Genomic DNA, 141799 nt, shown 5'->3' with positions numbered 1-141799 from the left:
GATGAGGCCTAACCAGGGCCGAATAGAGAGGAACAAGTACCTCACATGATTTGGAAGCTCTACTTCTATTAATGCAGCCCAAAATAGCATTTGCCTTTCTTGCAGCCATATCGCACCGTTGGCTCATATTCAGCTTGCGATCTACAACAATTCCAAGATCCTTCTCGTTTGTAGTATTGCTGTCGATATGTTTTCACGCAAACGCTTTTTTGTAGTTTGTGCAATGTATTTTTAATGGTTTTTAATTTTTGTGAACCGCCCAGAGAGCTTAGGCTATGGGGAGGCATAGAAATAACGTAAATGAAAGTGAAGTGAAATGAAACTAGCCGAAAACTCTGGAACGTGGTTTTGTTTCTCCAGAATGACAAATCGCCCCTTTCATTGTCTTCATCTGTTGTAGCTGGCAGCCAAACGCCATCCTCCCAATTCCCCTGCTCTAATTAAAAAACAAGCCATGATGGCCATAAAGTGACAGACAGCAGATTTGTCATTCTCAAGATGAGTTCAGATATGGGGATAATGGGTTGTACAAGTGTGTTTACCTCCGAATTTGAACGGTTCGGGTTTGGGGTATTTCTCGATAGTTTTGGTTACGTTAAGAGTCATATGCGAAATCCAATAAACTGTCAAGTATCTGATCCCACTGCATGTCATCTATCAAATATTGTCATAAACTACATGCCATTGCATGACAAGTATCAAACATAGTAAAAGTATATTAAATACTGTTGCATGTCAATGACCAAATACTGTCAAATATTAAAATATTCCGGGGGGATCCAACATTGGATTGCTAGCATTTTTAGATCAGTGTTTTAGTTTTCTGATATGGGGATTTTGCAACTCAGCTCCTGTCTTACAGCCCCATAAAGGTGAGGTCCTGAGCAATCATGGAATTCCCCCCGCCCCCCGGTCGTCCCCCAGGCCCCAATGCTGTACGCCGCCCTGAGATCTTATTGATATAGGGCGGGATATAAATGTTTTAAATCAGTGGTTCCCAAAGTGGGCGGTACTGCCCCCTTGGGGTGGGTGGGATTGCATAGGGGCACGTTAAGAGGCAAGGGGGCGGCAGGGGGGCGCTAAGAGGCAAAGGAGCGGCAGTGGGGCGCTCGAGGTGGTCTTTTCCGAGAAGCCCCTTTCCAGAAGGTCTTAAAACCCAGGGACATTTTTATGGGAAAAGGTAGTTTAGTCCGAAGCCATATAGGGGAAGAATCCACACATGTATTAATACCGTTTAAGAAGAGTCCTTTTAACGGTGAATTGAAAAGTTTCAAAAGCACCAAAATGCTAATGAAGAGACATACCCTGCTTGGTGTGCCCCGCCACGCCGGCTGCAAAACAGAGGCGTTCGCTCTCTTTTCCCTCCCTTCCTTGGCAAGCCTGCGGAGGGTACTTCGGATTTTGAATAAATATTCAATTAATTGTTACTGTTTTGAATTTTATTGTTATTGTCTTCCTTAGTGGGTCGTTGAAAACCGCTATTCTGAATAATGATTTTTATAGTGCAGGGTAGGGGGCACTGGGCATGAGTTTGTGGAACCAAGGGGGCGGTGACCTGAAAAAGTTTGGGAACCACTGTTTTAAATAAATAAATAAAAAAGACTCACTTGCTGCTTCAGATAGCTCTGCTGTCCTGCTTCAAGAAGGACCTCCAAAAGCTGGTCAGAGCAGCAGCCTCCCCAGGGTTGGCCCCCAAAGACCTGCGGGACAGAGACAGCAGTTAACGGCGTACCTTTGGGAACTCTTAGACCACGTTGCAAAGGAGCTGCTATTGTTCGGTGGCTACGAGGGGCTAAAATTGGAGGCGCTTGTGGATTTCATTAAGGGGCCAACTAACTTTCCCCTCCTAAACTGAATCCTGGTGGATCCTCTGGATTTGAAGGCCTTTGGATGAAGAAGCAACCACGATGTTTCCCTAAAGGGCAGCTAGATGTTTATGAAATAGCATTTATTGTGCAGAGGCTGTAGTTCGTAGTGGTGAAGTGCGGTGTAGTGGTTAGAGTGTTGGACTGGGAGTCGGGAGATCCAGGTTCTAGTCTCCACTCGGCCATGGAATCCCACTGAGTGGTTTTGGGCCAGGCACAGGCTCTCAGCCCAACCTACCTCACAGAGAGGAGGAGGATTATGTACGCCGCTGTGGGTTCCTTGGAGAAAAAAATGGCGGGATAGAAGTGTAATAAAAATAAAAAATAAAAATAGTGGTCGAGCAGCTGTTTTACAGGCATCTCCAGTTAAAAAGGATCATAGAATCATAGAATAGCAGAGTTGGAAGGGGCCTGCAAGGCCATCGAGTCCAACCCCCTGCTCACTGCAGGAATCCACCTTAAAGCATCCCTGACAGATCTTAGGTAGTAGCAGAGAGTTGGAAAGACCTTGGCCAGTCGGACCTCGGCACAAAACCAGCCCGTGCAGACTAATAATGCCAGATGCCGGCGTGCTGCCGCCTCTCTAAATTCAAATCCCTTCTCTAAACCGATCTTGGCACGACACCCCTTACTCCACATAACCAACTGCAGCCTTCCTTTCTCCAACTGGGTGCCCTCTAGATGTGTTGGACTACATTTCCCATTATCCCCAGCCAGCACGGCCGATACTAATCCTAGTACGTGCAGCTGAAGCAGTTGCATATTCCTCCCATTTACCATTTGCCTCCTTGTTTTGAATGTTAGATTGTAAGCTCCTCGGGGCAAGGACCTGGCCTCTTGTAAAGTTCCAGGTGCAGTGATTGCGGAGGGGTGCGCTATGGAAATAAAATCTAAAAAGCACTTTCCTATATAAAATAGACCAATAAAGAATACAGGGGCAAGAATGGCCAGGTCCCCTCTGAATCCCTTCCAGCGGGTTTCTTGAACTTTGGTGGCCTGGATGAGACTCTCTTAGAAGTCCTGACTTTTACTACGTATGGAGCCTCCATGGTCCAAACCAGTGTCTCTCTAACTACCAAGTGTTGAGAAGGCGTTGTTGTCCTATGCCTTGCTTGGGAGTATCCAGAGGCCTTTGGCTGGCCACTGACAGAACGGAGTAGCTGGGACTTGACTCTCGTCTGATTTGGCCAGGGACTTAATCATAGAATCATAGAAGAGCAGAGTTGGAAGGGGCCTACAAGGCCATCGAGTCCAACCCCCTGCTCACTGCAGGAATCCACCCTAAAGCATCCCTGACAGGTGGCTGTCCAGCTGCTTCTTGAAGGCCTCTAGTGTGGGAGAGCCCACAACCTCCCTAGGTCATTGGTTCCATTGTTGTACTGCTCTAACAGTCAGGAAGTTTTTCCTGATGTCCAGCCGGAATCTGGCTTCCTGTCACTTGAGCCCCTTATTCCGTGTCCTGCACTCTGGGAGGATCGAGAAGAGATCCTGGCCCTCCTCTGTGTGACAACCTTTTAAGTATTTGAAGAGTGCTCTCATGTCTCCCCTCAGAAATCTAAAGAAGACTTCTTAAGTTCTTGCTATCTGCTCTCCTCTCCACGTCTGTTGCAATACTTTGATAAAACTTTTAAAATGTTTGTCTTTGCTCCCTCACCTGGTGCACAGCAGCCCGCAGCTGGGCCCTCTCTGTGGGCGTCTGGAACAGCCCGTGCTGAAGGCGGTACAGGTTCCACAGGCTCCAGCCTTCCCGGCCAAATCCTCTTGCGTCCATTAGGAAACCCTGAATCCAGCCGGCCTGCTCCTGCGAAGGGAAGAGGGGGAGCCTGCCTTAATCCCTGCTGGGATATTGCAAGAGCGATAAAGGGACACTGTAGGGCAGAGCTTTCCAAACTGTATGTCGCGACACGTTAGTGTGTCTGCTGCAGTGTGCAGGTGTGTCACGCGAACGTAACGAGAAATAAGCAATACCAACTTGCATGCATTTTTACACAGCAAAGGTGCCAATTAGTATGGTGCACTAGTACGTTCCCCTTCCGTCGTATCCGTGTATGCACACCACGGTCGAGGGACCCTACAGGTACTGCGCATGCGCAGGATGCATAATCGGGTCGAAACGGCTGATTCCGCTTCACTTCCGGTGACACGGCTGCACCTAAAGTGGGTCCAGTTTTTTGATAGAACACCGTCTCAACCGCCGCTCAACAAAATTGGTTCATTGTGAAAAGTAAAATGTACGTTACTATCTTGCAAATCATATATTTTTAAAAATATAAATGAAAGGTTTTCATGAGATATGTTGTGTCCCCATGCATTTCATTATTACAATTTATGTATGTGTCCGGATCTCTTACAAGGGCTTAGTTTTTAACCTCTGGTTTGCCAGTAAAACTGAATTACTGTGTCGCGAAACGATGCACGTCTAAAAAGTGTGTCACCAACATGAAAAGTTTCATAGAATCATAGAATAGCAGAGTTGGAAGGGGCCTACAAGGCCATCGAGTCCAACCCCCTGCTCAGTGCAGGAATCCACCCTAAAGCACGGTTGTCCAGCTGCCTCTTGAATGACTCTAGTGTGGGAGAGCCCACAACCTCCCTAGGTCACTGATTCCATTGTCGTACTGCTCTAACAGTCAGGAAGTTTTTCCTGATGTCCAGCTGGAATCTGGCTTCCTTTAACTTGAGCCCGCTATTCCGTGTCCTGCACTCTGGGAGGATCGAGAAGATATCCTGGCCCTCCTCTGTGTGACAACCTTTTAAGTATTTGAAGAGGGCTCTCGTGTCTCCCCTCCATCTTCTCTTCTCCAGGCTAAACATGCCCAGTTCTTTCAGTCTGTCCTCATAGGGCTTTGTTTCCAGACCCCTGATCATCCTGGTTGCCCTCCTCTGAACCCCCTCCAGCTTGTCTGTGTTTGGAAAGCTCTGCTGTAGGGTGACCCTATGGAAAGGAGGACAGGGCTTCTGTATCTCTATTGAAAAGGGAATTTCAGCAGGTGTCATTTGTACGCAGGCAGCACCTGGTGACATTCCCTCTTCATCACAGCAGTAGCCTGCAACCGCTTTCTACAGACTTGCACCTTTTGCTTTTGTTTGGCAGGGTTCCTGAGCCTTTTAACAACTCTGCCTGCTCAACAGGCAGAAACTCAATCGGTCTCCTCCGTTGATTTTCTGCATATCCTGCCACAGTGAAAGGAACTGTAGCCCTTGTGAAGGACCTGGGGCACTGCTGGCTGTGCTGGCTCTTTAACTGTATTGTTCGTTGTCCTGTACCTGTTCTGGTATGTGCTGTGTAGCTATGATGGTATATGTGAAGTGGAAGTGTGAAGCTCTTGGCTCCGAGACTCCAAGGTCAGACTGGGCCTCTCACCTGTAGGTTATCTCCCTGGTCGTTAGGATAATTGTGTTCAGTTGTGAGAAAGAGGGTGAAGCCCCCGCCCTACGTGGGGAGGGCTGTTAGGAGCCAGGCAGAGCTGGGGAGGGGATCTACACAGCGTCGTGAAGGCGCTTACATGCGCCTGCAGTGCGCCCCAAAACTCATTGTGTAGATCCTGCCCTACCTGGCCAGAAGAGACGGAGGAGGAGGCAGCGGCGGCGGCCCCGCATCGCCCCTCGTGGGGACGGGGCGAAAAGTTTCCAGGCTCGGCGGCTTCACTGGGGAATCCGGCCGCATCCTCGCCGCCACCGCCACCGACCTCCCTGCCGGCCTCCTGCTGCCAGCGAAAGAGCCACCCGTGTCAGAGAGCTCGGCGGAAGAAGGTGGGGTGGCGGCTGCCTCCTCCTCCGTCTCTTCTGGCCAGGTAGGGCAGGATCTACACAATGAGTTTCGGGGCGCACTGCAGGTGCACGCAAGCGCCTTCATGACGCTGTGTAGATCCCCTCGGGGTTGCTTCGGGGAGATCATGGGACCCTAGGGTCCAAAGAGGGATAAAAGGGTATCCTGGGTGGGGACGCTCATCTTCTTTTCTGGCTCAAAGGAGGAGATCAGGTCTGAGTAGCACGGATGGGCTACTCAGAGTAAGCTAGGTTCTTTTGGTTATTTTTAAGTGTCTGGGTTTCCTGAGACAAGGCTAGCCGCTTTTATGGCTGGGGGTGGGTTGTGTGTTTGAGGATTTTAGATGGAGCCTTGGCTCCTTGTAAATGGTCCCTTTTCTGTCTTTCCTTTGATTCCCTCTCCTTCCCTCCCCTTCCGTTCCTTCCCCCCTTTGCTGCTACTACCTCCGGCCAAAACCTTACGTATTAGTTTTAGCTGTATGGTATTAAACTGGGTGTGTGTGTGTGTGTTTATTCGGAGAACCTCTGGCTCGTCCCGGTTGGGAAGGGGGCTAGGGCAAGGATTAGCCTGAGAAGATTGGACGTTTGGTCTGGGGGCCTACCTTGCAGGAAGGTTGGTTTGACTCCAACTTTGTCCACAGCCCTCTGGACGCTGGAAAGCGTAACAAGTTAGATCTTAATCCGGAGGCCGTGGCCATACCTTTAAAATCCACAAGAACCAGAGAGGGGATGCAGCCCACGGGTGGACTTTCCGCCCCACGTGTCCACCACCCTTCTTTCCTGCCTGCTGTAGGGCATTCTGCTTGCTTCACCTTCCCCATACCTAGTTCTGGGTGCAAAGCAAGTCAGTAGCCAGGGGCAGTGGAGAGGAGGGCGATCTTCACTACCACAACCCGATGCATACGTACCCCGCTATCTGCTGGAGCTCCAGGCCGCAGACGGAGGGAGGCCAAGATGCAGGCAGACGTTCAAAGCTCTCCCCGGCTCCAGCTTGTTCCTGCCAGCCGTCGGGACCTCAATTATTCATGGAGAGCCCAGGAGCTGCAGCCTGTGGCTACATGAGAGCCTTTATGGAAATAAGGCAGAACCTGGCAGCTGCGTCTGTTTCGGGACACGTAGCAATAGGAGTTCTTCTTTAGAAATGTACTGTTTAATTCTCTCCGGAACACAGTGATAACTCACCTGGTATTTTTTCTTTTCTTTCCCTGTAATCCACTCAGCTGAAATGGAGGTTGAAAGTCCCAATTTAGCCACACACCTAGGGTGACCATATGAAAAGGAGGACAGGGCTCCTGTATCTTTAACAGTAATGAAGAAAAGAGAATTTCAGCCGGTGTCAATTGAAGAGGGTGAAATTCCCTCTTCATCACAACAGTTAAAGCTGCAGAAGCCCTGCCCTCTTTTGTATCTGGCCACTCTACTATAGCTAGTGTAGCTTTAACTGTTGTGATGAACAGCGCCTACATTGTACTCCTTTCGTCGCCAGCTGAAGACCTTTTTATTCACTCAGTATTTTAACACTTAATTTTAACTTAAATTTAAATTTTACTGTTTTAACTCTGTATTTTAACCTTATATCAATTTTGCTGCGTGGTTTTATCCTGGTTGTGCTTTTTATACTGTGTTTTGTATTTGTGTTTTTAACCTGTTGGTTGTTTTATGATGGTTTTAATTTTTGTGAACCGCCCAGAGAGCTTCGGCTATTGGGCGGTATAAAAATGTAATAAATAAATAAACAATGAAGAAGGAATTTCACTCACTTCAATTGACACCTGCTGAAATTCCCTTTTCTACATTACTGTTAAAGATACAGGAGCCCTGTCCTCCTTTTCATATGGTCACCCTAGTCACACACCCACACCAGAAAGGCCACAGCCATGATGGCAGTGCGGTGACCTCACTAGAACCTCTCCTTCTTTGAGGCCTGGCCGGAGAGCCTAGAAAGAGACATTTCCTGTAGGGTGACCCTATGAAAAGGAGGACCGGGCTCCTATATCTTTAACAGTTGCATAGAAAAGGGAATTCCAGCAGGTGTCATTTGTATATATGGGGAACCTGGGGAAACTCCCTCTTCATCACAACAGTTAAAGCTGCAGGAGCTATACTAGAGTGACCAGATTTAAAAGAGGGCAGGGCACCTGCAGCTTTAACTGTTGTGATGAAGAGGGAATCTCACCAGGTTCTCCCTATATACAAATGACACCGGCTGAAATTCCCTTTTCAATACAACTGTTAAAGATATAGGAGCCCTGTCCTCCTTTTCATAGGGTCACCCTAGTTTCCTGTAATAATCCGACCCAAACCAGCTGTGATGTGACAAAATCCAGAAGGTACAAAAGTCCCAATGGGCGAGGGAACAACGAAAAGCAGCCATGACAAAATATATGTGTGTGGTAGGGCAGGGTCAAGTAATAATAGCAGGTTGCAAATCCTAAAAAATACTGTTTTCCAGGGATGGCCAAATAGAAGAATGGCAGTTCCAGAGTATATTCATGTTTACTGGAATTACAGGGAGGAATTGAGTGTTCATGATGGGGTCATTTTTAAAAGTGTCAGACTCATAGTACCCCAGGACTTGAGGAAAGAGGTACTGAGGACTATACATGAGGGTCACCTGGGTGTTGAATTATGCAAAAGGAGGCCACAGGAAGCTGTTTATTGGCTAGAAATGTGTGCTTGAATAGAAGAAATGGTACCACATGTCATGTACCACATGTCAAACCTTCAGGAATAAAAACCAAAAAGAATCAATGTTACCTCATGAACTTCCAAGAAGACCATTAATAGAAGTATAGCTTCCAAATCACGTGAGGTACTGCTTCCTCTCTATTTGGCCCTGGTTAGGCCTCATCTAGAGTATTGCATCCAGTTCTGGGCTCCACAATTCAAGAAGGATGCAGACAAGCTGGAGCGTGTTCAGAGGAGGGCAACGAGGATGATCAGGGGTCTGGAAAGAAAGCCCTATGAAGAGAGACTGAAAGAACTGGGCATGTTGAGCCTGCAGAAGAGAAGGCTGAGGGGAGACATGACAGCCCTCTTCAAATACTTGAAAGGTTGTCAAACAGAGGAGGGCCAGGGTCCCTTCTCGATCCTCCCAGAGTGCAGGACACAGAATAATGGGCTCAAGTTAAAGGAAGCCAGATTCCAGCTGGACATCAGGAAAAACTTCCTGACTGTTAGAGCAGTATGACAATGGAACCAGTGACCTAGGGAGGTTGTGGGCTCTCCCACACTAGAGGCCTTCAAGAGGCAGCTGGACAACCATCTGTCAGGGATGCTTTAGGGTTGATTCCTGCATTGAGCAGGGGGGTTGGACTGGATGGCCTTGTAGGCCCCTTCCAACTCTGCTGTTCTATGATTCTATGATTCGCAGTAGATCAGCAAGCATAAGACCATCAGAAGAGCCCTGATGTTGGATCAGACCAAGGTTCCATCTGGTCCAGCACTCTGTTCGCACCGTGGCCAACCAGCTGTCGGCCAGGGGTTGCCTTCCCTGAGGTCAGCTTTGCCTTGTCCGTGATCCAGCCCAGCTAACTCAAGAGAGTCTGTGGGTTGCTCTCTGTGCATGCAGTTGTGTGTGTGTGTGTGTGTGTTGCTTGTTAGCTTTGTCTTATACAGGAGCTGTGAATTCATGCTTTGGAAATGGAAAGCGAAACCTAGAGAAAATAAAACAGCTGCCCTGGGAATGGTATTGGCGGACAAAGTATACTAAATCCCTCAGTCAAACAAACAAATACTTCTACAGGCCCAGAAAGACAAACTCATTTGTTCCGTGAGCTTTTGTAGACTATTTGCATTCACTTCAACAGGGTTTTCAGTTTCCCCTTATGCTGAAACAGTGAACTCACTCCTTAGAAATGGGAAATGAAACTTAAGAGAAAACACAAGAAGGAGCTGCCCTAGGAATATTACCGAATAGACATATTCTTGGATGTTATCCACACTGTGAGCAGGGCTATATTGTTGGAAACTTGGGGCTGGGCTGGATGACCTCTGGGGTTCCCTTCCAACCCTACGATTCTGAAAGGCTGCTGGAGATTTCATAAAGCTCCCTGGGTAGTATTCCCTTTGCTATGGAGATGGAAGGAAAATGGCTCCTAATGTCTAGGGCAGGCTAAAGAGCTTTGTAGCAGAATTCAGATTTGTACCCGAATTTCCCTAGCCCATGTGCAAAATGTGTGTACCTTATGCACCATGCTGGGTCTCATGGTGCGGCATTGCACACAAAGTATAGGAAAAACTTGTTAACCACTGAACTGGGTAGGCTGGGGATTTCAGGCAAGCAAAAGGCCTTTTTCTCAGAATGTCTATTTGACCTACGGAACTCAATGCCACAGGATGGAGAGTTGGACCCAGGCCTCACAGAGCCAAGTGCAACACACTCTCTGGTACACCACCACACCTGGCTCATTTGTCTAGACCATTTCCCCTATACTGGCACCCAGAAACTGTTTTAGACTACAATTCCCATTGGTTGGGGATGATGGGAGTTGTGCTAGGAGCACATCTCAAGAGTGTCAGGTTGCTAGACCTTGTGAGTGTGTGCTTTGAGCTTCCCCGCAATCAGACTGAGGGGGTGCAGATTATTATTATTATTATTATTATTATTATTATTATTATTATTAATTTATTTATATAGCACCATCAGTGTACATGGTGCTGTACAGATAACACAGTAAATAGCAAGACCCTGCCGCATAGGCTTACAATCTAATAAGTTGTAGTAAACAATAAAGAGGGAAGGAGAATGCAAACAAGCACAGGGAAGTGTAAACAGGCACCGGGTAGGGTGAAGCTAACAGTATAGAGTCAGAACAAACTCAATATTTGAAGGCTATAGGGAAAAGAAAAGTTTTTAGCTGAGTTTTAAAAGCAGTGATTGAGTTTGTAGTTCTCAAGTGTTCTGGAAGAGCGTTCCAGGAGTAAGGGGCAGCAGAAGAAAAAGGACGGAGCCGAGTAAGGGAAGTGGAGGTCCTTGGGCAGGCGAGAAACAAGGCATCAGAGGAGCGGAGAGCACGAGCGGGGCGATAGTGTGAGATGAGAGAGGAGAGATAGGCAGGAGCTAGACCATGAAGAGCTTTGAAGGTCAGCAGGAGAAGTTTATATTGGATTCTGGAGTGAATTGGAAGCCAATGAAGAGATTTCAGAAGTGGAGTGACATGGTCAGAGCGGCGGGCCAAGAAGATGATCTTAGCGGCAGAGTGGTGGACAGAGACCAGCGGACTGATGTGAGACGAAAGAAGGCCAGAGAGAAGAAGGTTGCAGTAGTCCAACCGAGAGATAACCAGTGCGTGAACGAGAGTCTTGGCAGAAGAGACAGACAAAAATGGTCGAATCCTGGCAATATTATACAGGAAGAAATAACAGGATTTAGCTACTGCCTCGATGTGAGGAGTAAAGGAGAGCGAGGAGTCAAATATAAAGCCAAGACTACGAGCTTCCTTGACCGGAGTAAACGTGACATCGTTGACAGTAAGAGAGAATGAGAGGTGAGGAGAAGGTTTAGGAGGAAAAACAAGCAGTTCAGTTTTTGCCATATTAAGTTTCAAACGACGATGAAGCAGCCAGGCTGAGATATCTGAAAGACATGCCGAGATACGATCGTGAACATCAGGAGAAAGTTCCGGAGATGAGAGATATAATTGTGTATCATCGGCATACAGGTGATATTGGAGGCCGTGAGATTGAATAAGCTTACCCAAGGGCAGCATGTGTAGAGAGAACAACAATGAACTCTTTTCAGTCTTGTTAGCAAACGTAACTCCATTTTAGAAAAATCTTGCTGTGTGACTTGGGAGTGAACTCTGTTTCACCCAAACCCCCTGTGCTATGTAAATTGTTTTTCAGAATCAGCAGTTAAGGAATCAGTTTGAACCAAACCCAGATGCCTGCTGACATTTAGTCAGAACCAGCACAATGTACACATTTTTAGAACAATAGCAGGAAAGAATCATATGTAATGTTAACTGTATAAATAATTGTAATTTCTTGTACTCAGTGTCCGAATGGCATTTAAGCTTTTCGCACCCAGAGCTGCAGCCTGAAAGCCTAAAATAAATCTATTGCATCCTCCAAACTTGATCTTTGCATTTCTATGGGATCCGCCCTTAGGAAGAAAGAACCAGATATTTGTTTAACAGTCTCGTGATCTGCTCATCATACCACAAACGAAGGGGCCGATACCCAGGCAGCTGCTGGAAGGATGCTGCCTAAAACACCACCGTTCATTCATCATCAATCATCATCATCATCATAGAATCATAGAAGAGCACAGTTGGAAGGGGCCTACAAGGCCATTGAGTCCAACCCCCTGCTCAATGCAGGAATCCACCCTAAAGCATCCCCGACAGATGCTTGTCCAGCTGCCATCTCGGTGGGCTCTCCCCAGGGCCGGTGCCAGACTATTTTGCGCCCTAGGCAAGGCGAGCTACTTGCACCCCCACCCCCAAGTTGCAAGGAAGTCCAAACGTGTGCGCCGAGACGAGAGCTGGCACTGGCTCACTTCGATTTGGGACTGGAATTCACCGGGACTTATTTCCTTGCGAAAGCAACCCGCCATGCAGCCTGGCGTCCCGATCCCGTCTGCACGTTTACTCAGGGGAATAAGGCTTCCGAGTAAGGAGGCATAGGCGGATCGGGCCGCACTGGTGCCTCCCGGTGCAATGCTTTCTCGGATGCAAGTCCCATTGATCCACACGTGCAGGATTGGGAAGCAGGAGAGTTTTCCTTGCGAGGAGTCCACAATTCCCTAGCTGTCCTGGGGGAAGGGAGAGGGAGTCCCGCTTGCCTGCCTGCCTGGACATCGTGGCCTGTTTGAGGAGAGAGGCGAGGCGACCTGGTGCCCTTTCCTTGGGAGTAAGGCAGAGGCTGGCTTGAGCCAGGGTCGAGCGCACCACATGCTTTTTCTTCTTCTGGTGGCTCTGGGAGGGCGGCTTCCGGGTGGCTAGAGAGGTTCTGGGAGGGCGGCTTCCAGGCAGAAGTCGGAACATGGAGCCGCCCACCCCCACCCCAGTGTCCCTGGCTTCGCTTTGGCTGGGCGGGCGCGAGGCGCCATCTCGCCCATCCAGGCCCAGCTGAATCCTCGGTCCGGTCTGACTCACAGCCAACGCACAAGAGTGCTGTGCTGTGCCCAGCGCCCCTCTTAGCTTGGCGCTCTAGGCGGCCGCCTGAGTGGCCTCTATGGTAGCACCGGCCCTGGCTCTCCCGCACTAGACAACCACCTGTCAGGTATGGATTCCTGCATTGAGCGGGGCCGGGGGGGGGGGGGTCGGACTCGATGGCCTTGTGGGTCCCTTCCACTATTCTACGATTCCATCCTCTGATGCAGTTGCTATTCATGTGGTGGCCTTCAAGAGGCAGCCGGACAGCCATCTGCCAGGGATGCTTTAGGGTGGACTCCTGCATTGAGCAGGGGGTTGGACTCGATGGCCTCGTGGGCCCCTTCCCCTATTCTATGATTCCATCCTCATCCTCATCCGCAGTTGCTATTCCTTCTCCTCTTGAGTGATAGACCTGGCCTGGCCCGCGGCTGACGCCAGACCAGCCCCCACCAGCCTGGGCGGCCCCGGCCCCGCGCTCCGCTCTTGGAGTTTCGGTTTCCATTTCCCAACTTTCCGGGAGAGACGAACGCCGCCGCCGCTGCCGCCGCCGGGGCGCCCTTCTTCTGCCGCGTCTCCGAGGAGCAGCACGGCCGCCTCCTCCTGGGATCGCCTCTCCGGACAAAGACTGCGACTGAAAAGCAGCAGGATGAGGTGAGCGGAGCCCGAGGAGGAGGAGGAGGAGGAGGAGGAGGGGGCGGCGGGGCTGGGCTGGGCTGGGCTGGGCAGGACTTCTGGGGGGCGGGAGGCCAACGCCCCCCGTCCCCGACCGAGCAGGAGGGCCCCCGGGTGCAGCGGAGCTGGCTGAGCCCAGGTGGCCCTTTTAAGAGGGTGGGGAGGGGGGCGGAGGGGGGCACCCCCGGAGCCTGCAGTGACCCCCCCCCGCTCCCCTGGATTCCAAGGCGGCTGCTCCTGGGCGGGGATGGAGGGGAGGGCCCCCGGGGCCCTGCTAGCTTTCCCCCTTCCACGCTGCCTTGACCGGTGTCCTCTTGCGCACCATCCAAGGCCTCCTCGTCGGTGGCCCCTTCGGCTGCAGGATTCCTGCTGTTCCTGACCTCTCTGGAAAAGGCGCAGGAGCCCTGCCCGGAGTACACACCCCGGTGGAGGGGTTTCAAGAGAGCCAGGAGGCACGTGGGGCTGGGGGCAGCAGCAGCAGCGAGTCCCGTGCCAAACTATGGGGCTGCCCGGGCTGCCCCCCCCTCCCCAAAGATTGACTCTGGAGCCCACTATGATGCTTTGGGTCAGGCTCTATTCTGCTTTGGTCCCAGGTTTTGCTTTTGAGGGTTCATTTGTCTCCCCGTTATAGTCCTGATGAGACCCCCCACCCCCACCCCCACCCGGCAGTCCTCACTTGAAAAGAGGAAAATGGCTGGGCTGGTGGAGCCATGGAGTTGCAGGGTCGAGGACAGCTAAGGTGACCCTATGAAGAGGAGGAGGACAGGGCTCCTGCACCTTTAACAAGTGTATTGGAAGGGGGATTTCAGCAGGTGTCATTTGTACGCAGGCAGCACCTGGTGAAATTCCCTCTTCATCACAACAGTCGAATGTGCAGGAGCCCTGCCCTCTTTTGTATCTGGTGTGACTGTGCAGGGAGAAAAAATGCACCATGTAACGAAAGCGCTAAAAAGAGGCTGGCTCGCTCTGGTGCTTCAGGAATCATGTAAAAGTTGTTTTATTGGTTTATATCCAAATGTGCTCTGCTCAACGTTTCGGAATGCTTGTCCTTCGTCAGGAGCCGGAAACCGTTGCTGTGCCTGCGGGAGCTACTGTCACAAAGTGGTTTTGTAATCTGCTGTTATGCAGCACCAGAGCTTTGCCTCTTTTTAGCGCTCTCTTTTGTATCTGGTCACCCTCTTCCGCACAAGCATCTGAGGAGGCTACGGAGACTCCATGGCAGAGACAGCAGGAAAAACCTCCTGACTGTTAGAGCAGTACGACAATGGAACCAGTGACCTAGGGAGGTGGTGGGCTCTCCCACATTAGAGGCCTTCAAGAGGCAGCTGGACAGCCACCTGTCAGGGATGCTTTAGGGTGGATTCCTGCATTGAGCAGGGGGTTGGACTTGATGGCCTTAGTGGCCCCTTCCAACTCTACTATTCTATGAGAGCAGAGATGTTCAGTCTCTGCCAACCCCCCTGGAAAAGATTGCAGCTAGCTGGTCTGGGATCTCTCTCCTCTTCTCTCTCCCTCCCCCTAAGGCCTGGGGGAGCCACATCCAGGCGGAAGAGCCAGTCCTGGGCTGGGGGGACCAAGGCCGCTTTCCTCCCATCACATTCAGCTGCCAACACTCACCCTTTTCCTGGGCGCCTCTTCTCTTCGCAGCAACAAACCGCTGAGAGGGACGCTCCAGAGCCTGCAATGCCACTTCACCTGGCACTTCGAGGTCAAGGACAAGGTGGACGTGGTGCACATCCTGAAGACGCTGGCTCTCCAGGTGGAACACACCGTGTACCCTAACCGCAGCACCTACATTGCCATGAAGGCGTACCTGCACTACCTGCAAGGGCACTATGACAAGGCTCTGCACAGCCTCCGGGAAGCAGAGGAGGTGCTCAGACAGGACCATCTGACCAGCTTCTCCCGCCAGGCCTTGGTGGCGTACGGGAACTACGCCTGGATTTACTATCACCTGAACAATTACCACATGGTGGAGCTGTACCTGGGCAGGATTCATGAGATCTGCCAGTCCCTGTCCAGCTCTGAGCCGTATTCTGTTCTGATCCCTGAAATCCATGCCCAGAAAGGCTGGTGCCTCCTGGCCGGGGGTTTCCGGAATGGGATGGAGGCCACGGAGTGCTTCCGAATGGCCCTGGAAGGAGATGCGTCCAATGAGGAATACCAGGCAGGTCTGGCCTTCTCCGTCTTCGCTTCCTGGACTCACTCATGGAGTGATTTTGACAAGGCAGAGGCTCAAAGATTGCTGGGAGAGGTCACTGATTGCCAGTCCCAAAATGCTGAAGCCAAAGTGTATTTGGCGAGATTGCTTCAATATACAGATCTGGAGAGAGCACGCCGCCTCGCTGAGGATGCTGTCCAGAACAGCCGCAACCCAGAAGTCTTGAGAATTGCCGCCAAGGTTTATCAGACGCAATCCCTGTCCCAAGCCATCTCCATCTTGAAGCAGGGCATCGACCTGGCTCCCAGCTACCACCTCCTTCACTATGACCTCGGCCTCTGCTATATGAAACTGATGGAGACAGCGCCACCGGAAGAGAGAGAGGAAATGGTTGCAGCTGCGATCAAGAGCTTCAAACTTTGTCTGGAAGCAGATCCTCCATCGGTGTTTGCCCGGTTGAAGTTGGCTAAAATGTATGGAGAAAGGTCCCCTGCTTACGAGGAAGAGATTTATCTGAACCTGATGGAGGAACTCCCGAGTCTCAGCAAGCGATGCCAGCAGGCCGTCTACCTGCACTGGGGGGACTTCCTCCTCCACAAGAAGGGGCTGACCCACATGACACTGGAGATGTACAAGGCGTGCTTCAGAGTCCCAGGGGACCATCCGGCAGAGTGGAAGCAGCTGCTGATAAGACTGAGGGAGCTGGCAAGGAGGTTCCAGGAAGACTTTGAAGTGGACCAAGCTGAGGCGGTCTACAGCTTGCTTCAAGAAATGCGATTTAAGGGTCCCGGTCATAATAGGGGGAGGGGCCTACACAGCACGGGAGCTGTATTGTAACTTTCTTGTGTTTATGTTTTTATGGCTTTTAACATTTTAACTGTTCTTATGTATTTTATTGTTGTAAGATGCCTTGTGAGAGCTTCTGCCCTGAAAGGTGGCCAAGAAATGTTTTAAATAAACATTATGATTATTATGATTATTTTACTCCTATGACTCATATTCTATGTCCCCTCCATTCTATGTCTGGGGGAGAACAGCAGGGACACAGCCTGTGATTCTCTCCCCCACTTTCTGCTCTAGATTCATAGAATCATAGAATAGCAGAGTTGGAAGGGGCCTCTAAGGCCATGGAGTCCAACCCCCTGCTCAATGCAGGAATCCACCCTAAAGCATCCCTGACAGATGGTTGTTCAGCTGCCTCTTGAAGGCCTCTAGGGTGGGAGAGCCCACAACCTCCCTAGGGAACTGGTTCCATTGTCGTACTGCTCTAACAGTCAGGAAGTTTTTCCTGATGTCCAGCTGGAATCTGGCTTCCTTTAACTTGAGCCCATTATTCCGTGTCCTGCACTCTGGGAGGATCGAGAAGAGATCCTGGCCCTCCTCTGTGTGACAACCTTTCAAGTATTTGACGAGTGCTATCATGTCTCCCCTCACCCTTCTCTTCTCCAGGCTAAACATGCCCAGTTCTTTCTGTCTTGCCTCATAGACCCCTGATCATCCCGGCTGCCCTCCTCTTGTGCGATTTGGAAGCTATACTTCTATTAATGCAGCCCAAAATAGCATGCCATTTTGTAGCATTGGGCAGGAAACAGTTTCCCATGGGGAATTGATGGGAATGTTGGAAGTGTTGCAGTGTCACAGTAGAACATATGCAGTGCTGGGCTACAGTCTCTCCAGCCCTTCCAGTTGTGTCAAGGATTCAAAATCACCCTTTGGAAACCATTGCCTTCTGGCTTTTCCATTATTTTTGTTTTCAGCAAAAACTCCCCATTTCCTCTTTTGGGAAAGTGGCATTCAGGAGTCATCAGGTGTGGATCACTCTATTTCATCTCTACCTATAAAGCGGGAAGTATGTGTGTGTCACGTATGTCCTGAAATGTTTACCCTCTTCCACATACGGTACTGCCTTAATGCTGTTCACCCAGACAGGTCTTCATGTACATAGATCAGAAAAAAATCTAAAAACATGAGTTTGTGGGTTTTAAGTATTTTTAAGAATTTAATAAAAACCTAGGTTTACGCCTACAACCCCCAGCATGCCTTGGGCGGAACTCCCAGCATGCCTTGGGTAGGAGGCCAGACTTACTGGCCTTTGGTGGCCATTTTGATTCCTAAAGTCAGTCCACCTAATTCCACATAGAAGGAAACAACCCACATAAATGGGCTGCTTTCATTTGCGGTGCTTCCTCCCACCTGCCATGTGTGGTTTTAAAATCATAACAGCATGTCTTTGAGGGGCTGAACTCTGGACATGCTGAAAGGCACCCTGTCCTGATATCGGTTTTCTCCGATATCTACTTTCTCCGAAGCAGACACGCAGCCTTCACCCTTAAGAGAGAGAGAGGGAGGAAAGGAGGGGAGGGAAGCTCTCTGTGCATGCCCAGAAACAGGCTTGACGAAGGAGGGCAAGTGCCTGGCCCGGCCCTTCAGTACAGCCTCCTGATAGAGCACTTCGTGGGTGAGAAGTGTGGGCTGAGGCAGTCTCAGCAGGACTTGGCCTGAGTTGTGCACGTCCACCGACAGCCACTTGCGTCCCCTCCTTGGTGATGCTACTCCTCGATGCTCTTGTCAAAGAGCAGCATCAGCCACGAGAGGAGGAAAGCACCTCTCAGAGGACATGGGCACCTGAGGGCCGCCAAAGGCATGCTGGGAGATGTAGTACTGGCATCACTATTGCTCAGTCCTAACTTGGCCCCCTCTGACTGACTTTCCCCAACTGCCACTAATGCCACCCACCATTCCGTTCTAGCCTTAGCTGTCAGTCATTCCTCCATTCATTCTTCTGTTTCAATAGTAAAGTCAGGCTTTTACATAAAAATCATAAACTTTATTCAGCAATTCTTGCATCTGTCTTGGAATATTGTGGTTTAGTTATAACAGGAAAAACAAAACACAACATAAAGGGAATGATGTTGCAGCTCTGGGAAAAAGGCATGCTGGGAGTTGTAGTTTTTGTTTTCTGTGGGGACAAGGAAAACCATGACCTTCAAGGCAGCCCTGGCCAGGTGTTGAGAGAGAGAGAGAGAGAGAGAGAGAGTTAAAGTTACCTCACAGGCCTAGGACAGGCCTACCTTGTAGGGTTGTCATGGGTTAAGAGAGGAAAAAGAAATGAATTTCATTTGTTTGAAGGTTAACTCACAGGCCTAGTACCAGCCTGCTACTTTAAGATGATTACCTCACAGACATATATATGTCTTAGGTGGCCCAAACAACACTGAGTAGAAACTTGAAATTTGGCATGCTGATAGGTCGGGCTGTACAATGTACCAGAAAAATCTAAAAACATGAAATTTTGGATTTAAAATATTTTTAAAGAATTTAATAAAAAACCGAAGCAGTTATTCAATTCTTTTTATTACAGTCAAGAGACCAATAAAACATATGAAAACACATAATAAATATTTAACCGAAGCTTTTGCCTACATTACTTTTAAAGACTAGAATTCCCTCTTAAAGTTTGTTTCGCAATTACCATCAACAACGCTCAAGGGCAAACTATCGGTTGCTGGAACTGATTTACGTCCTCCTTGCTTTTCTCATGGGCAGTTCTATGTTGCATGTTCAAGAGTAAGAGATAAAAATGTTTTACATATTTTAGCACCAACTGGAAAAACAAAAAATGTGGTTTATCACGAAGCCCTAATTAAAAATAAAGTTCTTATTAACACAATTTTCCATTTATTCTAACAAAACAATTTACTAACTCAACCAAACTAACCCCCCCCCAATAAACCTAAAGATGAATAACTTGCAGAGAAATTTATTATTTATCAAATAAATTGTATAAACATTGTTCACGGACCTGAACCATGCAGGGCATATCAGTCAGTGTTCTATAAGTAGTCTATGTTTTAGTTTTAATGCCCCCTACCCCGGTTGGTTTTTCCCCTCCCTCCCCTGTCTGTTACTGTGATTTTAGATTGTAAGTCATATGGCAGATTGCCTTGTTTTGTTCTGTACAGTGCCATAAAAATAAAAAAAAAATAGATGGCGCTTTATAAATAAATAAATAAATAATAAAATAATAATAATATGATGGCTACTGCTTCAAATCAAAATATGAAATTTCATAGAATCATAGAAGAGCAGAGTTGGAAGGGGCCTACAAGGCCATCGAGTCCAACCCCCTGCTCAATGCAGGAATCCACCCTAAAGCATCCCTGACAGGTGGCTGTCCAGCTGCCTCTTGAAGGCCTCTAAGTGTGGGAGAGCCCACCGCCTCCCTAGAGAACTGATTCCATTGTCGCACTGCTCCAACAGTCAGGAAGTTTTTCCTGATGTCCAGCCGGAATCTGGCTTCCTTTAACTTGAGCCCATTATTCCGTGTCCTGCACTCTAGGAGGATCGAGAAGAGATCCTGGCCCTCCTCTGTGTGACAACCTTTCAAGTATTTGAAGAGTGCTCTCATGTCTCCCCTCCATCTTCTCTTCTCCAGGCTAAACATGCCCAGTTCTTTCAGTCTCTCTTCGTAGGGCTTTGTTTCCAGACCCCTGACCATCCTGGTTGCCCTCCTCTGAACACGCTCCAGCTTGTCTGCGTCCTTCTTGAATTGTGGAGCCCAGAACTGGACGCAATACTCTAGATGAGGCCTAACCAGGGCCGAATAGAGAGGAACCAGGACCTCACGTGATTTGGAAGCTCTACTTCTATTAATGCAGCCCAAAACAGCATTTGCCTTTCTTGCAGCCATATCGCACTGTTGGCTCCTATTCAGCTTGTGATTTTCAACAATTCCAAGATCCTTCTCGTTTGTAGTATTGCTGAGCCAAGTATCCCCCATCTTGTAACTGTGCATTTGGTTTCTGTTTCCTAGATGTAGAACTTGGCATTTATCTCTATTAAATTTCATGCTGTTGTTTTCAGCTCAGGACTCCAGCCTATCAAGATCACTTTGAGGTTTTTTTCTTTCTTCCAGGGTATGCAGCAGAAGTCACCACTGGTGGAATTCTCTTTTTTAAAAATTGGATTAGAAGGGGTCTATTTTGCAACGGAAAAACAAGCAGCAGGAGTGCAGGCCCGTATGAGGCAGACGCTGCCGTCTGAAGAACACGCGCACATCCTTAAGTGAGCAGTAGCGAGTGTGCAATAAAACGCTCGTCTGATGAACCTCTTAGCCTTTCCCTCCCTGCCACATGCCCCTGCATCCCCCCCACTTTTTAATGTCCCGGCCACCTCCACACTCCTTTCTTTAGGACGCATAGAGGGCTGGCCTAGTGAAGGAGTGGACATTTGCAATGCAGGAGGAGCATTTTATGCCCCCCCTCACTTACGTCCACATGTCCCAAACCAAGCCACACGCCACTACGACTAACAGAACCAAAAATCAGTGTTACAGGTTCTTGCTTATACGTCAGATTGGGCGATGTCTCCCTCCAGATCACATTCGGCGTAATATCGAAGGCTGCAATTCCCTGCATGCTTTCCTAACTCTCAGTAATAAAAGTGCAGAGGAGGGTTACCCTGTAAAGGAAACAGAGGACGAGCAATTGGGGGTTAAAGGAGTTTGTCCCCCTTTCAGGTAATGGGGGAGGGGTTGTGATTGCAAAACAAAGCAATTCCCAGCCTGACTGACACCGGAGGATGTGGGGTGGGGTCTCAAAAACAAACAGTTTTTCTCCCTCATAATACTAGAACCGAAGCGCGCGGGGGTGTGTGTGTCATCCCATGAAGCTGATTGGTGGGAGATCCAGTACAAATAAAAGGAAGGCCTTCTTCACACAGCGCATAGTTAAATTATGGAACTCACTACCCCAAGATGTAGTGATGGCCACCCATTTGGATGGCTTTAAAAGGGGGTTGGATCAATTCCTGGAGGTGAAAGCTATCAACGGCTACTAGCCCCGATGGTTGTGTGCTCTCTCCAGTATTTGAGGCAGTCAGCCTGTGTGCCCCAGTGGCTGGGGAACATGGGTGGGAGGGTACAGTTGCACCATGTCCTGCCTTGTTGGTCCCTGGCCAATGGCTGGTTGGCCGCTGTGTGAGCAGGGTGCTGGACTAGATGGACCCTTGGTCTGATCCTGCATGGTGCTTCTCATGTTCTAGCACACACACATCCCTGGGGGCCCCTGGCTCTGTTCTCCATGTGAGATCTTTCCCCTCAGTGAACGGCCCTTGGTCTGTTGGCATCTTGAAGGGTATGTTGGAAAGGAAAGGAACCTCTCGTGCAAGCACGGAGTCATTACTGACTCTTGGAGGGACGCCAGCTTTCGCTGACGTTTTCTTGGCAGGCCTTATAGCGGGGTGGTTTGCCATTGCCTTCCCCGGCCGTTACTATTCCCTTTCCCCCAGCTAACTGGGTACTCATTTTACTGACCTCGGGAGGATGGAAGGCTGAGTTGACCCAAGCCGGCTGCCTGAAACCAGCTTCCGCTGGGATCGAACTCAGGCCATGGGGAGAGTTTCAGCTGCAGAAACTGCTGCTTTACCGCTCTGTGCCACACTCAGGAGCTGCACCTGAACAGCTGTGGAGACTGTATCTGTGAAAAGTGCCTTTCCTTCACGAAATGATAGGAGTTCTGCAATGGGGAGGGGGGGTGCGACTGGGTGTGTGTGAGCACTTTGGGGGGTGCTTGCCCCTCGGCCCCCCTCTAGCGCAACCCCTGGCTCTGCCACTTGGTGGGCGCTTGACCTGCAAGGAGGCTTTGCTGCTGCAGCTCTTCTTTCTGACCAGTAGGTGGCAGCAGCATCCCACAGATGTTTCTAATGATGTGGATGTTCCAGATGTGCTATGGCAACGCGGGTAGCGAAATCCAGTTAAACTACGTGAAGACTTGTGCATAGCACTGTGCCTTCAATGTGCCGAAATAAACATTAGAGCGAGCACCACCCAGCACTTTACCTTAAGTTAGAGCACTTGAAACGACTTTGAATGTCCAGGCAGCTGCTGGAGGGATGCTGCATAAATTAAGACACAGGTGCTGATATCATCAGGGCCGGCGCTACCATAGAGGCCACTCAGGCGGCCGCCTAGAGTGCCAAGCTAAGAGGGGCGCTGGGCACAGCGCAGCACTCACGCACGTTGGCTGTGAGCCGGCCCGAGGATTCAGCTGGGCCTGGGCGGGCGAGATGGCACCCCACGCCCGCCCAGCCGAAGCGAAGCCAGGGACGCTGGGGTGGGGGTGGGGCGGTGCTACGTTCGGACTTCTGGAATGTGCCCAGAAGCCTGAACTTGGAGCCGCCCCGCCCCACCCCAGCATCCCTGGCTTCGCTTCGGCTGGGCGGGCGTGGGGTGCCATCTCGTCAGCATGAGGGTGATGCGAGGCGGGGGAGGGGCTCAGTTCACTTGCTGTCACGAGTGGCTGGGCCTCCAGCACCCCTCCCCCAGCGCTGAAGAAGAGGGGGAAGAAGAAGCAGCAAGCAGCAAGCACCAGAAGGTGGAGGAGGAGAAGGAGAACAAGCGAGTAAGGTAAGACTGAAGTGTGTGTGCGTGTGTGTGTGTGAGAGAGAGAGAGAAAGAGAGAGAGAGAGAGAGAGAAAGAGAGAGAATGTCTGGGTGAATGGGGTACATGGGGTCTTTGAGTGAATGCATGTGTTTGTTTGGAGTGAGTGATGCTGAGTGTGCGTGCGCACGTGTGTGTGTGAGTTGGGGGGGATGATGATTTGGAGGTGATATTCCTATTAAATAATGCATTTTATTATAATTATTTATTTATTTATTTATTTATTTATTTATTTATTTATATAGCACCATCAATGTACATGGTGCTGTACAGAGTAAAACAGTAAATAGCAAGACCCTGCCGCATAGGCTTACATTCTAATAAAACCATAATAAAACAATAAGGAGGGGAAGAGAAGGCAAACAGGCACAGGGTAGGGTAAACAGGCACTGGGTAGGGTAAAACTAACAGTATAAAGTCAGAACAAAATCAAGTTTTAAAAGCTTTAGGAAAAAGAAAAGTTTTTAGCTGAGCTTTAAAAGCTGTGATTGAGTTTGCAGTTCTCAAGTGTTCTGGGAGAGCGTTCCAGGCGTAAGGGGCAGCAGAAGAAAATGGACGAAGCCGAGCAAGGGAAGTAGAGACCCTTGGGCAGGCGAGAAACAAGGCATCAGAGGAGCGAAGAGCACGAGCGAGACAATAGTGTGAGATGAGAGAGGAGAGATAGGAAGGAGCTAGACGTTCCTTTCCAATTTGTTTGCTATAAATGGCACAATGTATTTCTTGCACTTTAAAATAAATTTAGCAGTTTCAAGTTTTGTGCTTCTTATTTTTCCCCAGGAAACATATGTTCTTAAAAATCAAAGTTGGCATTGTGTGTGTGTGTGAAAGTAGCTCACCTTGCCTAGGGCACAAAATAGTCTGGCACTCACCCTGGATATCCTCCTCATCCTCATCCGATGCAGTTGCTGTTCATGAGGTTCTTTTCCTCCTCCTCTATCAGACCTGGCCTGGTTTGCGGCTGACGCCAGGCCCCACCAGCCTGGGCGCCCCCGGGCCGTGTTCCGCTCTCAGAGTTTCAGTTTTCATTTCCCCAACAAGCGTTTTCTGCCGCCGTGTCTCCGAGTAGAAGCACGGCTGAGGCCACCCGCCTCCTCCTGGGATCGCCTCTCCGGGCAAAGATTGCGGCTGAAAGGCAGCAGGATGAGGTGAGCGGAGCCTGGAGGAAGACCGCGCGGCTGCCGAGGCAGTACTTCTGGGAGGCAGGGGGTCAATGCGCCCTCCCAGCCGACCGAGCAGGAGGGCCCCCAGGTGAAGTGGAGTTGCCCAGGCTGCACCCCCTTCCCCAAAGATTAACCCTGGAGCCCACTGTGGTGCTTTGGGTCAGGCTCTGCTCTGCTTTGGTCCCAGGTTCTGCTTTTGAGGCTTCATTTGTCTCCCTGTTATAGTCCTGATGAGACACACCACCACCACCCCGCCCCACCGTCCTCACTTGAAAAGAACAAAAAGGAGAAAATGACTAGGCTGGGCTGGTGGAGCCATGGAGTTGCAGGGTTGAGGACAGCTAGGGTGACCCTATGAAGAGGAGGAGGACAGGGCTTCTGCACCTTTAACAAGTGTATTGTAAGGGACTGAAAGAACTGGGCATGTTTAGCCTGGAGAAGAGAAGATTGAGAGCACTCTTCAAATACTTGAAAGGTTGTCACACAGAGGAGGGCCAGGATCTCTTCTCGATCCTCCCAGAGTGCAGGACACGGAATAAGGGGCTCAAGTGACAGGAAGCCAGATTCCGGCTGGACATCAGGAAAAACTTCCTGACTGTTAGAGCAGTACAACAATGGAACCAATGACCTAGGGAGGTTGTGGGCTCTCCCACACTAGAGGCCTTCAAGAGGCAGCTGGACAAGCATCTGTCAGGGATGCTTTAGGGTGGATTCCTGCACTGAGCAGGGGGTTGGACTCAATGGCCTTGTAGGCCCCTTCCAACTCTGCTATTCTATGATTCTATGATGTGAATACACAAAGCTAAGGAAAACAAAATTAACATGGTAGGTATGAAGCAGCCTCAGGGTGGTAATCCCAGTGCTTTCCAGGAATGCATATCTAGGTTTGCAAAATGGAGGTTGCGTTTACTAGTGATTTTGTAACCCATTGGCCACACTTTAATTAAGCAGAAATGCAAACAAACAGGAGAACAGATATAGTCATTGTAAGGATGGGGTTAATTCATACAAAGAATAGCTTTTTAGAAATGTTAAAATGTACTTTTATTGTTATGATTTTAGGAGCAGAGCAGATAAGCGGCCAGCTGCATGTGGGCGTTCTGGCACATCCTGGGACCACCGATCGGCCTTGAGCGAAAATTAACATCTCTGGGAAGGTGTGAACGATCCTCGCAAGGGAGGGGGGAAGGAGTAGGGGAAACTATCTACAAAGAGTACATTTTGCAAGGGGCTTTTGTTCTGAGCTGGATGACCACATGGCTGGGTGAAGTATAGTTTACAACTTAGTTATTTTTTAGTTTGCTTGGTCTGGGTGCCTACTCTGTATCTGCATGTTTTATCCATTGAATGCTAATCTTGTATTTCCTACCCTTATCCTCAATAAATTTGGGCCTAACCCTCCAGTTTTGGAGCCGTGTGCGTGTATTCTTGGGATCTGTGCAAAATCCAGTGGAAAAGCCAGCTTTGCTGGGGCGTGCTTCCTTTACAGTCATAACATCAGCTTTTCTTTGCCGCAGAAGAATACTGAACATCTGGAGTGTCCCAGTAACAGAATGGAAGAAGAAACCCCCTCAATTTCCAGGTCCTGTGACCGCTTCCCCCTGACTCCAGGTCCTTCGTTCCCCAATCACAGAAGGGGACGGAGGGTCTCCAGCCCATGAGAATTGGACACATCCGTCTCCTTTCAATACCAATATGCAGAGCTGATCTAATTGCTCAAAGTAGATGCTGTCAACCCCTGTGGGAAGACTAGAGAATGAAGGCAAGCAGTTCCCCCCCCTCCCCGCCCCAATCAAAAGTCCCACATGATGCTTTGCATTGCCCTGCTTGATAAGAATTGATGCAACTGTGGGTGCTTCCAGAGGAGGCTTTTTCTGGGCAATCAGCTTGCGCCTCTCACGGAATTGATTCTTTTTTCTTGCCGGAGGAATTCTGTTAAGGAGAGAAAGTCCGGACAGCTGCACGATGCCTTTTGGTGGCCAGTGCCAGGAGCCCTCCATCTGGGTGGCTTGCGAAGACGAAGAAGGCTGCCCTGGAAAAAGCTGTGCAGGTATAAAAGATCCAATCTGGTTAGCAGCAGGCACTAAATACTGTTAGGGTTTAGGGTGGATTCCTGCCTTGAGCAGGGGGTTGGCCTCGATGGCCTTGTAGGCCCTTCCAACTCTGCTATTCTATGATTCTTCTTCTAAAACATATATCCAGATTTTCCCCATAGGAAAGTGGAGCAACGCTGTAGGTAGCTTTGGTTTCAGGGTCTTCCTGGAACATCTTTACCAGGTTCATCAGCCGGTCCTTCAGCTGGCGCCGCTCCCGGTTTTGGAGATCAGAAATGGCTAAGCCTGCCTTGTACATCTCCAGCGCCTCGTGCTTCAGCCCCTTCCTGTGGAGGAGGAAGTCTCCCCAGTGCAGGTAGATGGCCTGCTGGCATCGCTCGCTGGTGCTGGGCAGCTCCTCCATCAGGTTCTGAAAAATCTCTTCCTCGTAAGCAGGGGAGGTTTCTCCATATGCTTTTGCCAGCTCCAATGTGGGATATATAAACAGGGGATCCATTTCCACAGCCCGTTTGAAGCTCTCGGTAGCAGCTGCCAGCATCTCGGCACGTCCTTCTGGTGATGCTCCTTCCATCTGGTTCTTGTAGCAGATGCCGAGGTCATAGTGAAGGAGGTGATAGTTGGGATCCAGGGCGATGGCCTGCTTCAAGATGGTGATGGCCTGGGAGAGGGACTGTGACTGGCACAGCTGGGCAGCTGTTCTTAAGACTTCAGGGTTGAAGCTGTTCTGGACAACGCCCTCCACAAGGTGGTTGACTCTCTGCCAGGCTCTCCTTGGAAGCAAACTGGCCAAATACACTTTGATTTCATAACTTTGGGGCTGGCTAAGGATAATCTCTTCCATCAAGTCTTTAGCCTCCCTCTTGAGATCATCTCTCCAAGTAGTACGCCAAGAGGCAAAGACAGAGATGGCCAGACCTGCGTGGTACTCTGCTTTGGAGGCATCTCCTTCCAGGGCCATTCGGAAGCACTCGGTGGCCTCCTCCCCATTCCGGAAACCCATGGCCAGGAGGAACCAGCCTTTCTGGGCATGGATTTCAGGGATCAGAACAGAATATGGTTCGGGGCTGGACAAGGTTTGGCAGATCTCATGAATTTTGGCCAAGTAGAGCTCCACCATATCATAATTGGTTAAGTGATAATAAATCCAGGCGTAGTTTCCATACGCTGCCAGGACCTGGCAGGAGAAAGAGGTCGGATGGTCCTGTTTCAGAGCTTCCTCTGCTTCTTCAAGGCTCTCCAAGGCCTCTTGGTAGGATCCTTGCACCTGGAGCAGGTAGGCCCTCATTGCGATGAGGGTGCCGCGATTGTGGTAGGGCGTGTGCTCTGCCTGCAGTGCCAGTTTCTGCAGGATGTGTGCTGCATTCACCTTGTCTTTGATCCCAAAGTTCCAGGTGAAATGACACTGCAGACTTAGAAGCTTCTCCCGCAATGGCCTGCAAAGTGAAGAGATACACAGGTGAGATACTCATGGCTCCCACTAGATGCCTACCTGGAAATGGGAGTTGCACACAAAAGATATGACCCTAGATAAGAACATAAGAACATAAGAAGAGAGATGATAAAGATGATTAATACATTTTATTGGAAGCCTTATTCTAAAAAACACTAGGGATTACAACATACAACAAGATCGGACAATTTTAAACAGCTGGAAACAATTTCAAATGCCAATACCCAACAAAATAACTTGATTTAAAAGCCCCATTTTATGCCCTCAAATGCCAGGGAGCAGGGGAAAGCCTTAACCCGTGTTGGGAAGAACATCCTACAAGTGGGGGATATTAAACTGAAATCATCTTTAAAACCAGGGCCGGCCCAAGACGTCGGGTGGCCTGAGGCAAAAGCAAGATGGTCAGACTGACATGTAGCCAGACTGACAGTGTCTTTGACTACACCTGAGGGCAGCAGGCTAGCTTAGGAGGTGCAGGGAAGACCCCAGCGGCATGCACCTTTTGCCGCCCCTCAGCAACTGCTGTCTGAGGCGGCTGCTTCACTCCACCCAATGGTAGGGCCAGCACCCTGTTGAAACTCTTATGTGGTAGCTGTAGGGTTCAGACTGACGGTGGTCATTCGCCTGGAGCAAGATGGCTGGGGCACACTTGACCAAGTTGAGGCACAGCTATGCAATTCTGATGGACAACTGGGGATTTGCTGTTGAAGGCACAAAAGCAGTGAGGCCATTCCTTCTCTGGGCAACTGGCAACCCTAGGGGAAAGCTAGGCCTCAGCGAAGGTCTCAAGTCTGCTCAGATGCTTTGGCTGATGATGGTTAAGGTGACCTGGGTTCAACCCACAGTCTGTTGTAGCTTTCTTAAGCACAGAGCAGTCTAAGCCACAGAGGTGGGGACCAAGGTCTCTCCGTTCCTCACCTGGAGCATGAACATGAGACTGACCTGGCTGCCTCTTTGGGTGTGAAAAGAGTAGATTTTTGTGGCACCTGAAAGATTAACAAGTTCATTCTGGGGCATCAGCACCTGCAGACTCCCCCTGCAGAAATGGTGGCTGCGTGTGCTTTTTGCTCTAGTCTAAACCAAATGACAGTCCAACGTCGGCAGTAGGGCAAGGCAATTCTTGCCAGCCTCTTTGCTTCTTAACCAAAAACGGACCTCAGCAGAGGAAACTTCCTTTCTGTTCGCTCTCTGCATTCAAGGACAAAAAATACAGATTGAGGCCTTAGCTAGACCTAAGGTTTATCCCGGGATCATCCCGGGGTCATCCCTGTTCATGTACATGATACACAGGATATCCTGGGAGCAGGCAGGGACAATCCTGGAATAAACCTTAGGTCTAGCTAAGGCCTAAGTCTGCTTGTTAAGTGGAGACCAGAATGGGTGGGTGAATTATACCCAGGCTTAAAAAGTTCAGAGAATCATAGAATAGTAGAGTTGGAAGGGGCCCAAAAGGCCATCGAGTCCAACCCCCTGCTCAATACAGGAATCCACCCTAAAGCATCCCTGACAGATGGTTGTCCAGCTGCCTCTTGAAGGCCTCTAGTGTGGGAGAGCTCACAACCTCCCTAGGTCATTGGTTCCATTGTTATACTGCTCTAACAGTCAGGAAGTTTTTCCTGATATCCAGCCGGAAACTGGCTTCCTGTCACTTGAGCCCATTATTCCGTGTCCTGCACTCTGGGAGGATTGAGAAGAGATCCTGGCCCTCCTCTGTGTGACAACCTTTTAAGTATTTGAAGAGTGCTATCATGTCTCCCCTCATTCTTCTCTTCTCCAGGCTAAACATGCCCAGTTCTTTCAGTCTCTCCTCATAGGGCTTTGTTTCCAGACCCCTGATCATCCTGGTTGCCCTCCTCTGAACCCCCTCCAGCTTGTCTGCATCCTTGAAGTGTGGTACCCAGAACTGGACAAAATACTCAAGATGAAGCCTAAGCAATGCCGAATAGAGGGGAACCAGTACCTCAGGCGATTTGGACGCTGTACTTCTATTAATGCAGCCCAAAATAGCATTTCCCTTTTTTGCAGCCATATCACAGTTGGCTCCTATTCAGCTTGCGATCTACAACAATTCCAAGATCCTTCTCGTTCGTAGTATTGCTGAGCCAAGTATCCCCCATCTTGTAACTGTGCATTTGGTTTCTATTTCTTAGATGTAGAACTTGGCATTTATCCCTATTAAATTCCATCCTGTTGTTTTCAGCCCAGCACTCCAGCCTATCAAGATCACTTTGAAGTTTGTTTCTGCCTTCCAGGGTATTAGCTTGTTGTTGTTGTTTATTCGTTCAGTCGCTTCCAGCTCTTCGTGACTTCATGGACCAGCCCACGCCAGAGCTTTCTGTCGGCTGTTACCACCCCTAGCTCCCCCAAGGTCAAGTCTGTCACCTCCAGAATATCATCCATCCATCTTGCCCTTGGTCGGCCTCTCTTCCTTTTGCCTTCCACTTTCCCTAGGTATTAGCTAACCCACCCAATTTTGTCTCATCTGCAAATCTGTTCAGCGTTCCCTGCACCTCCTCGTCCAAATCATTAATAAAAATGTTGAAGAGCACTGGGCCCAGGACTGAGCCCTGCGGCACCCCACTCGTTGCCTCTCCCCAGTTTGAGAAGATTCCATTGGTAAGGACTCTTTGGCCACAGCTAGACGAAAGTTTATCCTGGGATCATCCAGGGTTCACCCCTGCCTGAGCACTGGATCCCCTGTGTGTCACCTAGATGAACAGGTTTGACCCCTGGACGATCCAGGGATGAACCTTAGGTCTAGCTACGGCCTTTGAGTTGCACCTCAGGTTTGTGTATTATCTACATTTTGGACCACCGACATAATAATTATGCTTTTTCAGTCCTAGTGGAAGAATTGTAACTTATTGTGGGGCAAGACAGAATTTTTGAAGGGGTGGCAGTGTGGATTCTGAGAAGGGGGAGGAGGTGGCGTTAGGCCCACACCGCATTGCCTGGGAAAGGAATTGGCAAGAGGAAAATAATACCCCAAAGATGGAGGAATTCAGGCGGTGTGGGCACTGCTGCTTACAATCTGGGATCCGGTGAAGACCTTTTTATTCTCCCAGTATTTTAACAGTCTATAAATTAATTTGAACTTGCTGTTTTAAATTTGTATTTTAAATTTGTATTTGTACTGCTGTTTTATATTTGAATTGGCTTAATTTTGTGAACCGCCCAGAGAGCTTCGGCTATTGGGCGGTATAGAAATGCAATAAATAAATAAATAAATAAATAAATCATTCCTTTTGCACACTTACAAGGAAGTAAACTGCCCAGAGAGCTTTGGCTATGGGCGGTATATAAATGCAATAAATAAATAAATGGAATTTATCCCAAAGCTGGACTTACTTCTGAGTAAACATGCATGGAAGCAGGCTTTCAGAGTGGCAAGATGGCATAAGGCCTTGTTGCTTCCATCCTCAACCCTGCAGCCTCTTAACTTTTTAAACATACTGAAATTCAGGCTACTAAGTAACATGCATTATTATTATTATTATTATTATTATTATTATTATTATTATTATTATTATTATTATTATTATTATTATTATTATTATTGCTTTTCTTTATTTATTGCATTTCTATACCTCCCAATAGCCGAAGCTCTCTGGGCGGTTCACAAAACATTCGAGCAAATGTTTTGCACTTATCTGCACAACAGAAATAAGCCCCCCAGCTGTCCAGAAGCTGCCAGCCCCCCTTCCCCCCCCCGCCCCGGGCTCCCTTTCTTGCTCAAACAGTCTGAAAGGGAGCTGTTGGAAGTTTCCAGTGAGGTTGAACAGAGAGAGAACGGCGGACCAGAGCACAGGGCTCCGCAGAGAAGGGCTCACTTGGGCGCGCCTCGGTGGGAAAAGCTGCACTTTCCGAAATTCTCCCTGCTGCGACCGCAGCATTGACCTGCAAAGGAGCCCTGCCCTGGAGGCGATCGCCCTGCAAATCAGCACAGCGCTCCCCGCTTACCTCATTCTCTTTCTTTCAGCGTCCTCTTCAGGTCCCTTGCTCACAACGAAGTTCTGACTTTCCCGGGAGTAAAGCTGAGCCGGTCTGTGTGAACGGGCAGCTACTACGACACCGGATTGTCTGCACAGCTGTTTGCTGTTTCTATTGTGTGGACTCTTCCTGGAAATGGAAACTGAAACTCCAGCCCAGCCTTTTGATTCAGCAGAGCTTCGCGTCCATTGAAAAACTAGCAAAACTAGCAATGGAGGGAATATCCCAGGGGCACTCCTCTCTCTCTCTCTCTCTCTCTCACCCACACACACACCCCTTTTTCTTTCTTATTCCACTCTGCTTCGTAGTAGAATCATAGAATAGCAGAGTTGGAAGGGACCTACAAGGCCATCGAGTCCAACCCCCTGCTCAATGCAGGAATCCACCCTAAAGCATCCCTGACAGAGGGTTGTCCAGCTGCCTCTTGAAGGCCTCTAGTGTGGGAGAGCCCACAACCTCCCTCGGTCACTGGTTCCATTGTCATACTGCTCTAACAGTCAGGAAGTTTTTCCTGATGTCCAGCTGGAATCTGGCTTCCTTTAACTTGAGCCCGTTATTCCGTGTCCTGCACTCCGGGAACATTGTACTGTTTCTTTAATAATAATAATAATAATAATAATAATAATAATAATAATAATAATAATAATAATAATAATTTATTTGTTACCCGCCTCTCCCTCTGGATCTGCTGCTCACCTTTTTAATACGCTGGAATGCTTTTTTTTTAAAGCTTTTAAGTTTATTATATCGTTTTACCAATGAATTTTTAAGCCATCAAGGCAGGTGAGTTCCCCAAAACAGGGGTGCACAACCCACATGTAGCCTGCAGTGGGTCCCCAAGTTGCCCCCCCAATCCTCCCTCCCGTGCAATTGTGCCAGGGAAGAGGGCACGCGAAGACGCCCTTCCCTGCACAGCCTCTTCCTCAATTCAAACGCACTTCCAACAGCCAAACAGATCTGAGCTGGGGGAAGAGGCCCACGGGGACAGCCCCCCTCTCTCTTCCTCAGCCCAACCAGTCCAGATGGAGCTGGGACCACTGTTTCTCCAGAACCATGACGTGATGTGGAGACAGCAATCCTAATTGGCGAGGGAGCGAGCGAGAGGCTCTAGCCTTCCCCAGCGATCCCTTCCTATGTATATGTGCATGCGCCTGTATGCAAATGTGTGTGCATGCATAGGTGGGGTGGATATACACACATAACTATATCTATAAAAGCCCAGACTGCTCCTCCAAGCTAGTTATAGTTTTTGCCTTCTGGCGCCATCTAGGGACATTCCTGCCTCTCTTCTGTGCTGGATCAAACCAAGGGTCCATCTAGTCCAACGGTCCGTTCACACAGCGGCCAAACAGCTGCCGACCAGGAACCCACAAGCAGGACATGGGTGCAACAGCACCTTCCCGCCTGTTAAAGCCATCCAAATGGGTGGCCGTCACCACATCATGTGGTAGTGAGTTCCATAGTTTAACTATGCGCTGTGTGAAGAAGTGCTTTCCTCTTATCTGTCTTATCTGTCTAGTATTTTGAGAGAGGGAGAAAAATGGCTCCCTATTATTTATTTATTTATTATTTATTTATTTATTTATTACATTTTTATACCGCCCAATAGCCGAAGCTCTCTGGGCGGTTCACAAAAATTAAAACCACAGTAAAACACCCAACAGTTTAAAACCTATCCACATTCTCCACACCATATATAATTTTATACACTTCTATCAAGTCTAATTCCCCCCCCCCAAGCTAAACAATCTCAGCTGTTGTAACCTTCCCTAGTAGGGGAGATGCTCCACCCCCTCCAGCAATTATTTCTAAATTTGCCTCCAGGCAGATAAATAAAGGTAAGCAAACCGTGTCCGCTTTTTTACTTGTGACACATTCCTCTTCTTTTGGCCATGCTTATGTGGTCACCCCATGTGGCAATCGGACTTGTGGCTAGAGCTGGGTGGGAGTGCACAGGCTGAACATTTTTATTAATGGTTTGGACGAGGAGGTGCAGGGAACGCTTATCAAATTTGCAGATGACACAAAATTGGGTGGGATAGCGAATACCCTGGAAGACAGAAACAAACTTCAAAGTGATCTTGATAGGCTGGAGTGCTGGGCTGAAAACAACAAAATGAAATTTAATAGGGATAAATGCCAAGTTCTACATCTAGGAAATAGAAACCAAATGCACAGTTACAAGATGGGGGATACTTGGCTCAGCAATACTACAAACGAGAAGGATCTTGGAATTGTTGTAGATCGCAAGCTGAATAGGAGCCAACAATGTGAACCGCCCAGAGAGCTTCAGCTATTGGGTGGTATAGAAATGTAATAAATAAATAAATAAATAAACAGTGCGAGATGGCTGCAAGAAAGGCAAATGCTATTTTGGGCTGCATTAATAGAAGTATAGCTTCCAAATCGTGTGAGGTCCTGGTTCCTCTCTATTTGGCTCTGGTTAGGCCTCATCTAGAGTACTGTGTCCAGTTCTGGGCTCCACAATTCAAGGACACAGACAAGCTGGAGCATGGATGGCGACCAGGATGATCAGGGGTCCGGAAACAAAGCCCTATGAAGAGAGACTGGAAGAACTGGGCATGTTTAGCCTGGAGAAGAGAAGACTGAGGGGAGACGTGATAGCACTCTTCAAATACTTGAAAGGTTGTCACACAGAGGAGGGCCAGGATCTCTTCTCGATTCTCCCAGAGTGCAGGACACGGAATAACGGGCTCAAGTGACAGAAAGCCAGATTCCAGCTGGACATCAGGAAAAACTTCCTGTCTGTTAGAGCGGTACGACAATGGAATCAGTGACCTAGGGAGGTTGTGGGCTCTCCCACCCTAGAGGCCTTCAAGAGGCAGCTGGACAACCATCTGCCAGGGATGCTTTAGGGTGGATTCTTGCATTGAGCAGGGGGTTGGACTTGATGGCCTTGTAGGCCCTTCCAACTCTGCTATTCTATGATTCTATGAAAAGCAATAGCATCGTGCTCTAATGTGCATGAGAAGGGTGGAAGGAAGGAAACATTTCTTAAGACAGTACTTAATATTCTTTCCTACCTTGATGAAGAAACGAAAGTAAATGTTTGGTTTCTGCCTGAACTGAAACCTAAATCCAAATGCAGGCAGATCTTACGTAGGGAGCTTTGACCATTTGCATTATTAGCTCATCTTTTGTCAATGTTTGCAGGGCTTTGCTTTAACACAGAGCTGCCAAGGCCACAACATGAAGCCTGAGCAATAACATCTTGGGCTTTCCTTTTGGGCCTTGATCCAAAGGAATTGCAATAGAATCACAGAATCATAGAATAGCAGAGTTGGAAGGGGCCTACAAGGCCATCAAGTCCAACCCCCTGCCAGGATACCAGGATACCGTCAGCTGCAGCACACTCTGATGGGCGGTGGAGCCTGAAAAACAGCTCAGGGGGGTTCCGGTGATTCTAGCATGAGCAGTTAGTGGAGTGAACGGCAGTGTTTACTAGGGTGACCCTATGAAAAGGAGGACTGGGCTCCTTTATCTTTAACAGGACTGGGCTCCTGTATCTGTATTGAGAAGGGAATTTCAGCAGGTGTCATTTGTATAGATGGAGAACCTGGTGAAATTCCCTCTCCATCACCACAGTTGCAGGAGCTATACTAGAGTGACCAGATACAAAAGAGGGCAGGGCACCTGCAGCTTTAACTGTTGTGATGAAGAGGGAATTTCACCAGGTGCTGCATGCACACAAAGGACACCTGCTGAAATTCCCTTTTCAATACAACTGTTAAAGATACAGGAGCCCGGTCCTCCTTTTCATAGGGTCACCCTTGTGCTTACAAAAGGGTGAACTATTGGCTGTGGATGTCAGGGCTGCTTTGCAGTTATATGTCAGCCAGTTTCCCTGCAGTGGACAAAGAACACTGACGGACACACACTGCCTTCCTGCTGGGCCCAATCCACCCCACTGAAAGGGGGAAAGAGAGCGGATGCTTGTTTTTGCCCTTGTGTCACTGCTCACATGCTCAGCGGGGGCAGGTGAAGAGGTAGAGAGCACCAGGCAGAGGAGGAGAAGGAACAAGGCCAGGAGCCTCTGGGAGCTGGTCGTGCAGGGGGGCCTGGGCAGGTGCCTGGCAAATTCACTCTGACTGGCGTCAGGAAGATGCTACATCAGATTTCTCCAAACTGATGTAGCCAGGGGGTGCTGGGGGTTGTAGTCCAAGACATCTGGGGAGGTTACTTAATGTTGAGGTGTTGCCAAGAAAGCAATCCACGAGGCCAATGCCTCTGGACCTCATTCTAGGGATTTCTCGAAGAAAACTATTGGCTGCTAGCCACCGTTGGCGCTGTTGCCACAACACATGTGGCAGCAGCAATAACAAACGCTGAACCAGAGGGGTGGCTGAAGCTCTCTGAGCAGTTAAAGGAATTTTCTACCCAGTGCAGTCAAGGATGGATCTAACTGCGGGCCTAACGTGCGCTGCCACAATCCCACTCACACACACACACCCCTGCTGGTATTAGTTAAAAAATAATAATAATAATGGTGCACCACTGGCTGGCTTCATAGAATCATAGAATAGCAGAGTTGGAAGGGGCCTCCAAGGCCATCTAGTCCAACCCCCTGCTCAATGCAGGAATCCACCTTAAAGCATCCCTGACAGATGGTTGTCCAGCTGCCTCTTGAAGGCCTCTAGTGTGGGAGAGCCCACAACCTCCCTAGGTAACTGATTCCATTGTCGTATAGAATATGGTAGTAGAGTTGGAAGGGGCCTATAAGGCCATCGAGTCCAACCCCCTGCTCAATGCAGGAATCCACCCTAAAGCATCCTTGACAGGTGGTTGTCCAGCTGCCTCTTGAAGGCCGCTAGTGTGGAGAGTCCACAACCTCCCTAGGTCACGGGTTCCATTGTCATACTGCTCTAACAGTCAGGAAGTTCCTATTGCTGTGGCTGGCTGATGCTGCTCTGCCAGGCTGGGACCAGCAGCAGTGTCAAGGACTGTCCATGCACAAGCACTGATGCACACGGACAAGGTTAAGAACATCAGAAGAGCCCTGATGCTGGATCGGACCAAGGGTCCATCTAGTCCTGCACTCTGTCCACAGTGGCCAACCAGCCCTTGGCCAGGGACCAGCAAGCAAGGCATGGTGCAACAGCACCCTCTCACCCATGTTCCCCAGCAACTGGTGGACACAGGCTTACTGCCTCGAATACTGGAGATAGCACACAACCATACCTGGAGAAGAGAAGATTGAGGGGAGACATGATAGCACTCTTCAAATACTTAAAAGGTTGTCACACAGAGGAGGGCCAGGATCTCTTCTCCATCCTCCCCGAGTGCAGGACACGGAATAACGGGCTCAAGTTAAAGGAAGCCAGATTCCGGCTGGACATCAGGAAAAACTTCCTGTTAGAGCAATACGACAATGGAATCAGCTACCTAGGGAGGTTGTGGGCTCTCCCACACCAGAGACGTTCAAGAGGCAGCTGGACAACCATCTGTCAGGGATGCTTTAGGGTGGATTCCTGCCTTGAGCAGGGGGTTGGACTCAATGGCCTTGTAGGCCCCTTCCAACTCTGCTATTCTATGATTCTATGATCAGGGCTAGTAGCCACAGATAGTCTTTGGGTAATAAAATTAAGTTGCTTCCTCCATCCTTGTGTGCTCAATTGGATATACAGCGCACCAGGCATTGATCCTCTAGTCCTTTTGGGGGACAACACATACTTGTCCATGGCATAACCTTTGTTATTCATCAGCTAAGCCAGGAGTAGGCAACTGGGTGCCATGCAGATGTTTTGGACTACAACTCCCATAACCCTGAGTATTGGCCATGCAATCTTGGGATGATGGGAGCTGCAGTCCAAAACATCTGGAGGGCACCAGGCTGCCCAGCTGTGGTCTAACCAATGGACCTGTACTGAACTCTCCCCAATAAATAGACTGTTCCACTATGGGGACAGTCGGCTGCAGCCAGGGAGGACAGAGAGGCCGGGATAATCAGTTTCATGGAGAGGTCCCCCCAGCCCCAAAGTCCATTGGCCAATAGCAATGGCAGTCAGAGACAGGATCATAGAATCATAGAGAAATTGGAAGGGGCCTCCAAGGCCACCCAGTCCAACCCCCTGCTCAGTGCAGGAATTCTCCTTAAAACATACCCGACAGATGATTGTCCAGCTGCCTCTTGAAGGCCTCTAGTGTGGGAGAAGCCACAACCTCCCTAGGTAAATGTAGAAGAGCCTCAGTAAGAGGGATGGCTCTGTTTGGTATGCAAGTCAGTGCACAAAGATACCCCTGGTAGGGTGTGGCAAATATGTGTGTGCATGTGTCACAGTTTAGGGCAAAGGTGACTCACCTTTTTCAGTCCAAGGGCCGGATTCCATTCCGGAGAGCCCTTAGGAGGCCACAGAACAGTGGTGGGCAGGGCAGAAAAATCCCCGAAATACCACCACGACCAAGTTAGAGTAGGAAGCAATGTCTACTCACAAGTAAGCATGAGCATTGTGTCTACTCAGCAGTAAGCAGGACAAGCCTCTGCAGGAAGCAGGACTGAATCACTTAGCCGCTTCCTTCCCTGGCTCCACCCTCTCTGCCCTGCAGGGAAAAGCTCTCATCTCCAAGTGAAAGCTTTTTGCTGCTAAGCACTGAAAAAAGGAGCAAGGGAAGGCACATCTCTGAGCAGCTGCCAGCCAGAGAGATCAGCGCTCTTCCTTGCAGGGCGGGGGGGGGGGGGGGCAGAGGAACTCCTGTGGGTCTTATCAGGCCCATGGGCTAGAGTTTTGCCATTCCTGGCTTAGGACACTCTGGCTCCTTCTAGATCCTCACCAGGGATGCTGGAACCCACAATGGCCCTGTTCAGACCACACACCAAGCCACGGTGGTTAAGCATTCTGAGCTAAACATTATGGCTTAGCGTGTGGTGTGAACCATTCCTAACCACGGTGGCTACATAACCACGGTTTAAACATGCTCGCTAACCATTTGCTGCAAAAGGGTTAGCAGCCTAACCGTGGCTTAGCGTGTTGTCTGAACAGGCCCATGATCTGATGTGTTAGGAAGGGGTGCCTTGTGGAGCATGAGGCCTCTTTCGTTCTCTTTGAAGGAGAGTGGAGAGAGATTCCAGAGAGAAAAGGGCCGGTGCTCTACGTATTTGGCGCTTGCAGGCCTACGAGGGGGTGGGAGAGTTGAAGGGGGGCATATTCTGGACGTAAAGCAAAGAAATATGCTTCTGTGACCGGCCAGCGTAAATTATGCAGCTTGTATGTTTACTTGGGATTGCATAATTTATTCTGGTTCCACAATTCGAGCTTCCATTCAGGTTTGAAACTTCTTTTTTGGCATGGAAGGAAGCCATTTTCAACTTTCCTCCTGGGTCCTGAGGACTAGAATGTTTTTTCAATGAACCGTGAAATTCTCGGGATGCGCCACGCCACGGCAGAGCGCAAATTCTGCCCTCGTGGAGCAGGCCGGTTGCTACACCACTGATTTCCTTCCAGAGTGAGTGAGAGAGAGAGCAGGGGCATGTGAGCAGGACGTTCCGCCTCAGCTGCCGAAATCTCCCTTGGCGCACCTGAGAAGCCCCCTCTAAAGCCCCTGGCTTCCGCAGACAGCGCCAGGGCAACGTGGGCTGATGGTTCCCCAGAGACCACCCAGTTCCGCCACAGCTCAGAGGCTGCCGTAGACGACGTGAGGGCAAGCCTCGGGCAGGATGCAGTGGGCCTCGTGTTCCACCAGCCCTGCGGGGCACTGGCAGCCTGGCACGCAGGGCTTGAAGCAGTGGGACTCCAGGACGCCCAGCGGCACGGCGTGGTTGAAGCAGGTCTTGGGGCACGGGGGTCCGCATTCGTCGAACACGTAGCCCCGGTCTTGGGGGCAGCCCACAGCTGTGGGGAGACAGAGAGACACACGGTGAGAGGAGGCAGCGAGGGGACAATCTGGCCCATGGGGGCAGAGGCCTAGTTCTTACTAAGAAAGAGCTCCATCTGTGTCAGGACTGTACCACTTCAGACCACTCATGTAACTGGGGGGCTTTTAAAACATTCTGAGATTCAGGTTTTTTTGTTTGTTTCTTTAAAAATCCCTCCATACAGTAAAACTAGTAAGTTGGGAAGAAAGGGCTGTAGTCTAGCCATCCCCTTGACACCCTAGATTTCTACCTGCAAGTCCTTTTTTTTTTTAAATGGAGGAGCATTCAGTCCTGTGAGCCTCCACCTGTTCAGTACGAAGTGGTGCAGACAAAGTGTTAGGCCCTCTGAAGAGTTTGCGGGGATGGACTCAGAGGAGGAGGAAGCAGAACCGGTGCAGACAGAGGCTAGTGTCACGGCTGCGGAACTGGGGCCCGCTGGGAGCGGGGCCAACTCAGAGAATGAAGTGGAGGCAGAGTCGAGTGACAGTGTGCCGGTAATTAAACCAGCAGGGAGTTTGGCCAATTCAGAAGACGCAGAGGGAGAAGCAACAAACTTACCTGCACAGTTGTTTAGGCAGCACAGGGCGGAAAAGGAAGCCCGGCGCAGGTCTTTGCGTATTTATGCTAGACGCCAGGTCAATAGGGAACACCTGTAGCTGCCAGGGAGGGGTATTTAGAGAGCAGGGAAGCAACAGGAACTTTGCCAGAGATTAACTGAGCATCCTGGCGAAAGCTCTTGGTTCCTGTTTCGGATCTTGGTGACCCTGTATCCTGGTTGAACTTCGGACTGCCTTGGAATTCGTGACCTGCCCGTACCCCTGGACTTCTGGACTGTTTTCTTGGACTCTCTCTGCCTCTCGTAAGCCTTTGACTCTCGGAACGGAACTGGACTCTGCCTCATGTTTAACAGCCTTGTACTCTTTGTTGCTTCATAGCACAGCTGAAGACAAACTCCACTGTTTGTTTGCTGGGTTTTTGGCCGAATTCACGGACTTGACTGGGCACGCTGCCCACGTCTGTAGCTCTGTCTAATTAGCTGGTCTATTGGCTGCTTTCCCGGACACAAAGGGAGAACCAAGCCTTAGGCCTGGGGGGATGAGGATCGAGAGAGAACCTGCAGGACGCTCCCCTCCACCCCTTCTTCGCCCCAACATCCATGTTGCTGAGACTCAACGTTGAGATCATCAGATTGCGGGTGGAGGAGGCTGAGAAGGCCGCGCTTTGCAGGGCACCAGCAACAGAGCTGATGGCCGACGTGAATTTCTTGACTTGTAACTCAGCCTCCAAGCTGCTAGGCTGCACCAGGTGTCACCGAAATTTTATAAACCACTTCCGTGGTTATAGGAAAAAGAGAGAGCAGTGAGCCTTCGTTGGCTGCAGACAAGCACGGCCCAAGCGCCCTTCCTGCTTGCCTAAATCAAGCCCTTTCGCTATTTAACGGGCACTTCTTTGTGATCTACAAAGCTGTGCCAGAAGCCCTTCACTATGAGAAGTTGAGTCTCCTTTGAAGTGTTGCAGCATGCTCTGTTTACAGAATGGCTTACGCCAGGAGCAACAACCTTTCACTAGAACTGTCTACAGCAGCCTTCTCCGACGTGGTGCCCTCCAGTTGTGTTGGTTTGGCCGGGGGATGCTGGGAGTTGTAGTCCAAGACAACGGTGGACGCCAGGTTGGGGGAAGCTGCTCTAGACAGGGGCTGTTTTACTTCCTGCCTCAACCGTCCAGACAGCACAGACCGTGCTGCTGGCGCTAGATACAAATTATAGTATAGTTGTAGTAGCAGAGGAGAGTCTAGGTAACTGAAAACTAGGACTGTGCACAGACAACCCCCCCCCCCGATCCGCAACTTCTGGATCAGGTCCGCTCTGCGCCGATTTGCCAGTGGTCCGCTTCGCTTTGGAGATCTGGATCCGAATCGGAGCTCCACAGCGCCGCTGCCGCCATGTAAGGCCCCCCTCCCTCCTCCCCCTTACCTGCATCCTTCCGCGGTCTGGCAGTGGCTTCAACTGAGCCCGAGGACCGCGGACGGACGCAGGTAAGACCCTTCCCCCATGCCCCCTTACCTGGCTCCGCCACCATTGCTACATAGGTGGCGGCAGGGACAGGTAACCCCCCCTCGCGCACACGACTTACCTGGTCCATTGCAGCCTGTCGCCGGCTTCACTAGAGCCCGCGGCTCAACCCAGAACTGTGAGCCGCGGGCTCTAGTGAAGCCGTCGCCGGGCCGCGATGGACCAAGTAAGACCTCCCTCCCCCCTTACCTGGCTCTGCCGCCGTCGCCACACGGGTGGCAGCAGCGCCAGGTAAGGCCCCCATACCATTTTTTCCGGAGCTCCGGATCGAGGCGAAGGATCCACCTTCATCTTGAACCGCTCTGTGACGCTCCTCTACCCCCGATCCTCTTCGCCTCCGCCTTAAGGGGAGGCGAAGCACCCCGATCCGCTTCTGCTTCTCCGACCCGAAGCGAAGCGGAGCACAGCCCTACTGAAAACCTCCTGAATTGAGTTTTTTAGTGAGCAGAAGTATGGACTTCACAAGAGTTCCAAAACGCTGCTAAGAGACCCATGTAGCCTAACGCAGTGAGTAGAGTTTTAGCAGGCTTCGGCTGGCAAGAGCAAGCCTCATTCCCTGTATGGGCCTCTTGCAGTTATGTCCTCCTTTTCTCATAGAGTCTTATCTCGGGATGAGCTGGTAGGTTTTCACCCCTGACTAGCTTGGATGTTCCAGCTCCTGAGAGAGAGGCAGGCACCGAGCAGGGAAACCTATAAGATCCAAGGCACAAACTTCGTGCTTCGGCCACGCTTCACAACCGGCCTGGAGAACCAGCCCTGGCTCAGAGGGCCGGCTTCTGCTCAGCCCCCCCCCCGATAGAGACTCAGCCATGAGGTCTCTATTGGGGGGGGGCATCTTCTTTTTGCACAAGTGGGCTTGTTTCTTTCTTGATAACCAAAAGAACCTGATAAGATGACTTGGACCTGGCAGAACCAGAACCCAAACTCAACACACCTCCGTCCGGGGCTGATGACAAGCACACAGGGAGAGAGGGAGGCGTTTGCAAAGCATCTCCACGCATTTTTGCGTCTCCAAAACGACCTCCAGCCCTCCTCCTTCCCTGCCTGCTCTGCAGCCTCACCTCCGAAGTGCTGCCTTCTCCCCGGAGCTCAGCCACGCTGCAGCGCTCCCCCACATCCCATGGGAGTTTTCTCCTTGCCTGGACCACGGAAAACAGGAGACACGACCCCCCACGGTGCCCCTGCGAGCCTCCCGTGGCCGGCCTGGGTCCTCACCGCAGAGGCTGGGCGAACGCCACTGCAGCACCAGCCCGGCGTGGCGGCACTGGGCGGCGTAGGCCTCCAAGGCTTCACAGAGGCAGTCGTCGCTGGCGGCTGCTCCACAGGCGCAGAGGTCGTACACGCAGGAGGCGAAGAAGGGCTCTGGGGGGACGGCGGCGTGGCAGCGCTCGAAGGGCGCGGACTTGAGCGCTTTGCAGCGGGCGTTGGCCTCCTTGCGGGAGCGGTAGCCCGACTCCTTGCAGGGGTCCACGTCCGTCCCGTCGGCACAGCCGCTGCCTTGTCCTGTGGCGTTGGCAGCGACCACCTGGGCCAAAGAAACGCAAGCCCCGTTGACACCCCCGCACACAGTAAGACAAGACCTTAGGCTGCCCCTCCCAGGGGGAAAAAGCACTCTGTTTGTGCCGATGGAGGCCCCATGCACTTATTTTAGAGGAAGTGAGGGTCAGCAACACACTGAGTATTTAATTCGTTGCGTTGCTTGGCTCTCAAAACATGCACGTCCTTTCCCCACGTTCTCCTGCCTCCGTTTCTCTCCCTTTCCTCCCGTTGGCTTCCTGGTGTTGATTGCTAGAGTGTAAGCCCCTAGGGGCAGAGACTTGGTCTCTTGTAATTCCAACACCATGCTGCTTGATGATGCTGGGTAGACAACTACAGCTGTGTCCTGATCAGGCAACCCTTTTGAGGGAAGACGGGATAGCACTCTTCAAATACTTGAAAGGTTGTCCCACAGAGGAGGGACAGGATCTCTTCTCGATCCTCCCAGAGTACAGGACACGGAATAACGTGCTCAACTTACAGGAAGCCAGATTCCAGCTGGACATCAGGAAAAACTTCCTGACTGTTAGAGCAGTACGACAATGGAACCAGTGACCTAGGGAGGTTGTGGGCTCTCCCACACTAGAGGCCTTCAAGAGGCAGCTGGACACCCATCTGTCAGGGATGCTTTAGGGTGGATTCCTGCCTTGAGCAGGGGGTTGGACTAGATGGCCTTAGAGGCCCCTTCCAACGCTACTATTCTGATTCTTTTCCCTTCTCATCATACTGAGGCTCCCTTGAGGTTCTGTGACCCTGGCTATGGGGGTCTAGCACACCTGGCCCCCTGGCTCCTCCCTGCCTTTACCTTCCAGCTGTTGCCAAAAGCAGCCTCCGACAAGGTCAGGTGCCCGGAGCGCAGCCGCAGGTCGTCCTGGGGGTAGTTATTGAAGTTGCCGCAGAGCCCGCAGGTGTGGCCTTTGTACGTGCCGGGCACGCTGACCTCCAGGTGGGAGCGGCCGTTCCAGAGCACCTGGTGGAGGGGGGGTGCGTGTGAGAGGGACAAGGTAGGTCACTGGCGTCCCTTTGCAGCCACCAAAAGAGCCCCCTCCCCAGATGCCTCCCTGCCAGGAGTCAAGGCCAGCCGGACGCCCCTGGCAAGAGCCGTTGCGAGCGAGAGATGGACAGAGGGGCACGGTGGAACACAGCCTTGCCCAACTCGGTGCCCTCCGGACATGAACTGCAACCCCAACCATGCACTGTTGGGCGCCTGGGCTGGGGATGACGGGGATTGTAGTCCAACCCCTCCGCAGAAGGCTGATGTGCCAGGTCGGGAGTGCTCCTGCAGAGCTCTTTCCCATTTCGGCGTGGCAGACCTTCTTGGCGGACGGCGCTCCCTGCACTGTAGCAAGTGGGGCAGGCTGCTATCCAAATGCCCGACACACACACACACACACACACACGGGCGCACAGCTCCCTCCAAAAGGTCTCGGCTTAATCCTTCCATCATCCCCAGCCAGTGTGCCTGGGGACGCTGGGTGCTGTAGTCCAACGCCTCTGGAGGGTCCCAGGCTGGCAAAGGCTGCCGTACATCCATCAGCCAAGGACGTGGGTCGCTCTGAAGGGTCTGCAGAGGACGCTGCTCCCCCACATCCCATCCATGCCAAGGGGGCCTGTGCAGAAGGGGGATCCCCGGCAGACAGTGCCCACAGCTTCCCCTTGGGAGGCCCCTCACGGCCGCCGCTCACCTAAAAGGCCGGAGCAAGGGCGCCTCCGCCTTCCCCCTCCAACCCACGGCCTGCTCCCCGGGGTGCTGGTGCTGCCCCTTCTCCCCCACCCCTGCAAGCCCTCCTGCCCGCTCCGCACCTTGACGCCAACGTTGGTGTTCAGCAGGAGGGTGCTGGCCTTGAGCTCCACGTACAGGAACGGCTCCTTCAGGAAGGGCAGGGTCACAGTCTGCGAGTCCACCTGGGGGAGGGCGGGGAGACCTGGATCCGGCTGCTGCCCATGCCCATGGTGGGCACAGAGGCCGGCATGCCCGGATGCCCGGGTCTCATGGCAGGGGGAGAACTGCTGCTGGGATAATGGGTAAGGACTTGGACACCCCCACCCCACCCCACCCCGCCTGATGCACTGGTGCACTTTCCCAAGCTCCAGGGGGAGGAACAGCCAACCCCTCTCCTCTCCTCACCATGACGACGCGATCCTGCAGCAGCTGGACGGTGGTGTCCCCGATCAGCACGGCCACTTCCTTGGTCCAGGACACGCCCCGGCGCCCACGGTCCTCGTTGGTCACGTGAATGCTACCGCGTTGAGTGAGGGGGCAGGGGAGACCCAGAGTCAGGGCTGAGCAATGAGCCCCTTTCGCCCCAAAACGACAGATGCAGAACGGCCATGGAAGCACCTTCCAAATGGCCACATGAACACTGAATGTCAGAATGGCCACGGAGGTGCATCATCGGCTGGCTCAAGCATCCCGACGGGCCACGCTTTTGTTTTCGGCTTTTTATGACTGTGCTCTAAAACCCATCGGGTCAGCCGCCCACCGCCCTGGGATCAACGCCTCCCAAGGGCCATTCCGGAATGCAGCCCACTCCGTCAGAAGGGGCCGGTGAGTTTCTGTGACCGTTCTCTGCCCTTCCCTTCAGTTTGCCCCCCCTTTTTTTTTTTACTGAGAAAGCAAAGCCACAAGCCTAGATAATACCTGCTCTGTATGTAGTTTGGTTCTTGCAAGTGAAGTGCATGATGGGATTGGAATGAAGTATGTGCCTGAATGTGCTGTAATGCTGAAACTGCTTAATTGAAAAGAGGACTGAGACCATCCAGGTCAACCTGACATTGCTAGAAGTGTTACGAGCCACCTGTTCATAAGGTATAATGAAGAAGTTTTCTTTGATCTGTCTTTGTTTTGCTTTGGAACGTTGCTAACTGCTAATTGGTTAAGATGCTGCTGTGTATAAATAGACCTGCTTTCCACCCGGCCAGTTGAGAGGTTCTTTGCCTGGAAGACCCTCTCCATGCAGCGGCATTAAGCTCAATAAAACAGAGTTGCCTTGTGCGAAGGACAGGGGTGCAAGTCTGTACCTTTAACCTGCTGTTGCTATGGGGTTGTAAGCTCTGCCCCGAGGTAGGATCTGTGGTCTATTGTTCCAACTGGCTGTGCCAGGCTTTCGTGGCTGCCAGCCAAGGTCATTCCTGTCCTGAGCCAGTCCAACCCCCACCGGCACCTGGAGATTATCAGGGTGGTGGACACATTAAACAGGGCTCAGCTGTGGGAAAAAGAGGTGGCATGGCCCCTCTGGGAGGGGGGCGGGCTATAGCCCAGGAAGGGCACGGGTTGGTTTACTCAGGTCATGGGACCTGGGGTTCCAAAAAGAGATAAAAAGCTTTATGACGAAGCTCCTCCATCTTCCTTGGTGGTGCGTGTGTAAGTCAAGTGCCCATGGCAGCCATGCCAGTTGCCCGGAGTTAGAAAGTTTTTTTTATGTTTTAACGTGTATGGGTATTCTGGAGAAGGCCAGTTGGATGTTGGCTGGGTGTGGGGCCGTATGAATGCTTCTTGGGGTAATGGCTAAGTATTAGAGCTTTCCCTCACCTTCTCTCCTCACTCTTCCTTGTCCATATCCCCTTTCCCTCCCCCTTCCTATTCCAGCTGGACATCAGGAAAAACTTCCTGACTGTTAAGAGCAGTACGACAATGGAACCAGTTCCCTAGGGAGGTGGTGGGCTCTCCCACACTAGAGGCCTTCAAGAGGCAGCTGGACAAGCATCTGTCAGGGATGCTTTAGGGTGGATTCCTGCATTTATTATTTATTTATTTATTTATTTATTTATTTATTTTATTACATTTATATACCGCCCCACAGCCGAAGCTCTCTGGGCGGTTTACAACAATTAAAAATAGTAAACATTAAAAGTATACAAAAATTTAAAAAAACATAAAAACAGTATAAAAACAACAGTATCCATTTAAAAACAACAATTCTGGGGTCCATTAAAAACAAACTTAATGTTGTTAAATGCTGTGAAAATGCCTGGGAGACGAGAAAAGTCTTGACCTGGCGCCGAAAAGATAACAATGTTGGCGCCAGGCGAGCCTCATCGGGGAGATCGTTCCACAGTCGGGGGGCCACCACCGAGAAGGCCCTCTCCCTTGTTGCCATCCTCCGAGCTTCCCTCGGAGTAGGCACTCAAAGGAGGACCTTAGATGTTGAGCGCAGTGTATGGGTAGGTTCATGTCGGGAGAGGCGTTCCGCCAGGTATTGCGGTCCCAAGCCGTGTAAGGCTTTATAGGTTAAGACCAGCACCTTGAATTGGGCTTGGAAACATATAGGCAGCCAATGCAAGCGGGCCAGAATCGGTGTTATATGTTCAAACCTCCCTTTTCCAGCTATCAATCTGGCCGCCACATTTTGCACAAGCTGCAGCTTCCGGACCGTCTTCAAAGGCAGCCCCATGTAGAGGGCATTGCAGTAATCTAATTTGGAGGTTACCAGAGCATGGACAACTGAAGCCAGGTTATCCCTGCCCAGATAGGGGCGTAGCTGGGCCACCAACCGGAGTTGGTAGAAAGCACTCCGTGCCACCGAGGCCACCTGAGCCTCAAGTGACAAAGATGGTTCTAGGAGAACCCCCAAGCTACGAACCTGCTCCTTCAGGGGGAGGGCAACCCCATCCGGAAGCGGTTGAAGGCCCCCCATCCGATCAGAGGAACCACCCACCAGCAGCATCTCAGTCTTGTCTGGATTGAGCTTCAGTTTATTAGCCCTCATCCAGTCCATTGTCGCAGCCAAGCACCGGTTCAGCACATCCACAGCCACACCTGATGAGGATGAAAAGGAGCAGTAGAGCTGCGTGTCGTCAGTGTACTGATGACAGCGCACTCCAAAACTCCGGATGACCGCACCCAACAGTTTCATGTACATGTTAAACAGCATGGGGGACAAGACCGACCCCTGTGGGGGTTGGACTCGATGGCCTTGTAGGTCCCTTCCAACTCTGCTATTCTATGATTCTATTCTTTTAAGGGGCTGTTTTACGACCAAGGCCTTACGTGTTAGTTTTAGTGATTGCAATTCAGTTGCTTTGGTCCCTAATTTTGTGTCTGTGATTTATTCATGTGAACATCTGGCTCATCCCGGTTGTGGACAGGGCAGGGAGGTGGGCAACTTGGGAGTTCAGGACGTTTACTCCAGGAGCCTACCCTGCAGGGTTGTCAGGTGGACCCTGACTTCCTTTACACCTTGTAACCAAAGTGGATTTTTATCCTTGACATTACCATCTTGGGGGCCCTTTGCTTCAAGGGCAAAAGAAGCCACGGGTCCTTCCGCAGCCCCCGATTCTGAGCCCCCCTTTCTTTCTATAACTGGGGCAGCACCAAAGAATTTGGCTTCCCGTGCCTCCATTCTCACCCATCGGACCCCACCTCTCTCCCAGTAAAGAAAACATGGCTCTCTCTCCCCGCAAATTCATGCCCGCTCCGGTTTCCTCCCTGGGGTGCCAGCCCATGCATTAACCAGCATTAATTAATTACATTTATTAATGGAATTAATAAATAAATAAAAAGTGAGTGGAGAGGAGGGGGCTCACCTGAAATCTCCCCCCTCACAGTCCTGGGCTAGGATGTACGTGCAGCTGCCTTGGAAGTGGACCATTTTGCCGTCGAAAGTGCGGTAGTGCGGGTCCCCAAAGGCCACGCAGGTAGCGGGACGTGGGACGCAGTGTGGACAACACAGGCCCGGGATCAAGGTGGGCGTCTCGTCCTGCCATGTAAGCGAAGAGGCCACAGTCTCAGGACAGCATGGTGCCTCCCCCAAATCGGATGTCTCTGAGCTCCATACCGTGGGCTTTTCTAAACGAGCGATTTAAACCAGCTGGACATCAGGAAAAACTTCCTAACTGTTAGAGCAGTATGACAATCGAATTAGTTACCTAGGGAGGTTGTGGGCTCTCCCACACCAGAGGCATTCAAGAGGGACAGCCATCTGTCAGGGATGCTTTAGGGTGGATTCCTGCATTGAGCAGGGGGTTGGACTCGATGGCCTTGTAGGCCCCTTCCAACTCTACAATTCTATGATTCTATGATTTATAGCACACTACTGACTGGCCCCTCCCGAAGGTTTGTGCGTCATTTTGATGACACCGTGAATCTCCTGCATGTCTCCTGCTCCTTCCTTCGGTTATCCCGTGTTTTTTTTAAAAAAAACAAACCTCTGGATATCCCAATTCTTCTGAAATATCTTGGGATTTCCTACCGCGTGCAGCAAAGTTGTGCCACAAAACACCCACTAGGGAGCGATGTCCCATTCAATGAGCACCGAAAGGAGAGGAAGTTTCCAATTATAGATCACGTGGTTGCCCCTCTCCGCCCGTGTAATGCAGCCCCATTACAATTGTGCAAGAGAAGCAGAGAGCAAAGTAAGCAGACGCGATTTCCATTTAATCTAACAAAACCCCCAGTACAGCTGCCATAGGCTGAGTCCAACCAGGGCTTTCCCCCAAGTTCTGCTCCCTGACAAGGGACTCCTCTGCTTGAATCTTCAGGAGCGGGGGCGAGGGGAGCCAGGCACCAGAGGGTTATCCCCCCTTCCCCGAGATTTCTTCTTCCCCAAGGATGCTGATATCGCCGGCCTCCTCAGAATTCCCTGTTACTTCTGAGCTTAGCAGCGATCCTCACACTAGCTGGGAGGGGGCGGAATGCATTTTCCAAGCATCGATATATACTGTTCCTTGTGGCAATGCAAAGTCTTTTGGCATGGCTTTGCTTTGAACGGGCAATTCAGTCCCCTCAGCTTTGCAACAGCCCCGCTCCCGGTTGAGGTGAAAACTGCTAGAACTAGTTTGTCAGTAGGAATCAAGACCTCGGCCTGTTTTTTAGGCCTCCCCTTGGTGGCTGCATCGCATTTCAAGAGGGACCACTCCACCGGTGCTTGGAAGAACCGCTGGCAATAGGAACAGAAAGGCTGTCCCCAGGACGGAGGGGCGAAAGCAGCCGCGGCCTGATCCCAGGGGCGATTCTCAGGCAGTGGCCCCAAGAGGGTGGCCCCCACCACACCTCCAAGGGCTTCGGGGCCGTTTGCCCCTCCCCTCCCCCCCCTGACTTCAACTCACAGCAGCGCAGGTGGTGGTGGGACATCGCTCGCTCCGGCAGTGCACCTGTCCGGCCACGCAGGTGCAGGTCGTGCATTCGTCCACCTGCCAGTCCTCGTTGGACTGGAAGCTCTGACCCTGGTGGGAACAGCTGGTGCCAGGATCTGAAAGGGGGGTGGAGGAGGAGACCGGAAGGCAGGTTGGTTTCTTGCAACTTGGGAACGCACCGTTTTCCTGAGGTTTTTATGAACAACAACCCTGAGCCAAAAGGGGGCTGGGCTCTTTTGCCCTAACACTTCAGAGCGCTTTTATGTATTGCGTGAGCACTTTGCCTGCATCATCCGGTCAGAATTCTTGCAAAACAGCCCTGTAAGGTAAGTCAGGGTTATTATCCTCTATATGGCGTGTGAGGCTGAGAGGGAGTAGCTTGTCTAAGGTTGCCGGCTGAGTGCAGGCTGGTGGCAAGATTCGAACCAGGGTCTTCCTGATTTGAGCTGGGGGTTGGACTTGATGGCCTTATAGGCCCCCCCTTCCAACTCTACTATTCTACGATTCTATGATTTGTAACTCAGGCCTTAGCTAGACCTAAGGTTTATCCCGGGATTGCCCAGGGGTCGTCCCTGCCTGCTCCCGGGATATCAGCTTAGGCTGATATACCAACTACGCCCTTATCTGGACAGAGATAGCCTAGCTACAGTTATCCATGCTCTGATAACCTCTCGTTTGGATTACTGCAATGCGTTATACGTGGGGCTGCCTTTGAAAATGGTCCGGAAGCTTCAGCTGGTACAAAACAGGGCAGCTCGTTTACTAACAGGGACTGGCTGGCGAGATCACATTACGCCAGTCCTTTCACAACTTCATTGGCTGCCAGTCCAGGTCTGGGCCCGATTCAAAGTGCTGGTATTGACATTTAAAGCCCTAAACGGTTTGGGGCCAGGTTATTTGAAGGAACGCCTCCTCCCATATGTACCTGCCCGGACCTTAAGATCATCTACAGGGGCCCTTCTCCGTGAGCCCCTGCCAAAGGAAGTGAGGCAGGTGGCTACTAGGAGGAGGGCCTTTTCCGCTGTGGCACCCCGGCTGTGGAACGAGCTCCCCAGAGAGGGCCGCCTGGCGCCTGCACTGTACTCCTTTCGTCACCAGCTGAAGACCTTTTTCTTCTCTCAGTATTTTAACACTTAATTTTAACTTAAATTTAAATTTTACTGTTTTAACTCTGTATTTTAACCTTATATCAATTTTGCTGCGTGGTTTTATCCTGGTTGTGCTTTTTATACTGTATTTTGTATTTGTGTTTTTAACCTGTTGGTTGTTTTATGATGGTTTTAATTTTTGTGACCCGCCCAGAGAGCTTCGGCTATTGGGCGGTATAAAAATGTAATAAATAAATAAATAAATAAATATCCTGTGTGTCATTTACATGAACAGAGATGACCCCGGGATGATTCCAGGATAAACCTTAGGTCTAGCTAAGGCCTCAGTCTCTTTAGCCCCTGAAGACTTCAGGCTTGTGGGATGTACTGTGTCTTTTGCTAGGACCTGGAGGTCCACTGATCAGAGGCACATGCAAAATACTGTCTCAGGCAGGCAGACATAGGCTAAGATGGAAGGAAGAGGGTGCCTCTGAGCATGTACAGTATGACTGTTTAAAACAAGGATATGCAACTCATGGTCTTCCAGGTGTTTTGGCTGCCAGTCCAGGTCTGGGCCTGATTCAAAGTGCTGGTATTAACATTTAAAGCCCTAAACGTCTTGGGGCCAGGCTATCTGAAGGAACGCCTCCTCCCGTATGTACCTGCCCGGACCCTAAGGTCATCCTCAGGGGTCCTTCTCCGTGAGCCCCTGCCAAAGGAAGTGAGGCAGTTGGCTACCAGGAGCAGGGCCTTCTCTGCTGTGGCACCCCGGCTGTGAAATGAGCTCCCTAAGGAGGTTTGCTTGGCACCTACATTATATGCCTTTAGACGCCAGGTGAAGACCTTTTTATTCTCCCAGCATTTTAACAGTCTATAAATAAATTTTAACTTGGTGTTTTAAATTTGTAATTTTGCATTGCTGCTGTTTTTATCTAGTTGAGCTTTTATATACTGTATTTTATATTATGGTTTTATACTGTTGTTTTGTACTTTGAATGTTTTTAATTCTTGTGAACCGCCCAGAGAGCTCCGGCTATTGGGCGGTATAGAAATGCAATAAATAAATAAATGACCCTTCACCATTGGCTATGCTGCCTGTGACTGATGGGAGTTGTAGGCCAAACATCTGGAGGGATACAGATTGCCCAACCCTGGTTCAAATGTACCATCAAACAAAAAGCACTTTAAACAAACAAAGAGGGTGGACAGCCCATGAGAGGGATCAACTGAGGTTTTGTGTGTGTGTGTGATCTGAAAATGGAGGCTGGACCCTCCTCCAGAGGGCAAGAAACAGTGTTGGCTCCTGTTTCTCTGTATGTCAATCCATCTGCACTTTTATACACAGGATCTCAGTGAGCCTTACAACAATCCTGTAAGGTAGTTCATTGTCCCAATATTGTAGGACCAGGCTGGGGCAGAGAGAAAGGAGGTCAGCAGCAGACCATATGCCTACATACACCAAGCTACTGTGGTGCAGTGGCTAAAGTCTTGGACTGGGAGTCGGGAGACCTGGGTTCTAGTCCCCACTTGTAGGCTGACCCTATGAAAAGGAGGACAGGGCTCCTGTATCCTTAACAGTTGCATAGAAAAGGGAATTTCAGCAGGTGTCATTTGTATATATGGAGAACCTGGTGAAAACCAGCTGGACAAGCATCTGTCAGGGATGCTTTAGGGTGGATTCCTGCATTGAGGAGGGGGTTGGACTCGATGGCCTTGTAGGCCCCTTCCAACTCTGCTATTCTATGATTCTATGATTCTATGAAATTCCCTCTCCATCACAACAGTTAAAGCTGCAGGAGCTATACTAGAGTAACCAGATTTAAAAGAGGGCAGGGCTCCTGCAGCTTTAACTGTTGAGATGAAGAGGGGATTTCACCAGGTTCTCCATATATACAAATGACACCTGCTGAAATTCCCTTTTCTATGCAACTGTTAAGGATACAGGAGCCCTGTCCTCCTTTCCATAGGGTCACCCTATTACTTGGCAATGGAAACCTATTGGGTGATTTGGGCCAGTCACAGTCTCTCAGCCTAACCTAACTGACAGGGTTGTTGTTCATAGAATCATAGAATAGCAGAGTTGGAAGGGGCCTATAAGACCATTGAGTCCAACCCCCTGCTCAATGCAGGAATCCACCCTAAAGCATCCCTGACAGATGGTTGTCCAGCTGCCTCTTGAAGGCCTCTAGTGTGGGAGAGCCCACAACCTCCCTAGGGAACTGATTCCATTGTCGTACTGCTCTAACAGTCAGGACGTTTTTCCTGCTATCCAGCTGGAATCTGGCTTCCTTTAACTTGAGCCCGTTATTCCATGTCCTGCACTCTGGGAGGACGGAGAAGAGATCCTGGCCCTCCTCTGTGTGACAACCTTTCATGTCTTTGAAGAGTGCTATCATGTCTCCCCTCAATCTTCTCTTCTCCAGGCTCAACATGCCCAGTTCTTTCAGTCTCTCTTCCTAGGGCTTTGTTTCCAGGCCCCTGATCATCCTGGTTGCCCTCCTCTGAACACGCTCCAACTTGTCTGCGTCCTTCTTGAATTGTGGAGCCCAGAACTGGACGCAATACTCTAGATGAGGCCTAACCAGGGCCAAATAGAGAGGAACCAGAACCTCACGTGATTTGGAAGCTCTACTTCTATTAATGCAGCCTAAAATAGCATTTGCCTTTCTTGCAGCCATATCACACTGTTGGCTCCTATTCAGTTTGCGATCTACAACAATTCCAAGATCCTTCTCGTTTGTAGTATTGCTGAGCCAAGTATCCCCCATCTTGTAACTGTGCATTTGGTTTCTATTTCCTAGATGTAGAACTTGGCATTTATCCCTATTAAATTTCATCCTGTTGTTTTCAGCCCAGCACTCCAGCCTATCAAGATCACTTTGAAGTTTGTTTCTGTCTTCCAGGGTATTAGTTATCCCACCCAATTTTGTGTCATCTGCAAATTTGATAAGCGTTCGCTGCACCTCCTCATCCAAATCATTAATAAAAACGTTGAAGAGCACTGGGCCCACGACTGAGCCCTGGGGTACCCCACTCGTTGCCTCTCCCCAGTTTGTAAGGGTAACATGGAGAGGAGGAGGATTATGTATGCCGCCTTGGATTCCTTGGAGGAAAAAAGGAGGGATATAAATGCAATAATAAATTTTTAAAAATACTGGGGAACATGGGTGGGAGGGTGCTGTTGCACCGTGTCCTGCTTTGTTGGTCCTTGGCCGATGGCTGGTTGGCCCCTGTGTGAGCAGAGTGCTGGACGAGATGGACCCTTGGTCTGATCCAGCATCAGGGTTCTTCTGATGTTCTTATGTACCTGGTGAATTCCTGGCAGATGGAAGCGTTGAACCAGAGACTTCCTCTGAGCTGCTACATCTGCACCTGGGGCTGAAATGGCTTTAATAAGGATTAGCGGAGTGTGTGGAATGGAGGAGCTGCTCAGCGGCTGATGGCCATGACAGCGGATGCTGCAACCTCCATGTTCAGAGACAGCTGCGGGGCCTTAAAAACCCAGTACACTTCAACCAACAAGAACATGGCTACCTTTCGATAAAAGCCTAATGTCATAACAATGACACAGCAGTGGTTTAAACGCACCACAAAACCAGTTACCAATAATAAAACGGCATGCTATATAACGGCACAGTAGTAAGAACACAGCTGTAGAACGTGTGATGAACCGAGAAGAAAAATATGTGGGGAAAGCAAAGACAAGCCATGTGCAAAAAGAGAAGCAAACGTAGCACATCCAAGGGATATTCTATGTAATGTCTACTGCCGTCAGAAGCGTGCAGAAACAGAATCGTCTTTGTCACTTACCAACAGAATGTTATTATGTCCTGGAAAATCCCTTTGTTTTAAATATCTAGCAATTTGGGTGCCACAACAGAAAAGGCCCTGCTCCCTGCCACACAGGTTTTAATAGATTGGCTAGGTTAACCACTGGGTTGCCATTCTTACCTTGGCACTCCGCGCAGCACTGTCCGGGCACCTGCACCTTCACCAGGCCATCTTGGCACATCACGGGCACGCATTCCTGGATCTGGCACTCGACGTGACCCAGCTGAACATCAGAAAAAGAGGCAGACATCAGAACAGTTAGGGGCAGGAGGGCTGAGTGGATCCTTCTCTTCTGATCTGCGACCCCCAAACCACAGTAGAATCATAGAATAGCAGAGTTGGAAGGGTCCTACAAGGCCATCCAGTCCAACCCCCTGCTCAATGCAGGAATCCACCCTAAAGCATCCCTGACAGATGGCTGTCCAGCTGCCTCTTGATGGCCTCTAGTGTGGGAGAGTCCACAACCTCACCTGGCAACTGATTCCATTGTCTTACTACTCTAACAGTCAAGAAGTATTTCCTGATTTCAAGCTGGAATCTGGCTTCCTTTAACTTGAGCTTGTTATTCCGTGTCCTGCGCTCTGGGAGGCTCAAGAAGAGATCCTGGCCCTCCTCTGTGTGACAACCTTTTAAGTATTTGAAGAGTGCTATCATGTCTCCCCTCAATCTTCTCTTCTCCAGGCTAAACATGCCCAGTTCTTTCAGTCTCTCCTCCTAGGACTTTGTTTCCAGACCCCTGATCATCCTGGTTGCCCTCTCTGAACACGCTCCAGCTTGTCTGCGTCCTTCTTGAATTGTGAAGCCCAGAACTGGACGCAATACTCTAGATGAGGCCTAACCAGGGCCGAATAGAGAGGAACCAGAACCTCACGTGATTTGGAAGCTCTACTTCTATTAATGCAGCCCAAAATAGCATTGGCCTTTCTTGCAGCCATATCACACTGTTGGCTCCTATTCAGCTTGCGATCTACAACAATTCCAAGATTCTTCTCGTTTGTAGTATTGCTGAGCCAAGTATCCCCCATCTTGTAACTGTGCCTTTGGTTTCTATTTCCTAGATGTAGAACTTGGCATTTATCCCTATTAAAGTACTGAGGTGCTCTGCCCCCCCTTTATTTTCAGTTTGTCCCCTGCCCCATCTTCCCAGCTCTGGATCAACAATGACAAAACATCAGCTATTAAAGGCACTTGGAATATACTATGCTAAAATATTCCAGTGCCCAAAAGGCAGTGCATATGACGGCAAATTATCCAGGCTTTAGTCTTCACAAAGCTGTGGCCATCCTGCAAGTGACTTTTTCTCAGCCTCAGTCTCCTCCTCTGTGAAATGGGTACAGTGAGAGCCTATCAACTAGCCCTGGGGCTCCAGTTATGGACCAGAGGAACGCTGCCAACGCCCTCGTCAGTGATATGTGTGGACTTCTTCCAATTGCTCAACAAGCAGAAACACTCCACTCCTTCTGGGTTGCATTGGGGTCCTGGCAGATGACCCCCTCCTGGCCTTACGTTGCATGAGCAGGAGACGCAGCTGTCGGCACTGTCCATCCAAGCCTCCCCATCGGACACACGTCGCCCCTCAACTTCAATCACACACTCTGAAAAAGGGGAGGATTGGAAGAAGGGGATTAGGGGGTAGGCGTTGGCACCCCCTTGTTCGAAACAGGATGCCGTGCCTGGGGAATTGGGGCGACAGCTTGTAAGCTTAAAAGAAAAAGGAAGGAGCTATAAATATCTGTAGGCTTCAGAGATACCATTCAGCCTTCTCTCTCTGCCCACCCACCCCCTGCAATCCCAGGCAGTCCATCACTGTGGTGCCACGGCTGCAGGGCCCTGTAGCTGAACCCCCAGGGGATCTAAGACGTCCCGGAGCACGGAGAGTCGGGTGGGGGAGGGAGAACTCACCATCGCAGATGGGGCAGCAGGCACCGTGAGGGGTGAAGCGCTCCACAGGGGGGCAACTCAACGGCGGGCATCCTTGGTGCACACAAACCCAGGTCAGATCCTGCGTGGAAATGGACAGCAGCTGAGCTGGGATATTGCAGGCAGGCTTGGGAGGCGTCAGGGACAGCTTAGAGGACCCGCCACCCGTCTCTCTATTCCAATGAGAACACAGCAGCAACAGGGGAGGCGCCGGGCCTCCACCCAGATACAGCCAAGCCCAGCGCCTCCAAGGGCTGGGGCGGTAGAAAGACACGAGCCACACAGCAGGCTCCGCCCCCCCAGTTTGGCCCGCTTGCATTGGCTGCCTGTATGTTTCCGAGCCCAATTCAAGGTGCTGGTTTTGACCTACAAAGCCTTACACGGCTTGGGACCACAATACCTGTCGGAACGCCTCTCCCGACGTGAATCTACCCAGTCACTACGTTCAACATCTAAGGTCCTCCTCCGGGTGCCTACTCCGAGAGAGGCTCGGAGTGTGGCAACGAGGGACAGGGCCTTTTCGGTGGTGGCCCCCAGACTATGGAACGATCTCCCTGACGAGGCTCGCCTGGCGCCAACATTGTTATCTTTCAGGTCAAGACTTTTCTCTTCTCCCAGGCATTTAGCAGCATTTAACAGCATCTGCTGATTTTTTTAACTGACCCCTGAATAGTAGTTTTTAACGGATATTGTCTGCTTTTGTTTGTATTTTATTTTTTTGTATGGTTTTAAATTTTGTATATTTCTTTTTAATGTTCACTGTTTCTAACTTTTGTAAACTGCCCAGAGAGCTTCAGCTACGGGGTGTTATATAAATGTAAATCCTCCTCCTCCTCCTCCTCAAGAGAGCCGGCCACCCAAAGAGCCAATCAAGGGGACTTCTGGATTTATCGATACCGAATACTTTGATTTGCACGTTTAATTCTAAGCCTGAGATTTCAAAGCAGGAGGAGGAAGTTAGAAGTTTGAAGAAACCATGTGGTGGTTGTGGGAAGGGAAGGGTGGAGGCAGCCAGGCAGGCAAGCGATGGGGGTGGCCAGACGTCAAGGAGTGCAGGAACCCTGCCCATAAACACTGGAGCCATCTTGCTAGTGCCGTTGGCCGGCTCCCAAAGGTGTTCAGAGCCCGCTCAGGCGCATTGGGCTGCCATGCTCAGCTGTGCTGTGACGAAAAGCGGGGAGCTGCCCTGGCATCCTTGGAGATGTAAAGTAGATAGAAGGCTGTGGTTGAATTAACAAAGTAGGGTGATAATACTCAACCACAAAGTAGTTGAGAGCATTATCTGGCGGTCTGAAAGGTAAAAATGATATGGTGACAATGTTGGAGGGTTCCACCCTAAATGTACAGCCACGGCTCCCTTTATGAACACGTTGCGTCCTTCTGACGAAGATAGTTCGAAACAGGATATGTACCGGACAACTGTTTTATTAGACGCCTTATTACGAATGTTTAATAGACGCCTTATAAATGTCATTTAGACGCCTGACATTGTGAATGTGTGGAGTGATGTACTTCTGAACTATTATTATCTAAAAGTTTTGCTCTTAGGCAGTTTTGTAAAAACGTAAAATGCTACTGTGAACTTCAGTGCTGGTGACATTGGGCACTATTTCCGTTTCTGTTTTTCTTTATTAATTTTTATTGTGGAGGTTTTGCACTGTTGGATTTGTTTGAAGGGGTTTAAGAACATGTACCAGCTAGGAGAAATTGTTCTGTAGATTGATTACAAACTGTATATACTGTATTTCTTCGATTCTAAGACGCCATCGATTGTAAGACACACACTAATTTCAGTACCACCAACAGAAAAAAAGCTTTGATTCTAAGAATAATAATCGCACCCGCGATTCTAAGACGCACCCCGCTTTTAGAGATGTTTATATGGGGAAAAAAGTGTGTCGCAGAATCGAAGAAATAGGGTATATGTTGTATATCTCTAATATATTACGTCTATTTTACATCTCTAAGTGAATCCTTGGAGACATTATGGGGGGGGGGGTCCCGAGATGCACTTCTCAGACTTAAGGCACCCCTTAACCACATGGCCACCCCCAGCAGTCATTTGGGCTGCTTGCTCCGTCACGTTCACGAGGGAGAGAAGGGCAGCAGTTCATTTCTCTCCCTCGTGAACGTGACGGAGGAGTAGGACTCGTCCTCAGCACGCCGCATCAGAGACGACATCCCGGAGTGCTCCTCAAGAGATGGTGGCCCCAAGGCCCCATGGTGGGTGGAGCTCCTCCAGGGCATCTGCTTTTGGACCTCCGCGTTCAACGTGAGGGGGGTTATCGGTAGGGGAGGGGCCAGGAATTGTGGTCCCACTCCATCCTCCACGCATTTACCTGCATGTCAGCTACGCGGAGGGCTCACCTTGCACTGGCAGGTGTAGCAGGGCTCATCCGTGGCGTGAACCTCGTTGCCCAGCAGGCCGGAGGTGCAGTTACTCAGGGCTTCTGCAAAACATGACCAGAAGAAAGGAAGGACGAATAAGCGTTTAAAAAAGCCACTTTGACTAAATGCCTGAAGCGCTTCTTATCCCTGACCTCAGCAATCCTCACCACAGCCCTGTAAGGTAGGCTAGTGTTATGATGAACTTCAAAAGGCAGCTGGGAGAGGGGGAGGGTTGGCGTTGAAACTAAGAGATGCTGCCTTGCTGAAGACACCTAATGAGTCCACAGCAGAGCGAGATTTGAACCCGGGACTTGCTGTTGTTCCCCACCTCGATCCAATTGGAGAGGCGGGTAAGAAATATATTATTATTATTATTATTATTATTATTATTATTATTATTATTATTACTACTACAGGGTTCACCCTCTCGGCTTCAACGCTGCAACACCTAACCCAGGTGTGATGAAGCTCTTTCAGCCTAGGGTGACCTTATGGAAAAGAGGACAGAGCTCCTGTATCTTTTACAGCTGCATAGAAAAGGGAATTTCAGCAGGTGTCATTGTCATACATGCAACACTGGGTGAAATTCCCTCTTCATCACAACAGTGAAAGCTGCAGGAGCGCTGCCTTTTTGACCGGATATAAAAGCGGGCAGGGCTCCTGCAGCTTCCACTGTTGCGATGAAGAGGGAATTTATTTATTTATTTATTATTTATTACAAGGGCAAGATGGATGGATGATATTCTGGAGGTAACAGACTTGACCTTGGGGGAGCTAGGGGTGATGACAGCCGACAGAAAGCTCTGGCGTGGGCTGGTCCATGAAGTCACGAAGAGTCGGAAGCGACTGAACGAATAAACAACAACAACAAAACCGCCCAATAGCCGGAGCTCTCTGGGCGGAATGTCACCAGGTGCAGCATGCATACAAAGGACCCCCGCTGAAATTCCCTTTTCAATACCACTGTTAAAGATACAGGAGCCCGGTCCTCTTTCAGGACTGGGCTCTTGTATATTTAACCCAATTTCAGCCTCAGGTCTGAATATAGTTTTGGAGACGCCCTCGTGGGAAGGGTGCAGTCCAGGGATAGGCCAAAGGAAAATGGGACGGAGTAAAAAATACCAGCTCATTTAGCGTAAAATGCCAGCAACCGAGCTGCAGGAGAGGCGTTTCAACTGTTTAGAACTGGGGTGGGGGTGGGGGATGTGAGCCCAGTGTGGCGCAGAGCAGTAAAGCAGCAGTTTCTGCAGCTGAAACTCTCCCCACGGCCTGAGTTCGATCCCAGCGGAAGCTGGTTTCAGGCAGCCGGCTTGGGTCGACTCAGCCTTCCATCCTTCCGAGGTTGGTAAAATGAGTACCCAGTTAGCTGGGGGAAAGGTAATCACGGCTGGGGAAGGCAACGGCAAACCACCCCGCTATAAGGCCTGCCAAGAAAATGTCAGCGAAAGCGGGCGTCCCTCCAAGAGTCAGTAATGACTCAGTGCTTGCATGAGAGAGGGGGTGGGGGTGGGGGTGGGGGTGGGGGAGAGACTCACGCGCGCAGGCCGGGCAGCAGTGCCCAGGGCCCGGAGGTTGGATCTGTTCCCGGGGGCAGCCCACGAGGCTGGGGCACTGCCTGCGGTAGCACTGCAGGTGCTGCTCTCCATCCGACATCACCTGGGAGGGAAAAGAGAAGGCGGCAGCCAGGTGAGGCCTCTTCCAGGGACGTCCCCTCAACACACACAGAGCAGCAGGTGCGGTGATGATGCGTTCTTACGGCAGCTAGCACGGGAGGAGTGAGGCTGGTGGCGGGTGGTGTCATTTGAGCCCCAGAAGTCCCCAAGTGGGGAGCAAGCTTTCGGGTTCCACATAACTCTTCCTCAGGCTGGCTGTTAAACCCCTCTATGACCGGTGCTCTGCTTGTGGGCTTCTTTCCTAATTAACGAGGTGCTTCCAGGAAACACGTGCCCCGTTAGAGAGTAACGTCCTTCCCTGTGACGGATTGGGCCCTTTCTGCCTCTGTGCCTTCCCTCCTCCTCCGAGAGACATCCCCGGTTTCCTCCTGAGCTCTCCGTCTTGTTCTACCCCAGCCTTCCTCAACCTGGGGCGCTCCGGATGTGTTGGACTACAACTCCCAGAATGCCCCAGCCAGCTGGCTGGGGCATTCTGGGAGATGCAGTCCAACACATCCGGAGAACCCCAGGTTGAGGAAGGCTGTTCTACACGGATCTTTTCTGGGAAAAGGAGGGCCAAGTTACAGGTCCTGATCCCCCCTTCCTCCAGCTGCTGTGAACTCCTGCTGCTTTGTGCGGTGCGCGGCCGTACCTGCCCAGAGCGGCAGCAGGAGAATCACTGGTGAGTGAAGCACTAAGCAGGCAGGTCAGGGCTCCTCGTTGAGAAGCGACTCCGTCCTGCTTCTTGAAGCAAAACCCTTTCCGGCCAGCAGATTCGCTTTGGTGCTTCACGGGCCTCAGGCCCAACCTGTCACAGAGAAGGACGTGACTCTCTAATGTCCCACTCTGGCCTGCTTGCATTGGCTGCCTGTATGTTTCCAAGCCCGATTCACGGTGCTGGTTTTAACCTATAAAGCCTCACACGGCTTGGGACCACAATACCTGACGGAACGCCTCTCCCGACATGAACCTACCTGTACACTACTTTCAACATCCAAGGTCCTCCTCTGGATGCCTACTTCGAGGGAAGCTTGGAGGACAGCAACGAGAGGGCCTTTTCTGTGGTGGCCCCCCCAACTGTGGAACATTCTCCCTGAGCAGGCCTGCCTGGCGCTGACATTGTTATCTTTTCGGCGCCAGGTCAAAAATCTTTTTCTCTTCTCCCAGGCATTTAGCAATATGTAATTAGCCTGGGTTTGTTTTTGTATGTTTTTGTGGTTTTAAATTGTATGTTTTTGTGATTTAAAATTTTTGTATATTGTTTTTAAGTGTCTTGATCCTATGTAAACCGCCCAGAGAGCCTTGCCTATGGGGCGGCATACAAATGTAATAAATAAAAATAATTTATTTACTTATTTATTACATTTATATACCGCCCCACAGCCGAAGCTCTCTGGGCGGTTCACAAATAATAATAATGGGGAAATCGTTTCCTTGAAGCGCCTCGTTAATTAGGAAAGAAGCTCACAAGGGGCGCACCCATCACAGTGGAGTTTAACAGCCAGCCTGAGGAAGAGTTATTTTATTTTTTTATTTTATTTATTTATTACATTTTTATACCGCCCAATAGCCGAAGCTCTCTGGGCGGTTCACAAAAACTAAAACCATAATAAAACAACCAACAGGTTAAAAACACAAATACAAAATACAGTATAAAATCATAGAATAGCAGAGTTGGAAGGGGCCTACAAGGCCATCGAGTCCAACCCCCTGCTCAATGCAGGAATCCACCCTAAAGCATCCCTGACAGAGGGCTGTCCAGCTGCCTCTTAAAAAGCACAACCAGGATAAAACCACACAGCAAAAATTGATATAAGATTAAAATACAGAGTTAGAACAGTGCAATTTAAATTTAAGTTAAAATTAAGTGTTAAAAGACTGAGAGAATAAAAAGGTCTTCAGCTGGCGACAAAAAGAGTACAGTGTAGGCGCCAGGCGGACCTCTCTGGGGAGCTCGTTCCACAGCCGGGGTGCCACAGCGGAGTTATGTGGAACCCGAAAGCTTGCTCCCCACGTGGGGAGTTCTAGCTGTTCCTAAGGAAGGCACTTTGCTGAACAAGAGTTTGGATTTCTCTAAATATGCCAACACTCCACTTTCTGTCTACTCTTTGCGTGGTACGAACTGAGCTGGCTTTTGCCAGGGCGTATCCCAGGGGGGAAAGTGGTGAAAAACACACCACGCCCTTTGTTTCCCTTAGTGGAACTACATGGCAGTGGACCCTCCTGGTCCGATCCAGCATGGCTGTTTCCTCATTCAAAATGTTGAACAGCCGTCCTGGCTGTGATGCTCCGTCCTGGTGGGCTGGCGAGATAAATACTGACCTCTAGCTGCCAAAGCAGTAACTGCATGAGTCGATCTCTATTTGAAGAGACGAAATTAAGTTGTTTCCAACTTGGCCAGAAACATCGGCGGGTGCAAAGAATCACTCCGCGTTTAGCCGTTACCTTTCCTTGCTTGCAGGAAATGGCAGGGGAGGGGCACGGTGGTTACGGGATGGGAAGCTGGCCTTTCAGGGCCTCCCCAACCTGGCGCCCTCCAGGTGTTTTGGCCTTCAACTCCCATCAGCCCCTGCCAACATGGCCAATGGTCAGGAATCCTGGGAGTTAAAACTTCTGGAGGGCATCAGATTAGGGAAGGCTGCTTTAGGGGTGGTTTGGCTATAGAAGTCTATTAAGGCAGGGGGTGGACAAAATGACCTCAAGATGAACCCGCCCCATAATTCTTCAAGGAACCTGGTCCTCACCTCACAGGTGCAGATTTCACAGGGGTCCTGTCCTGGCTGGAAACTCTCACCCGGTCCGTACACACGGCCCTCGTAGCTGCAGTCTGGGAGGAGAGAAGCCAAGAGTGGGATTTGGTGAGGGGGAATGTAAAATGCAGCCCCATGTGGCTCCAGTAGGATTGCTGCTGCTTGAAGGAGAGGGAATATACAAAATCTTCAAGGCAGGAGACAGACAGTATTTGAAAGAGGCATTACTTCCCATAGCATACATACACATTTCTTTTGTCCTAACACTGTCTCTGGTCAAACAGGTTTTGTAGGTTCTGAAAATAATACACAAAACCTACTGAACCTGTTGACTGCAAGCAAACATGGGATCAGCATATGCACCATGATCTGCCAACCTTTTCCAAGCCACCTTGTCCTTTGGGCAAGAATCAATACATTAAAACAACAACAACTGTACAAGACGTGATGTGATATCTACCAGAGAACCCACTAGGAAGAACCTATTCAGGTCTTCCCAGAGAGCCCAAGTGGTCTGAAGGGAGAGGTGCTTGTGATGTTTCACTGTTGTATGCTATATATCTGTTATGTAAATGCTGTTAAGACTTTGTATGATAGGGCTGGTAAGGTCCTGTTGACCTTCAAAGCTTTTCACGGTCTAGCTCCTTCCTATCTCTCCTCTCTCATCTCACACTATTGCCCCGCTCGTGCTCTTCGCTCCTCTGATGCCATGTTTCTCGCCTGCCCAAGGGCCTCTACTTCCCTTGCTCGGCTCCGTCCATTTTCTTCTGCTGCCCCTTACGCCTGGAACGCTCTTCCAGAACATTTGAGAACTACAAGTTCAACCGCAGCTTTTAAAGCTCAACTAAAAACTTTTCTTTTTCCTAAAACTTTTAAAACTTGATGTTGTGCAGACTTCTACTGTTACTTTCTACTGTTAGTTTTACCCTACCCTGTGCCTGCTTATCCTACCCTGTACCTGTTGGCATTCTCTTCCCCTCCTTATTGTTTTACTATGATTTTATTAGATTGTAAGCCTATGCGGCAGAGTCTTGCTATTTACTGTTTTACTCTGTACAGCACCATGTACATTGATGGTGCTATATAAATAAATAAATAAATAATAATAATAATAATAATAATAATAATTAGTTAATTCTGTTGGGAGGGGGAGTGAGTGAATGGAATGCTGGAGTGAATGCTGATCGGCTGTTGGATTTGAGTGTGTGAAGGGGAAAGACAATTAAAAATCAGTTGGTAGTTAGTAGTTGGTAGTTGAAGAAAGTTGGGCAGGGTCTGTCTGCTGAGGAGGATAGATTAGTGTAGGATCTGCGGTTTATTGTTTTGGGAATAAGAGGGAGCAGGAGGAGTTAGAATAGGACTTTAGAAGGTAGAGTAGGCGAGGATACATGACATCTTTATTGTAACAACCAAGTACTGAAACGAATGAAACCACAACCTTGATAAAATGCACAAACTTACTTCCTGTTAAATGAAAGTTATTTTGTTTCACGCTGGATTGGATTCTTTAAGTACCAGAGGTAAGGTACTGATTTCTACAGTGGCAGAGGTAAAGTAACAGGTGAATAAAAAGGTGCACAAAGTGTCGAGCTGGTTGCTGTGGGACCAAAAAGGGTCAGAGAATCGCTGAACCAGTGGCAGAGCAAAAGCAGAGGTCCAGAGGTTGAGCAGGGGGTTGGACTCGATGGCCTTGTAGGCCCCTTCCAACTCTGCTATTCTATGATTCTATTAGGTGGGAACAGAAAGGAAGATTAATCCATAGAGTGGGCAGCTGTATACCGACTGCATTCATGGTTGGGATCCTTTAAAGCAGAGCTTTCCAAACTTTTCATGTTGGTGACACACTTTTTAGACGTGCATCGTTTCGCGACACAGTAATTCAGTTTTACTAGTGTTAAAAACTAACCCCTTGTAAGAGATCCGTACATAAATTGTAGTAACGAAATGTATGGGGACACAACATATCTCATCAAAACCTTTCATTTATATTTTTTAAAATATATGATTTGCAAGATAGTGACGTACATTTCCAAGACTTTTCACAATGAACCAATTTTGTCGAGCGGCGGTTGAGACGTTCTATCAAAAAACTGGACCCACGGGATTTCTCGAATGCAGCCGGAAGTGACGCGGAATCAGCCGTTTCGACCCGATTATGCATCCTGCACATGTGCAGTACCTGTATGATCCCTTGACCGTGCTGCGCATACGCGGATACAACGGAAGGGGAATGTACTAGTGTACCATACTAATCGGCACCTTTGCTGCATAAAAATGCATGCAAGTTGGTCTTGCTTATTTCACAGCAAGACAGAGGTTTCTCGTTACATTCGCGTGACACACCTGCACACTGCAGCTGACACACTAACGTGTCGTGACACACAGTTTGGAAAGCTCTGCTTTAAAGAAAAAGGTAAAAAGGAACCTCAAGGTGAGCGGGTCGTGACCATGCTCTTGCATCATTCCTGGCCAGGCTGTGTCAAAATAAAGGCCACGCACGTTTCTCCCCCGAAATCCCCCTGCACAATCTATCTTAGGCTCTTGGGTCACTGCATCGGGGCCAGCACAATGTGTGATCCGCTGAGCCACATGTAACCCACCAACAACACATGTTGTTTTTGACTTTTGAGGCCCATCAAGGTCTCAAAAGTCCTGGTTTTGCTGCTGGGTGGTGTCTGTGAAAACGAGGGACTGCCAAAAACATGGAATGTGGTTGGTGAAGCTGCAGTCAGCTTGAGGTGGGTCATAAGTTGTGACTTCCGACTCGCAATCTGTTCTCCTCCTGGGTTGCCTGGTCCACTCCCAGAGATGATGCTCTGGTTCTTAAAGAAGGAGAAAGGAACCCCCCTCCCCTGTGGCGTTACCCACATTTCTATTCATTTAGGTATGTCTGCATGAGTATGTCTAGAGAGTGCGGAATGTTGGACTGAGTGGGTGTGGCTGGTGATGCTGTGTAAAGGGGGAGGAGTCTATATATGGGGGAGCTGAGTGGTTTAAGGGGTTCGGTTGGTGATTGGGTTTGGAGGGTGGATGTGTTTAGCTGAGTGATTTCTTGTCAGGAGTTGTGTGAGGAGTGACTGAAAATTAGATCATGGGGACATTAAAAGGTTGTCACATAGAGGAGGGCCAGGATCTCTTCTCGATCCTCCCAGAGTGCAGGACACGGAATAACGGGCTCAAGTTAAAGGAAGCCAGATTCCAGCTGGACATCAGGAAAAACTTCCTGACTGTTAGAGCAGTACAACAATGGAATCAGTTGCCTGTTGAGGTTGTGGGCTCTCCCACACTAGAGGCCTCCAAGAGGCAGCTGGACTACCATCTGTCAGGGATGCTTTAGGGTGGATTCCTGCATTGAGCAGGGGGTTGGACGTGATGACTTTGTAGGCCCCTTCCAACTCTGCTGTTTTATGATTCTATGACTAAGGATTCTTATTATTAGATTAGTTACTACCAGTATTATTAAGAATAGGCAGGATTGGAATAGAATTCAAAGGAACTAAGAACTGTAAACAACAATAAACATTTTCTTTTTTTTGCTACCATAAAACCACGTGTCAGCTTGGCTGTGTCTCCTGCTCTATTGGTTCTTAAATAAACACATTACATTAAACCTCCAGCCTGCTATATTCACAGAGAAGCCTTTTCCAAACCTCCTTAGCTTTCCCCTCTGCTATAAGGGAAAGGTTATACTTTTCTTTTTCCCCCCTTCCTCAGGTATTTAAGGGGTGGTGCTTAGCCTGAGGGAGGGGTGCGCATCAAAGCCTTGTGTGTGAGGGGGTGGTGTCGCAGCCCCGTTCCCCTGTCCAGCAATTCTGGCCCCCAAGTCTCTCCCACATCCCACTGGGCTCCAGTCCTTCCTTTTCCACACAGTTGCTCAGCGTCACTTTCCCAGGCCCCTCTCCTCCACGCCAAGGTGGAAAGGAGGGGAGAAAAACGCTGTTCCACCAAGGGTGAGCTATTCCACCTGCTCCCCTCCCCCCCCCCCCACATTTGGAGATTTTAAAAGCAAGGCTGGAGCTGAAGTTTGGGAGGTGCTGCTTCAGGGGGAGAAATATTCCAACCAAGTTATTTCCCTCCTTATCTGCTCTGTTATGCTGTAAACTTGCATTTAGTATACTTTTGAATACGATTGTGATATTGTGGATGGTATATTGGAAATATTGTTGTAGTTTTAAGTTCTGTAAACCGCTCAGAGAGCTTCGGCTATTGGGCGGTATAAAAATGCAATCAATGATGGTGCGCCGTACCTGCACACAGTGGGCAGCATTCCCCAGGAACGTCAATCTGGTTGACGCAGGAGCTGATGCAGACGATCTTGGCACAGGTGGCCACGCCGTCCACGCACATGCAGGCCATGCAGGGCACGGAGGAGGAAAGCCAGCTGCTGCCGTCGGCACGCTCCCGGCCCTCGTACACGCAGCCTGTGGAATGGGGCAGGGGCAGCGGTCAGACCCAGCGTGCCCGCCCCCCACCCGCCAAGTGAAACCAGCCCCCTGCTCTTCTGTTGCCTGTAGTACCACCTCCAAGACACCAGGGGCACTAGATCCAGGGGATGTAATTGACTGGGGTCTTTAGGATGAGAATTTGCTGCCCCAGAAGAGCACGGCTCCGCTGTGGCTCTTCCCTTTGTCACGGCTGCCAACTGAGAAGCCCCCAAACCCCTGGCGTTGGGGGTGGGGCACATGAGCCCATCAGCCACAGAGAGTCACCTGCTTCGGTGCTGGATTATGGGAACAAAAGGAACTCAAAAGGCGACCACCATAGAAACAAAATAAACCCAATGAATTAAATCGTCATTCAAAAATTACACACACTTGTTTTTACTAGAATAACTATTTACAATCCAATACTAACACAAGACTACAACCATCAACTACCACATCAGTGTAGCATTTCAGTACATATCAATAGTATTCAGTTGTACTTGACAATCATTTCAAACCAAATTTAAACAATCATTGCAAAAAATCCAACCCATAGACATCAAACACTTCCATCTAATCACATCAACAGTATATTAAGACCAAATTCAGTCAACAAGGTACCTTGTTGACTGAATTTGGTCTTAATATACTGTTGATGTGATTAGATGGAAGTGTTTGATGTCTATGGGTGGGATTTTCTGCAATGTATTAGTATTGGATTGTAAATAGTTATTCTAGTAAAAAACAAGTGTGTGTAATTTTTGAATGACGATTTAATTCATTGGGTATATTTTGTTTCTACGGTGGTCGCTTTTTGGGTTCCTGTGGTTCACATTTTCACCACCACTGCCTCCCTTACTATAGTTGGATTATGGGACCCGTTTTAAGTCCCAGGGATGGGTTGGGGCCATGGAGGTGTCTCTCCTAAGCTCTAAGCAAAGTCCGTCGGAGGCAAAGCATGCCGGCACCTTTACAGCGGGGGCAGCAGACCCCCGGCTCTGTCACCGGGTGAGCGCACGTCGCCAGCGGGCACTGGATCACCTCGCAGCGGACGTTCCCGTCCTGCAAAGGGGGAAAGCAAGAGGATCGGTTTCGCCACCTGGTCCCCGGAAGCCACCTCCCAGCCCCTCGTCCACCGCTGGACTAGAAGCCACAACGTCCCTCCCTGGAATGAGCGCATGATCTGCAGGAGAGGGGGGACCCACCTGGCAGGTGCACTGGAGGCAAGACTCGGGCTTGAAGGCCTCCCCGTGGGCGTAGCGCTCGCCTTCGAAGAGGCAGTCATGGCAGAGCGGGCAGCACTGGCCGGGTCCCGGAGCCGGGTGGGAGCAGAGCGTCTCTTCGCAGGGAACCGACTCACAGAAGGTCTCTCCGCTCTGCAAAGAGATGGAGAACGGGGACGGGGCGTGTGGGGAGATGCAGTGGATATCAGCCTATTGATGGGGCTCCTTTGAATTCATACATCAAGGAAGAACTTGCAAGTGTTTTGCAGGTCTCCGTACTGGGGAACTGAGGCTATCATAGAATCATAGAATAGCAGAGTTGGAAGGGGCCCACAAGGCCATCGAGTCCAACCCCCTGCTCAATGCAGGAATCCACCCTAAAGCATCCCCAACAGAGGGTTGTCCAGTTGCCTCTTGAAGGCCTCTAGTGTGGGAGTGGCCACAACCTCCCTAGGTAACTGGTTCCATTGTCGTACTGCTCTAACAGTCAGGAAGTTTTTCCTGATGTCCAGCTGGAATCTGGCTTCCTGTCACTTGAGCCCATTATTCCGTGTCCTGCACTCTGGGAGGATCGAGAAGAGATCCTGGCCCTCCTCTGTGTGACAACCTTTTAAGTATTAGAAGAGTGCTATCATGTCTCCCCTCCATCTTCTCTTCTCCAGGCTCAACATGCCCAGTTCTTTCAGTCTCTCCTCATAGGGCTTCTTTCCTTCCTGCTTTTAAAACCCTTTGGGATGTTACCCTGAGAACTTGTCCAAAGAGCTGTAAAACGAAGACAAAGGGGGGCTCCTTCCAGTTCTTTCCTGCTGCCCAGGAAGGGGTAGAGGAAGAGGAGAAATAGGGCCTCTTCCCTTCATTTTAAATACGAGAAGGGAAAACGGATCCGTTTATTCCTTCTCCTCACTCCTCAGCCGTCCGGAAGAGAACAGAGAGACCCCTCTTTCTTCTGTTTAAAACTCTTGGGGCGGGTTGTGTGAAGAGTTGTAAAAGGATGGGGAAGGGGGGGAGTCTTCCTAAGCTTTCCTGCCACTCGGTAAGGCGGACGGGGGAGAGGGGCGATAGCGTTACCCCAGACGGCCGGGTCAAGAGATGCTTGAACGGGATGGAGCACAAGTGAGGACAATTCCCAGCGGGGGTTGGCACTGCAGCGGCTTTGGGGTGGTGGGGTGGTTTGCGGAGGGCAAGAGAAGGGGGGCAGATGGGGGGGCGGGAGGCCCCGGCTCTGGCCAGGAAGCCGCAGCGGGGGTCTTACCACACAGGAGCACTGTTGACAAGGGTCCAAGGGTGACAGCCATTGGGAGCCTTCGGGGTGCTCGCGGCCTGCATGCTGGCAAACTACAGGGGAGCAGGGAGAGGGGAGGTTAGGGCTCCCCCCAAGTGCCATTCCCCTGCCCCTCGCCTCGACCACATATATCTTCAGCCCCGGTGCTCAGGCGAGAAGAGCCCTCTCACATCCCACGAACCACGCAGTCCACCCTCCGTCCTGGACAGCCCACCCCGGGGTGCGCAGGTGAGAGAAAGAGTCAGGCGGGAAGAGCCACTGCAGCCCAGCACCCTGGACCCAACGCCCACGCGTCCAGGAGGACGTCCCCTTGAATTCCGCGTGGCTCCCACGCGCGCCAGGCCCTTGCCACGCCTCTTCGGCCCTTACCTGGGCATTGTGGGCAGCACTGGCCAGGCCTGCGACTGGGGGAGGCACACGACACCTGGGGACAAACCACGGGGCTGCAGAGGACGTTGCCACGCAGGCAGCTGCAGCGCTGGCAGGGGTCGGAGGGCGGGGTGAAGGCCTGGCGGTCGCCGTGCCTCTGGCCCTCGTAGAGGCAGCCCTCGCAGGTGGGGCAGCAAGCCGGGGCGGTGGGAGGCAAGGGGTGAGCGCACTGCTGGGGGCAAGGCTTCGGCTGGCAGGTCACAACTTCGGCCTGTGGAGGGAGGGAGGGAGGAGCAAGGGGGAAAAGAAGCCCCCACACATACCAGTGGTTAGTTTTTTGCATGTGGTAGACGTTAAGCCATAACTTTTGTCCTGAATACATGCACACTCAGACACACATACACACACACAATTTTCATAGAATCATAGAATAGCAGAGTTGGAAGGGACCTACAAGGCCATCGAGTCCAACCCCCTGCTCAGTGCAGGAATCCACCCTAAAGCATCCCTGACAGATGCTTGTCCAGCTGCCTCTTGAAGGCCTCTAGTGTGGGAGAGCCCCCAACCTCCCTAGGTCACGGGTTCCATTGTCGGACTGCTCTAACAGTCAGGAAGTTTCTCCTGATGTCTTCTCCAGGATCAACATGCCCAGTTCTTTCAGTCTCTCTTCATAGGGCTTTGTTTCCAGACCTCTGATCATCCTCGTTGCCCTCCTCTGAACACGCTGCAGCTTATCTGCGTCCTTCTTGAATTGTGGAGCCCAGGACTGGATGCAATACTCTAGATGAGGCCTAACCAGGGCCAAATAGAGAGGAACCAGGACCTCACGCAATTTGGAAGCTCTACTTCCAAGGATGATCAGGGGTCTGGAAACAAAGCCCTATGAAGAGACTGAAAGAACTGGGAATGTTTAGCCTGGATAAGAGAAGATTGAGGGGAGACATGAGAGCCCTCTTCAAATACTTAAAGGGTTGTCACACAGAGGAGGGCCAGGATCTCTTCTCGATCCTCCCAGAGTGCAGGACACGGAATAACGGGCTCAAGTTAAAGGAAGCCAGATTCCAGCTGGACATCAGGAAAAACTTCCTGACTGTTAGAGCAGTACGACAATGGAATCAGTTCCCTAGGGAGGTTGTGGGCTCTCCCACCCTAGAGGCCTTCAAGAGGCAGCTGGACACCCATCTGTCGGGGATGCTTTAGGGTGGATTCCTGCATTGAGCAGGGGGTTGGACTCGATGGCCTTGTGGGCCCCTTCCAACTCTGCTATTCTATGATTCTATGATAGCCTCAGTTCCCCAGTACGGAGACCTGCAAAACACTTGCAAGTTCTTCCTTGATGTATGAATTCAAAGGAGCCCCATCAATAGGCTGATATCCACTGCATCTCCCCACATGCCCTGTCCCCGTTCTCCATCTCTAGACTGCTATTCTATGCCCTGTCCCCGTTCTCCATCTCAACTCTGCTATTCTATGATTCTATGAATGCAGCCCAAAATAGCATTTGCCTTTCCTGCAGCCACATCGCACTGTTGGCTTGTATTCATATTTCCTGTTACCAGGTCAGCATCAGCACCTTCACTTCCACCTGGAAACAAAACGGCAACCAACACAGGGGTCTCAAACAGGCCAGATGTGCCTGGAGGCAGTTTGAAACCCAGGGAGGTGCCCCAACCGAGAAGGCCCTGAACTGGACACACACACCTCACCTCCTGACCACCTTGCAGACGGGGATCTACGAGAGGGTCCCTTGCAAAGGTGCCAAGACCCTAAGGAGCTGGGGGATAATTTTAATGGTGTTTTAATTTTTGTCTCTTTTACTATTTTAATTCTTATGTTCACCGCTCTGGAATCTGTTTCAGACACGGAACAGTATACAAATTTTGTAAATGAGAGAATGAATGAACAAATAAATAAAGCGGTGCTCCTTCAAGTATGTGGGGCCCAGAAGGCGTTTACCTGTTAAAGCCAGCACTTTGAGCTAGGCTTTAAGGCTACCCATGAATCAATTTCAGGACAAGGGTCGTGCGGTCTCCCTGACTTGAGCCTGTTAGCCACTGCTGCAGTTCAACGGCAGGGCACCTGTGTTGCGTTCAGAAGGTCCCGGATTCAAATCCTGGCATCTCCAGGTAGGGCTGGGAACGACCCCAGCCTGAAACCCTGAAAAGCGGCTGCAGGTCAAGGCACATAATACCGACGAGGCATCAAGCAGGATAATATCACTTTGAAAGCCGTTTTAAAAACCGTCTGTGGCGTGTGTCCTGGGCCCCAACAGTTGTCACTGCTGTTATAAACCGTTTTAAAGCAGTAATACAGATCCTGCTGAAGTATGAGACAGCTTCCTGCGATCCTACAGTTGGAACCAGTGGGATTTTTTGCCCTCCCTCCAAAATCCTTGTGCAGTGCATTGCGCTTGCCCTGGGCATGCACCGCCGCGGCGTCCAGGGGAGGGTGCCACTGGGCCAAGGCCCTCTGCCAGCCTGCCCCACGGGTTGCCAGCCCCACTTCCCTCACTCACCAGGCAAGTGCAGGTGCGGCAAGCATCTTGGGGCGCACCGAAGGCCTCCCCGCTCTGGTACAGCCTCCCGTGGTAGAGGCAGGCCCCCGTGCATTTGGGACAGCACTGGCCAGGCGGAGTGACAGGGTTCTGGCAGGAGGTGGGTGGGCACGGCGCGGGCGAGCACGTCACGGTGCCACTCTGCGGGACAGGGAGAAACCGGGCCCTGCCCTTTACTGACTGAGCATTTACGGCGCACATTTCACCTACGCAACAGCAGGAATTGGTGATGCCTGCGGTCTCCACAGGAGGTGGCCAAGCCCTACAAATCTAGGTTCAAGGAGTAACAGAAGGCCACTTGAAGTCCAGAAGGGGCACGTTCATTGTGTTGTTGCTGTTACTATTACTCCGGTTGTTATTACTCTCATGTCCATGTGCATGACAGTGTTAGAGCCAGAGGGCCAAATCCCTGGGACTTTTGGGAAATGCAAAGCATTTGGGGTGTGTGCGTTGGTCTTAGATGCATATTTCAGACCCATTCGCTTTCCAAAAGACTTGGGGGCTGTCTGTACGGCGCTGCTTTGCAGTTGATTCCCTCAAAACCCCGAAGCTTCGCTGCTGCAGGGCGGGAATAATAAATTTAGACGGTAGGAGAGAGCGTGGGGTTTTCAGGCCAAATAACTTCAACGCCAGTGGCTCTTCAGCCACATCAAGCCCACCCCCTGCCCTGCTTCCTGGACTAAGCCCTGGACTTGCATCCGCCCCCACTGACTGAACCCGAACCGAGGCCACCACTGACAGACGGAGAAACAATATGGTGTGACCTCGAAGCCACTAAAAAAATCACGGTAAAACCACACTGGGAAAAAGTGCAGTTTCGGGATTAGAAACTCAGTGTGGCTGCGAGATGGCGGTTGCGTCGTATAAACAACACAGCGCCACTACGCAGCCACCGTGGGGTGTACAGGGTGTCTAGACAAGACCCGCCCCCAGCTCCTGGCAAAGACGAGATCTTCTAGAATTGGTTTGTTGATCTGGATCCATGATGTTACCGGCATCTTGGAATCTCTGTGGGGTTATGGAGGCACTTCGGAATTCACCACTACCCCAGTGGTGCAGGGCACGTTAGAAAGGAAACGTAAGCAATTAACACAGGAAAAAAAAGGGAGAAGGGAAAGGACAGGTCTCAGCTGCAAGGCGCTTACACTCTGCCTTCGGAAAGAAGAGGCAAGGGACGGAGAAGAGGAGAGAAAGGGCTGACAGAAGGGAACGAGGCCAGCAGAGGCACGGAGGGTTCGTAGCCACGGGCGGTTAGGACTGAGAGGTTAAGGCAGTAGTGCCCTCCAGACCGACTGGATTAAACCCTCATTCTCCCCAGCTGTGGAAGCATCAGAGGGCCACGTGTGGGCCACGGCACGGGGCTGCCAGAGGGAGGGGAGCTGTGCCACAGTGAGGACGGGCAACGCTGCCGCTGCCCTTGCCTCCCCACCCAGCCTTCCTTACCAGACACTTGCACTGGCGGCAGGCGTCCCGGGGGTCAGCGAAGGGCTCGCCGTCCAGGCAATCTCGCCCGTGGAAGCTGCAGGCATCGCAGGTGGGGCAGCCACACGGGTCGCGCGACGGGTGGGGGCAGAGTGGGGTGGGACACAGGCGGGGCCCGCAGGAGACCTCGCCTCTCTGGGGAGGAAGGAGAGACGACCAAGTGTGTGTCTGTGTATGAGTGTAGGCACGCCCCTCTAGCAAACCCTCGGACTGGAGCCGCCGTGCGGGGATGGGTCCGCCCTGTGCCCTCACGCCACCTGTGCCACCCTCCCCGTTTCGCCCTCGTCCACCAAACACAGACTGGGTGGAACTGGAGGTCTCGTTCTCCAGGTGGACACAAGAAAAGCCGGGCCGGGCCGGCGCCGCCCACGTCAAAGGCTCCATTTGGAAGCACAATGCCTGTGGCACCCAGAGGTTGGCTGCACGCTCCCCAAAGTTGGCGAGGAGACACAGCGGCCCCTGGGAAGAGGAGTCCCTGTGTACGGCTCCAAGTTCAATTCCCCACAGCTCCAGTTCGGGCTGCAAAAGACCCCCCCTTGAATTCCTGGAGAGCCACTGCTAGTCCGTGCAGAACAGCCTTGCCCAGCCTGGCGTCTTCCAGATGCTTTGGACTGCAGCTGACGCAATCCTCAGCAGGCAGGGCCAAGGGCCACCCTCGTCCGGCCAGATACAACCCCCCCCCCAGCCCCACCCGCATCAGCCCCCTCTGCCTCATGGCTTACCAGGCACTGGCATTCCTCACAGGGCTTGTTGTGGGCAGCAAAGGCCTCCCCGTCCCCGTATTCGTGCCCCTGAAAACTGCAGCCTGGGGAGGAGGAAGCGGAGCCCTCAGAACCAAAGAGAAGGATTCCCACCCACCCCCACCCTGCCCCATAGGAGGTCACACACTTGGGCTCTTCATGCCTCCCTGTCTGCCCCTTCATGCTGTCTAATCATAGAATCATTGAATAGCAGAGTTGGAAGGGGCCTACAAGGCCATCGAGTCCAACCCCCTGCTCAATGCAGGAATCCACCCTACAGCATCCCTGACAGATGGTTTTCCAGCTGCCTCTTGGAGGCCTCTAGTGTGGGAGAGCCCACAACCTCCCTAGGTAACTGGTTCCATTGTCGTACTGCTCTAATAGTCAGGAAGTTTTTCCTGATGTCCAGCCAGAATCTGGCTTCCTTTCACTTGAGCCCGTTATTCCGTGTCCTGCACTCTGGGAGGATCGAGAAGAGATCCTGGCCCTCCTCTGTGTGACAACCTTTTAAGTATTTGAAGAGTGCTCTCATGTCTCCCCTCAATCTTCTCTTCTCCAGGCTCAACATGCCCAGTTCTTTCAGTCTCTCTTCATAGGGCTTTGCTTCCAGACCCCTGATCATCCTGGTTGCCCTCCTCTGAACACGCTCCAGCTGGTCTGCGTCCTTCTTGAATTGTGGAGCCCAGAACTGGATGCAATACTCTAGTTGAGGCCTAACCAGGGCCGAATAGAGAGGAACCAGTACCTCACGTGATTTGGAAGCTATACTTCTATTCATGCAGCCCAAAATAGCATTTGCCTTTCTTGCAGCCATATCGCACTGTTGGCTCCTATTCAGCTTGCGATCTACAACAATTCCAAGATCCTTCTCGTTTGTAGTATTGCTGAGCCAAGTATCCCCCATCTTGTAACTGTGCCTTTGGTTTCTATTTCCTAGATGTAGAACTTGGCATTTATCCCTATTAAATTTCATCCTCTTGTTTTCAGCCCAGCACTCCAGCCTATCAAGATCACTTTGAAGTTTGTTTCTGTCTTCCAGGGTATTAGCTATCCCACCCAATTTGGTGTCATCTGCAAATCTGATAAGCGTTCCCTGCACCTCCTCATCTGAATCATTAATAAAAATGTTGAAGAGCACTGGGCCCAGGACTGAGCCCTGCAGTACCCCACTCGTTGCCTCTCCCCAGTTTGAGAAGTTTCCACTGATATTAACTTCCATTGCATTAACTTCTATTAATGCAGCCCAAAATAGCATTTGCCTTTCTTGCAGCCATATCGCACTGTTGGCTCCTATTCAGCTTGCGATCTACAACAATTCCAAGATCCTTCTCGTTTGTAGTATTGCTGAGCCAAGGATCCCCCGTCTTGTAACTGTGCGTCCCCCAAAAGCTGTGCTGGGCAGCATATAGAGGATCCAAGAAAGGTGCAGACCTGTCGTTTCTTTGCTGGCTGCACTGCCCCTTAATATGCTTGAGTGCCTGGCTGCATCTCTCAGGAGTTGTCTTCCTATCCTACCCTCAAGCCGTCTCCTGTTTCATCGCTCTCCGCTCCGGGTAACACCATGGGGCCCTCCAAGTTCTACTGTATTTGGGCTATCAGTCGAATACTGTAGGTTCGGATCCTGTAACCTGTCCGAAGCTCGAAATCAGCCTTCCCCAACCTGGCTCCCATAATCCCCAGCCAGCATGGGAATATGCTCTGAGGATGATGGGAGTTGTAGTCTGACACATTTGGAAGGCTGATTTGGGGGCTATCTTCCATTCAGGATCACTCACCTTGGCACACGGGGCAGCCACACGGACCGGGCACAGGATGGGCACAGGATGGGGCCGGGGCACAGAGCTTCCTCAGGCACTGGACCGAACCAGCCTGCAAGAAGGGAAGGGTGCGTTGTTTGGTTTGTGCCGTCGGCCAGGGTGAGGAATCCCCTTCCTGCAGGTCACAGCCCCACTTGCACCAAAGCGTAAATGGGCGTATTAACGGGCTCACTCGTTCTTTGTAGATCACTGGGTTTTCTCACGCTACGGCCGCCACGGGGAATTGGAAGGTTTCCCAATGAATCTACACTCCAAAGCAACTGTACTCGATTCTTTTCTAATGATAAACTGATACTGATTGAACCCTTTCTGGTCTACAGTTAACATGGATGCATTACCTGCAGCCCCTTGGATTTCTGGGAAGTTTTAAGGAAGAATATGAGCCTTGTGTGGCGCAGAGCGGTAAAGCAGCAGTTTCTGCAGCCGAAACTCTCCCCACAGCCTGAGTTCGATCCCAGCAGAAGCTGGTTTCAGGCAGCTGGCTCGGGTCGACTCAGCCTTCCATCCTCCCGAGGTCGGTAAAATGAGTACCCAGTTAGCTGGGGGAAAGGGAATAACGGCCGGGGAAGGCAACGGCAAACCACCCCGCTATAAGGCCTGCCAAGAAAACGTCAGCGAAAGCTGGCATCCCTCCAAGAGCCAGTAATGACTCAGTGCTTGCACGAGAGGTTCCTTTCCTTCCTTAAGGAAGAATAGGGGAGGGGGGAGTTGATGCCCCCTCTTTTCCATCCTTGTTTTCCACTCTTGGACTGACCAAGCTTAGAAATATAATACCACAATTGGTTGGAACATCAGAAGAGCCCTGAGGCTGGATCAGACCAAGGGTCCATCTAGTCCAGCACTCTGTTCACACAGTGGCCAACCAACCGTTGGCCAGGGACCCACAAACCAGGACATGGTGCAACAGCACCCTCCCACCCATGATCCCCAGCAACTGGTGCGCACAGGCTTCTGCCTCAAATACTGGAGATAGCACACAACCATCAGGGCTAGTAGCCATGGACAGCCTTCTCCTCCTGGACTTTATCCAGCATTGGGCCTCTTTGGCCACCTGCCAGGGCCCAGCACCCTGGCGAGGACTAATCCTGACACTTGCCCTGAGTCTCCCTTGGAGATGGGAGATAATATTTTCAGATAATATTTTTTTAAACATCATAAATTTAAAAAGTATGTGGAACTCCCCCTAGAGGTCCTGTTCAGTAGCATTCAGTAGCTGGGAAAAGTGCAGAAAAGGGGAGGTGAAATGATCCAGGGGCTGGAGCATCTCGCCTAGGAGGGAAGGTTACAGCAGCTGGGATTGTTTAGCTTGGGAAAAAGGAGGCTGAAGGCAGACCTGACATAGGTGCACAAAATTAGGCAAGGTGCGGAGAAGGTAGAGAGGGAGACATTTTTCTCCCTCTCCCATTATACTAGAACCCAGTGGGATCATCCCATGAAGCTGATGGGTGGGAGATCCAGGACAAAGAAAAGGAAAGACTTCTTAACACAGCACATGGTTAAACTATGGAACTCACCACCACAAGATGTAGTGATGGCCACCCATTTGGATGGCTTTAAAAGCGGGTTGGATAAACTCCTCAAGGAGAAGGCTATCCATGGCTACTAGCTCTGATAGTGGTGTGCTATCTCTAGAATTTGAGGCAGTCAGCCTGTGTGCCCCAGTTGCTGGGGAACATGGGTGGGTGGGTGCTGTTGCACCATGTCCAGCCTTGTTCGTCCCTGGCTGATGGCTGGTTGGCCACTGTGTGAACAGAGTGCTGGACTGGATGGACCCTTGGTCTGATCCAGCATCAGGGCACTTCTGATGTTCTTATTCTTCGCCACCGTAGAAGCCCCACATGTCCAAGGACAGAATGTGTGGGCCCCAGTTCCCCGCCCCACAGCCTGACCTTGCCCTTCTTCGGCCCGCCACTGTGGCACTCACCCGGCACGTGCACTGGGAGCACAGGGAGTCTTCGGGGTCGGCGAAGGTCTGTCCATTGTTGATGGTGACGCCATGATAGGAGCAGCCTGTTTGGCGACAGGGAAGGTGGGCGTGTGAGGCCTTCCCTGGAGTCTCCTGGGCCCGATGCAGGCTCTGCTGCTGCCATGTTGTTGGGGCAACTGGAAGGGACGTTTCCAACCCCAACACCTCTCCATTAGGATGCGGGGGAATCGGAAAAGCAGGCCCCCAGCATGGGTGGATACTGGGAAGCTGCAGCCCTGTTAGGCCCAGAAGGGAAAACTAAGGAGCCCATGGAAGGCAGGAGATGCCAGGAACTGCCGGCAGCTTTCCCGATGGAATTCATACCGTGATGTGTGTTGTCCATGTGTGCATGTGCGCGCTCATGCGTGTTTGTGCGTGTCTCTTCCAGATACGACTCCCATCGTCCCACAGCATGGGCTGTGCTGGCTAAGGGCAGGTGGGAGTTGGAGTCTAAAACATCTGGAGGCCACAAGACGCCAGTCCTGCTCTAAAAGCTGGAAATGCATTCTGCCCATGCTCAAGAGCACTGTCCCAGAACCCAAAACTTGAAGTTCGCCTCCTATCTAGAGGGTCGCTCTTTCAGCGTGTCGGCTAACGGCAGCTCGTCCTCCTCCTTTCCCCTTTCAGTAGGGGTTCCGCAAGGCTCGGTGCTTGGCCCGCTGTTCTCTATACATGCTGCCCTTGGGTAAACTTATTCAATCCCATGGCCTCCAATATCACCTGTATGCCGATGACACACAACTATATCTCTCATCTCCGGAACTTTCTCCTGATGTCCACGATCGTATCTCAGCATGTCTTTCAGATATCTCAGCCTGGCTGCTTCATCGCCGTTTGAAACTCAATATGGCAAAAACTGAACTGCTTGTTTTTCCTCCTAAACCTTCTCCTCATCTCTCATTCTCTCTTACTGTCAACGATGTCACGCTTACTCCGGTCAAGGAAACTCGTAGCCTTGGCTTTATATTTGATTCCTCGCTCTCCTTTATTCCTCATATCGAGGCAGTAGCTAAATCTTGTCGTTTCTTCCTGTATAATATTGCCAGGATTCGACCATTTTTGTCTGTCTCTTCTGCCAAGACTCTCGTTCACGCACTGGTTATCTCTCGGTTGGACTACTGCAACCTCCTCCTCTCTGGCCTCCCCTCATCTCACATCAGTCCGCTGGTCTCTGTCCACCACTCTGCCGCTAAGATCATCTTCCTGGCCCGCCGCTCTGACCATGTCACTCCGCTTCTGAAATCTCTTCATTGGCTCCCAATTCATTCCAGAATCCAATATAAACTTCTCCTGTTGACCTTCAAAGCTTTTCACGGTCTAGCTCCTGCCTATCTCTCCTCTCTCATCTCACACTATTGCCCCGCTCGTGCTCTTCGCTCCTCTGATGCCATGCTTCTTGCCTGCCCAAGGGTCTCTACTTCCCTTGCTCGGCTTCGCCCATTTTCCTCTGCTGCCCCTCATGCCTGGAATGCTCTTCCAGAACACCTGAGAACTACCAACTCAATCACAGCTTTTAAAACACAGCTAAAAACTTTTCTTTTCCCTATAGCTTTTAAACTTTGAGTTTGTTCTGACTCTATACTGTTAGCTTCACCCTTCCCGGTGCCTGTTTACACTTCCCTGTGCCTGTTTGCATTCTCTTTCCCTCCTTATTGTTTACTACAACTTTATTAGATTGTAAGCCTATGCGGCAGGGTCTTGCTATTTACTGTGTTATCTGTACAGCACCATGTACATCGATGGTGCTATATAAATAAATAATAATAATAATAATAATAATAATAAGACAGTGCTCTTGAGCATGGGCAGAATGCATGTCCAGCCTTTAGAGAAGGAGTGGCACCATGTGGCCTCCAGATATTTTAGCCTACAACTCCCATCTGCCCTAGAACCATAGAATAGCAGAGTTGGAAGGGGCCTACAAGGCCATTGAGTCCAACCCCCTGCTCGATGCAGGAATCCACCCTAAAGCATCCCTGACAGAGGCTTGTCCAGCTGCCTCTTGAAGGCCTCTACTGTGGGAGATCCCACAACTTCCCTAGGTCACTGGTTCCATTGTCATACTGCTTTAACAGTCAGCGCAGCCCACGGTGTGGAATGATGGGAGTTGTGGGCCAAATCGGGTGTAGAGGCAGCCATGGATTGTTCCCGTCCTGGTTTCCATGTATGCTCCTGCCCCCACCTCACGCCCCCTTCCCTCTCCCCACAGGCAGTCTCTCAGGCCAACATCCCGGACGGTCCTCTGACCTCACCTTGGCACACAGGGCAGCACTGCCCGGGCAGCCGGACAGGGTGGCTGCAGGATGCCTGGTAGCAGGGCTTCTTGGTGCAGGTGACAAATCCATCCAGGCAGGAGCAGAGGCCGCAGGCATCCTGTGGGTCCGAGAACTCCTGGCCATTGAGGTAGTGCTCAGAGAGGTATTCACATCCTGAGGATGGTGGGACAGAAATGACTGCAGAAGTTCTCTGTCTCCCTCCCTCTCTGCCTCCGCCTCTCTCTCTTCCACATGCACACACCACTGACCTTCACAGACCTTGCAGCAAGGTCCCGAGACGGGGAAGGGGCACTCTGTTGAGGGGCAGGTCTTGGCCTTGCAGGCGACACTCCCTTCCCAGCAGGAACAGACGCGGCAGGGATCCGTGGGGTCTGCAAACTGCTCTCCGTTCGGGAGCTCCTTCCCATGGTAAAGGCAGCCTGGGCAGGAGCACGGAGAAAGACTAGTCTGTCGGCAGAGAGGGAACCAAGACCCGGGGGCTTTGAGAGGGAAGGGAGCAGAGTGGGCAAGTGCAGAGAATATGTTAGGACACAGGGAGGCATGTGAGGATAGTGGGAATTCCACAGCGAGTTATTTAGTGCTGATGACAGCACAGGCACTAGCCAATAGACACCTACAGCAGTTCTACAGGCAATGGTTGCAACAGCCAGGTCACAACATCAGCCTCAGGTCCCCCAAGTCATAAAATGGGAGTAACAAAGGCCCACCTCACTGGGCTATTGTGAATATGGGCAACAGCTCAGAACCTGGCCGGCTTTGAGCATGCAACAACTACCCAAGCGAGGATGCTGGGCAGTGACGTCTGGGGAACCTTAGATTGAGGTGCAACCAATTAGGCGACTGTTGGTTGAAGGCCAAGCGGGTTAGAACACAGAGGGGCAGGTCTTCTGCAGCCTCAGGCTCGGGGCCTGGGCTCCTGGGTTCTAGCCCTACTCTGGAAGAGGCCCGGAGCTTCCGCCACGGGAGCCCCAAGAGCAGGCGCTGCCCGTTACCGTCGCAGGAGCGGCAGCAGTCCTGCTGCAGCGGGTGGGAACACTGGACCGGCGCGCAGGGCTGGCGTTGGCAGGTGATGGTCCCGTTGCTGCAGATGCAATCGCGGCACTTGTCCGACGGGTCGTAGAACCGCCCCATGTGCTGATAGGAGACGCCCAGGTACAGGCAGCCAGCTGGGGGGGCTACAGAAGGGGAGGGAGGGAGGGAGGGGTGCACTGTTAGAGGCGGGAGGGATGAAGAGGGCGAGGATGCCTGGAGTGACCTTCCAGCCCCATTCCGCCTCCTTGGGTTCCCACCCCCATGGCCCAGTCGGCTCACTCTAAGTTCCTTCCCTCCAGCTCCTTGCCCCCAAATGCGTCCCCGTTCGGGGATCAGAACCCATAAGGGGGAAATGAGCTGGCCGGTTCAGCTCCCCCTTCCAAGACCAGTCCACCTGGGGAAGTTGTAGCCTGCGCAGTTCCATACCTGGACAGCGGGGGCAGCACTCGCCGGGCGCCACGAACGGCTCAGGGCAGGGCAAGGGCAGGCAGCGGCGGGTGAGGCACTGCACGTTGCCGTTCTGCAAAGGGGAGAGGAGTGGGGCGAGGGTCTGGCGGAGCAGGGAGAGGCACGGTGTGGCCACCCCTCCCGGAACGCCCGCTGAGAGCGGGAAGCGGGGGGGGCGTGGTTCGATGAGGCCATCCTGTTGGCGGGGTCCCCCAGGGGCCATCTTGTCCCCCCTTCCTCATCCCTCCCCAGAGCCCTGCCAGGCTTTCCTTGAGACCCTCCAAGGGGGAAGCCCTGACGGCCTCTCCCAGCAGCCTCTTCCGGCACTCACGATGCAGTGGCACTGGCGGCACGTGTCCGTGGGGTGGGGGAACTCCGCGCCGTTGGGGTACTCCTTCCCAGCGTAGTTGCAGCCTGTGCGGAGACGGAAACGGTCAACTGCCGGCCGCAGCAGTTCATTTGCGGAGGGAGAAGGGGACGTGGGTCCTTTTTTGAGGGTTGGTGTGGATTCCAGGCCCACGGCTTGCACCACTCAGTAGGCTGGAGAACTCTTAAGTGTGCAGCAGAATGAGGAGGAGCAGGAGAACGGGGCAAAAACATACCAGACTGCTTCAGGTGAAGGATGCCATGCTGCCATTTTGCTACTGAAGCTCAAGCTTTGAACTTTTTCAAGCTTTCAAAATTCTCTGCATGCCTACATTCCTCAAACTTCAGTTTTAAAACAAAAAAAACCAAGCTGAATCATAGAATCATAGACTAGCAGAGTTGGAAGGGGCCCACAAGGCCATCGAGTCCAACCCCCTGCTCAATGCAGGAATCCACCCTAAAGCATCCCTGACAGATGGTTGGAGGAAACTGCTCTAAACCCAAGCTCAAGTTTTATCCCTAAAAGAGCTTTCGGACTAGAACTCCCAGGGAATGCTACAACAGGAGGAATTCATAGAACCATAGAATAGCAGAGTTGGAAGGGACCTACAAGGCCATTGAGTCCACCCCCTGCTCAATGCAGGAATCCACCCAAAAGCATCCCTGACAGATGGTTCTCCAGCTGCCTCTTGAAGGCCTCTAGGGTGGGAGAGCCTATAACCTCCCTAGGTAACTGATTCCATTGTCGTACTGCTCTAACAGTCAAGAAGTTTTTCCTGATGTCCAGCCGGAATCTGGCTTCTTGTAACTTGAGCCCGTTATTCCGTGTCCTGCACTCTGGGAGGATCAGTCTGGTAGATCCCGAGTAATAACCCTTACACTCTCGTATCCTTATATAAGAAGGTAACTACAAAGTAGTGAAATTCTTCTCTTAAACATTAAAAATAAACAAGCTCAGAGTTTTGAGTCCCATTTTCGGGAATGAAGAGACAATGGAGGTTGACTGGGCGTGCAGTTTGGGGGAGAAGTATAATTGCAGCCAAGGAATGGAGAAGCTGGAAAACTGTTAGAGGAGATAGACAGATGTGACAAGTGACATGACCACGTGCGCTGGGGTCGACCGGAGCCACTCAGATTGGAAATTGTGGGCCTGGAGGTGTCCTACCGTTGCAGTTGTTCTGGCAGCAGGAGCCCGGTAAGGGGTGGGCACACAGGGCCCCCGGGCACTGCCGCTCTGTGCAGGAGAGCTTCCCTCCGGTGCACACACAGGCCTGGCAGGGGTTCAGCAGGTTGGGGAGCTCCTCGCCATCCAGCACCACACGGTTTTCATGAGTACAGTCTAAACCAGGTGGGGAGGGAGGAGAAGAGACCGGTCAGGGAGCAAGACAAGCCACAAAAGGGGGCGAGATCCTTTGTGGTGGGGCCCACACCCATTCCGTGACTCACCAGGGCACTTCGGACAACAGGATCCGGGCTTCTTCTCTGGATGGGGGCAAGTGACCGGCGGGCAAACGGTGGGAGAGCAGCGCACGGTGCCATCCTGCAGGGCAAGAGAGGCAAGTGGTTCGACACCCGAGAGGGGTGCCTGCGTTTACGCCCCCCATCACCTCAGCTGCATGCCCCAGTTTTATACATCTCCAACACAGCATCTGTGGCAGTGGGACGCAGAGTATGGGGGCCAGTAGAGCTGGGACATAGCTGGGTCATGGTTGGATCAATTCCTGGAGGAGAAGGCCATCGTATTATAGAATCATAGAATAGCAGAGTTGGAAGGGGCCTACAAGGCCATCGAGTCCAACCCCCTGCTCAATGCAGGAATCCACCCTAAAGCATCCCTGACAGATGGTAGTCCAGCTGCCTCTTCAATGCCTCTAGTGTCGGAGAGCCCACCACCTCCCTTGGTCACTGATTCCATTGTCGTACTGCTCTAACAGTCAGGAAGTTTTTCCTGATGTCCAGCCGGAATCTGGCTTCCTGTAACTTGAGCCCGTTATTCCGTGTCCTGCACTCTGGGAGGATGGAGAAGAGATCCTGGCCCTCCTCTGTGTGACAACCTTTTAAGGATTTGAAGAGTGCTCTCATGTCTCTCCTCAATCAATGGCTACTAGCCCTGATGGCTACGTGCTACTTCCAGTCTCAGAGGCAGAAAGCGTGTAGACACCAGTTGCTGAGTTCTTCTTAGGGAAGCTGGTGGGGAGGCACTTTTTTCTCCTGTAAACGCTAGCGAACAATGGAGTGAATCCTGTGTGGACACCTCACAACCTGCAGTCACACCTGCCAGGCCTTCCTCTTTGAGAAGCGAGGCCTGATATTAAAAGCTCACGCCTCCCTCCCTGCTGCTTTGTTTAAATGGATACTGTTGTTTTATACTGTTGTTTGTATATTTTTGATGGTTTTAAATTTTGTATACTTTTTAACGTTCACTGTTTTTAACTTTTGTAAACCGCCCAGAGAGCTTTGGTTATGGGGCGGTAAATAAATAACTGTCTCAACTTGGGTTTTAATCTCTTGCTTGCTCCACTCCCTCTATAGTTTCTACACCATGTTACTGGAAACTAAAGGAAGCCGTACAAGAGCCCTGTTTGCAAGACCAAAGGTGAACACTCTGCCTTTTAAAAGAATTACAACTAATTAGAATCAGCTTTGCACAACGTCAGCTGTTCTGATCAAATCAAATCAGGGTCCGGGTTTGAAGATCGCCTTTGCTAAACCTGAGGTGCTATGAAGCTCAGAGTCAGGCCGTGACAGTAGATGGTGAAGAGGCAGAGACTTCTCAGCGGTGGTCTCATGCCTTTGGAGCGCCGTCCCCGGGGAAATGCGTAACTGCTGGTCGCTGTCCTCTGAAGACATTGTTACTCCAGCCTACTTTTAGTGACACAACGTGCTGTGCTTGAAGAAGTTTTATCTGCTGCTAAGTTTTATCTGCTTTGGTGTCCGTAACAAAAGGGTTAAATTGTAATTGTTATTTTTATACCTTTCAAAATTTTAAACTTCACGCAAACGGCCTGGTGAGGGCGGTGTGCCCCTGAAAAGCAGGGTATAAATCTTTGAAGGAAGGAATTAATGAATAAAACTTGGTAAGATCTGGCAACGTCTGATTAACAGCTTGGCTTGTGGGGCAGCCAGGAGTGGGCAAAAACAACGCCTGGGCCCAGCGAGGAAGGAGGCAGGAAACGCCAGCCCAGCGCCAAGCCGCTCTCACCGTACACCGACAGCTCTGGCAAGGACGATCTGGGTCAGCAAACTCTTGTCCATTGCTGTACAGCCGCTGTTGGTAGGAGCATTGCCGGCATTCTGGGCAGCAGGAACCTGTGGAAAAGACCAAGGATTGACAGTACTAGAACCCTGGAACAGCAGAGTTGGAAGGGGCCTACAAGGCCATCGAGTCCAACCCCCTGCTCAAGGCAGGAATCCACCCTAAAGCATCCCTGACAGATGGTTGTCCAGATGCCTCTTGAAGGCCTGTAGTGTGGGAGAGCTCACCACCTCCCTAGGTCCTTGGTTCCATTGTCGTACTGCTCTAACAGTCAGGATGTTTTTCCTGATGTCCAGCTGGAATCTGGCTTCCTTTAACTTGAGCCCGTTATTCTGTGTCCTGCACTCTGGGAGGATCGAGAAGAGATCCTGGCCCTCCTCTGTGTGACAACCTTTTAAGTATTTGAAGAGTGCTCTCATGTCTCCTCTCAGCCTTCTCTTCTCCAGGGTAAACAGGCCTAGTTCATAGAATCATAGACTAGCAGAGTTGGAAGGGGCCTACAAGGCCATCGAGTCCAACCCCCTGCTCAATGCAGGAATCCACCCTAAAGCATCTGTGGCAGATGGTTGTTCTTTCAGTCTCTCCTCATAGGGCTTTGCATCCTTGCCCACGTGCCAATGGCTATTTGGTTTCCGCTGCTCAGCTCTAGTCACTCACCTTGCAGCTGGGCCGGATGCTGGCATGGAACTGGGGGGCACCGGGGGGCACTACACACTGGCTCCCCCTGGAGGCAGATGCAGACGCTGCAGGGGTCCCCCTCCGGCTCCCACTCGGTACCATCTTCAAACTCCACACTGTCCAGGACGCACACTGGCAGGGCACAGGAGGAGCAAAACCAGGTTAAATTCAGCCCCTGCATGTGTCTCTCTGCGGCAGGAGGGGGGAAGCTAAGCCCTGCGGGCCAAATCCTGCCCATCTGGGGTCCCAACCCAGCCCTCCAGGGTTCCCTAGGGGGTGACTCCCATGCGTTGCACATCAGTTGATCGCATAAAGGTCCCTTGCTGATACCAACAACCAGGACCAATAGGATTTATTTATATTTATTTAGAAGGCGTTTCTGCCACCCTGCATTTGAAGATCTCAAGGTGGTTTTATAATAATGGAAACGGTCAAAAATAAATCAAACTGTGCTAATGCTTTAAAAGCGAAAGGACTAAAAAGCAGCCCGCCAGAGGGAGAAGCAACAAGAACAAGCATGAAAATACTTCAAATGCAAAACTAGAACACAAGTAGATTCTAAAAACACACATCAGCATTTCAGTTTAAAGTCAATTCACGAACCAGAAGAATATTTGTTTTTAGCTGTGTATATTTACTGTTTTATACTGTATGCTTTTATCTGTACGCTGCCCTGAGAGCTTATGATATAGGGTGGGATATAAATCTTTTAAATAAATAAATAAATAAATAAATAAATAAATAAAATAAATAAATATTATGGCCGGGGATGAAGTAGCCAAATATTAGGCCGTCTCTAAAAGATGTTAGGAGGGTTTTTTAAAAAGCCATCCCAGCACCGCCTTTACTATCACCACCATAACAGCTAATACTCTTAAGTGACGTCTCTGCAGCGCTGGAGAACAGTTGCTTGAGGCGGCTCAGACAAGTAAGCCAAGCTGCATACCCAGGAAGGGGGTAAACCTCCGTGGGGGTCACTGGCCACTCTGACCTGATAGAGGCTGTACCGAAACAAGATCTAGCTCTTCACTAGGGTGCTCTGAAGGCAGATTCCCGGGTTCAAGAATCACCTTTGCAGACTGGGCAGCAGCGCTCTGGGTCCCGGACTGGTTGAGAGCATCGCATGGGTGGGCAGAGCTCCTCCTGGCACCGGACGTGGCCATCCTGGGCGAGACACAAAGCAGGACGTCAACGAAGTGCGCTGGGGCACCCTAAAAGACTCATAAGAACATCGGAAGAGGCCTGAGCATGGATCAGACCGAAGGTCCATCTAGTCCAGCGCTCTGTTCATACAGGGGCCAACCAGCCGTCGGCCAGGGGCCAACAAGGCAGGACATGGTGCAACAGCACCCTCCCACCCATGTTCCCCAGCAACTGGGGCACACAGGCTGACGACCTGATACTAGAGGCAGCCCAGAGCCATCAGGGCTAGTAGCCATCGATAGCCTTGGGATATAGATTAAACGTTATGGATGTTTCTAAATCGTTGCAAGCTGCCTTTTGGTGCGACAGATAACTTTTCTAAGTACCTTCATCCATACATGAGAAGACTAACACATTTACGGTGACCCGGCCTTTTAACCCTCTTCTGAGCGCTTCAGAAAGCGTCCCAACACTTTGCTCTCCTTCACACCCACCCCAGCTTAGAGAATGCACCACCACTTGACCACCAGCTTAGAGATTTTATTTTTTTAAAAAAGTTAGACCGGTTTATGGAAGATACCGGTTTGTTAAGGGCCATTGGGCACATTAGCTAAGATGAACCTCCATGTTCAGTAGCAGTGTACCACAGAGTGCCCGATGCTGAGAACAAACCGTAGGGCAGAGGTGCTGAACCTCTTTCGGCCTAAGGGTTAGGGTGACCACATGGAAAGGAGTACTGGGCTCCTGTATCTTTAATAGCCGCATAGAAAAGGGGACGTCAGAACGTGTCCTTTGTATGCAGGCAGCACCTGGTGAAATTCCCTCTTCCTCACAACAGTTAAAGCTGCAGGAGCCCTGCCCTCTTTTGTATCTGGTCACTCTAGTATAGCGCCTGAAGCTTTTAACTGTTGTGATGGAGAGGGAATTTCACCAGGTGCTGCAGGTATGCAAAGGACACCTGCTGACATTCCTTTTTCCATACAACTATTAAGGATACAGGAGCCCGGTCCTCCTTTCCACAGGGTCAGCCTATTCAGGGAGTCATTTCAACTTTTTAGAATGGGGGAAAGCTGTAACCACCATATGACGGGTGGTTGGGGGAAAAGGGGTGGGACCAAGGAAGGGGGCGTGGCTACCTGGTGAAACCTGGGGGGGGGGCAGTTTTAGCCCCCAGGCCTGAGGTTAGCCACCCCTGCCTTAGGGGCTGCTGGCGGTTGGCTTCCTGTCCTGCTTTTGAGCTTCGTTGGGAACAGCCCTGCACCAATGCCATTGTCATCATTGGCACGAGGCTTAAACGGATGGGAGTGCGTGAGGAATTTGGAGAGAAACGGGTGGGGGGAGGCACCCCGGCTCCTTCCCCACTACCACTGCCCCCCTCTCCTGCCCCACTCACCAAGCATGTGCAATGCAGGCAGGGGCTGCCCCTGGCAGGGGCGAAGGTCTCCCCGTTCTGGTAGAGGCGCGCTTCGAATTCACACACTGGCAAACGGGATTTCGAGAACGAAGAGAAAGACACGGGAGGTCAGCCACGGCGCCCTTCCCACGTGACCTTTAGGACAAGCCCCCCCCTCTGCTCTTGCCTGCCTCTTAGCCCCCTCACCCCTCTCTCTGAGCCCCTGGGAACCCACCCACTATTTCTGCCCTCACAAGAGAAGCGACTGTGTGCAGGAGGGCCCACACGACAGCCGGGCGCCGAAGTGCCCGTGCCCCCTGATCCTCTCTGCCTCCCTCGTCCTCCTCCACACGGTTAGTTTTTGTTTGTATGTATGCAAGTCTTTTCAGAAAGCCTTTCAGGGCAGAACACCCAGGACTCCAGAGCTGGCTTTTGACTTACTAGCTCAGTCAAGATGAGACCTGGGAAGGACGGAGGCCCTCCTTCCTTCCCTCCCTCCCTCCCTGCTGCCCTTTGTGGCAAATCAAGGGCCGAAGAATGACAGACAACTCCGGGCATCAAAACCACTCCTAACCACCACCCCTATCTCTGGGGACCCCATTGATATTTATTTATTTTATTTGTTACATTTATATACCGCCCCATAGCCGAAGCTCTCTGGGCGGTTCACAAACATTAAACAGCAAACATTAAAAGTATACAAAATTTAAAATCATAAAAACAACAGTATAAAAACAACAGTATCCATTTATAAAACAACAGTTCTGGGGGATCCGTTAAAAAACCAACTTAGCGTTGTTCAATGGTGTTAAATACCTGGGAGAAGAGAAAAGTCTTGACCTGGCGCCGAAAAGATAACAGCGTTGGCGCCAGGCGAGCCTCATCGGGGAGATCATTCCAGTTGGGGGGCCACCACCGAAAAGGCCCTCTCCCTTGTTGCCATCCTCCGAGCTTCCCTCGGTGTAGGCACTTGGAGTAGGCAACATTTCCACCCTGTGGATGTTGTCAGTTCACGTCCTGCCCCCTCCCTCCCTGGACTTGCAAAAAGCCGGGTGTGTTCATGGACCTCCACCTACAATCAGGGTCAGAGATCTGCTGGGGGGGGGGGGGGGCTGCAGAGGAAGGAGAGTGGGCAGGACTCACCATCACAGGACGGGCAGCACTGGCCCAGGCGTTTGCCAGGATGGCTACAGGGTGCCGGTGGGCACTGGGCAACCGCTCGTTCGCACGACACCTCCCCGGACTGTCGAAACAAGCGGAACGTGAGCGTGGTGACTCCCGGGCCAGCTGACCCACCCCGAAGCCGTTTCCGCATTCTGAACTGGAGCAAAGTGGGACGGAGGAGCGCCCCCCACCGTCCCTGTAATGCAGCCGGGGCCAGACTCACCGCACAGGCGCAACGCTTGCAGGGGTCCCTGCTGGGCACCGTCTCTCCGCTGTGGTACTCCCGCCCTTCCCAGTGGCAACCTGGAGGCACCAGGAGAGGAGGGGTTTGGAACAACAAGGCGTAAAGTTCTGTGCCAGAGCCAGCTCCGGCTGCATCCTTGGGAGGCACCAGCAGGGGGCAGCCTTGAGTCGGTACCGCGGCCTCTGGGTCTCCATCCATCCTGTTTCATCCAGCGACGGTTAACTTGTGGCCCTTCAGAGCTTGCTGGACTGCAATTCCCATCTTCTAGCCAGTATGATGAGGGATGATGGGAGTTGCAATCCATGAACATCCAAAGCAGCCTTCCCCAACCTGGTGTCCTCCGGATGTTTTGGACTCCGACTCCCAGCCAGCATGGCCAATGGTTGAGAATGCTGGTAGCTGGAGTGCAAACAGTCTAGAGGGCACAAAGTCGGGGAAAGCTATTCCAGATGTTGTTGGAGTGCAATTCCCATCATCCCTTATCATGCTGGCTGATCTAATCAAAGGCAGTCGTCAGTATCCCAGGAAGCCGCTTTCTCTACCCAGTGGGTTCCCTGCTGTGACCTGCAGCGGCTCCCCGGGGTCTCAGGTGATCTCACCTGTTCCTTCCTTCCCTCCACGGGGTGGGGATGGAGCCTTTTTCGGCTAGTGTCCGCCCAGGCAGCTCCCAGCCAAATGTGCCATCTCCATTTCCAGGTGCTGCTCAGTGAACCTCCGGCGTGGGGGAAGGAGGCAGCCATCCTTGGCAGAGCGCGGGGCTGGATGGGCCGTTAGCCCGGCTTAGCTTTTTGCCCCACCCCACCTATTTACAGCCCCCGCAGCCACAAAATGTGGCCTTGTTTGCCTCCCCCTGAGATCAGTGGTGGTGAAGCAGCACCAGGGATCCTAGCGACACAGCCGGGGGGGGGGGCACCTTTTATCCACAGAGTTGCTGCTGTCATCTGCCCCCCTGCCCCCCCCCATGGAATTTCTGGTTCCCTCTGAGCTTAGCTGCAACCCTTCCAACAGCTGAGGAAGGCATGAATTTCTCCAGCTGCAATATATTCTTCCCCGTTGTGATGCAAAGTCTTTTGTGGTGGTTTGGGCAATCAAGGACTTTTAAGACCCACTCACTTTGCCAAACTCCTCTTCCTGGAGGAGAGGAAAAGGGGCGTGTTGATGTGGATCGAGATCACTGCCTGCATTTTGGACTTCTCCTTGGGGGTTTGCGTGTCATGCTGCACGCCCGCACTCCAGAGTTGACTGCTGCGCAACATTGCTTCCCCATTCCAAGAGGAACTTGGAGAAACCCTTCCCCTGCAGCCTACAGAAACCCAAAGACCCCCACTCTCAGCACCCACCCACCCACCCACTCTTTCCACAGGACTCACCATCACAGACAGGGCAGCAAGTGCCCGGGCGTGGGCGGGCTGGGTGCCGGCACAGGCTGGCACAGTGCCTCTTTTTGCAAACCGCATTGCCTTCCTGTGGGGAAAGAGGGAATAATAATAATAATAATAATAATAATAATAATAATAATAATATTCCTCTTTGCCCAGGCATATGGCAGCACATCTTAATCACCCACATGTGTAGGTTTTTTTAACGGTTTTTAAATTTTGTATACTGGTTTTTATCTTAATTTTAGAATTTCTGTAAACCGCCCAGAGAGCCCTGGCTATGGGGGCGGGATATAAGCGTAATAAATAAATAAATAAATACATACATACATCTCTTCTAGGTGGTGTACAAAACACTACCCCCAAGTAGTGCAATAACCCTAAAATGCCATCTAAATGAAACAGCAAACAGTCATAAAACAATTTAAAAGGCAGTAAATTACCAACAGGCAAACTGGTAAGGTGGGGGCTAGTCACACTTCTACTGGGTTGGGGGGGGGGAGGGAGGAGTTCCATAAACGGGAGGCAGTAGCGGAGGGGACTCCCGCCCTTGTGAACACGTAATGTGTGAAACTGGCACCTTTCAAGGGGAAATTGCTGTGCAGCAGGACACCAAAGGGGGTTGGATAAATTTCTGGAGGAGCAGAAGGCTATCAATGACTACTAGGCCTGGTGGCTAAGTGCAACCTCCAATATCAGAGGCAGTAAGCCTGTGTGCACCAGTTGCTGGGGAACATGGGCGGGAGGGTGCTGTTGCACCACGTCCTGCTTGTGGGTTTCTGTTCAACAGCTGTTTGGCCACTGCGTGAACAGAGTGCTGGACTAGATGGACCCCTGGTCTGATCCAGCATCAGGGCTCTTCTGACGTTCTTGTGCACCCCCCCTCCAACAAAAGTATGATCTTATTGCTAAGGTAGGGTGACCCTATGAAAAGGAGGACCGGGCTCCTGTATGTTTAACAGTTGCATAGAAAAGGGGGTTTCAGCAGGTGTCCTTTGTATACATGGAGAACCTGGTGAAATTCCCTCTTCATCCCAACAGTTAAAGCGGCAGGAGCTATACTAGAGTGACCAGATTTAAAAGAGGGCAGGACTCCTGCAGCTTTAACTGTTGTGATGAAGAGGGAATTTCACCAGGTTCTCCATATATACAAATGACATCTGCTGAAATTCCCTTCTCAACACAACTGTTAAAGATACAGGAGGCCGGTCCTCCTTTTCATAGGGTCACCCTAGCTAAGGTAACTTCTGCCTTGAAGCAAAGTCTCTTCTCCACTTTTGGCTTCCTCTAAAACCAGACTGTGAAGTTTCAGCAGCAGAACACAGGAAGCACCAGAGAGAGAGAGAGAGAGAGAGATTTGCCCTGTAAGAGGTCATTACTGACTATCGCAAGCAGCTGTGGTCGCCCTGAAGGAACCCTGGACCCTGCCTCATCCAGTCCCTTGGACCAGGCATCCCAGTATGGTGAACACTGAAGGGCACCCCATAGTTCCCTGAGAGAAGGGCTCTGTCCAGTCCATGCACCTGGAGTGTGTGTGTGTGTGTGTGAGAGAGAGAGAGAGAGAGACCCACAGCAGTGGGGAGAAGCAGACATCCAACTCTCCCTTCGGCCTTTTCATCCCCCCTGGCTTCAAACTGGATGGACTCGAAGCCACATGCTGGTCAGGGCCTTCGGCCTGTAAAGGCTGAAGTTGCTACTGCAGGCTTCAACCACAGGGATGCATTAAAAATAATTTTAATTAATGTGTTTTAAAAAACAAAACAGCCCCAGGTGCGCATCCCTAGGGTCCCCTAAACATGAACGCCAAAAGCTGCAGGCACCCAGTTTTCATGGTCTTGGTGCAATGGCAGCACTGGACAGTCAAACAGATAGATGCTTTTCTTATTCTAGATTGTTAATTAATTAATTAATACCCCGCCTTTCCTTTAGAAAATGGTGTAATAAAGAAGACTAGCCTGCATGGAAACCTCGCTTTTGACCCTGGAACCACTAGATGGCTTAGGAAAGGCACCCTGTGCAGGCTCAAAAGTACGGCCTCCCTTGGTGGTCCTTGATTGGTGTCAGGGCTGACATCATGGTTAAGCCCAGGGAAGCTCTGATCAAATTAAGCTCTGGAAACACAAGAGGGGAAAGAGAGTCTGAGAAAGAAAGGGGGTGCAAGGGTCCACCAGCGCCACCTTCTGGCCTTACCAGGCACTTGCACCTCAGGCACGGGTCCGTGGCAGGCGTCCACTCCTCATTGTGCTCACGGCGGGCACTTCCGTCCACACAACCTGTTGGATGCGGCGCGGAGGGGGAGGGGAGAGAGTCATTAATGAGGGCTGCTGGGGGACACCTGCACTAGGGTGACCCTATGAAAAAGAGGACCGGGCTCCTGTATCTTTAACAGTTGCATAGAAAAAGGGATTTCAGCAGGTGTCTTTTGTATGCATGTCGCACCTGGTGAAATTCCCTCTTCAACAGAACAGTTAAAGCTGCAGGAGCTATACTGCAGCTATACTGTGACCAGATTTAAAAGAGGGCAGGGCTCCTGCAGCTTTAACTGCTGTGATGAAGAGGGAATTTCACCAGGTTCTCTATATATACAAATAACACCTGCTGAAATTCCCTTTTCAATACAACTGTTAAAGATACAGGAGCCCTGTCCTCCTTTTCATAGGGTCACCCTACCTGAACCCCAGATTGAGCTGGAAACTTGGACGGATTGAAGGAGACAGGGAGAGCACCGCTAATGCAAAAGGTCTGTCTGACCCCGTGGCTTGCTTTATATTATTATTATTATTATTATTATTATTATTATTATTATTATTATTATTATTTTATATAGCACCATCAATGTACATGGTGCTGTACAGAGTAAAACAGTAAATAGCAAGACCCTGCCGCATAGGCTTACATTCTAATAAAATGTACTTATTGTACTTATAAATTTATGAGTCCCAAATAGGGCCCTCAAGGCAACTTTCACTTCAAACTTGAAACGAATTTGAAAACTTCAAACCCAATTTGAAAGCCATAAAACATCCCCAATAGCAGAATTAAGCGCAGGAGAGAATCTTAAAACCAGAGTGTGGCGCTAATACATGGACAGGCCGTGTTTACTCAGACGTAAGTCCCACTGCTTTAAATAGGACTTACTCCCAGGTAAGTGTGCATAGAATCATAGAATCGTAGGGCTGGAAGGGGCCTCTAAGGCCATCGAGTCCAACCCCCTGCTCAATGCAGGACTGCAGCCTTAAAATACTGAGAATCCACATGGAACAAAAACATTTTAACGCTTAAAATCAAACCGTAAAAGGACTAGCCTAGTTTCCCTTGGGAGGGAGTTCCTCAGGCAGGGTGCTGCCACAGAGAAGGCCCCGTGTCTCAAGTTCCCACCAGCTTAACCTCTCTTGACCGGGGTGGGTGGGGGTGGGGGACAAGTAGAAGGGAATAAAAATGAAGCACACAACCCAGCGGGAAGTTCTCCTGCACAAGTTCTTGCACACATTTCCTTGCCTTTATTTCCATGATGCAGGTGCAGGAGACCTTCCCACTGGACTGAATGCTGTATTTGCCCCACACTCAAGGCACATTTAGCCATTTTTCTTTTAAAGTAGGGCAGCCTGGTCCGGAACACCATTTCCCATCCCCCTAAACATACAACGAAGCTCTTCCCCCACCCCACCCCACCAACTCCTGTCTATTCCAAATGGATTAGAGCCAAAATGAGTATCCCAAACTGGTTAAATTTCCCAGTTTTACAACTTCCGTTCCAAATGTGAAGTGGAGGCTGCATTTTAAATATGAAATTGTATCTTAAAATGAAGACCCTGGGGGCTTTCAACTCATTGACAACTCCTGATAGATGCGGTAGGTATCAAATGTGAAATATAATATGCTGTCACTTATGGAATACCATTGCATGTCAGCGATCAACTACTGTCAAATACTAACACTGCTGCATGTCAGCTATCTATCCGGGATTGTCAAATGCTAACAGCCATTACATGGCGACTTTCAAAAACAAATATCAAATATTCAACAAATTTGGGGTCTGTTTCACATCAGAATTTGGGGTGGGGCGGAATATGCTGTTCCTGCCCTTGAAAAAGGCAAAGGTTAAGCTGGGGATGGAGCCTGCTTGGAAGGGGTTAAGTCAGAGGCTGGCCTCTTCCTCTCACCCTGGCAGTGGGGGCAACATTGTCCGGGGACTTCTTCCATTGTGGTACAGTCCAGCTTTGGGCAAATGATGGGGGAGCAGATAATGTTTCCATCCTGGAGGGGAGAAAAGAAAGGCAACATGAAAGGAGCAGGCACTTGGTTCGATCACAGATCCATCACTCACCTAGGGATGGGGAGGCCATAAGGCAGGGCTGCCCCCTATCGACAACCTCCCACATGCTCCACTAAGGATGCTTAGAGATAGGGCTGTGCTCCGCTTCGCTTCGGGTCGGAGAAGCGGATCGGGGTGCTTCGCCTCCCCTTAAGGTGGAGGCGAAGAGGATCGGGGCAGCAGCGGAGCGTCACGGAGCGGATCGAGATGAAGGCGGATCCTTCGCCTCGATCCGGATCTCCGAAAAAAGTGAAGCTGGTGACGGGCCGCAACGGACGCAGGTAAGGGGGGAGGAGGGCCTTACCTGGCTCTGGTGCTGCAGTCTGTGCAGCGACAGCAGAGGAGCCAAGTAAGGGGGCAGGGGGGAAGGGTCTTACCTGTGTCTGTCGCATTCTGGCAGCGGCTTCAACTGAGCCTGAGGATTCAAACCGGAAGACCAGGTCGCTGCAGCCTGATCTTCCAGTTTGAGTCCTCGGGCTCAGTTGAAGCCGCCGGCGGAACGCGACGGATGCAGGTAAGAGGGGAGGAGGGAGGGGGGCCTTACCTGGTGCTGCCCCCGCTGCTGCGGAGCTCCGATTCGGAGCCGGAGCTCCGCAGCAGAGCGGAGCGGACCATAGGCGAATCGATGCGGGGCGGATCGGGTGTGGAGCGGATCGGGGAGTCCATGCACAGCCCTACTTACAGAGCAAATTGCACCAGATAAATAATAATAATAATAATAATAATAATAATAATAATAATAGTATTTCTTACCCGCCTCTCCATCCTGATCGAGGCGGGGAACAACAGTAAGTATAAAATACATAAAATACTGATTAAAAACATAGTATACCTTGTTAAAACTTCCTAAAAAAAATCCTAAAAGCATCCTAAAATTCCACTGGATAGGCCTGCCGGAAGAGATCAGTCTTTATAACTTTCTGAAATGCTAAAAGACAGTTAAGTTCACGAATCTCCTCCGGCAGGCCATTCCACAGTCTGGGAGCAGCAGAAGAGAAGGTCCTCTGGGTAATACCTGTCAGCCTAGTTTTGGCTGCCTGAAGAAAATTCTTCCCAGATAACTCAAGAAACTGAGCCAAGCCACATGCAGGACAGAGATATTGTCCCATTCCTGCCAGCAGGGGAGCTAAGGAGCATAGGAAGATAGATGTTGTTTCAGCAAGGGCTAGACTCCAACAGAGCTGCCTTATTGGTGAAGCTTCTGTCCCACCCCTGCCTGGCTTGCCATTAGGGCCCTGATCCAGAGCATGCTTCCTCCTCATGAATAGGGCTCAGGAATATCTGACATGCTGCCAGACGAGCACGGTGTAATCAACTCTGCACCGCCATCCAGAGACGCTACTGTCTGCTCTTGGTGGGCCTGGGGTTAGGGGGAGGGGATGGTGCAGAACCTATCGGAGGCACCATGAGTGGGGCATCTTCCAGGGTGGTCTCAGGTGGGTCATCGGCATCCTCTGACTTGACCCTTGCAAACACTGGGGTCAGCGCTAGGGTATTAACGTCTGAAGTCACGTCCAATTCCTGGGTGGTTCTATCAGGAAGGTGGTGGGACATGACCGATACCTCCCGCTTCCCCAGGTTAGAAATGAATCTGAGTTGTGCAATATTCTTTCTTGACCTCCAATATGGGCATCAGACCTGTGGCGTGAGCGAAATCCAGCCCTCGTTTCTTCCTGGGACGTCCCCCTCAGGGACGACACGTGGCTGACCAGGCCTCCCGCCCCTCGAGACACTCACCTTACAGGCACACCGTTCGCAAGGGATGTCGCCTGGGATTTCTCTGCCGCTGGGAACCAGCTGCCCGTGGAAAAGGCAGCGGGTGCAATCCGGGCAGCAGGAGCCGACCGCCGGGGGCAGTCCGTGCGTGCAAGACGCGGAGCACCGCTGGGCTGGGACGCACGCCAGCTCCCCCGCCTAGAGAGAAGAGAGGCTGTCCGTGTCTCGTGGCAAATCCGATCGCGTTAGGCGGACGAATTAAAAGCGGCATATTAAAAGCCAACCTGTTGCCCTAGGACAGACTCCCCCAACCTCACGCCCTCCAGATGTATTGGACTGCAACGCCCATCATCCTCTGGCTGGGGATGATGGGAATTGTGGTCCAACGTACTTGGAAGGCACCAGCATCACAGGGCCAAAAGATGTGGGTTTGGCCCCACACACCTGGATTTTAAAAGAAAGGTGAAAAAAGCTGGCATGCCGTGCCGCTTGGGGCCGTGGGGAGAGGGCTTTAACCCTTTGCTTCCACTGTGATCCCGATAAGAATCCCCCCCCTGCGGCTACACAATGGGTGTTCTCAACGGGAGGAAAAGCTTGGCGAAGAGAAGATTGAGGGGAGACATGAGAGCACGCTTCAAATACTTAAAAGGTTGTCACACAGAGGAGGGCCAGGATCTCTTCTCCATCCTCCCAGAGTGCAGGACACGGAATAACGGGCTCAAGTTAAAGGAAGCCAGATTCCAGCTGGACATCAGGAAAAACGTCCTGACTGTTAGAGCAGTACAACAATGGAATCAGTTCCCTAGGGAGGTTGTGGGCTCTCCCACCCTAGAGGCCTTCAAGAGGCAGCTGGACAACCATCTGTCAGGGATGCTTTAGGGTAGATTCCTGCATTGAGCAGGGGGTTGGACTCGATGGCCTTGTAGGCCCCTTCCAACTCTGCTATTCTATGATTCTATGGGGAACCGTTGCTGGCGTGCCCAGCTTCCCAGAGATATCCATCCCCCTGGGTGTTTCCAGGAACAGCATGCTGCTGACCGAGCTGACCCCTTGGTCTGACCCAGCAGGGCTCTTCTGACGCTGGGGGTGAACTCCAAAGGAACTATCCAAGGATTCAGAACCCCACTGACATTGGAGCCACCAGCCTCCACTGGTTTTCATTCTAAAAGATAGAAACGCCTCCTATAAGGGCTTTGCTACAACAGTAAGCACTCTCAGCTAAAATATACTGGCATTGGGGGTATTTTAGCCCCACCCCCTTTTGGCTTTGGACACGCCCTCCACTGGAATGTGCTCCACCCACTCCCGAGGTCCTCCGTAATGGAATTCAGACTTTGGGCTGGAAGGGGTTCAGATCCCACCCCCTTCGCCCCATCAGCCAAGGAACTCGCTGGGTGACCTTGGGCCAGCCCTTCCTTCTTCTCAACCAGTCCTACCTCACAGGGCTGCTGTGAGGATAAAAGAGAGGTAGAATCGCATAGGCCACCGTGAGTTTCCTGGAGGAAGGGTGGGATAGAAACGCGACAGAGAAATATTACGTGTTTACAGTAAACGTATCTACTGGGAGAGGTCAGAGGGAGCTTCCCTGGGCGATGTGTTTGCACACGAGGAACTCCGGATCAGTGGCGGACGGACACAGGGCCGGATTCAAACTTGTTGTGGCCCTAAGCTATAACGTGAGCGAGGCCCCTTCCCTCTTCAACAAATAATAAAAATTTTAAAATGCAAAATACGGGCTGTACAATTAAACAGATTTCAATAGTCGTGTAACTTCAAGAGTAACAGAGTTGGGGGGGAAATCCTCAATCTCTTTGCGATCAGAGGCACTGAGTAAGGGATCCCTGGAGATAATTTAGACTGACCCCCATTCACATAACACTATTCCCCCCTTCTGAAGAGGTCTTCATTTTGTGTGATGGCTTCCCGGTGGCAACGTTGTAAACGTGTTTTTTCTTTCTTTCTTTCTAACGCGACAAACTGTAGCTTGTTTAGCTTGTACGTAAATCTGGGCCTGGGTAGACAAGAGGGTGGAGGGAAGCCTCCTGCTGCCCCCCCACCCCCCGGGTGTTGGGGGACTGCATCACCTCCCCCCCCCCCCCGCACTCACAGAACAGGAGCAGCGGCGACATCCGTCCTCTGAGGTGACCACCTGCCCCGGCTCCAGCGGACGTCCGTCCAGCTCACACACTGATCCTACAAGGGGCGAAAGAGGGATCCCCTGCTGTTTTAAGGGGCAAATCCCTTGCCCTAAACATGCCTCTGCCAGATCCTGGCCACCCCGCTGCTGGCAGAAGCCAGGAAATGGCTCTGAGAGAGGTTTGCGCCCTGCAAGGGCTTCCAAGCGAGGCCTTCTGCCAGCCAGTGCCTTGACTCCGTCACAGGATCTGGTTTTCAGGTGTGGGGGGGCAGATGTCCCGGCCCTCCCCCTCCCATGCTTCCGCACTGCTTCTTTCAGCCGGGCTCTCTTTCAGGTCTCTGTGCTGGTAAGCAAACGGCAGCTCACCTGGGCAGACGAGGCAGCACTGGCCAGGTAAAGGGGCGGGCTTGGAGCATCGGTTTGGCGGGCACTGGACGGGGTGGCATCGGACCAGGCTTCTCTGGAGGGGGAAATGGAAGAGGGTGGGTCGCGTGCTTTCCCTCTCCCCCACACCTCAAAACTAGGCTCGTTAGAGCAGTAGGACCATGGAACCCATGACCTGGGGGGGGGGGGGCGTGGACTCTCCCATACTGGAGGCCTTCAAGAGGCAGACGGACAGCCGTCTGTCAGGGATGCCTTAGGGTGGATTCCTGCAGGGAGCAGGGGGCTGGACTCGATGGCCTTAAGAGGCCCCCTCCAACTCTACTATTCTATGGTTCCATGAACCCTCAAACGCCACCTCCACCCCATCACCAATTCAGGCGACACACCTGTTGACTCAGGCGTCTTGCCCTCTGTTCCCATGTGTGTGTGTGAGGAACAGTTGCAGTGATCAAATAGCGAGGGGGAGAAAGACGCTCTGCACATGCTCAGATGAACTCTCACACAGGGCAGAATTAATGCATGAATTTTATGCATTAAATTTTATAATGCATGAATTTGATAGAATTTTATCTATCGCAAAATTCAGTTGCCATGACCTTCAAAGAACAGGGATCTATCTGTGATTTTAAAGTACGACACCTAGGTGGAAGCCCCCCACATCCAGGGGCAGGGTAGTGCTGGGTACCAGATGTTGGAAGGACAAATCACGGGCGGCCCTCATGCGTCCTGCTTTGCCGATGGGCTTCCCAGAGACATCCGTGGGCCACTTTTGGAAATGCAGCACCAAATGGGCCGGTGGGCTGATTCCGTAGGGCACCTCTTACAAACCCTTCACATGTCCCAGGGCTGAATTTTGGCACTGGAAACAGGTCCTGGAGCTCTGCTCTGATGTTCCAGGGCACACCCCCTTTGCCCATTTTCCAGCCCACTCCCCTGGTCTTCCAATCCCTGCCCCACTGTGGATGCCGGACGCTGTGCCCCTTACCACAGCCGGGGTCTCTGCCCTCTCTCTCCTCACTCACCACACAGGAGCAATTCATACAGGGGTTCGAGGCGGCCACAAAGACGTCCCCCTCTTGGTAGCGCTGTCCGTCGTATTCACAACCTGCAAAAAAGAAACCAACCAGGGTACAACGGCAGCGTCCCGGGAGGGGCACGCCGCCCAAAGGCATTTCTTTCCCCAATTTGCTCTTTGTTATTTCAAGTCTATTGCTTCATTTATTTACTGAAATTGTTTATACGCCCCCCTTTGTTACCAAATTCCAGGCTGGTGTACAAAATCCATTTATAAAAAAAAAGTGAAACAAAAATCCGTAATAAAAGCAAGGTCTCCAACAAAGGACTCCAACGTTAAAAGCAGCAAACGCTGGGGTTGAACAAATACGGTTTTTAACAGGTGCCACAACCAAAGAGTCCCTCCACGGATGTTGTCAAATGTACACGTCCAAGTGATGGGAGGAGGAGGAGGAGGAGGCCCTGATCCGTAGGTCTCAATGAACTCGGCCTGGTAGCCTGACCTGAAGTGGTTTAGGGCCTTGCATGTCAGGAACATCACCTTGAACTCGGCCTGGTAACGGATCAGCAGCTTCCTTGGGCAAAGGTGTGCTTGGGAGGGCTTTGATGGCACCTGCTTGGAGTTTCCGCTCTTACCTGGACGGCAGACAGGACAGCACTCCCCAGGCGGCGTGTAGCGCTCTCGGCACGAAAGCTCCGGGCAGTCGACAGCTTGGCATTGCACGGTCCCTGCCTAGTGGAGTTCCGGAGAGAGAGGAGGGGAGGCTTGCGGAGACGGTCACGAAATAGCACCTGCCCAGGAGGAAGGCCGAGGCTCCACCCTCTCCCCAAAGCCCCGCCCCATCTGCCGGGAGCCTCAAGGCACATCAGCCCAGCACCCCCCTCAGGGACACGTTCCACACATGCCACAGTACAGTGGATGCGAGCATTTATTTGCCAACTCTGGCCAACCCCGGCTCGGCCAGCCCTTTAGTTGCACCAGGCTCACCTGGCAGACGCACCGGGTGCCGTGTTCCTCCAGGTAGGCCTGTCCGTCCTTCAGGAGGCGCCCCTTGTACAGGCAGCCCCCACACTCCGGGCAGCATTTACCCTGCGGGAGGACGGGGTGCTGGCACGGAGCCGGGGCGCACTCTTCCGCCTTGCAAAACACTTCGCCATCCTAGAAAGAGAGAGGCACACGATGCGCTGAGATGAGGGAGGGTGGGGGAGAGAGTTCCGGAGTTCTCTGGCAGGAGATGAAGCCATTGCCGCCGTCCCCACACTCTGCACGTGCTCTGGTCCCAAGCGTGGGCATGTTATCAGGGCAGTGGAATCAGAGGCAGGTGGATGGAAGGAAGGACTTCTGCACACAGCGCAGAGTTAAATTATGGAACTCACTACCACAAGATGTAGTGATGATGGCCACCCATTTGGATGGCTTCAAAAGGAGGTTGGATAAATTCCTGGAGGAGGCGAAGGCTATCAAGGGCCAGGGCCGGTGCTACCATAGAGGCCACTCAGGCGGCCACCTAGAGTGGCAAGGTAAGAGGGGCGCCGGCACAGCGCAGCACTCACGCATGTTGGCTGTGAGCCGCCCCGGCCCGAGGATTCAACTGGGCCTGGGCGGGCGAGATGGTGCCTCGCGCCCGCCCAGCCGAAGCGAAGCCAGGGACGCTGGGGTGGGGCGGCTCCACGTCCAGACTTCTGGAATGCACCCAGAAAAGAGAGAAAGAGAGAGAGAGAATGTATGGGTGAATGGGGTGCAGGGGGTCTTTGAGTGAATGCATGTGTCCATGCGTGTGTTTGTTTGGAGTAAGTGATGCTGAGTGTGTGTGTGCGCGCGTGTGTGAGTTGAGGGGGATGATTTGGAGGTGACATTCCTATTAAATAATGCATTTTAGACCCATAGACGTTCCTTTCCAATTTGTTTGCTATAATTGGCATGGCGTATTTCTTGCACTTTAAAATAAATTTAGCAGTTTCAAGTTTTGTGCTTCTTATTTTTTCCCGGGAAACATACGTTCTTAAAAATCAAAGTTGGCATTTTTTGGGGTGTGTGTGAAAGTAGCTCACCTTGCCTAGGGCGCAAAATAGTCTGGCACCGGCCCTGTCAATGGCTACTAGCCCTGATGGTTGTGTGCCATCTCCAGTATTCGAGGCAGCAAGCCTGTGTGCCCCAGTTGCTGGGGAACATGGGCGGGAGGGTGCTGTTGCACCATGTCCTGCCTTGTGGGTCCCTGGCCGACGGCTGGTTGGCCACTGCGTGAACAGAGTGCTGGACTAGATGGGCCCTTGGTCTGATCCAGCCTCAGGGCTCTTCTGATGTTCTTATGGTTCCAATGGGCACCCAGGACCTGCCAGGACAGAGCTGCATGGGGTGGTACAGCCCTGGCCAGACCACCTCCTTACCTCACATCGGCAAATCCGGCACGGTTCCGGCTTCCAGCTCTCCCCCTCCTTTCGCCCGTCCACGCAGCCTGTGGGGAGAGATGTCCGTGCAGTCATGGGGGAAGCTCCCATGTCACCCCACTTTGGGCCCAATCCACCGGGGCATTCCCTTGAACCCTTCTGGGTTCCACAATTCAAGAAGGACGCAGACAAACTGGAGCATGTTCAGAGGACGGCAACCAGGATGATCAGGGGTCTGAAAACAAAGCCCTATGAGGAGAGACTGAAAGAACTGGGCATGTTTAGCCTGGAGAAGAGAAGACTGAGGGGAGACATGAGAGCACTCTTCAAATACTTCAAAGGTTGTCACACAGAGGAGGGCCAGGATCTCTTCTCGATCCTCCCAGAGTGCAGGACACGGAATATGGGGCTCAAGTTAAAGGAAGCCAGATTCCAGCTGGACATCAGGAAAAACTTCCTGGCTGTTAGAGCAGTACGACAATGGAACCAGTTACTTAGGGAGGCTGTGGGCTCTCCCACCCTATTATTATTATTATTATTATTATTATTATTATTATTATTATTATTATTGCACCATCAATGTACATGGTGCTGTACAGAGTAAAACAATAAATAGCAAGACCCTGCCGCATAGGCTTACATTCTAATAAAATCATAATAAAGCAATAAGGAGGGTAAGAGAATGCACCAGACAGGGAGTATAAAAGTCAGAACAATTCAAGTTTTAAAAGCTTTAGGAAAAAGAAAAGTTTTTAGCTGAGCTTTAAAAGCTGCGATTGAACTTGCAGTTCTCAAATGTTCTGGAAGAGCGTTCCAGGCGTAAGGGGCAGCAGAAGAAAATGGACGAAGCCGAGCAAGGGAAGTAGAGGCCCTTGGGCAGGCGAGAAACATGGCATCAGAGGAGCGAAGAGCACGAGCGGGGCAATACTGTGAGATGAGAGAGGAGAGATAGGAAGGAGCTAGACAGTGAAAAGCTTTGTAGGTCAACAGGAGAAGTTTATATTGGATTCTGAAGTGAATTGGAAGCCAATGAAGAGATTTCAGAAGTGGAGTAACATGGTCAGAGCGGTGAACAGAAACCAATGGACTGATGTGAGAAGAAGGAAGTCCAGTCAGAAGAAGGTTGCAGTAGTCCAACCGAGAAATAACCAATGCATGAACAAGAGGCCTTCAAGAGGCAGCTGGACAACCATCTGTCAGGGATGCTTTAGGGTGGATTCCTGCATTGAGCAGGGGGTTGGACTCCATGGCCTTGTAGGCCCCTTCCAACTCTGCTATTCTATGATTCTATGAACACAAGGCCTGATGGAGCCAATGCAAACTCCAAAGAAGGGCACTGTGGATCGTCACATGCCCAGAGGAACTTAGTAATGCTCCAGCATAGCTTTTAGACTCAAATAATGTGCAAGAGGAAGAGTAAGGAGGGTTAACTACTCTGGTTTAGTATAGCCGAAAATTTTGTAGTTTAGCGTTAAACCCCAAATAGTAAACAGAAGTGGATAAAGAGGAGTCATCACAATGCTAGAATCTCAAGCTGTTATCTTATTAGCTAAGTTCGTAATACCTGCTTCGGCAACTGCAATTCTTTTACTTAATCTTGTATTTGCATTTCATTCTCTTTTCTTGTAACCACAGATATATATATATATTGTACTTATATAACCACCATGCCACTTGCTTAATTTTGCAGTTTTTACAATAAGTAGAGTCTTGACTCCAACCATGTCTTTGGTGATGTTTGTCGGCTGGGATTAAACATTCGTCTGTTTGGTTTAGCACTGGTTACCCACGGGGGTGTTTCAAACCCACTTGGTATAGGTTCTGAGGTTTAAAAGGGCCAAATTTACAGTCCCCCTCGCGTTTACTCACCCAGGCAGTGCGGCCGGTCACGTCGCAACGAACACTCCGGTTTGCCCTGAATGCACGTGCAGGCGGTACACGGGTCTTTGTCCCAGGAAGCGCTGTCCTCATAGCGCTGCCCCTCCCAAAAGCACGTCAGCCGCCGGCACTCACAGTCCTCCAGGGACTTCACGCGGCCCAGCAGGTCGGAATTCTACGGAGGGGAGGTGTGTGAGTGAACAAGCCGTGGTTCGCCTGGGCGCTGACTAGGAATGCAAGTGGGTATACCTGACGGAACGCCTCTCCCGACATGAACCTACCCGTACACTGCGCTCAACATCTAAGGTCCTCCTCCGAGTGCCTACTCGGAGGGAAGCTCGGAGGATGGCAACAAGGGAGAGGGCCTTTTCGGTGGTGGCCCCCCGACTGTGGAACGATCTCCCCAATGAGGCTCGCCTGGCCCCAACATTGTTATCTTTTCGGCGCCAGGTCAAGACTTTTCTCTTCTCCCAGGCATTTTAACAGCATTTAACAACGTTAAGTTTGTTTTTAATGGACCCCAGAATTGTTTTTAAATGGATACTGTTGTTTTTATACTGTTTTTTAATGTTTTTGATGGCTTTTAAATTTTGTATACTTTTAATGTTTACTATTTTTAATTGATGTAAACCGCCCAGAGATCTTCGGCTGTGGGGCGGTATATAAATGTAATAAAATAAATAAATAAAATAAATATTCCTCACCAGTAAGTGGAGAATTTATTTATTTATTGCATTTCTATATCGCTCAATAGCTGAAGCTCTCGGGGTGGTTTACAGAAATGAGCACTTAGCACAGAAATCTGTATGATGCAAAGGCAGCTTTTATTTTCATTTTCTTCTTTTTAAAGCCAAGTTTCTAGTCCTTACGGTGGAGGTGGGAAAGCACAACCACCAGAGCCAGTGTGGCGTAGTGGCTAGAGCAGCCTTCCTCAACCTGGGGCGCTCCAGATGTGTTGGACTGCACCTCCCAGAATGCCCCAGCCAGCTGTCAAGAAATACTTTTGTAAGCCGCTGTGAGAGCCTTTTTTGGCTGAATGGCGGCATAAAAATCCTTAAATAAATAAATAAATAAATAAATGAAACGTAAGGACTCGCTGAGGACAACGGCTAAAATGTTGGGGTGAGTGAAGGAGGGTTGTGAATCTCTAAGGCTGTAGCTGCTGACATTCTAGATTTTCATGCTTCAGGTGGGCTGCGCCGGCTGGATCTGTTGCTGGAATGCGCTTTACTGTGTTAGGCTGCAGGCATAGGGCCAGCAGAGCGCCTCTGGCAGTGCCCCTTTGCCGGCTTGCTGCTGAGCAAGAGGGCCGTAGGCTTTTCCTCTGACATCCCGGTTAAATATCCCAAACGGAAACAATGACATCAACATTCCCAGCCATTATAGTGACAAAAGAGCCCGTAGGTCACCTGACCTGACCTTGGATGCCCGTTTTGTGTTCGTCTCCAAGTTGTGCCCGGGGCAGGAGTACTGCATTTGCTCCCCAGTCTAATGGGGGTGCTGGGGACGGGCCAGAACCCTTCATTACTCCACCTGGCCGCCAGGTTTCGTGGAACAGGTGGAAACTGCCTTAGGGTCCGGCCTTCCCCCCTCGGGATCCCCCCCCTGGCCCGATGGGCACAGCGCTCGTATGAGCGCTGTGCCCAGTCCGTGGCTTTTCCCGGCTACTCGCGAGCGAGTAGCCGCAAAAAGCCACGGACCTTGCTAGATGTTCCGCAGCCCCGGCCTGAGGCCGGGGCTGCGGAAAAGGCACACCATAAGCGACTTTGCTTATGGCGCGTTAGGGGAGGCTTCAGCACGGCCTGACCCCGGATTCCCCTGTGCGTCGTCTGGACGCACAGCAGGGAAACCGGGCCTCACAGCGCGCTAAGGCCTTGTCTAGCAAGGCCCTGTGACTGTTGTGATGAAATTCGAACTGTTGTGATGAAGAGGGAATTTCACCAGGAGCCCTGCTCTCTTTTGTATCTGGTCACGCTAGGCAGGACTCCTGCAGCTTTAACTGTTGTGATGAAGAGGGAACTTCACCAGGTTCTCCATATATACGAACGACACCTGCTGAAATTCCCCTTTCAATACAACTGTTAGAGATACAGGAGCCTGGTCATCGTTTCCATAGGGTCATCCTAGGCTGGGTGGGCCATTCTAAAGAGGTTCTTATTCATTCATTTCATTTCTATACTGCCCAATAGCTGAAGCTCTCCTGGCGTTTCACAGAAATCGAAACCACGCGGGTCTTATGTGCTTGCTGCCCCTCACCTGCTCTTTCACCATGTCCAACATGGTGCCCAGCCCGTCCACCAGCTCCTCCAGCCTCCGGATCCTCTCCTCCGGGCTGGCCATGTTGGGCGGCGCTGCCCCCGGGGGCGGGAAGTCAGACTCGCTGGGCTCCCGCTGGTAGTGGCGGATGTCAGTCAGGGCCGGCGGCTCGAGGAGTGGCGGAGAGCCCAGCTCGAACAGCTGCCTCTCGGTCAGGTCCATGTAGCGCTCCTCAAGGCCGATGTAGGGCAGAGGCGGCAGGTCCAGCTCTGTGGGTCAACGAGACGGCAATCAAGCTAAAGAGGGAATGGGGCAGCCGCTGGGGGGGCAGGCATGGAGGGCTCGTTCACCCAACGGCGAGTCCAGACCGAGCCCCGGGCAAAGATGCTTTGGTTGGACCTGAGGCAGAAAAGCCGAACCACACCTCCTGTGCACGAAAATAACGCCGTGCAGAATCACAGAATCATAGAATAGCAGAGTTGGAAGGGGCCTACAAGGCCATTGAGTCCAACCCCCTGCTCAATGCAGGAATCCACCCTAAAGCATCCCTGACAGATGGTTGTCCAGCTGCCTCTTGAAGGCCTCTAGGGTGGGAAAATCCCGTGGGAAAATCTTTCCTACCAGCCCCCTTGAAATGGATGGGCTATAAGTTCTGTGGGTCAGATGTGTGCCGGTCTGCCAACTCCGATGGTGATGCAGAACCCATCCTTTGAGCTGGTCAGCCCTCCTCAAAACCCACCAGGGAAAGAGAGCCATGCCAAACGTCAATGCGAGGAGGCCATGCTTCACTGTGCATTGAGCACCGCACGTGCAGTCGAAGCTGATTTTTATAAAAATAAAATTAAAAAGCTTCTTGGTTTTGTTTCGATTACATCTGCGGCATGAGGATGGCATCGCCCTCCTGGAAGCTGACCCAAACCGGGCCATCACACACACACACACACAGATCCTTCAGGAGACAAAGGGCCTCAAACATATGAAGTCCAGGACTTTTGGGGGATGTGAACTTCAATGCTCCTAAAACAGCGTGCACAGACAAAAACATTTAAAAAATGATTCTGGGCACAGGATCCAGCACATTTTTTGCAATCAAAAATCCGGCGGCAAACTGCTTAAAAAGGAAATATCAGCTTGTTTTCAATTTCGCTTGTTTTTCTGCTGCTGTGCCACGAAATTCGGCAGTGGGGCAGAGGCGGGGTGGGTGGCGTGGGCCTGAGAAAGGAGGCTGCCTGCATGCCGCCATCAGCTTGTGTGTTGACCATCCCTGATCTAGATATTTTTTAAAAAATTCAATTTATTTAAAATATTTCCTCATTGCCTTCCAGGGCAGAAGCCCTTCCCAAGGCAGCATACAGAATCAAAGACATAAAACGCATTAAAAAGTACGCTCCTGGTCGTCGTGATTACAAAGACCCCCTTGCAACTTTGCAGTTGAGAGTTCAGAAGTCAGAGAAGAGGACTTCCAGGGGCCGCGACACCACAACGCGCAGAATAAATGCCAACGCATTCAAGGAAAGCCAGAATAAATCCGGCACACACCCACACCCGGAAAGCAGGGATTCGTTATGCAAATGCAATTAATGCGCATGGCTTCTTCTTGGGTGTTTTCTTTGTTTGTCTTACACCCAGAGGAAGCAGCCCTGGCTCTTATCCCGTGGGGCCAGCTGTTCAGGGCTAGAGGCGGCAGCCCCCTAACTGTGCCGGATGACGGAGCCAGCCGAGGGGAGCAGGGCTGGCACAGGGTGGGCTCTGTCTGGCTAATCATAGAATCATAGAATAGCACAGTTGGAAGGGGCCTACAAGGCCATGGAGTCCAACCCCCTGCTCAATGCAGGAATCCACCCTAAAGCATCCCTGACAGATGGTTGTTCAGCTGCCTCTTGAAGGCCTCCAGTGTGGGAGAGCCCACCACCTCCCTAGGTAACTGGTTCCACTGTCGTACTGCTCTAACAATCAGGAAGTTTTTCCTGATGTCCAGCCGGAATCTGGCTTCCTTTAACTTGAGCCCGTTATTCCGTGTCCTGCACTCTGGGAGGATGGAGAAGAGATCCCGGCCCTCCTCTGTGTGACAACCTTTCAAGTCTTTGAAGAGTGCTCTCATGTCTCCCCTCCATCTTCTCCTCTCCAGGCTCAACATGCCCAGTTCTTTCAGTCTCTCTTCATAGGGCTTTGTTTCCTATGAAGCCGTTTGCTTTAATGAAGCCGCTTGCTCAGCTCCTCCATCTCCAGAAGGAATTCCCCCCTACGGCCTGACCTCGCTCCGGTGCCAGAGCCGCCTGACCCGCTAGCAGCTGCCGGGAGCAGCGGGCATCCGAGGGAGACAGCGGGAGGCCTCGACCCTCCACTCAGGGCCAAGCGGAGGGACGGGGGACCGCAGGCCGGCCTGATGCCGAGACCTTCCCCGTGCCCTGACCTCGCAGGAGAACCGAAGACAAGCAGCACTCAATTAGCCGAAGGGGCACGCAGGGGCCAGCCAGCTCCAGCTCATTAGCAGCAGCAGTGGCACGGCTGGGATGCGGGCGGAGAAGGGGGGCATCGGGGATTGCGCCCAGCTGGGGAGGCAGGCGGGGGGGGGGGGAGGCATCAGGCTTGGGCAACCTGGGCCGAGTGGAATCCGCTCCGGGACAGAGGGTCTTCCGACGGGGCTGAACAAGGCAGCCTTGTTCTCAGGGGAGCAAGGAAGCCCCTGACCCATGCCGAGGGCAGGCGGGGTCGTCCAGACCCCAGGAGGACTGCAGCAGTGCGAGGGCCGGACGGAACTCAACACCATGTGCGCAGTTAGCAATTGCGCAAATTGTACTTTAAAAACAATTCACACAATTGCACGCCCCCTCCCGTCCCCCAGGGATCCTGGTGGGGGAGGGAGGCTTTAACCCTTTGCCCCTGGTGTGGCTCCAATCCGGAGCGGCCCTCCTGTGAGTCCCCTTTTGAGCCTTGCGCAGGCATTTGCTGAGCGCATGAAGGGGGGGTTGAGGGGCTGCTTCTGAATCGCCCCCCAAATGGAAATGTACCACTCCAAAAAAAAAGGCGGGGGAAAAGAGGGCGGCGAATGGCATGACATTGGCACAGGCCAATTTATATAGAGCGATGCCAATTTAGAAAGAAGGGCTACATAGAAATACAGCCCATCTCTCTCACCCGAGACCAGGTGCGGCGTGAGCCTCTGCCTCTTCCTCTTCCTTTGGCTGGCCAGGTGCCAACGCTGGAGGGTCAGCCGTTCTTATGGGCCTGGATCTTTAAACTGGAATCAGATAGGATGTCCTTTCAGACAAAGGATGTTTTCAAAATAGAGGACAGCCCCCCTGTAAAAGAGGACACATGGGCTGAAGTGGGCTGTGCCTGCCGTCAAACCCCATGTGTCCAGCTGAAGTGGCTAGAACAGAGCCTGTGTGTGCGTGCGTGTGTGTGTGTGTGTGTGCAAAGTTTAGGTGCGTAGCTAATGCACGCATGATTGGGGACCTTTCCTTGCATCATGCACACATGTGCAGGCTCTGCTCAGGTGAGTTTGGTTCAATGCGCAGAGGAGCTGGGAGCAGGGAAAGGAAGCCTGATCCAGATTCTGACCTTTTCCTTTCCTTCCTTGGTTTCTTTCTCCCACCAAAACAGATTGTTCCGACCTGGACTTCCGAGGTCTGCCATGCCTTTTCCTCCAAGGGAGTTCTTCCCGCTTGGGAAACGGGGAATAAAACTACCTAGCTGACGCATCGTGACTTCTGAGCTGCATCGCCCGGGAAGCCACGAACCCAGAATGCGCGGAGCCTCAATGAAGCTGAACTTCCATAAACCGCTTAGGGATTGTATTATATTAAGTGGCATTATAAATAAATAAATGCATACATACATAAATACAACCAGGATGATCAGGGGTCTGGAAACAAAGCCCTATGAAGAGAGAATGAAATAACTGGGCATGTTTAGCCTGGAGAAGAGAAGAGTGAGGGGAGACATGAGAGCACTCTTCAAATACTTAAAAGGTTGTCACACAGAGGAGGGCCAGGATCTCTTCTCCATCCTCCCAGAATGCAGGACATGGAATAACGGACTCAAGTTACAGGAAGCCAGATTCCAGCTGGAGATCAGGAAAAACTTCCTGACTGTTAGAGCAGTATGACAATGGAGCCAATAACCCAGGGAGGTTGTGGGCTCTCCCACACTAGAGGCCTTCAAGAAGCAGTTGGACAACCACTTGTCAGGGATGCTTTAGGGTGGATTTCTGCATCGAGCAGGGGTTTGGACTCGATGGCCTTGTAGGCGCCTTCCAACTCTGCTAGTCTATGATTCTATGATAAATAAATAAATACGCCTCGAGAGCTAGTTAGGCTCAGTCTGTAGCAGGCCCAGCGAGGGTTTCACATGTTTGGCCTGGAGGTATGGGTTAGTCTCATGACCTGTGGAAGCCTCTTTTCCAGGTAATTGGTCAATTAATGCTCAAGGTTTCTCCCCCCTCGCCCCCACCCTAATGGGGGGCCAAGAAGATGCCAAATTCCAGACATGAGGCTGAGCAGGATAAATCTCTGAGATACGATAAATGCCAAGTTCTACATTTAGGAAATAGAAACCAAATGCACAGTTACAAGATGGGGATACTTGGCTCAGCAATACTACAAACGAGAAGGATCTTGGAATTGCTGTAGATCGCAAGCTGAATATGAGCCAACAGTGCGATATGGCTGCAAGAAAGGCAAATGCTATTTTGGGCTGCATGAATAGAAGTATAGCTTCCAAATCACGGGAGGTACTGGTTCCTCTCTATTCGGCCCTGCTTAGGCCTCATCTAGAGTATTGCGTCCAGTTCTGGGCTCCACAATTCAAGAAGGACGCAGACAAGATGGAGTGTGTTCAGAGGAGGGCAACCAGGATGATCAGGGGTCTGGAAACAAAGAGCCTGAAAGAACTGGGCATGTTTAGCCTGGAGAAGAGAAGATTGAGGGGAGACACAATAGCACTCTTCAAATACTTCAAAGGTTGTCACACAGAGGAGGGCTGGGATCTCTTCTCCATCCTCCCAGAATGCAGGACATGGAATAATGGACTCAAGTTACAAGAAGCCAGATTCCAGCTGGACATCAGGAAAAACTTCCTGACTGTTAGAGCAGTATGACAATGGAGCCAATAACCCAGGGAGGTTGTGGGCTCTCCCACACTAGAGGCCTTCAAGAGGCAGTTGGACAACCCTCTGTCAGGGATGCTTTAGGGTGGAGTCCTGCATTGAGCAGGGGGTTGGACTCGATGGCCTTGTAGGCCCCTTCCAACTCTGCTATTCTATGATTCTATGACCTGAGAGACTTGGGATCACAAGGACGTAGGAGGAGGAGCCTGTCATGTCTAACCCTAATGCCCCTGTGTTGGGAGAAGGTGTTTCAGGTAATCAATCAGAATCAGATTCATAACTAGAAGACGCAGTGTCAGACACCACCCAGCCTGGGCCAGTGGGGGAGGAAGCTCTCACGGAAGAGGCCTCAGCTGGGAGTTGCCCCCCTCCCGAGCTGATCTCTTCAAGGCCAAATCCTACAAGCTCAGTGGGAAGGGAGGGAGCTTCCAGGGATGAGCATTCTGATGTGCTAACGGATGCTAGGGTCCGCCGGAAGCTAAAACGCTCAGGGCGGACAGAGGCCGTGAGAAAGTCGGAGAGATTACGCCAGAAACGGCCACCGCACCAGCTGCTTTAAAGTTATGGACATTTGAGAAGCTATTTCTTTTCTTTTTGAATGGACAATTTTCTTGCTTAGTTTTGCCTAGGGGGTCGTTTCACAGCGGTGGCGTCTATACAGGTCAAAGAGACGTTTGTTGCTTGAAATAAAGCTCTGTAGATCACTTAGCAAGTTCCCTCATTTCTCCTCCCATTGAAAGCACGTGCAACTGAGAGACATGAGACAGCCCTACCGGACGGATCTAGCCCTGGCTAGGCTGTTTTGCGACACGTCTCTGGGAAGCCCACAAGCACGGCCAGAGGGCAGCGAGGCCCTGCGGCCGCTGTCCCCTAGCAAGTGGCAGGCAGAGGCCCACTGCCCCTCGGACGCTGGGCAGGCATTCCGCACAGCCTTCGCTTCAGGGGCGCAGAACCGCTTTCATCCCTGAGTCCCAATTCCATTCCAAAGAAGCTCGGGGTGGGGTGGGGGGCGTATTGCAGTGACAGGCAGGGCTGAACGCCAAAAGGAAAAGGCCCCCAAATACAAAAAAAAAAAACCCAAAAAATTAAAAAAGTGCCAGCATTTTCTACCTTAAATTTTTTGCTGCTAGTAAATAAGTCAATTAATATGTTTATTGCTCAATCCACAGATCATTGCAACACATACAAACTTGACATTTTGCTATACTATACATGATGAAAATTACATACGGTTAAAAATTACAGAGCTATCAAAAACGTAACATGCATTACTAAAAGGATAGTAAGATAGGAGCACAGCAGACATACGGAAACCTTTAATTGTTACTCAATGACATTACATTTATATGTCTGAATCTTTATAACAACACAATCCAATTGTATCTAAAAACTTTGTTCTGCATCTATTAGCTTTCACTGCAAATAGTGCAACCCTTTGTATCACATATGGATTGGTTGAATATAATAAATAACTCAGTTTTTCCTTATGATTCTATAACTATCAATCATTTGGTGATTTCCTGGGTGTGTTTTTTTAGCATTTCCCCCGTTTTCAAATGGGGGGAAATGCTAAAAAAACACACCAGGAAATCACCAAATGATTGACAGTCATAGAATCATGGAATAGCAGAGTTGGAAGGGGCCTACAAGGCCATCCAATCCAACCCCCTGCTCAATGCAGGAATCCACCCTAAAGCATCCCTGATAGATGCTTGTCCAGCTGCCTCTTGAAGGCCTCTACTGTGGGAGAGCCCACCACCTCCCTAGGTCATTGGTTCCATTGTCGTACTGCTCTAGCAGTCAGGAATTTTTTCCTGATGTCTATCTGGAATCTGGCTTCCTTTGACTTGAGTCCATTATTCCGTGTCCTGCACTCTGGGAGGATCGAGAAGAGATCCTGGCCCTCCTCTGTGTGACAACCTTTCAAGTATTTGAAGAGTGCTCTCATGTCTCCCCTCCATCTTCTCTTCTTCAGGCTAAACATGCCCAGTTCTTTCAGTCTCTCTTCGTAGGGCTTTGTTTCCAGACCCCTGATCATCCTGGTTGCCCTCCTCTGAACACGCTCCAGCTTGTCTGCGTCCTTCTTGAATTGTGGAGCCCAAAACTGGACGCAATACTCTAGATGAGACCTAACCAGGGCCGAATAGAGAGGAACGAGTACCTCACGTGATTTGGAAGCTATACTTCTATTGTGTGTGTGCGTCTGGGGGAAAGGGACATCGCCTTTTGGGGTCCCCCAGGGGGGCAGATTTAGACCCTGGTCCCTCGGTTCTGCACCCCTGATCCACTTCAGTGATGGGGTGTTTTTTATGCTTGTGTCTTTAGGAGCTATGCGTGTGCTTACTGTGGTTCAGAAATTATCCTGAAAGATCAAAGAAATGAAAGCATTTCTTAGCAGATGCTGCAGCGAACGCAGCTGCTCAGTAATCACTCTGCATGAAACATGAAGGACAAGAGATCTGGTTTCATGGCCAACATGTCCTGCTAACTCCACCAGAGCCGGAGTATCTTCTATCCGGAAGTGATTCTTTTTTGTCTTGTTGCAACCAATGTTTGTAACGATTAAAGAATTACTGAAGAAGTAATTCTTTTTGCTCAAAATCTGGAATGGATTTGCTCCATATTGAATCAAGACGGTTTGTATAACATGGAGGGAGGCCTCTGGCTGGGTTCACACACAACACGCTAACCCACACTCAGTGGTTAAGTGTGAGTTGTTGTTGAACCATGAGTTGCTTGTTGAACGGTGAGTTAGCGTGTTGTCTGATCCCTGGGCATTTTCCGCAGGGTGGCCTGTTAACCATGAAATGTCGCTAATTTATATCCAACAAGCCACCTTGACAACCCATTGGTTTGTTGTTAATCCAGGGTGGATAAAAATTAATGACTTTTTTAAAAAAAATCAGATTTTTTAAAATTAAATGCTTTTTGAGGAAAAATCTATCTAAAGATAGTTTTCTATTTAAGATACATTATAGTCCAAAGCTTATTCATCATGAAATAAGGATTAGTTTTTAATTATGTAGCATGGGGCTGTATATTCATGCAATGTTTAAATTTTTGGGTAAATGAATTCCATTAATCCATTTACAATGTCATGTTCTTCCAGAGGTTTCTGTTAGATTACTGGGCAATTTTTCTATCTAGAAGATATTATTATCACAGATGTTTGGTTTTACAGTTCTCAAAACTGTGAATTTGTGTCTGCAGGGATCACAATCCCATTGTGCCTTTGCAAATTTATGTACACAGAATCAACCCTTTACCTCTTAAGTGGTAAGTTTCAAAAAATTCAATGAATAGAGTGCACTTTGGGGTGTGTGGAAGTCACATGATTAAATCGAGTCTTTCTGAGTAGTGATTTAAATCAAATCCACCCTGTTTAGGGCAGTTAACAATCCACACTGCATAGGGTGACCCTATGAAAAGGAGGACAGGGCTCCTGTATCTTTAACAGTTGTATTGAAAAGGGAATTTCAGCAGGAGTCATTTGTATATAAGGAGAACGTAGTGAAATTCCCTCTTCATCACAACAGTTAAAGCTGCAGGAGCTTTACTAGAGTGACCAGATTTAAAAGAGGGCAGGGCTCCTGCAGCTTTAACTGTTGTGATGAAGAGGAAATTTCCCCAGGTTCCCCATATATACAAATGATACCTGCTGAAATTTCCTTTTCAATACAGCTGTTAAAGATACAGGAGCCCGGTCCTCCTTTTCATAGGGTCACCGTCACTGCAAGGCTTACAAGCCACCCTGTAGAAAGTGTCCTGAGTTCGGACAACACGCTAACCCACAGTGCGAAGCAGAATATGGATGATAGTGAAGTGTTTCAAGGGAGAGAGGGCCCTCCTGGAGAGATGATAACCTTTGGGGCCTGCCCATGGGGAAAATACCCTGCCCCAGCCTCTCCTGGTACCTGGTAGTCATAGAAACATAGAATAGCAGAGTTGGAAGGGGCCTACAAGGCCATGGAGTCCAACCCCCTGCTCAATGCAGGAATCCACCCTAAAGCATCCCTGACAGATGGTTGTCCAGCTGCCTCTTGAAGGCCTCTAGTGTGGGAGAGCCCACAACCTCCCTTGGTAACTGATTCCATTGTCGTACTGTTCTAACAGTCAGGGAGTTTTTCCTGATGTCCAGCTGGAATCTGGCTTCCTTTAACTTGAGCCCGTTATTCCGTGTCCGGCACTCTAAAACATCTGGAGGGCCCCAGGTTGGGAAAGGCAGTCCTACTCAATGCCATTAGGGAGAATGACATTGACAGCCACGATGAGGCAAGCAGGCAGGGGTGAAGCCACGCTGCGCTCTGCCCGCAACAGAAGTGCCAACTTGAGTAAAGCCGTTTCAGCCCCTTATCACAACGATGCAAGAAAAGGATCGTTTGCAAAGCTCTCCAAAACACCATTTGCCTGGCTTAGACTCAGACAGAGACATCACATTCTCTTGCCACCCCCATTCTGAGAGCTCCCGGCCCCTCCTGCTGCTCTCGGCTCTTGAGGCCTCCAAAACATCCAGCCTCCCAGATGTCAGCAGACTCCGCCATCCAGCTGGCTCCCATCCATCCGAGGCCCACGGATCTTACCCGCCCATGACAGGGAACATCTGGTCCAGCTGTGCTTACTCTCCGCCTGGATGTCAAAGCCATGATGGGGAGCAAACTTTTCCAAAGTCAGCGGGTTGCTTTGATCTGTGTCCCTTTGCCCCTTCCCACCAACTCCCTTCCGTGTGGATACACCTCACGGCCTTCATCGTGGGGCTGAGCATGCCACGGGAGCCTCCTCACCATTGGACACACACACACACACACACACACACACACACACACAGACACACACACACACAGAGCTCTTACCTGGCAGGTTCTCGCAGTGCCAGGGGCGGTGTGGGAAACCACTGGGCGAGATCTCGGCTGTCTGCCAGTAGCCCTGCAGAAAAAGGCGGAGAGAGTCACCCTAGAAAACGTGGCCTGGGAAACAGAGCGGGCAGGTTGGGAAAATGCTCAGAGGTGGATCAGAGCTAAGCAACGAGGGACACTCCAAGGGTCCACCCAGCTCAGTGTGGCCTTTGCTGCCTCGCCGCAACTTCCCAGTGTCTCCAGCTGAGCCGAGCGGGGTCTTTTCCACCCTCACCCCCCTGCCACCAGATCCCTTAAACTGGACCGGGGACTCCTGCATGCACAGCATGTGCTAAAGACCTTCCCCAAACTTTCTAATGTTCCATACAAAACGAAATAAAAGTATGGTTTGTGGCAAGAATGCAAGACCTCGCCCCGTGGGCCGAATCCAGCCCTCTGGGGGTCCCAATTCACCCCTCCTGGATTCAAAAGAGGACCGTGCCTCCTTTCCCCAGACCATGGTTTTCCAGCTTTTGTGCACCCCCACCCTTTCTAAGGGGCTGCCCTATATGCTCTGAAAGCCTCACGGTAGGTGCGCAGCGGCGCTGCGTCGGATACACAATGCAGCAGCCACCTCGCAGTCATCGTGGGGCTTCCTGTAAACCTGCAGATTAAAAAAGTTGGGGACTTACGCCAACTTTTTCACCGGAGTGAGGTGGATACGGCACGGCATATCCCGTCTATCCTCGCCCTGGAGAGGCATTCTCCGGGCGGATGGTGATTCCTGATCGGTTGCCATCCGCCCAGGCAGAGGGCAGCCCCAGTGAGCCAAATGGCCACCGGAAACCCCTCACCCTCCCTCTGCGTCGGGTTTAGCCATCGCCACCCCACAGCAGAGAAACCGTGGGGTTTTGTTTAATGCGTCGGCAACCCAGCGACATATAGGCAGCCCCTAAAAAGTGGGCACGCCTCTCCTCCAGCTTCGTTACTGGCAGTGAGAGCATAAGCTAAAATGCACTGGTATTTGGGGGTATTTTAGCACCACCCCTTTTATTTATTTATTTATTTATTTATTTATTTATTACGTTTCTATACCGCCCAATAGCCGGAGCTCTCTGGGCGGTTCACAAAAATTAAAAACATTCGAAGTATAAAACAACAGTATAAACTTTTGACTTTGGGCCCGCCCCCTCTGGCCTTCGTCTCCGCCCATCACTGGAACGCAGCCCCCGAGATCTTCTCCCGAACAGAACTCAGCCCCCAGGTTGAAAGAGATTCAACACCCCTGGTTTGGGGCGGGGGGAGGTGGCTTGTGTGAGAAGGGGGCGCAGCGGCTGGGGAGCAAACGTGTCCCTTCGGGGCTTTATGAAGTTCTGGAGCAGGAATTAAGCTCTGGAAACCAGGGAAACGACGCCTTAACAAGCTACACTAAAAGGGAAAAGCTGCTTCAGGAACCTGGAAAGATTTTACGCTTCGCCATTAATAGGCTTGACAGAGGACGCTGCTGCTGCTGCTGCTGCCCTCAGAAAACAGCAGCAGTTCCAGGCCTCTGCTCTCCTCCTCTTCCAACGCAGGAGGACGTGCAGCACCCCCACATCGTGACTTTCGTCCCTCCAGCCCAGTGATTCTGCCGGCTGCCGTAGGGACGTGAGCGCTGGCGAAGGGACGGTGCCGCCTTTTCTCATGGGTTTGTTTATTTGCCGGCTTCCTGCTTTAAAAAAATGCTTTCCAAAGCGGCCCGTTAAAAAGAGAAAAACCCAAGAGAAAAGCTGTTAAAAAAAAGAGGGGGGAGGGAAATGGCTCAAGCTGCAGTTCCGATGAAACCATTAATAAAACGGCGATTAGTAAAACAGGAACATGAGAAGAGCCCTGAGGCTGGATCAAACCAAGGGTCCATCTAGTCCAGCACTCTGTTCACACGGTGGCCAAGCAGCTGTGACGCAGCAGTGGCTAGGAGCGGAGATAGTTTTAAAAGGGGATACAACTGGCCTTAGGTGTGATCCAACAGAATTCTTCTTAGCATGACTAACAGGAGTGGATAGATCTGTCTTCTCCATAGCACTCTTCAAAGACTTAAAAGGTTGTCCCACAGAGGAGGGCCAGGATCTCTTCTCGATCTTCCCAGAGTGCAGGACACGGAATAACGGGCTCAAGTTACAGGAAGCCAGATTCCCGCTGGACATCAGGAAAAACGTCCTGAGTGTTAGAGCAGTATGACAATGGAATCAGTTCCCTAGGGAGGTTGTGGTCTCTCCCACCCTAGAGGCATTCAAGAGGCAGCTGGACAACCATCTGTCAGGGATGCTTTAGGGTGGATTGCTGCATTGAGCAGGGGGTTGGACTCGATGGCCTTGTAGGCCCCTTCCAACTCTGCTATTCTATGAAGTTATCTAAAGCAGCCTTCCAGATGTGTTGGACTACAACTCCCATCACTCCCAGCCAGGCTGACTGGGAGTGATGGGAATTGGAGTCCAACACATCTGTGTGCTATCTCCAGTATTTGAGGCAGTAAGCCTGTGTGCACCAGCTGCTGGGGAATCATAGAATCATAGAATAGCAGAGTTCGAAGGGGCCTACAAGGCCACTGAGTCCAACCCCCTGCTCAATGCAAGAATCCACCCTAAAGCATCCCTGACAGATGCTTGTCCAGCTGCCTCTTGAAGGCCTCTAGTGTGGGAGAGCCCACAACCTCCCTAGGTCACTGATTCCATTGTTGTACTGCTCTAAAAGTCAGGAAGTTTTTCCTGATGTCCAGCTGGAATCTGGCTTCCTTTAACTTGAGCCCATTATTCCGTGTCCTGCACTCTGGGAGGATCCAGAAGAGATCCTGGCCCTCCTCTGTGTGACAACCTTTTAAGTATTTGAAGAGTGCTCTCATGTCTCCCCTCAATCTTCTCTTCTCCAGGCTAAACATGCCCAGTTCTTTCAGTCTCTCCTCATAGGGCTTTGTTTCCAGACCCCTGATCATCCTGGCTGCCCTCCTCTGAACATGCTCCAGCTTGTCTGCATCCTTCTTGAATGGTGGAGCCCAGAACTGGACGCAATATTCTAGATGAGGCCTAACCAAGGTCGAATAGAGAGGAACCAGGACCTCCCGTGATTTGGAAGCTATACTTCTATTAATGCAGCCCAAAATAGCATTGGCCTTTCTTGCAGCCATATCGCACTGTTGGTTCCTGTGATCTACAACAATTCCAAGATCCTTCTCGTTTGTAGTATTGCTAAGCCAAGTATCCCCCATCTTGTAACTGTGCCTTTGGTTTCTATTTCCTAAATGTAGAACTTGGTATTTATCCCTATTAAATTTCATCCTGTTGTTTTCAGCCCAGCACTCCAGCAGTGCTGGGCTGAAAACAACAGAGAACATGGGCGGGAGGGTGCTGTTGCACCATGTCCTGCTTGTTCATCCCTGGCCCATGGCTGGTTGGCCCCTGTGTGAACAGAGTGCTGGACTAGATGGACCCTGGGTCTGATCCAACATCAGAGCACTTCTTAGGTTCTTATGAAGGCTCCAGGTTTGGGGAAGCCTGACCTAAAGTGACCATTTAAGCCAGGAGTGGGCGGAAGAGAAAGCTCCAGATGTTTTGGACTTCAATTCCCAGAAGCCCCCGCCAGCATGGCCAATGGTTGGGGGTTCTGGGTGGTGAAGTCCAAAACATCTGGAGATCTTCTCAATGCCCTGATCTAAGCTAGCAGCTGGGAATCCCGTGGCTGATGGCCGGAGGGGTTGGCCGGAGTGGTGACTGTCCTCTGCTTCAGGGCGCCTTTCCGTCTTACCAGGAACTTGCTGGCCTTGTCCCCATCCAGACTGGCGAAGGTGATTTGCAGGTCCAGGGGCAGGATGAGGCTCAGCACCTCCTCGCCGCCGCCCTTCTCGAAGACAACGGGCTCCTGGCAGTCCACGAAGAGGGAGACGCGCTGGGGCTCCAGGTTCAGGGCCAGCCGGGCCCAGCGGCTGCGGGAGAAGGGGTTGCTGCCAGGGAAGGTCAAGGAGGCCGCCTCCATGTTGTGCACAGCGCGGTACTCCAGTCGGAGCTGATCTGCTTGGGAGCTGGACACCAGCTGCAGGAGCGGCCGCCCGTCCCGCTTGGTGGCGGCTGGCGACACCAGGGAGATGAGGGTCCCCTCCGAGCCCCGGCTCTGGCGGGCCACAAAGTGGAACCCGAGGGCGGCCTGCACCGTGGACAGCAGGTAGACGGAGTAATCCCAGGGGAGGGTGAGGTGGGGCACCCGCTGGCGGAACTTCCAGGCCGGCACCCCCGGATCCGGACCCTTGGCCTTGGTGACCCCCACGATGGAGCGGGTGATGTTGAGCGCCTCCAGGAGGTCAATGACTGCAAAGGAAGAGCAGGAGATTGCTGTGCCCCTGTTTTGGGCATAACCCACCTCACAGGGTTGTTGTGAAGACCAAAGGGGGAGGCAAACCACGCGCACCACTTTGAGCTGCTTGGAGGAAAGGTGGAATACAGACGTAACGAACACACCAAGGAATCCTAAATAAAGAGAATGGTGGTGGGGGGGGGGGGAGGAGGACTGGGGTGGAATTTGGGGTGGGCCCAGATCCAACTGGACTCCCTGGTCTTCGGCTATTAATTTTTGTGAACCGCCCAGAGAGCTTCAGCTATTGGGCAGTACAGAAATGCAATAAATAAATAAATAAATAAATAAATATTTTTATCTTGGGGCCTCAATACTTACGTTTTCACTTAGATTAAGAGACAACAATAGAAATGTTTAGACCAGACTTCCTCAACGTGGGGCGCTCCAGATGTGTTGGACTACAACTCCCAGAATGCCCCAGCCAGCTGGCTGGGGCATTCTGGGAGTTGTAGTCCAACACATCTGGAGCGCCCCACGTTGAGGAAGTCTGGTTTAGACAATTAAATTGCAGTTAATTCTCCATTTCCCTTTCGTTCAAATATCACATGCGCATGTGTTTGTGTGAGTGTGTCTACACACCATCAGTTCGATGAGAGCACAGTTGCAGAATGCCTTGGGTTCGTGACCCACTTCTTGCCCGTTCCAGCCTTTTAGAATATTGGGGTGGGTGGGGGAGAGAAACGGCCGAAACCTGGGGAACTAACCCATGATGGGTGGGCGGAGCAAAGGGGGTGGTGCCAGGCAAAGTGGGGCCGGCCATCGGAAAACCCCAGAGGATCGGATTCAGCCCCCAGGAAAGCTGGATTTGCCCCGGGGGCCTGAGGGACCCTGCCCAGGTTTTAAATACATTGGCTCATCTAACCCAATATATGGGCCCCCTTTTATTGGAGACGCTGGCAACATCTGGATCCCTCTTTATGTGGAAGAGGGACTTAGAAGCCAGCTGTGGCCCATCCCTGTAGCAGCTGGATGTGGTGCTCAGTCTCAGGTCAAAGAGAGAAGAGAAACGAGGCGGGCCAAGTGTCACTCGAATTCCAGCCAAGCCCGGCCGCCTGCAGCTCCTTGGAGGGCCATTAACAGGGCTCTATGCCACCAAAACTCGTGAGAATCTTGTTCCTTCTCCTGCCGTCTCAGTACTAGTCTGACTTCAGACCTCATCGGCACTTTTAAAAATCTGGCAGCCCCCCCCCCCCCCCGGGCCTTCTTTTGTTCTGATGGGCAGATATTGAACAGGCAAAACTTTCCCCCTCGCTGCACCACCAAGCCAGGCGAACCTTCACCTGCTGAATTTCTGCCTAGCACATTTGTAGCAAGTGCAAGAAACTTGACCGGGGGAAAAAAATGGGGACCTTACTGGAGGGCACGGGATTCCTCGACTCCACTGCCCAGGGGTCTGGGGCTGCAGGACTCTTGTTGAGACGGGAAGGCGGCCGGCTCTGGGCAAAAGAAACATCTGTTGTTGTTTGCAAGGTTCTAGCTCCTTCCACCTCCCCCAGTTTGGATAGCAGCTTGCAAAGTGGCAGTGGGGAGACCTTATTGCTCTTTTAATTCCACACACAATCCAGGCTGAGAGCTGACCGCCTGTTCCGCAGGCCACTCGGCCGTTGTAAGAGCTGTTCAGGCCGGCCGCCCCCCTTCCACAGACACACATTCCGCCTCCCCCCCCCCCCGCCTCCTTGGAGCAGCACCAGCTGGACTTAATTAAACTGAATTTCAGAGGGACTTTCTGGGAAAGGGTCCCAGACAGCGGTTTGCGTTTGGTTCCAGCCAAGCCTTCCCGGAGCAGACAAAGGGGGCGCCGCTTGTGCGTGGGGGCCATCTGCTCGCAAGCGCCTCACGCCGACAGGACTTGTCCATTTCTGAAGCAAATCGAAGGATCGATGAACGTTCCCACATGTGCGGGGCAACCCACAGCTGGCTTTCGGGAAGGTTGTTCGCCATCGCACGCAGAGCTGCTTCACGCCATGTACACGGCGAGCACGTATGCTCCGTGTTACTCCGCAGAAAATGAGTTCAGGCAGGGGGTGGGCAATGCGGTGCCCTCCAGATGTTTTGGACTACAACTCCCATAAGTCCCAGGCAGCATGACCAGGGATTATGGGAATCGGAGTCCAAAACATCTAGAAGGCACCAGGTTGCCTGGCATAAAATGTGTGTGATATTTGTGCGTGTGCGTGCGTGCACATGTGCATCTTATTTATTTATTTATTTCATTTCTATGCCGCCCAATAGCCGAAGCTCTCTGGGCGGTTCACAAAAATTAAAACCACGAAAAGCATAATAGAACAACCCACAGTCTAAAAACACAAATACAAAATACAATATAAAAAGCACGACCAGGATAAAACCACACAGCAGAAATTGATATAGGTTAAAATACGGAATTAAAACAGCAAAGTTTAAATTTAAGTTAAATTAGGTGTGAAAATACTGAGAAAATAAAAAAGGTCTTTGGCTGGACGATGGAAGGTCTTTCATCATCCATGTATGGGAAATGCAGCTGAGGGGGGGGAAGGTGCGTTTAGGGGGGTACTAAAAATGCACGTCAGCAGGCGTTTGTCCACCATGCAAAGAAAAGGTCAATGAAACTTCCAAGTCCAGAGGCAGCGTATCCCAGAGAACCAGAGGCAAGGGGTGAACGCAAGGGGCCGCGCCATCACCTTTGTGTTCTGGCCATGAAGCTTCCAGGGGCATCAGGGTGACCACAACTGGAGACGGAACATCTGGCTGGCTGGGACTTTGGTCTGATCTAGCGAGGCAATTCCGATTTTCTTAATTGCCAGGAGTTCATTTGTGCCAAGAGTTCAGAAAAGGGCAACTCAAATGATTCAGGGGCTGGAGCATCTCCCCTTCGAGGGAAGGTTACAACAGCTGGGATTGTTTAGCTTGGGAAAAAGGAGGCTGAGGGGAGACCTGATAGAGGTGGACAAAATTAGGCCTGGTGTGGAGAAGGTGGATAGGGAGACATTTTTCTCCCTCTCTCAAAATACCTGGGGTCATCCCATGAAGCCGATGGGTGGGAGATCCAGGACAAATAAGAGGAAGGACTTCTTCACACAGCGCGTAGTTAAACAATGGAACTCACTGCCACAAGATGTAGGGATGGCCACCCATTTGGATGGCTTTAAAAGGGGGTTGGATCAATTCCTGGAGGCGAAGGCTATCCATGGCTACTAGCCCTGATGGTTGTGTGCTATCTCCAGTATAAAGGGCAGTAAGCCTGTGTGCCCCAGTTGCTGGGGAACATGGGTGGGAGGGTGCTGTTGCACCATGTCCTGCTTGTTGGTCCCTGGTCGATGGCTGGTCGGCCGCTGTGTGAACAGAGTGCTGGACTAGATGGACCCTTGGTCTGATCCAGCATCAGGGCTCTTATGTTCTTATACCAGCTTTCACTGCCAGAGTTGCACCTGGAGCGTGCAAGGAGTGCATCTGAGTCTGTGCAGAAAGCCTTCCTCTTGCTATGAGGTAATGTTAACAGGTCTTCCCCATTCCACGTCTGGTCTGGGGCTTTCAGGTGAGGTGGCCAATTTGAGTCACCTCACCTGAAAAAAAATACTGTTGTATAAAAAGTACTGTTGTAAATCGATTTTTACGACTAATACTTTGGGGCACGATATAGCCAAGCTGAAACAATTTTAAGCCTCACTGATTTAATTGGGAATGCATGAAGTATGTGCTTAATTCCTTCCCTTGAAATCAGTGGGGCCTGAAGGCGCTTTGCTTTGGCCCTTCATTTGGGGAGGGGACACAGACCACAGAGGAGAATGTAATGATTCATTGTGTTTCTATCCACCAAAGAGGAGCTCTGTGTAACTGCAAAGCCTACACACAATAGCGCCAATAAAACAACAACAACACTGAAGTCTGGAGGCCTTCTCTGTGAGTTCAGAGACCTGTTTCAGCCTCCCCGACCCCAGTTTGCTTTTCGAAGTTTGCTGTGAAACGCTTCTACTATTTAGGGGGAAATTCCGCACGGGGTGGGGAACTCTCCGACCCTCAGCAACATCCATACTTTGCCCCAAGTCCCCCTCACCGGCATCCCTCCCCAGCCCAAGCCAGCCCCGCCATGCTTCCCCTTGCCCTGCCGAGGAGTTCTGCGTCGCCGACAACTCTGCATACGCTGTTTTGTTTCGCACCCAAATTGAACACCGTGCCACGGCGCCTTGCCGGTTTCCACCTAGCCACCCGCGCACGCCCCTCGCCCCTCGGCCCGGCTCACTCACCGTCGTCGCCATAGTAGTGCAGCGGGGTCTCCACGGCGGCGGCGCCGCCCGCGCTGCTCGGCCAGGCGCCCTGCAGGGCCAGCACCGCCCACTGCACCGCGTAGAGCCGCCAGCACCCGGGCATGACTCCTGGGACCCGCCGCCGCCGCCCAGGGCAGGGGAGGCCCGGCGATGCTGCCGGGTGCGCGCGCGGGCCGGGGGGCAGCCCGGAGCTTTGCGCGCGGAGAGCCCGGCGGGGGACAGCGCGCGGGAGGCGCCGGCCAGATGTGCGCGGGGAGGGGGCGCGCGGGGAGGGGCTCCTTCCCCGCTGGGCGAGGAGAAGGGGAGGGCCGCCCGCCGGAGAGCAGCCGCAGCAACAGCAGCGGGCGGAAGGCGAAGAGGCTGGCCGGGGCGCGCGCTCCGTCCCGGGCTCTCCACCCCACATGCTTTCACGCGCAATCTCCGCATGAGATGCTGCGGCTGGAGCCACCTCTGGAGGGGCCTGAGCAAAAACCCGAGCCGGATCCAGGCGGGGGATCGGGGTCGGTGGGGGATGAAGAAGAGGCGCGCGAGGGAGGACTTCCAGGGCGGGAGCCAAGGGACCGGCGGGCCTGGCGGGGGGGGGGGGGGGAAGTAGGGTGCTTCTTATTCAGGTGCAGAGGGCCAGGCAGGGCCGGTGCCAGACTATTTTGCGCCCTAGGCAAGGTGAGCTACTTTCACACACACAACCCCCCAAAAAACGCCAACTTTGATTTTTAAGAACAGATGTTTCCTGGAAAAAATAAGAAGCACCAAACTGGAAACTGCTAAATTTATTTTAAAGTGCAAGAAATACGTCATGCCCAATTATAGCAAACAATTTGGAAAGGAACGTCTATGGGTCTAAAATGCATTATTGAATAGGAATGTCATCTCCAAATCATCCCCCCAACTCACACGCGCGTGCACACACACGCCAAACAAACTCAAAGACCCCATGCATGCACCCCATTCACCCATACATTCTCTCTCTCTTTCTTTCTTCCGGGCATGTTCCGGAAGTCCGAACGTGGAGCTGCCCCACCCCCACGCCAGGGTCCCTGGCTTCACTTCGGCTGGGCGAGCACGGGGCGCCATCTCACCTGCCCAGGCCCATGAGTGCTGCACTGAACCCAGCACCCCTCTTAGCTTGGCGCTCTAGGCAGCCGCCTGAGTGGCCTCTATGGTAGCACCAGCCCTGGGGCCAGGCAGAAACACCCACCCACCCCACTGCCCCAAACTATATGTGCAAGTGTGCTTGCAACACACCAGACCGCACCGTGCACGTGATGAAGAAGACTATGTGCAACCTGCAGCAGAATAAATGCGTTCCTCTTTCAGGCTGCCTTCCCCAACCTGGGGCCCTCCAGATGGGGTGGACTACAACTCCCAGCATGGCTGGGAGTTGTAGTCCAACACATCTGGACGACATCAGGTTGGGGAAGGTTGCTTTAAGGTGCCACCAGGCGCTCAGTTGGTGTAAAAAGGACACTATGAATCCCCTCCTCATCTATAAATGCACGTGCGCACCCCTCCCAACTGAGGTGGCGAGGTCAAAACTTTTCTGTTTGTCATTTTCATACAAATGGCCAAATAAATAAATACATTTTTAAAACAACAGCAACAACAACAGTGCAGGGAGTAATAATTTTTGATAGATAGATATTTGAACATTCTTATTCTACAAAATAAGCTCCACCCGTCCTGAAATCTTACAGGTTTCCTAGCTAGGGCCAGCTCTATGCTGTCTGTCATTTTCATAACAATTTCCCAGATCAAATGAGATATGGGTAGAAGAAGCACATCCTCTTTTTCGGGGGGGGGGGAACCCCCAGACTGTAAAGGCTGCTCTTGCACTTAGTTGCATGGACCTATTTATGTGAAACCTGACAGGCTTGATTCCCTTGGAAGGTGCAACTATCTGCAAATTTCATCCAGTTCAGTTCTGCTAAAAATTAAACATGTTATTGACAGTTCCCTTTCAAAACATATTTATTTATTTATTTATTACATTTTAATACTGCCCAATAGCCAAAGCTATGTCTCAGATTTGAAAGGAACATAGCACACACACACACACCAGCACCTATTTGTCTGACATTTGGCAGATGCGTTCTGCTCATATAGAACTACTATGTCGGCAAATTTTATCCGTTTCTGAAAAAACATTAAAAATGTGTAGCCATCTGTTGATTTCCAATGACAGCCAACGGCAGCCATGAAGTTTTGTATTTCCAAATCAAGACTGGAAGCCAAACAGAAGAGGCCATTTTCCGAATCTGTCTGAGCCAAATCTGCCGGTTTCCAAATCGCCCAACTGGGGTCTGAACAAAACCTTGTGCCCAGTGCACAGCTGGCCAAGGCCCATCTAAGCAGCACCCTGTTTTCCACACGTGCTGATTTATTTAGGATGCATGTGCATGCTGTACCTAATGAATCTCTCCCCGCCTCTCTGTCTGCTAATAACTTTGCCTCTTTTTTCAATGCTAAAATCCAAACTATCCGCTCTGATCTGGCCAGCTCTGCTCCTCTTCCAGTTCCTGTTCCTCATCTGTCAGCTCCTCCTGCAAATTTCTCTGCGTTTCCTTCGGTCTCTGTGGATGAACTGTCTACAATACTGCGCTCTTCGAAGCCTTCCACTTGTTCTCGTGATCCGATTCCTTCTCGCGTCTTTATTAATCTTATTCCTGCTATCCTCCCTTCCTTGCTACATATTATTAATCTTTCTCTGTCCTCTGGTTCATTTCCTTCTGCTTTTAAACATGCTACAGTCTCTCCCATTCTCAAGAAACCTACTCTTGATAGGCTATCTCTGTCTAACTACCGACCTGTCTCTTTGTTGCCGTTTGTTTCAAAGATCCTGGAGCGTGCGGTCTACTCTCGCTGTCTTGACTTTCTTTCTAGTAACTCTGCTTTGGATCCATTTCAATCTGGATTCCGTCCTCTGCATTCCACCGAAACAGCCCTTACTAAGATCACCAATGATCTCCTTACTGCCAAGTCTAAAGGCCATTATTCCGTTCTTATTCTCCTTGATCTAACTGCTGCCTTTGACACGGTTGATCATGATCTTCTCTTAGATTCCCTTCATGACCTTGGATTTTGTGGCTCTGTCTATAACTGGTTTGCCTCCTATCTAGCGGGTCGCTCTTTCAGCGTGTTGGCTAATGGCAGCTCGTCTTCCTCCTTTCCCCTTTCAGTAGGGGTTCCGCAAGGCTCGGTGCTTGGCCCGTTGTTGTTTTCCTTATACATGTTGCCCTTGGGCAAGCTTATTCAATCTCATGGTCTCCAATATCATCTGTACGCCGATGATACACAACTATATCTGTCATCTCCGGAACTTTCTCCTGATGTTCACGATCGTATCTTGGCATGTCTTTCAGATATCTCAGCTTGGCTGCTTCATCGTCGCTTGAAGCTTAACATGGCAAAGACTGAATTGCTTGTTTTTCCTCCTAAACCTTCTCCTCATCTCTCATTCTCTCTTACTGTCAATGATGTTACGCTTACTCCGGTCAAGGAAGCTCGTAGCCTTGGCTTTATCTTTGACTCCTCGCTCTCCTTTATTCCTCATATTGAGGCAGTAGCTAAATCTTGTCGATTTTTCCTGTATAATATTGCCAGGATTCGATCATTTTTGTCTGTCTCTTCTGCCAAGACGCTTGTTCATGCACTGGTTATTTCACGGTTGGACTACTGCAACCTTCTTCTCTCTGGCCTTCCTTCTTCTCACATCAGTCCGTTGGTTTCTGTTCACCACTCTGCCGCAAAGATCATCTTCTTAGCTCGCCGCTCCGACCATGTTACTCCGCTTCTGAAATCTCTTCATTGGCTTCCAATTCACTTCAGAATCCAATATAAACTTCTCCTGTTAACCTTCAAAGCTTTTCACGGTCTAGCTCCTTCCTATCTCTCCTCTCTCATCTCACACTATTGCCCCGTTCGTGCTCTTCGCTCCTCTGATGCCATGTTTCTCGCCTGCCCAAGGGCCTCTACTTCCCTTGCTCGGCTTCGTCCATTTTCGTCTGCTGCCCCTTACGCCTGGAACGCTCTTCCAAAACATTTGAGAACTACAAGTTCAACCACAGCTTTTAAAGCTCAACTAAAAACTTTTCTTTTTCCTAAAGCTTTTAAAACTTGATGTTGTGCAGACTTCTACTGTTACTTTCTACTGTTAGTTTTTCCCTACCCTGTACCTGTTTGCATTCTCTTCCCCTCCTTATTGTTTTACTATGATTTTATTAGATTGTAAGCCTATGCGGCAGGGTCTTGCTATTTACTGTTTTACTCTGTACAGCACCATGTACATTGATGGTGCTATATAAATAAATAAATAATAATAATAATAATAATAATAATAATAATAATAATGAATGCACAGTTGCTGGGGAACATGGGTGGGAGGGTGCTGTTGTGCCATGTCCTGCTTGCTCATCCCTGGCTGATGGCTGGTTGGCCCCGGTGTGAACAGAGTGCTGGGCTAGATGGACCCTTGGTCTGATTCAGCATCAGGGCTCTTCTGATGTTCTTATGATGCATGCTCACAAGAAATCTGAGTTAAGATTGTTTAGGCTGCGTGCTCAGACACTAATTTATGCCCGACACTTTGCCGTTATTAAAGATGCTGGAATGTGGCCCCAGAGATTTTCTCCAAGAGACCATCTGTTCAGAGTGTTCAGAGGAGGGCAACCAGGATGATCAGGGGTCTGGAAACAAAGCCCTATGAAGAGAGACGGAAAGAACTGGACATGTTGAGCCTGGAGAAGAGAAGATGGAGGGGAGACTTCATAGCACTCTTCAAATACTTGAAAGGTTGTCACACAGAGGAGGGCCAGGACCTTGTCTCGATCCTCCCAGAGTGCAGGACACAGAATAACGGGCTCAAGTTACAGGAAGCCAGATTCCAGCTGGACATCAGGAAAAACTTCTTGACTGTTAGAGCAGTACAGCAATGGAATCAGTTCCCTAGGGAGGTGGTGGGCTCTCCCACCCTAGAGGCCTTCAAGAGGCATCTGGACAACCATCTGTCAGGGATGCTTTAGGGTGGATTCCTGCATTGAGCAGGGGGTTGGACTCGATGGCCTTGTGGGCCCCTTCCAACTCTGCTATTCCATGATTCTATGATCTACAAGGCGCCACTTTCACTGCTGACCCCCCTGCCCCAAACCCACAGCATTACAGTTGCGAAGTAAGAATATAAGAACATAAGAAGAGCCCTGATGCTGGATCAGACTGAGGGTCCATCTCGTCCAGCACTCTGTTCACACAGTGGCCATCCAGCTATCAACCAGAGACCCACAAAGGACATGGTGCAACAGCACCCTCCCGCCCATGTTCCCCAGCAACTGGTGCACACAGGCTTACTGCCTTGAATACTGGAGATAGCACACAACCATCAGGGCTAGTAGCCAACGATAGTGTTTGCCTCCAGGAACTTATCCAACCCCCTTTAAAGTCATCCAAATTGGTGGCCATCCCTACAACTTGTGGTAGTGAGTTCCATAATTTAACTCTGCGCTGTGTGAAGAAGTCCTTCCTTTTATTTGTCCTGGATCTCCCGCCCGTCAGTTTCATGGGATCCCACGGTGATACATGGGCAGGAATGAATGTGGAATATCCTGCCCTGAAACTTCACAGGATCGGTTACACGGCTGCAATGTGCAGCAAAGAGTGATTAACACTGGGGCTCTAAAACGAATCCAAGGCTGGAGTTAAAATCGCAGGAAGAAACATTAACCATCTCAGATATGCAGATGACACCACTTTGATGGCTGAAAGCGAGGAGGAGCTGAGGAGCCTTATGATGAAGGTGAAAGAAGAACGTGCAAAAGCCGGGTTGCAGTTAAACCTCAAAAAAACCAAGATTGTGGCAACCAGCTTGATTGATAACTGGCAAATAGAGGGAGAAAACGTGGAGGCAGTGACAGACTTTGTATTTCTGGGCGCAAAGATTACTGCAGACGCTGACTGCAGCCAGGAAATCAGAAGACGTTTACTTCTTGGGAGGAGAGCAATGACAAATCTTGATAAAATAGTTAAGAGCAGAGACACCATACTGACAACAAAGGTCCGCATAGTTAAAGCAATGGTATTCCCCGTAGTAACCTATGGCTGCGAGAGCTGGACCATAAGGAAGGCTGAGCGAAGGAAGAGAGATGCTTTTGAACTGTGGTGTTGGAGGAAAATCCTGAGCGTGCCTTGGACTGCAAGAAGATCCAACCAGTCCATACTCCAGGAAATAAAGCCAGACTGCTCACTTGAGGGAATGGTATTAAAGGCAAAACTGAAGTACTTTGGCCGCATAATGAGAAGACAGGATACCCTGGAGAAGAGGCTGATGCTAGGGAAAGTGGAAGGCAAAAGGAAGAGGGGCCGACCAAGGGCAAGATGGAGGGATGATATTCTGGAGGTGACAGACTTGACCTTGGGGGAGCTGGGGGTGGCGACGGCCGACAGAAAGCTCTGGCGTGGGCTGGTCCATGAAGTCACGAAGAGTCGGAAGCGACTGAACGAATAAACAACAACAACAAGCTCAACTCTGTAGCAGTGAAAAGGTGCTTCTGAGCACCTACACAGCTTCGAATCAGCAGGCTCCCGAACCTTGTTCACATGCTCATAAAGTGAAATGGAGGAGTTACTTCTGAATTTGGCCCTCAGGCTGGAAGGTGTTCAACACTCGTGGTCTAGAAAGAGCATCGCATGGTCCAAAATAGTAGTTTTATCACAAACATGGACCGTTTAGACTCCTGAGTGACAAGTTGGTTGGAATGCTGCTGCCCTCTAGTGGACATATGTGGCATTGGCCAGGTGTGTTTTGTGAGTTCTTCATAATACTCTCCCCAACTTTTGGGGATAAATATTTAAGATGCTGAAATTGGTCACTAGTTCCAGTTCCTTATTTGGGTAAAAGTTCAAAACAGAACTGTGTTAGGCCTAATCTACTCCAAGCAGGATATTGCACCATGAAAGCGGTCTATGGTCTGTGTCAATGGGCCCCAACAGTTGTCAGTGCACTTCAATACCGCTGTAAAGCAGTAGTGTGGCTCCTGCCTTTTATATACCGCTTTCATAGTGGAATATCCTGCTTGGTGTAGATTAGGCCTTAGTTAACTGAATCAGGAGCTTTAGAGTTTTATCACCCCAGCGTTATACTGTGCAATCACTGCGAATTGCATGCAAAGGACTCAGATGTTTTCCACCTTATAATCTGCTTTGATTGTGAAGTACTCCCATGCATCCTGCTTTAATTGTGCAATAAAGCAAAAAAGATTTGCCATATTTAGCCCCTATTTTTTGAGCGTATCTTCCGAGCCACCGCTGGGGTGCAGGAGCAGGATTTTAAAGAAATGCTTACATCTGCATAAGCTTTAAAGATGAAGAAACCATAATTGGCACAGTAATAGATATTAGGGAGAGCTTTAAGCATACCAAATTTGAATTGAATTGGGTCATCTGTTGATTTTTAATGATTTTTTACATTTCCCCCTTTAAACTCACTTCCTGGTATGCAAAGGATCGCAGTCGGCCGGTAGCAAAAACAACAATTGCCGTGAAAGCTTAGCACTACGGGGATAATTCAAGGGAAGCAGGTACATGGGATGAAGCTTAAAGTTTATAGAATCATAGAATAGTAGAGTTGGAAGGGGCCTGTAAGGCCATCGAGTCCAACCCCCTGCTCATTGCAGGAATCCACCCTAAAGCATCCCTGACATGTGGTTGTCCAGCTGCCTCTTGAAGGCCTCTAGGGTGGGAGAGCCCACAACCTCCCTAGGTCACTGGTTCCATTGTCATACTGCTCTAAAAGTCAGGAAGTTTTTCCTGATGTCCAGCCGGAATCTGGCTTCCTGTAACTTGAGCCCGTTATTCCGTGTCCTGCACTCTGGGAGGATCGAGAAGAGATCCTGGCCCTTCTCTGTGTGGCAACCTTTCAAGTATTTGAAGAGTGCTCTCATGTCTCCCCTCCATCTTCTCTTCTCCAGGCTAAACAGGCCCAGTTCTTTCAGTCTCTCTTCATAGGGCTTTGTTTCCAGACCGCTCATCATCCTGGTTGCCCTCCTCTGAACACATTCCCCTGTATCCCAAAATAAGCACTGGATTACCTTGTATCATTGGATTGGAGAGAGTGATGGTTTATCCTGAAGGGGTCAGTCCCACAATCATGTAGTTATGTGATATGGGCTAGTCCAATGTTTGGGGTTCAGGGGGACATAAACTTTTTGTGCTGATTCAATTTACGAGCTGAATTTTTGCACAAATAAGTAACTGGTACCCCATAACCATCTTCAGTACCATCCATCTTTAGCATCAAGGAAGAGAACTCTGTTTTCCTTAGGGCAGAAGAAAGTGGCTTCTCTTTTCTAAGGAAGGAGGATCCCTCCATATAGGGAAGCTGATCAAAGACAGCATTAAGAAAAATGACAGAGATCAAACCTATTTTGCTGCCTCTGCCTTTTTTAAAAAGTACCTCAGGGTCCATTTATTCCAGTTAACGTAGTTTGAATCCTTCAGGACCCAAAATGCTTTGCCTTCCTTTCCCATTGGGGTCATTCCAAGAAACTGATCGGTGGGAGATTCAGGACAGATAAAAGGAAGCAAGTTCAAAACTACAGAACTCACTTCCACACGATGGGGTGATGGTCACAAATTGCGATGGTTTTAAAAGTGGGTTGGAAAAATTCCTGGAGGAGGAGGAGGCTATCAAGGGCTACTAGTTCTGGCTCTATGCTGCCTCCAGTAGCTATATTATTATTATTATTATTATTATTATTATTATTATTATTATTATTATTATTATTATTATTTATTTATTTATATAGCCCCATCAATGTACATGGTGCTGTACAGAGTAAAACAATAAAATAGCAAGACCCTGCCGCATAGGCTTACATTCTAATAAAATCGTAATAAAACAATAAGGAGGGGAAGAGAATGCAAACAGGCACAGGGTAGGGTAAACAGGCACTGGGTAGGGTAAAACTAACAGTATAAAGTCAGAACAAAATCAAGTTTTAAAAGCTTTAGGAAAAAGAAAAGTTTTTAGCTGAGCTTTAAAAGCTGCGGTTGAACTTGTAGTTCTCAAATGTTCTGGAAGAGCATTCCAGGCATAAGGGGCAGCAGAAGAAAATATGTACCCTAGTTGCTGGGGAACATGGGCTCATGTCCTTGGGCAGCTGGTCAGCCACTATGTGAACTGAATGTTGGACTAGTCAGCCTTCCTCAACCTGGGGCGCTCCAGATGTGTTGGACTGCACCTTCCAGAATGCCCCAGCCAGCAGAGCTGGCTGGGGCATTCTGGGAGTTGTAGTCCAACACATCTGGAGTGCCCAAGGTTGAGAAAGGCTGGCACTAGATGGACCCTTATTTTGATTCAGCAGGGTTCATCTTTTGGTCTTACATTTTCCCCTTATTTGATATTTTGTGAATATTTCAGAGTATAAGTCTCTGAGTGAAGTCCTGATATTTTTATATATTTTGTACAGGGTCTAGTTTAGCCTTCCTCAGCCTGGTTCCCTCCAGATGACCATGCTGGTTGGGGATGATGGTAGTTCTAGTCCAATGCCTGGCACCTACACTGTACTCTTTTCATCGCCAGCTGAAGACCTTTTTATTCTCTCAGTATTTTAACACTTAATTTTAACTTAAATTTAAATTTTACTGTTCTAACTCTGTATTTTAATCTTATATCAGTTTTGCTGTGTGGTTTTATCCTGGTTGTGCTTTTGATACTGTATTTTGTATTTGTGTTTTTAACCTGTTGGTAGTTTTATTACGGTTTTAAATTTTGTAAACCGCCCAGAGAGCTTCAGCTATTGGGCGGTATAAAAATGTAATAAATAAATAAATAAATAAATAAATAATAAACAATGCATCTGAGTGCATCAGGTTGGGGAATGATGGTCCAGCTGAAAGTTAAAGTATTCACCAACTATTATTTAAAATTGGTCAAATTCAAATAGGAATGCCGCTATGAATCCATTGAGCCCTGTTTTTCCCCATCTTAAAACCCACTGGGGCATGTGGGATTTCCTCATGGGGGAAAAGCTCCATGAGGATGTGTGAGATGCCAACTTTCTTGTTCCAAAATTTCACCTTGGTGATTGAAACGCTAGAGCGGGTTTTTTTTTATTTTTGTGCCCATTCCAAAGAAAACTCACAAAAGGTGGATTGCTGCTGGTTCACGTCATCTCAATGTTGCAGTGAGCAAAACTGTCCACCCCATCAGATGCCGTGAAGTGAACTGTGTCCATGAAAGCTTATACCGCAATAAATTTGTTGGTCTTTAAGGTGCCGCAAAGTTCTTCATGGTTTTTATTTCCCGATTTGTGTGAACAGCTGGTCTTATTTTCGGCTCAGACCCATGTGCCTAAAGGGAGGTTATTGTTGCAGGTGGTGACTGGGGAAAATTCTCTCGCTGGGCGAGTGGGTCTGTATGCTGTTGCACACAACGCAGGGGACTTGGTTTCATATCACTGGGAAGGAGTCAGCTAGGGATGGAGTTGCGGGTGCAATCTGAGCATGAGGAACCTCACAACGCTGACGCATTATTATTATTATTATTATTATTATTATTATTTATTTATATAGCACCATCAATGTACATGGTGCTGTACAGAGTAAAACAGTAAATAGCAAGACCCTGCCGCATAGGCTTACAATCTAATAAAATCATAGTAAAACAATAAGGAGGGGAAGAGAATGCCAACAGGTACAGGGAAGGGTAAGCAGGCACAGGGTAGGGAAAAACTAACAGTAGAAAGTAACAGTAGAAGTCTGCACAACAACGCATACACTGATGCTGTTCTCTTGACCATGAAATGATATCTATCTATCTATCTATCTATCTATCTATCTATCTATCTATCTATCTATCATAGAATCATAGAATAGCAGAGTGGGAAGGGGCCTACAAGGCCATCGAGTCCAACCCCCTGCTCAATGCAGGAATCCACCCTAAAGCATCCCTGACAGAGGGTTGTTCCGCTGCCTCTTGAAGGCCTCTAGTGTGGGAGAGCCCACAACCTACCTAGGTAACTGGTTCCATTGTCGTACTGCTCTAACAGTCAGGAAGTTTTTCCTGATGTCCAGCTGGAAACTGGCTTCCTTTATTTTGAGCCCGTTACTCCATGTCCTGCACTCCGGGAGGATCGAGAAGAGATGTATTTATTACATTGATATCCCACTTAACCATTTTTCCTCTTCAAACCTGAAGCTTTCACCCCTGACTTGGCTTACCTGGTCCTCCTTCTTCCCCATTTTATCCTCACAACAACAACAACCCTGTGAGGTAGGCGAGGCTGAGAGTCTGTGACTGGCCCAAAGTTACCCAGAGGGCTTCATGGCAGAGTGGGGACTTGGATCTTCTGAGTCCCAGTCTAATACTCTAACCACTACACCACACTGGCGCTCTGCAATGATAAACCTGGAGTGGGTAGGATGCATAGAAGTGCATAGATGGAGCATGGTACATTTGGAAGGGAGAAGTGGGAGAGAGAGAAAGAGAGAGAGAAAGACAGACAGACAGACGGAGCGGCTTTTTCCATGTCTGGCCATGCACCATTGTGAACCATGCAGCCCTATTGTCACACCAAATTCTCTTCCTTTAGTCCAGGGGTTATTGACCCTCTTTCGAAGGGCCAAATTCAATTTCGGAGAAACTCACTGAAACTAGATAGCTGTTCAAGGAGATGGGGGCGTTTCCACCTTCTTGGCAGGGGATGCTGAACTGAGATGTGCGCTCCCTGCCTCCTTCCCTTGCCTGCCTGCCTGCCTGCCTCCCCCCTCCTCACGCACACACTGACCCCTAGCTGGACCCCTTCATAGCAGGGACGTTTCCACACTCTCCATACCTCCAGCTGCTGGAAGTTGCTTAATCCTCTTTGTCAGCAAAGCCTATTAGCTGGGATCAGTGTTAGTTAGAATGGGCACAGCCTTGAACACTGCCGGCCCTCCTTGTTCCGCTTCTTCACCAGGGATCCTCCCTGGCCACACCTTGCCCTCCCCCTCCCCCTCCCCCTCCCCCCTCTCTCTTCCAGCCGCTACTAAAACTCTGACCTCCACCATTCACAGCAGAAACTGGATGGGCCTGCCAGGAGAGGCATCCCTGGGTACCAGTGGGACTTCTGTGGCATCGTGAATCCTCCCGAACAAAGTGCTGATGGTGCGATCTCTTGAAATGTTCCAGCCCAGAAGAAACAGAGACCCAAGTTGCCATAAACCACCTATTTCGTCTTTCTTTCTTGCATCTTTATCCTGCTCCTCAGCCAAAACAGATTCCCGGAGCAGCTAATGAGAAAACAGCAAAACAAGATGGGCCCTGACCATGAGCTTACAATCTAAAAAGACACGGCCCGGAAAGAAGAAGGGATGTGTTGGGACCATGGCACATCATGCTGTTGAGACCAGGGTCCTGGGTCCCACTGCCAGTGGCCCCTCTGATTTGGACCTGGAGGCGGAGTCATAAGTGCCCCATGACATTCTGATTAACAAACTAGCTAAAAGTGGGCTAGATGGAACAACTATTAGGTGGATCCACAGTTGGCTACAGAATCGGACTCAAAGAGTCCTTATCAATGGAACCTTCTCAAACTGGGGAGAGGCAACGAGTGGGGTGCCGCAGGGATCAGTCCTGGGCCCAGTGCTCTTCAACATTTTTATTAATGATTTGGACAAGGAGGTGCAGGGAACGCTGATCAAATTTGCAGATGACACAAAATTGGGTGGGATAGCTAATTGGGAGCACCGCTGGGCTGGGACGCACGCCAGCTCCCCCGCCTAGAGAGAAGAGAGGCCGTCCGTGTCTCGTGGCAAATCCGATCGCGTTAGGCCGATGAATTAAAAGCGGCATATTAAAAGCCAACCTGTTGCCCTAGGACAGACTCCCCCAACCTCACGCCCTCCAGATGTATTGGACTGCAATGCCCATCATCCTCTGGCTAGGGATGATGGGAGTTGTGGTCCAACGTACTTGGAAGGCACCAGCATCACAGGGCCAAAAGATGTGGGTTTGGCCCCACACACCTGGATTTTAAAAGAAAGGGGGGAAAAGCTGGCATGCCGTGCCGCTTGGGGCCGTGGGGAGAGGGCTTTAACCCTTTGCTTCCACTGTGATCCCGATAAGAATCCCCCCCCCTGCGGCTACACAATGGGTGTTCTCAACGGGAGGAAAAGCTTGGAGAAGAGAAGATTGAGGGGAGACATGAGAGCACGCTTCAAATACTTAAAAGGTTATCACACAGAGGAGGGCCAGGATCTCTTCTCGATCCTCCCAGAGTGCAGGACACGGAATAACGGGCTCAAGTTAAAGGAAGCCAGATTCCAGCTGGACATCAGGAAAAACATCCTGACTGTTAGAGCAGTACGACAATGGAATCGGTTACCTAGGGAGGTGGTGGGCTCTCCCACACTAGAGGCCTTCAAGAGGCAGCTGGACAAGCATCTGTCAGGGATGCTTTAGGGTGGATTCCTGCATTGAGCAGGGGGTTGGACTCGATGGCCTTGTAGGCCCCTTCCAACTCTGCTGTTCTATGATTCCATGCTTCTATCTGCCACGGCATCCCTGATCCGTCAGCTCTGCCACCAGGAACACTCTGGATTCTGTTTAAGCCTTCGCCAACGCAGTGCTGTCTAGTTGTGTTGGACTACCGCTCCAATGATCCCCAGAGGACAATGTAGGGTCTGTAGTCCAGCCGTCGGGGCACCAGGTTGGGAAAGGCGGTTGTTGGGGCTCAGCTCCAGTGACAGATCCTGCGTCACAGTGCAGCCCTATATTCAGAAGTAAGTCGCACTATGTTCAAAGGGGTTTACTCCCAGGAAAATGTGTGCAGCGTTCTGGCCTAAGCATGCGCTGGATCTGGAAACCTGCTCCTGAGTAACTTATTCTAGGTGAAGGAAGGCCTCCGTCAGGGCGCAGTGTTACGAGAGAGTAGCGTTCCCTGACCTGACACCATCCAGATGTGTTGGACTGCATGATGAGTGTTGCACTCCAACACATCTGGAGGAAAATCTCTGAGAGGCGAAGAGATAATTTCTCCCTCTTTCTGACCCTTTCTGATGTTTCTGATGCCAGTGCACAGCAAGCTGATGTTTTCAGGGATT

General features: G+C 50.8%; 3 protein-coding genes across 3 annotated transcripts; 1 reads left to right on the top strand and 2 right to left on the bottom strand.

Annotated features, from left to right (window-relative positions):
• Positions 1-13248: 13248 nt before the first annotated feature.
• LOC134403551 (interferon-induced protein with tetratricopeptide repeats 5-like) lies at positions 13249-16545 on the top strand. Its single transcript, XM_063133821.1, has 2 exons — positions 13249-13384; positions 15053-16545. The coding sequence occupies exons 1-2, from the start codon at positions 13380-13382 to the stop codon at positions 16401-16403; spliced, it is 1356 nt and encodes a 451-aa protein (XP_062989891.1). The 5' UTR covers positions 13249-13379; the 3' UTR covers positions 16404-16545.
• Positions 16546-25284: 8739 nt separating this feature from the next.
• On the bottom strand, positions 25285-31712 carry LOC134403575 (interferon-induced protein with tetratricopeptide repeats 5-like). Its single transcript, XM_063133865.1, has 2 exons — positions 31630-31712; positions 25285-27652 (listed from the first exon to the last, which is right to left on the bottom strand). The coding sequence occupies exons 1-2, from the start codon at positions 31632-31634 to the stop codon at positions 26332-26334; spliced, it is 1326 nt and encodes a 441-aa protein (XP_062989935.1). The 5' UTR covers positions 31635-31712; the 3' UTR covers positions 25285-26331.
• A 7525-nt stretch (positions 31713-39237) lies between these two features.
• On the bottom strand, positions 39238-127832 carry KCP (kielin cysteine rich BMP regulator). The gene is made up of 51 exons (XM_063134496.1): positions 127709-127832; positions 122883-123439; positions 119124-119196; positions 109164-109432; positions 106899-107082; positions 105030-105097; positions 103630-103800; positions 103278-103374; positions 102650-102732; positions 101610-101703; positions 101214-101299; positions 99128-99304; positions 97239-97332; positions 95266-95348; positions 93067-93160; positions 91676-91755; positions 91432-91531; positions 90289-90374; positions 88823-88916; positions 87732-87884; positions 87021-87127; positions 85265-85358; positions 84984-85157; positions 83784-83866; positions 83432-83525; positions 82966-83148; positions 82222-82392; positions 81950-82126; positions 79656-79741; positions 77690-77783; positions 75897-75979; positions 75136-75309; positions 73654-73833; positions 71139-71409; positions 70740-70822; positions 69470-69640; positions 69233-69326; positions 68088-68261; positions 63835-63917; positions 60974-61094; positions 59418-59500; positions 57033-57132; positions 56637-56725; positions 55251-55353; positions 50185-50327; positions 48664-48836; positions 45266-45377; positions 44941-45042; positions 43943-44107; positions 42817-43126; positions 39238-39506 (listed from the first exon to the last, which is right to left on the bottom strand). The coding sequence occupies exons 1-51, from the start codon at positions 127830-127832 to the stop codon at positions 39289-39291; spliced, it is 7062 nt and encodes a 2353-aa protein (XP_062990566.1). The 3' UTR covers positions 39238-39288.
• Positions 127833-141799: the final 13967 nt, after the last annotated feature.

Source organism: Elgaria multicarinata, chromosome 9 (assembly GCF_023053635.1).
Source record: "Elgaria multicarinata webbii isolate HBS135686 ecotype San Diego chromosome 9, rElgMul1.1.pri, whole genome shotgun sequence".
Lineage (NCBI taxonomy): Eukaryota > Metazoa > Chordata > Lepidosauria > Squamata > Anguidae > Elgaria > Elgaria multicarinata.
The sequence above is the reverse complement of the archived record's forward strand: the minus strand, read 5'-3'. Positions and strand labels throughout refer to the sequence as shown.

Bases quoted from the DNA above. Each gene is read 5' to 3' on its own strand.
- KCP (XM_063134496.1), bottom strand. From the start codon at position 127,832: ATGCCCGGGTGCTGGCGGCTCTACGCGGTGCAGTGGGCGGTGCTGGCC. The intron at 99,305-101,213 runs GTGAGTGCGGGG...TCTTCTCTCTAG, and splicing joins GTCGCCGCTGCTCCTGTTCT to GCGGGGGAGCTGGCGTGCGT. The intron at 83,526-83,783 runs GTGAGTGCCGGA...TCCCCTTTGCAG, and splicing joins GCCGCCAGTGCCACTGCATC to AACGGCAACGTGCAGTGCCT.